Source organism: Pristis pectinata, chromosome 19, assembly GCF_009764475.1.
Source record: "Pristis pectinata isolate sPriPec2 chromosome 19, sPriPec2.1.pri, whole genome shotgun sequence".
Taxonomy (NCBI): Eukaryota; Metazoa; Chordata; class Chondrichthyes; order Rhinopristiformes; family Pristidae; genus Pristis; species Pristis pectinata.
The window spans coordinates 31114197-31258375 of NC_067423.1; the positions used below are offsets into that span (position 1 = coordinate 31114197).

Below are 144179 nucleotides of genomic sequence, written 5' to 3' on the forward strand. Positions count from 1 at the left end.
TTTGGTGATCAATTGTCAAAGAGATTAAGGGTACTGGAAAAGATTACAGGGAAGAGATTGAAAGATGAAATGGGATGAAGCAGATAAAATTTTAGCATTAGAGAGTTATGTACCATACAGCATATGAAAACTTTGTGCTATGCATTTGTGATAAAATTTCTAGGCTGTCATAATTCTCAGAAGTATTAAAATAGGTGAGGACAAATCATGAATAATAGAAGTATAACAATCGTTGGCATGATCTATTTTTGTTCAACACGATAAGAGCTATTGTACTAAGAAAATGGTCAACAAAGAATATTCTTGCTGCTCTAATATGCATATAAAAAGGGATATTAGTACTTACTTCAATGTTTTTGACAGTTGTTAAATGTATGACGTTTCCATTGTAATTAATAATTAATGTTTTCCCACAGGAATTAGGCATTGATGAAGTGCAGTAATGATTATCAAGGATCACAGAAAAATTGTATTTTGGGACCACTTCTTCCACAAGAACATATGAACAATTTTCAAAGAAGTTGTAGAATATCCCATCGAAGGTACGATAATGTCGCTTTCCCCATATATGACAAACATCTAAAATTGAAAACAAATATTGATTTTTAAGTAATGCAATTATGTTTTCCATTTGAAATTGAATGAGAAAATTAGATGAATTTAAATAGTTAAAGAGATACCTACATTCACAATCCCATTCTGAACAGCAGCCATCTTCAGTTTGGACTCTGGTAGGTTTTAACCCACTGTAACATTGTGGCTTCACAGGTAGTTGACAGGCAACATGTTCAATTTTGTATGTTTCTGCTTTAACACAAGTAAGGGTTGCACAGTTCTCCTTCCATGTTTCATTACACTAGAAAGGGATATAAAACGAAAGAATGCATCAGTAAATTTTCAAATTAGCTTGACTGTTTTGAAACAGTTTTCATGTTATTATGAATGAAGAAAAGTATGTTTTTGATTGATTTAGCTAAATTGCTCTAACAGTACAATTCAAAGAAGTGAAAACATTTCATCAGTTATATTTCTATGAGGACCCTTATAATAATGTCATTCTTGGGAAGCCAGCATTGTATTTGCTATGTTAATATTTGGATTTTAGTGAATGTAATAATCGGTTAGCAGACTTTAGGACCCATAAATATAACCTATTATGATCCTATTGTTATCAGTGTCCTCCAGTAGATGAGTGGTGCATAAAAACAGAGGGACACTTGTTTTAATTGTTGAATCCAACAAATGCAGTACATTGAACAGCACCATTATGCTAATTATGCTAATTTTATGATCAAGACTTACTAGATGGTTTCAAGAACAAATGTGGCTTGCCTATGGTGAATGTTTGGAGTTTCTTCAGAGCTATGGAGGAGAATCATTAACTAAAACTGAGTTGAGTTTTATTAATTTAGTATTTGGGTTTGCATCAGCTGTGTTTAGGCATGGTCAAATCAAGATAATCACAGCTGATAATTTCAGTGTCTTTTTATTTCAACAGACTCATCGATTGCTTATGTAGAAATAGAGGACCATTCTTTTCTGCAAGTTACATTTCAGAAAGAAGATTGCTTGCATCTGCAGGTACTAAACACATGTATGTTGATAAAATCTTTGCTTGCTGCAGCCAAACAAAAAGACATGATCTTTGAAGAGTTGCTTTGAGGTATGTATGGAGATTTTGGCAACAATGAATTGAAATAAATGCTGGTAAATGAGATCAGAAATAACAGAGTAAATCTGAAGCCAAAGGTTTGAATAACAGGGAAGAAATGTGGTCAGGACCTTGGTTAAGTATTAAGTAGGATGCTGAAGGTACAAACAGTCTCATTTAGCTTGAGACAGTGGGGAGGAATGGATCAGAAATAGGCCACATATTATAATGTTTCTGCTTTATATTGTGAAAAATCATTTTAATCACTTTTGAAAATGTTTGCAGTGTAACCTTACTAAAACATCGCACTTATATCATTGGGTGAAATATTTTTACCTTTCTTGGTGGATATGAATCACAGAAGCATTCTTCTGGTGCTGCAGTGGTGGAGACAGTTGTAGTCTCGGTTGTCACTTCAGCTGGCTCACAACAAACTCTAATCCTGTAGTCATTACAAATCTGCCCCAATGTAATTTTGGAGACTGTACAAATCAGCCCTATATCTTTATCACACGTCACTACATCTGATGATAAACTTAGTGGCCAATAAGTTTCATTGGAAAATTGACATTGAATGTTACTAATTTCATCAGAAAGAGAGGGGCATAGTCTCATACGTATTGGGGCCAACAACTCAGTATCACTTGGGTTCAGCAAAGATGGCGTATTCTCATTAAACCAGGAAGACCATACACCAAAACAGTGGGGCTCTGTAATAGATAAAGAGGACAGAGTATTAGAATCATATTAATCGATTAGAAGAAGGGAATGATAAACACAATGTGGAAAGCTGCATTTATGAATTTTGGTTGTGCTCTAAAAGAAGTCTTCCAAAATATTAGACAAATGAAGACCGATTGGGATAGCAACAATCCAGTTGTTTTCAGTAGAATGGATGATTGTAGCATTTGTTACAAATATGACCAATGCAAGAAGAAAATTGTCAGTGCTGATTTATAACGGTTGACTAAAAGAGAGGGAGATATGTGCCGTAAAAAGATATTTGACAATTAAAAGTTAATTTCAGTTAATTCTGATAACTGCCCATATTAACAGTTTAAATGTAGATGCTGAATGAAGAATGTAAGAGATAGAAACAGGAGAAGGCCACATGGCCCCATTTGCCAATTTTACTATTAAATAAGATCACAACTGACAGATAACTCAGTGCTCGTTTCCTGCACTAATTCCATAGACTTTAATTCACTTACTATCTAAAATTCAATGTCCATCTTGAATGTATTCAGCAACTGTGCCTGCACAGCCTTCCTCAGCAAAGAATTCCAAAGATTCATTACTGACTGGGTGAAGAAGTGTGTTCTGTCTCAGTCCTTAATATCCAATCACTAACACTAAAATAGCAGCTGCTGTTTCTTGATATCCCAGCCAGGGCAAACATCAAGCCTGAAACTGCTCTGTCAAGCTCTGCAAGAATTCTGTCTGTTTCAAAGAGATCAATTCTCATTCTTCTAAACTCCAAAGAGAATAGGCTCAGTTTGCTTATTCTGTCCTCAATGGATTCCTGCCATGCTGGAAATCAAACTGGTGAAACAAGAGTGCACAGCCTCACTTGCAAGTATTTCCTTGTTTAGGAAGGGAGACCAGACATGTACACAATATTCCAAGCGTTGTCTTACCAAGGGCGGTAATAGCTGCTGTAAAACAGAGAATCACAGAAACGTCTTTACTCTTGCACTCAAATCCTTTAATAGAGGAGAACAAAGTGCTTGCGTTGCTCATTGATTGCTGAACCTGCATGTTAGCTTTCAGTAATCTGTACATAAGAACATCCGAGTCCCTTCACCTTGCAATCTCTCACCATTTAAAAATACTCAGCCTTTGTATTTTTCTGCAACTTAGATGAGCTCACATTTTTACATATTACACAAATATCATCGCCAAAATTGGACAATTGGACTTATCATTGACATAGATTGCAAACCACTGGGTCCCCAGCATCAATTTCTCTGGCACGCTCCTCGCCACAGTTTCTAAATCTGCAAGTGATCCATTTAATTCTACTGACCTGTTTTCTATTTACTATCCAGTCTGCAGTCCATGGAGGTACATTAACCCCAATCACATCAGTTCTAATTTTCTTGAATATACTCATGTGTTTGGCACTTTTTGGAGGCCTTTGAAAGGTTAACAACACCATATTCATTGGTTCTTTCTTATCAATCCTGTTGATTATAACCTCAAAAAAAATCCAAACTTCCCAAGACAATGGGAACCATAAGACACCAACACAGTTCCTCCATATCTCCTAAGCTTTTTCAAGATTTCCACCAAAATATGGAATAATTGTTTTCAGCAAAACTTTACAAATATATTTACAGCGTGTATGTTAATAAAGTATGCAAATGTGCTGGAAAAACAAAGTCATGCAGCTTTAGTTAGAAATGTCCACTCTCTGTCTTAAGGCTTGCCAATGTTTACTGAAAGGAGATTGACTCACCTGTTGTAGAACGGGTGGAGGACTCAGTTGTGGGAGTTGTCGATGTTGTCGGTGTTGTTTCTAGTAAAAGAGTAAAATAAATTTACACCTAATGAAGGCAACTTGAAGTGCAAAAGCTGAAGTCACTTTCTGTATGAGTCAGCAGTTATAAAGGAGACATACCAAAATTCTATAAATCTTCATTGTGCATGCCTGATCTGAGTTTATCCAGAACTACAGGATGTCTGCATTGTCATTCAAACTGACAATCTCTTGATCAAATGCACACCATTTAGTTAGCATGTGATCCATGAGGTGATGATCTTAATCAGAATATTTGTGTCCAAATCTGCAGTGAAGTTTATTATATTAGTGCAAATGAGAAAATGCACTTCAGTGAAGACAGTTATAATCTCCTGAAAGGATGGAGATTCACAAGATTGAGGTGCAAAAGCGAAAGAACTGCACATGAAATCCAAAGTAATACAGCTGCAGTCAACAGAGCACAGAGGTGCTGAAGGACATGCTAACATTTTTGCAAGATAATATCAGTCACCTGTTCTGGTACTGGTAGAGGCCTCGGTTGTTGATGTTGTTGCAGTTGTCCCTAATTAAAGAAAAGAATATTATAGTCAACCATGGGAGCCAAGGTGAATGTATCCAAGAAAAAGAGAAGCACAAGGCACCAACATATTTCTTCGACATTTCCTAAGATTTTTGAAGACTCCAAAGTAACTTGGTATACTTCGTTGGAGACTAAATGTGACAGATTTACATATAAATATTATTAACAGTCAGCATCTATGTTAATAAAGCATGAAAAAGTGCAGAAGTGAAGTCATGCAGCTGTTCTAAGAAACGTCCACTATTTGCCTGGAATCGTTCCAATGTTTACTGAAAGGTGTTTGACTCACCTGTTGAAGAAGTGGTGGAGGACACACTTGTAGGAGTTGTTGAGTGGTTGGTGTTGTTTCTGGTGAAAGAGGAAATACATTTACATTCACTGAATGCAACATGAATTGAATGAGCACAAGTCTATTGAAGTACGAGTTAGCACTTAGAAAAGAGACTGGGCTGAACTCTTTAAATCTTGATGGCGTTTGCCTGATTTCAGTTTATCCAGAAATTACTGGATTTCTTCATTGTCATTCACACTGACAATCTCTCGATCAAATTCACATGTTTTAGTAAGCATGTAATCCTTGAGATGATGATGTTTATAGAATATCTGAATCTAAATCTGCTGTGATATTTATTCTAATCGTGTAAATGAGAAAAGGCACTTTAGGGAAGAAAATTATAACCTCCTGGAAAGATGGAGTTTCACAAGATTCAGGTGTCAAAGCTAAAGCACTGCACATGAAATTGAATCTCTCTTTTACAAATTGGAGTGCATCTTGGAACTTTCAGTATTCAGCTTTCAATTCCTAGCTCTCTCAGAAATGGAGTCAGTGGCAAGAGGAGTAAGAGAAGAGACTTTTTTCTGAAAAGGCTGAGCTGAAGAAAATTGACATCCATGTCCAATGAAAGCTGCCAAGTTCAATGCTCCTTTTGAAAATATTGAGGACAGTCAGAATCACAGTTCCCTCTTAAATTCAGAAGCTATTCCAATACTTTCACGGTAGGACATTGAAATTTTTTGAACAAAGCTGTGAATATATTTAGTGTTGAGTGTGGCAAATTCTTGGGTCAATTTTCCTGACAATAGAACAAATAGAGCTGCAGTTGGTAGGCCACAGAGTTGCAGACGGACATGCTGACGTTTTTGAAAGAAATTGTTACTCACCTGTTGTGGTAGTGGTAGTGGTCTCGGTTGTGGATCTTGTTACTGACATTTCAAATAAAAGAAAAGAATATTAGACTCAACCATGGCAGCCAGATTTTGCTTCTTGCAGCAGAATGCATCAAAGGCAGTGAGAAGCACGAGACACCAACTAAATTCCTTCACCTTTCCTAAGCTTTTTGAAGATTAAATAATAACTTGGTTGCATTGTTTTGAACCAAATGTGACAGATTTACATACATATGTTTACAGAATATATGTTAATAAAATAAAAATGCTAATAGAAGTGACATGTGTTAGAAGAGTCCACACATTGTTTTAAAGTTTGCCAATGTTTTCCGAAAGGACTCTCACTGACCTGTTGTGGAACTGCTGGTGGATTCAATCGTTCCAGTTGTTGATGATGTTGTTCCTGGAGAAAAAGTACAAGTGTGTTACAACTGACACTGGAAACTTAAGTTGCAAGAGCAGGCAGTCAGATTTGATGTGATTCAGCATATATCGATCAGACTTGCCTGATTTTTCAAATCTTCTTTACCAGGGCGAACCAGATGATGTTCAGACACAAATTGATTTCTGTTTCATCAGTGATACTGACAACATCTTGATCTAATGCACACTATTTAGTAAGCTTGTGATCCATGAGATTATGAATATTTTCAGAATATATTTATCTAAATCTGCATAGATTTTTGTTACATGGACAGAAGTGTAATAGAGAGAAGCTGACTTTGGGAATAATTATGATAACCTCCTTCACTGACAGAGTTTGACAAGATCGACATGCAGTACGTACGACAATGTATCCAGAATCTCATCATTCCTTTACTAATCAATAATTAGCTTACAATGGACTACATTCAGTAATCTAGCTGTTATCAAATATCCTCAGCATGTGTCTGTAGGAGGGAGAGAAGGGCCTCTTCTGAAAAGGTTTTGGTGTATTGGTGCCGAAAATACGTATCAATCTCCATTGATATGTGCTGAGCTCGTTGCTCCTCTTGAAAATACTGAGGGGAGTCAGTACCACAAGGCCACTCCTTCATTCCTCAGCTATTCACCATGTTTTCGTGATGAGAAATTGTGATTTCTTCAAGCAAAACTGTGATCAAACGTTCCTGAAGCTAGAGTTAATTGAACTTCAGTAAACAGAGCACAAAGACGTTGAAGGACATGGTAACGATTTTGAAAGAGGTTCTTACTGACCTGATGTGGTACTGGTTGTGGTCACAGTTGCTGATGTCGGTGGTGTTGTTTCTACTGAAAGAAAATAATGTTATAATCAACCACAGCAGCCAAGTTTTGCTTGTTCCAGCTGAAAGTATCGAAGACAGTGAGAAGAACACGACAACATCCCAGGTCTTCCTCATTTCCTAAGCTTTTTGAAGATTCTATGATAAGTTGGTCGAATAACTTTAAGCCAATATTTGACATATATACATGTACATTTCATTAACATACAGCATATATATTAATATAGCACACAAATGTGCTGGAGAAATGAAGTTATGCAACTGTTGTCAGGAATATCCAGTCTTTTCCTGAAGGTGTTGAAGTTGATGGTGTTTTTTCTGGTGAATAAACGCATTTTCACTCACTTAACGCAACTTGGATTGTATGAGCGTGTCAATTACAGTACGAGTTAGCACTTATAAAGGAGACTGGGCTGAGTTCTTCAAATCTTGATGGTGCTTCACTGATTTGAGTACCTCCAAAAATTACAGGATGTCTGGGTGGTCATTTGTACTGACAATCTCTCGATCAAATGCACAGCTGTTAGTAAGCATGTGATTCCTGAGATGATGATCTTTACCAGAACATCTATGTCCAGATCTGCAGTGATATTTATTCTAATTGTTTAAATGAGAAAAGGCACTTGAGGGAAGAAAATTATTACGTCCTGAAAAGATGGAGTCTCACTAGATTGAGGTGCCAAAGCTAAAGGACTGTACATGACATCGAACCTCTGCTTTACACATTAGTATGCACATTCGAACATTCAGTATTCAATAATCTGTCCTTTTCCTAGCCCTCTCAGAAATGGAGTCAGTGGTAAGAGGGGGAAGAGAAAGAACATCACTGTGAAAAACTCTGCCGCAGAGAATTGACATCCATGTCTAATGAAAGATGCCAGACCTAGTGCTCCTTCAGAAAACATTGGTGCTGAAGGACAGAGTAACTATTTTGAAAACTGTTCTTACTGACCTGATGTGGTACTGGTTGTGGTCGCAGTTGCTGATGTCGTTGGTGTTGTTTCTAATGAAAGAAAAGAATGTTATAATCAATCACAGCAGCCAAGTTTTGCTTGTTCCAGTGGAATATGTCGAGGACAGTGATAAACACAAGCCATCAACATTGTTCCTGCACATTTTAAAGACTCCACGATATGTTGGTCTAATGGTTTTGAGCCAATATGTGACTGATATACATATACATTTTATTAACATACTGCAGATATGATAATAAAGTACGCAAATGTGCTTTAGAACTTAACTCCTGTAGCTGTTGTTTGAAATGTGCACTCTTTTCCATAAGGTGTTCCAATGTGTATTGAAAGGAATTTGACTGACCTGTTGTAGAACTGGTGGTGGACACACTTGTGGGAGTTGTTGATGTGGATGATGTTGTTTCTGGTGAAAGAATAAATTCCTTCTCACTCATTGAATGCATGAGCGTGTCAATTACAGTACGAGTTAGCAATTATAAAGGAGACTGGGCTGAATTCTTCAAATTTTGATGGTGCTTCCCTGATTTGAGTACACCCAGAAATTACAGGATGTCTGGGTGGTCATCATACTGGCAATCTCTCATTCAAATGCACAGCTTTTAGTAAGCATGTGATCCGTGAGATGATGATCTTTATCAGAATATCTATGTCCAAATCTGCAGTGATATTTGTTCTAATCGTTTAAATGAGAAAAGGCACTTTAGGGAAGAAAATGATACTCTACTGAAAAGATGGAGTATCACAAGATTGAGGTGCCAAAGCTAAAGCACTGTTCATCAAATTGAATGTCTCTTTTATAGATTGGTATGCACCTTGGAACGTTCAGTATAGAATGATATAGCCTTTTCCTAGCTCACTCAGAAGTGGAGTCAGTGGTAAGTGGAGGAAGAGAAAGAACCTTTTTCTGAAAAGACTCTGCTACAGAAAATTGATATCCAGGTCTGCTGAAAGATTCCAGACGGAATGCTCCTTTTGAAAATATTGAGGCCAGTCAGAATGTCATGTTAACTCCTGAATTCTGAAGCTATTGCCTTATTTTCACGGGAAGACATTGTAATTCATTGTACAAAGTTGTGAATAAGTTTAGTGCTGAGGGTCGCAATTACTTGGGTTGATTTTCCTGATGGTAGAACTAATGGAGCTGCCATTTGCAGGCCACAGGGATGCTGAAGGATGTGCTGACGTTTACTCACCTGTTGTGGTAGTGGTGGTGGTCTCGGTTGTTGATGTTATTTCTGTTATTTGAAATAAAATGAAAGAATATTATCCTCGATCATGGCAGCCAGGATTTGCTTCTTGCAGCAGAATGTATCAAAGACAGTGAGAAGCACAAGACACCAACTTAGTCCCTCCACATTTCCTTCGCTTTTGACGAATCCATAATAACTTAGTCTCATTGTTTAGAGCGAAATGTGACACATTTACGTATATATGTTAATAAAATAAAAATGCTAATAGAAGTGACATGTGTGAGAGGAGTCCACACACTGTGTTAAAGTTTGCCAATGTTTTCTGAAAGGACTCTCACTGACCTGTTGTGGAACTGCTGGTGGATTCAGTTGTTCCAGTTGTTGATGATGTTGTTCCTGGAGAAAAAGTACAAGTGTGTTACAACTGACACTGGAAACTTAAGTTGCAAGGGCAGGCAGTCAGATTTGAAGTGATTAAGCATATATTGATCAGATTGGCTGGAATTTCTCAAATCAACTTCAGCAGGGCGAAGCAAATTATGTTCAGACACAAATTGACATCTGTTTCGTCAGTGATACTGATAACATCTTGATCTAGTGCACACTATTTAGTAAGCTTGTGATCCATGAGATTATGAATATTTTGGGAACATTTTTATTTAAATCTGAATTGATTCTTGTTACATGGACAGAAGTGTGATAGAGATAAGCTGACTTTGGGAAGAATAGAATCAACTGCTTCACTGACAGAGTTTGACAAGATCGACATGCAGTACGTACAGCAATGTATGCAGAACCTCGTCATTCATTTACTAACTAATAGTGAGCTGGCAATGCACTACATTCAAGAATCTAGCTATTATGAAATACTCTCAGGGTAGATCTGTAGTGGTTATAGCACGGTCTTTTCGGAAAAGATTTTAGTGCATTGATGCTGAAAATATGTATCAATGACCATTGATATCTGCCAAACTCGTTACTCCTCTTGAAAATACTGCAGCGTGTCAAAATCACAAGGCCCCTCCTTCATTCTGAAGCTATTCCTCAGATATTCACAGTGAGAATTTGTAATTTCCTTCAGCAAAACTATGAGGAATGTTCCGGAAGCTAGAGTTAATGGAATTTCAGTGAACAGAGCACAGAGGTACTGAAGGACATGGTAACGATTCTGAAAACTGTTCTGTACTGACCTATGTGGTACTGGTTGTGGTCGCAGTTGCTGATGTCGTTGGTGTTGTTTCCTAATGAAAGAAAAGAAGTTATAATCAACCACAGGCATCAAAGTTTTGCTCGTTGCCAGCGGAATATATCGAGGACAGTGATAAACACAAGCCATCAACATTGTTCCTCCGCTTTTGAAGATTGCACGATAAGTTCGTCCGATGGTTTGCAGCCAATATGTGTCTGATCTACAATATACATTTCATTAACATACTGCAGATATGATAATAAACACGCAAATGTGCTTTAGAAACTTAACTAATGCAGCTGTTGTTTGAAATGTGAACTCTTTTCCATAAGTGTTCCAATGTGTGATTGAAAGGAATTTGACTGACCTGTTGTAGAACTGGTGGTGGACCACACTTGTGGAGATGTTGCTGTGGATGGTGTTGTTTCTGGTGAAAGAATAAATGAATTTCACTCACAGAACGCAACATGGATTGCACGAGCACATCAATTTCAGTAGCAGTTAGCAGTCTATAAAGAAGACTGGACTGAAATCTTCAAACCTTGATGTCACCAGCCGGAATTTAGTACATCCAGAAATTAGTGGACATTTGAGTGGTCATTTGTACTGACAATCTCTCGATCAAATGCACAGCTTTTAGGAAGCATGTGATCCTTGAGATGATGATCTTTATCAGAATATCTGTGTCCAAATCTGCAGTGATATTTATTCTAATTGTTTAAATGAGAAAAGGGACTTGAGGGAAGCAAATTATTACATCCTGAAAAGATGGAGTCTCACTAGATTGAGGTGCCAAAGCTAAAGGACGGCAGCATGACATCGAATCTCTACTTTACACATGGGTATGCAGCTTCAAACATTCAGTCTTCACTAAGCTGTCCTTTTCCTAGCCCTCTCAGAAATGGGTCAGTAAGGAAGAGGAGGAGGAGACAGAACATTGCTGTGAAAATCTCTGCCGCAGAAAATTGACATCCATGTCTCATCAAAGATGCCTGACTGAGTGCTCCTTTTGAAAATATTGGTGCTGAAGGTCCTAGAGTCTATATTGAAAACTGTTCTTACTGACCTGATGTGGTACTGGTTGTGGTCGCAGTTGCTGATGTCGTTGGTGGTGTTTCTAATGAAAGAAAGGAATGTTATAATCAAGCACAGCAGCCAAGTTTTGCTTGTTCCAGTGGAATATATCGAGGACAGTGATAAACACAAGCCGTCAACATTGTTCCTGCACATTTTGAAGATTGCACGATAAGTTGGTCTGATGATTTGGAACCAATATGTGACTGATCTGCATCTACATTTCATTAACATACGGCAGATATAATAATAAAGCATGCAAATATGCTTTCGAACTTAACTCATGCAGCTGTTGTTTGAAATGGGCACTCTTTTCTGTAAGCTGTTCCCATGTGTATTGAAAGGAATTTGACTGACCTGTTGTAGAACTGGTGGTGGACACACTTGTGGGAGTTGTTGATGTGGATGATGTTGTTTCTGGTGAAAGATAAATGCATTATCACTCACAGAATGCAACTTGGATTGCCAGAGCACATCGATCTCAGTAGCTGTTAGCAGTTATAAGAAAGACTGGGCTAAAATCTTCAAAGCTTGATGGCACCAGCCGGATTTGCGTACATCCAGAAATTATAGGACGCTTTGGTTATCATTTGTCCTGACAATCAAATTCACAGCTTTTAATAAGCATGTGATCCATGAAAGGATGATCTTTATCAGAATATCTATGTTCAAATCTGCAGTGGTATTTATTCTAAATGTTTAAATGAGAAAAGGGACTTGAGGGAAGCAAATTATTACATCCTGAAAAGATGGAGTCTCACTAGATTGAGGTGCCAAAGCTGAACTACTGTAGATGACATCGAATCTCTCCTTTACACGTTAGTATGCACATTCGAACATTCAGTATTCTATAATGTGTCCTTTTCCTATCCCTCTCAAAAATGGAGTCAGTGGGAAGAGGAGGAAGAGAAAGAACATTACTATGAAAAACTCTGCCACAGAGAATTGACATCCATGTCTCATGAAGGATGCCTGACTGAGTGCTCCTTTTGAAAACATTGGTGCTGAACGTCCTAGTAACTATTTTGAACAATGTTCTTACTGACCTGATGTGATACTGGTTGTGGTCACACTTGCTGATGTCGTTGGTGTTGTTTCTAATGAAAGAAATGAATGTTATAATCAATCACAGCAGCCAAGTTTTGCTTGTTCCAGTGGAATATATCGAGGACAGTGATAAACACAAGCCGTCAACATTGTTCCTCCACATTTTGAAGATTGCACGATAATTTGGTCTGATGGTTTGGAGCCAATATGTGACTATTCTGCATATATATTTCATTAACATACTGCAGATATGATAACAAAGCACGCAAATGTGCTTTGGAACTTAACTCATGCAGCTGTTGTTTGAAATGGGTACTCTTTTCCGTAAGGTATTCCCATTTGTATTGAAAGGAATTTGACTGACCTGTTGTAGAACTGGTGGTGGACACACTTGTGGGAGTTGTTGATGTGGATGGTGTTGTTTCTGGTGAAAGAATAAATGCATTTTCACTCACAGAACGCAACGTGGATTGCACGAGCACATCAATTTCAGTAGCAGTTAGCAGTTATAAAAAAGACTGGGCTGAAATCTTCAAAGCTTGATGGCTCCAGCCAGATTTGAGTACATCCAGAAATTACAGGACGTTGCAGTGATCATTTGTACTGACAATCTCTCGATCAAATTCACAGCTTTTACTAAGTATGTGATCCTTGAATTGATGATCTTTATCAGAATATCTGTGTCCAAATCTGCAGTGATATTTATTCTAATTATTTGAATGAGAAAAGTGACTTGAGAGAAGTAAATTATTACATCCTATAAAAGATGGAGTCTCACTAGATGGAGTTGCCAAAGCTGAAGTACTGAACATGACATCGAATCTCTCCTTTACACCTTAGTATGCACCTTCGAACATTCAGTATTCTATAATCTGTCCTTTTCCTAGCCCTCTCAGAAATGGTGTCAGTGGGAAGAGGAGGAGGAGAAAGAACATTACTTTGAAAATCTCTGCCTCAGAAAATTGACGTCCATGTCAAATGTAAGATTCCTGACTGAGTGCTCCTTTTGAAAATATTGGTGCTGAAGGTCCTAGTAACTATTTTGAAAATTGTTCTTACTGACCTGATGTGGTACTGGTTGTGGTCACAGTTGCTGATGTCGTCTGTGTTGTTCCTAATGAAAGAAAAGAATGTTATAATCAACCACAGCAGCCAAGTTTTGCTTGTTCCAGTCGAATATATCGAGGACAGTAAGGAACGCAAGCCGTCAACATTCTTCCTGCACATTTTGAAGATTGCACGATAAGTTGGTCTGATGATTTGGAACCAATATGTGACTGATCTACATTTCATTAACATACTGCAGGTATGATAATAAAGCACGCAATGTGCTTTGGAACTTAACTCATGCAGCTGTTGTTTGAAATGGGTACTCTTTTCTGTAAGGTGTTCCAATGTGTATTGAAAGGAATTTGACTGACCTGTTGTAGAACTGGTGGTGGACGCACTTGTGGGAGTTGTTGATGTGGATGGTGTTGTTTCTGGTGAAAGAATAAATGCATTTTCACTCACAGAACAGAACGTGGATTGCACGAGCACATGACTTTCAGTTGCAGTTAGCAGTTATAAAGAAGACTGGTCTGAAATCTTGAAACTTTGATGGTGCTATCCCGATATGAGTACATCCAGAAATTAGAGGAAGTCTGAGTGGTCATTTGGACTGACAATCTGTCGATGAAATTCACAGCTTTTAGTAAGCTTGTGATTCTTGAGATGATGATCTTTATCAGAATATCTGTGTCCAATTCTGCAGTGATATTTATTCTAATTGTTTAAATAAGAAAAGGGACTTGAGGGAAGCAAATTATTACATCCTGTAAAGATGGAGTCTCACTAGATTGAGGTGCCAAAGCTAAAGGACTGTACATGACATCGAATCTCTCCTTTACACATTAGTATGCACATTCGAACATTCAGTATTCTATAATCTGTCCTTTTCCTCGCCCTCTCAGAAATGGAGTCAGTGGTAAGAGGGGGAAGAGAAAGAACATCACTGTGAGAAACTCTGCCGCAGAGAATTGACATCCATGTCAAATGTAAGATTCCTGACTGAGTGCTCCTTTTGAAAATATTGGTGCTGAAGGTCCTAGTAACTAGTTTGAAAATTGTTCTTACTGACCTGATGTGGTACTGGTTGTGGTCGCAGTTGCTGATGTCGTTTGTGTTGTTCCTAATGAAAGAAATGAATGTTATAATCAATCACAGCAGCCAAGTTTTGCTTGTTCCAGTCGAATATATCGAGGACAGTGATAAACACAAGCCGTCAACATTGTTCCTCCACATTTTGAAAATTGCACGATAAGTTGGTCTGATGGTTTGGAGCCAATATGTGTCTGATCTGCATATACATTTCATTTACATACTGCAGATATAATAATAAAGCATGCAAATATGCTTTAGAAAACTCATGCAGCTGTTGTTTGAAATGGGCACTCTTTTCTGTAAGCTGTTCCCATGTGTATTGAAAGGAATTTGACTGACCTGTTGTAGAACTGGTGGTGGACACACTTGTGGGAGTTGTTGATGTGGATGGTGTTGTTTCTGGTGAAAGATAAATGCATTTTCACTCACAGAACGCAACATGGATTGCACGAGCACATCAATTTCAGTAGCAGTTAGCAGTCTATAAAGAAGACTGGACTGAAATCTTCAAACCTTGATGTCACCAGCCGGAATTTAGTACATCCAGAAATTAGTGGAAATTTGAGTGGTCATTTGTACTGACAATCTCTCGATCAAATGCACAGCTTTTAGGAAGCATGTGATCCTTGAGATGATGATCTTTATCAGAATATCTGTGTCCAAATCTGCAGTGATATTTATTCTAATTGTTTAAATGAGAAAAGGGACTTGAGGGAAGCAAATTATTACATCCTGAAAAGATGGAGTCTCACTAGATTGAGGTGCCAAAGCTAAAGGACGGCGCATGACATCGAATCTCTACTTTACACATGGGTATGCAGCTTCAAACATTCAGTCTTCACTAAGCTGTCCTTTTCCTAGCCCTCTCAGAAATGGGTCAGTAAGGAAGAGGAGGAGGAGACAGAACATTGCTGTGAAAATCTCTGCCGCAGAAAATTGACATCCATGTCTCATCAAAGATGCCTGACTGAGTGCTCCTTTTTGAAAATATTGGTGCTGAAGGTCCTAGAGTCTATATTGAAAACTGTTCTTACTGACCTGATGTGGTACTGGTTGTGGTCGCAGTTGCTGATGTCGTTGGTGGTGTTTCTAATGAAAGAAAGGAATGTTATAATCAAGCACAGCAGCCAAGTTTTGCTTGTTCCAGTGGAATATATCGAGGACAGTGATAAACACAAGCCGTCAACATTGTTCCTGCACATTTTGAAGATTGCACGATAAGTTGGTCTGATGATTTGGAACCAATATGTGACTGATCTGCATCTACATTTCATTAACATACGGCAGATATAATAATAAAGCATGCAAATATGCTTTCGAACTTAACTCATGCAGCTGTTGTTTGAAATGGGTACTCTTTTCTGTAAGGTGTTCCCATGTGTATTGAAAGGAATTTGACTGACCTGTTGTAGAACTGGTGGTGGACACACTTGTGGGAGTTGTTGATGTGGATGATGTTGTTTCTGGTGAAAGATAAATGCATTATCACTCACAGAATGCAACTTGGATTGCCAGAGCACATCGATCTCAGTAGCTGTTAGCAGTTATAAGAAAGACTGGGCTAAAATCTTCAAAGCTTGATGGCACCAGCCGGATTTGCGTACATCCAGAAATTATAGGACGCTTTGGTTATCATTTGTCCTGACAATCAAATTCACAGCTTTTAATAAGCATGTGATCCATGAAAGGATGATCTTTATCAGAATATCTATGTTCAAATCTGCAGTGGTATTTATTCTAAATGTTTAAATGAGAAAAGGGACTTGAGGGAAGCAAATTATTACATCCTGAAAAGATGGAGTCTCACTAGATTGAGGTGCCAAAGCTGAACTACTGTAGATGACATCGAATCTCTCCTTTACACGTTAGTATGCACATTCGAACATTCAGTATTCTATAATGTGTCCTTTTCCTATCCCTCTCAGAAATGGAGTCAGTGGGAAGAGGAGGAAGAGAAAGAACATTACTATGAAAAACTCTGCCACAGAGAATTGACATCCATGTCTCATGAAGGATGCCTGACTGAGTGCTCCTTTTGAAAACATTGGTGCTGAACGTCCTAGTAACTATTTTGAACAATGTTCTTACTGACCTGATGTGATACTGGTTGTGGTCACACTTGCTGATGTCGTTGGTGTTGTTTCTAATGAAAGAAAAGAATGTTATAATCAATCACAGCAGCCAAGTTTTGCTTGTTCCAGTGGAATATATCGAGGACAGTGATAAACACAAGCCGTCAACATTGTTCCTCCACATTTTGAAGATTGCACGATAATTTGGTCTGATGGTTTGGAGCCAATATGTGACTATTCTGCATATATATTTCATTAACATACTGCAGATATGATAACAAAGCACGCAAATGTGCTTTGGAACTTAACTCATGCAGCTGTTGTTTGAAATGGGTACTCTTTTCCGTAAGGTATTCCCATTTGTATTGAAAGGAATTTGACTGACCTGTTGTAGAACTGGTGGTGGACACACTTGTGGGAGTTGTTGATGTGGATGGTGTTGTTTCTGGTGAAAGAATAAATGCATTTTCACTCACAGAACGCAACGTGGATTGCACGAGCACATCAATTTCAGTAGCAGTTAGCAGTTATAAAAAAGACTGGGCTGAAATCTTCAAAGCTTGATGGCTCCAGCCAGATTTGAGTACATCCAGAAATTACAGGACGTTGCAGTGATCATTTGTACTGACAATCTCTCGATCAAATTCACAGCTTTTACTAAGTATGTGATCCTTGAATTGATGATCTTTATCAGAATATCTGTGTCCAAATCTGCAGTGATATTTATTCTAATTATTTGAATGAGAAAAGTGACTTGAGAGAAGTAAATTATTACATCCTATAAAAGATGGAGTCTCACTAGATGGAGTTGCCAAAGCTGAAGTACTGAACATGACATCGAATCTCTCCTTTACACCTTAGTATGCACCTTCGAACATTCAGTATTCTATAATCTGTCCTTTTCCTAGCCCTCTCAGAAATGGTGTCAGTGGGAAGAGGAGGAGGAGAAAGAACATTACTTTGAAAATCTCTGCCTCAGAAAATTGACGTCCATGTCAAATGTAAGATTCCTGACTGAGTGCTCCTTTTGAAAATATTGGTGCTGAAGGTCCTAGTAACTATTTTGAAAATTGTTCTTACTGACCTGATGTGGTACTGGTTGTGGTCACAGTTGCTGATGTCGTCTGTGTTGTTCCTAATGAAAGAAAAGAATGTTATAATCAACCACAGCAGCCAAGTTTTGCTTGTTCCAGTCGAATATATCGAGGACAGTAAGGAACGCAAGCCGTCAACATTCTTCCTGCACATTTTGAAGATTGCACGATAAGTTGGTCTGATGATTTGGAACCAATATGTGACTGATCTACATTTCATTAACATACTGCAGGTATGATAATAAAGCACGCAATGTGCTTTGGAACTTAACTCATGCAGCTGTTGTTTGAAATGGGTACTCTTTTCTGTAAGGTGTTCCAATGTGTATTGAAAGGAATTTGACTGACCTGTTGTAGAACTGGTGGTGGACGCACTTGTGGGAGTTGTTGATGTGGATGGTGTTGTTTCTGGTGAAAGAATAAATGCATTTTCACTCACAGAACAGAACGTGGATTGCACGAGCACATGACTTTCAGTTGCAGTTAGCAGTTATAAAGAAGACTGGTCTGAAATCTTGAAACTTTGATGGTGCTATCCCGATATGAGTACATCCAGAAATTAGAGGAAGTCTGAGTGGTCATTTGGACTGACAATCTGTCGATGAAATTCACAGCTTTTAGTAAGCTTGTGATTCTTGAGATGATGATCTTTATCAGAATATCTGTGTCCAATTCTGCAGTGATATTTATTCTAATTGTTTAAATAAGAAAAGGGACTTGAGGGAAGCAAATTATTACATCCTGTAAAGATGGAGTCTCACTAGATTGAGGTGCCAAAGCTAAAGGACTGTACATGACATCGAATCTCTCCTTTACACATTAGTATGCACATTCGAACATTCAGTATTCTATAATCTGTCCTTTTCCTCGCCCTCTCAGAAATGGAGTCAGTGGTAAGAGGGGGAAGAGAAAGAACATCACTGTGAGAAACTCTGCCGCAGAGAATTGACATCCATGTCAAATGTAAGATTCCTGACTGAGTGCTCCTTTTGAAAATATTGGTGCTGAAGGTCCTAGTAACTAGTTTGAAAATTGTTCTTACTGACCTGATGTGGTACTGGTTGTGGTCGCAGTTGCTGATGTCGTTTGTGTTGTTCCTAATGAAAGAAATGAATGTTATAATCAATCACAGCAGCCAAGTTTTGCTTGTTCCAGTCGAATATATCGAGGACAGTGATAAACACAAGCCGTCAACATTGTTCCTCCACATTTTGAAAATTGCACGATAAGTTGGTCTGATGGTTTGGAGCCAATATGTGTCTGATCTGCATATACATTTCATTTACATACTGCAGATATAATAATAAAGCATGCAAATATGCTTTAGAAAACTCATGCAGCTGTTGTTTGAAATGGGCACTCTTTTCTGTAAGCTGTTCCCATGTGTATTGAAAGGAATTTGACTGACCTGTTGTAGAACTGGTGGTGGACACACTTGTGGGAGTTGTTGATGTGGATGGTGTTGTTTCTGGTGAAAGATAAATGCATTTTCACTCACAGAACGCAACATGGATTGCACGAGCACATCAATTTCAGTAGCAGTTAGCAGTCTATAAAGAAGACTGGACTGAAATCTTCAAACCTTGATGTCACCAGCCGGAATTTAGTACATCCAGAAATTAGTGGAAATTTGAGTGGTCATTTGTACTGACAATCTCTCGATCAAATGCACAGCTTTTAGGAAGCATGTGATCCTTGAGATGATGATCTTTATCAGAATATCTGTGTCCAAATCTGCAGTGATATTTATTCTAATTGTTTAAATGAGAAAAGGGACTTGAGGGAAGCAAATTATTACATCCTGAAAAGATGGAGTCTCACTAGATTGAGGTGCCAAAGCTAAAGGACGGCGCATGACATCGAATCTCTACTTTACACATGGGTATGCAGCTTCAAACATTCAGTCTTCACTAAGCTGTCCTTTTCCTAGCCCTCTCAGAAATGGGTCAGTAAGGAAGAGGAGGAGGAGACAGAACATTGCTGTGAAAATCTCTGCCGCAGAAAATTGACATCCATGTCTCATCAAAGATGCCTGACTGAGTGCTCCTTTTTGAAAATATTGGTGCTGAAGGTCCTAGAGTCTATATTGAAAACTGTTCTTACTGACCTGATGTGGTACTGGTTGTGGTCGCAGTTGCTGATGTCGTTGGTGGTGTTTCTAATGAAAGAAAGGAATGTTATAATCAAGCACAGCAGCCAAGTTTTGCTTGTTCCAGTGGAATATATCGAGGACAGTGATAAACACAAGCCGTCAACATTGTTCCTGCACATTTTGAAGATTGCACGATAAGTTGGTCTGATGATTTGGAACCAATATGTGACTGATCTGCATCTACATTTCATTAACATACGGCAGATATAATAATAAAGCATGCAAATATGCTTTCGAACTTAACTCATGCAGCTGTTGTTTGAAATGGGTACTCTTTTCTGTAAGGTGTTCCCATGTGTATTGAAAGGAATTTGACTGACCTGTTGTAGAACTGGTGGTGGACACACTTGTGGGAGTTGTTGATGTGGATGATGTTGTTTCTGGTGAAAGATAAATGCATTATCACTCACAGAATGCAACTTGGATTGCCAGAGCACATCGATCTCAGTAGCTGTTAGCAGTTATAAGAAAGACTGGGCTAAAATCTTCAAAGCTTGATGGCACCAGCCGGATTTGCGTACATCCAGAAATTATAGGACGCTTTGGTTATCATTTGTCCTGACAATCAAATTCACAGCTTTTAATAAGCATGTGATCCATGAAAGGATGATCTTTATCAGAATATCTATGTTCAAATCTGCAGTGGTATTTATTCTAAATGTTTAAATGAGAAAAGGGACTTGAGGGAAGCAAATTATTACATCCTGAAAAGATGGAGTCTCACTAGATTGAGGTGCCAAAGCTGAACTACTGTAGATGACATCGAATCTCTCCTTTACACGTTAGTATGCACATTCGAACATTCAGTATTCTATAATGTGTCCTTTTCCTATCCCTCTCAGAAATGGAGTCAGTGGGAAGAGGAGGAAGAGAAAGAACATTACTATGAAAAACTCTGCCACAGAGAATTGACATCCATGTCTCATGAAGGATGCCTGACTGAGTGCTCCTTTTGAAAACATTGGTGCTGAACGTCCTAGTAACTATTTTGAACAATGTTCTTACTGACCTGATGTGATACTGGTTGTGGTCACACTTGCTGATGTCGTTGGTGTTGTTTCTAATGAAAGAAAAGAATGTTATAATCAATCACAGCAGCCAAGTTTTGCTTGTTCCAGTGGAATATATCGAGGACAGTGATAAACACAAGCCGTCAACATTGTTCCTCCACATTTTGAAGATTGCACGATAATTTGGTCTGATGGTTTGGAGCCAATATGTGACTATTCTGCATATATATTTCATTAACATACTGCAGATATGATAACAAAGCACGCAAATGTGCTTTGGAACTTAACTCATGCAGCTGTTGTTTGAAATGGGTACTCTTTTCCGTAAGGTATTCCCATTTGTATTGAAAGGAATTTGACTGACCTGTTGTAGAACTGGTGGTGGACACACTTGTGGGAGTTGTTGATGTGGATGGTGTTGTTTCTGGTGAAAGAATAAATGCATTTTCACTCACAGAACGCAACGTGGATTGCACGAGCACATCAATTTCAGTAGCAGTTAGCAGTTATAAAAAAGACTGGGCTGAAATCTTCAAAGCTTGATGGCTCCAGCCAGATTTGAGTACATCCAGAAATTACAGGACGTTGCAGTGATCATTTGTACTGACAATCTCTCGATCAAATTCACAGCTTTTACTAAGTATGTGATCCTTGAATTGATGATCTTTATCAGAATATCTGTGTCCAAATCTGCAGTGATATTTATTCTAATTATTTGAATGAGAAAAGTGACTTGAGAGAAGTAAATTATTACATCCTATAAAAGATGGAGTCTCACTAGATGGAGTTGCCAAAGCTGAAGTACTGAACATGACATCGAATCTCTCCTTTACACCTTAGTATGCACCTTCGAACATTCAGTATTCTATAATCTGTCCTTTTCCTAGCCCTCTCAGAAATGGTGTCAGTGGGAAGAGGAGGAGGAGAAAGAACATTACTTTGAAAATCTCTGCCTCAGAAAATTGACGTCCATGTCAAATGTAAGATTCCTGACTGAGTGCTCCTTTTGAAAATATTGGTGCTGAAGGTCCTAGTAACTATTTTGAAAATTGTTCTTACTGACCTGATGTGGTACTGGTTGTGGTCACAGTTGCTGATGTCGTCTGTGTTGTTCCTAATGAAAGAAAAGAATGTTATAATCAACCACAGCAGCCAAGTTTTGCTTGTTCCAGTCGAATATATCGAGGACAGTAAGGAACGCAAGCCGTCAACATTCTTCCTGCACATTTTGAAGATTGCACGATAAGTTGGTCTGATGATTTGGAACCAATATGTGACTGATCTACATTTCATTAACATACTGCAGGTATGATAATAAAGCACGCAATGTGCTTTGGAACTTGACTCATGCAGCTGTTGTTTGAAATGGGTACTCTTTTCTGTAAGGTGTTCCAATGTGTATTGAAAGGAATTTGACTGACCTGTTGTAGAACTGGTGGTGGACGCACTTGTGGGAGTTGTTGATGTGGATGGTGTTGTTTCTGGTGAAAGAATAAATGCATTTTCACTCACAGAACAGAACGTGGATTGCACGAGCACATGACTTTCAGTTGCAGTTAGCAGTTATAAAGAAGACTGGTCTGAAATCTTGCAACTTTGATGGTGCTATCCCGATATGAGTACATCCAGAAATTAGAGGAAGTTTGAGTGGTCATTTGGACTGACAATCTGTCGATGAAATTCACAGCTTTTAGTAAGCTTGTGATTCTTGAGATGATGATCTTTATCAGAATATCTGTGTCCAATTCTGCAGTGATATTTATTCTAATTGTTTAAATAAGAAAAGGGACTTGAGGGAAGCAAATTATTACATCCAGTAAAGATGGAGTCTCACTAGATTGAGGTGCCAAAGCTGAACTACTGTAGATGACATCGAATCTCTCCTTTACACGTTAGTATGCACATTCGAACATTCAGTATTCTATAATGTGTCCTTTTCCTATCCCTCTCAGAAATGGAGTCAGTGGGAAGAGGAGGAAGAGAAAGAACATTACTATGAAAAACTCTGCCACAGAGAATTGACATCCATGTCTCATGAAGGATGCCTGACTGAGTGCTCCTTTTGAAAACATTGGTGCTGAACGTCCTAGTAACTATTTTGAACAATGTTCTTACTGACCTGATGTGATACTGGTTGTGGTCACACTTGCTGATGTCGTTGGTGTTGTTTCTAATGAAAGAAAAGAATGTTATAATCAATCACAGCAGCCAAGTTTTGCTTGTTCCAGTGGAATATATCGAGGACAGTGATAAACACAAGCCGTCAACATTGTTCCTCCACATTTTGAAGATTGCACGATAATTTGGTCTGATGGTTTGGAGCCAATATGTGACTATTCTGCATATATATTTCATTAACATACTGCAGATATGATAACAAAGCACGCAAATGTGCTTTGGAACTTAACTCATGCAGCTGTTGTTTGAAATGGGTACTCTTTTCCGTAAGGTATTCCCATTTGTATTGAAAGGAATTTGACTGACCTGTTGTAGAACTGGTGGTGGACACACTTGTGGGAGTTGTTGATGTGGATGGTGTTGTTTCTGGTGAAAGAATAAATGCATTTTCACTCACAGAACGCAACGTGGATTGCACGAGCACATCAATTTCAGTAGCAGTTAGCAGTTATAAAAAAGACTGGGCTGAAATCTTCAAAGCTTGATGGCTCCAGCCAGATTTGAGTACATCCAGAAATTACAGGACGTTGCAGTGATCATTTGTACTGACAATCTCTCGATCAAATTCACAGCTTTTACTAAGTATGTGATCCTTGAATTGATGATCTTTATCAGAATATCTGTGTCCAAATCTGCAGTGATATTTATTCTAATTATTTGAATGAGAAAAGTGACTTGAGAGAAGTAAATTATTACATCCTATAAAAGATGGAGTCTCACTAGATGGAGTTGCCAAAGCTGAAGTACTGAACATGACATCGAATCTCTCCTTTACACCTTAGTATGCACCTTCGAACATTCAGTATTCTATAATCTGTCCTTTTCCTAGCCCTCTCAGAAATGGTGTCAGTGGGAAGAGGAGGAGGAGAAAGAACATTACTTTGAAAATCTCTGCCTCAGAAAATTGACGTCCATGTCAAATGTAAGATTCCTGACTGAGTGCTCCTTTTGAAAATATTGGTGCTGAAGGTCCTAGTAACTATTTTGAAAATTGTTCTTACTGACCTGATGTGGTACTGGTTGTGGTCACAGTTGCTGATGTCGTCTGTGTTGTTCCTAATGAAAGAAAAGAATGTTATAATCAACCACAGCAGCCAAGTTTTGCTTGTTCCAGTCGAATATATCGAGGACAGTAAGGAACGCAAGCCGTCAACATTCTTCCTGCACATTTTGAAGATTGCACGATAAGTTGGTCTGATGATTTGGAACCAATATGTGACTGATCTACATTTCATTAACATACTGCAGGTATGATAATAAAGCACGCAATGTGCTTTGGAACTTAACTCATGCAGCTGTTGTTTGAAATGGGTACTCTTTTCTGTAAGGTGTTCCAATGTGTATTGAAAGGAATTTGACTGACCTGTTGTAGAACTGGTGGTGGACGCACTTGTGGGAGTTGTTGATGTGGATGGTGTTGTTTCTGGTGAAAGAATAAATGCATTTTCACTCACAGAACAGAACGTGGATTGCACGAGCACATGACTTTCAGTTGCAGTTAGCAGTTATAAAGAAGACTGGTCTGAAATCTTGAAACTTTGATGGTGCTATCCCGATATGAGTACATCCAGAAATTAGAGGAAGTCTGAGTGGTCATTTGGACTGACAATCTGTCGATGAAATTCACAGCTTTTAGTAAGCTTGTGATTCTTGAGATGATGATCTTTATCAGAATATCTGTGTCCAATTCTGCAGTGATATTTATTCTAATTGTTTAAATAAGAAAAGGGACTTGAGGGAAGCAAATTATTACATCCTGTAAAGATGGAGTCTCACTAGATTGAGGTGCCAAAGCTAAAGGACTGTACATGACATCGAATCTCTCCTTTACACATTAGTATGCACATTCGAACATTCAGTATTCTATAATCTGTCCTTTTCCTCGCCCTCTCAGAAATGGAGTCAGTGGTAAGAGGGGGAAGAGAAAGAACATCACTGTGAGAAACTCTGCCGCAGAGAATTGACATCCATGTCAAATGTAAGATTCCTGACTGAGTGCTCCTTTTGAAAATATTGGTGCTGAAGGTCCTAGTAACTAGTTTGAAAATTGTTCTTACTGACCTGATGTGGTACTGGTTGTGGTCGCAGTTGCTGATGTCGTTTGTGTTGTTCCTAATGAAAGAAATGAATGTTATAATCAATCACAGCAGCCAAGTTTTGCTTGTTCCAGTCGAATATATCGAGGACAGTGATAAACACAAGCCGTCAACATTGTTCCTCCACATTTTGAAAATTGCACGATAAGTTGGTCTGATGGTTTGGAGCCAATATGTGTCTGATCTGCATATACATTTCATTTACATACTGCAGATATAATAATAAAGCATGCAAATATGCTTTAGAAAACTCATGCAGCTGTTGTTTGAAATGGGCACTCTTTTCTGTAAGCTGTTCCCATGTGTATTGAAAGGAATTTGACTGACCTGTTGTAGAACTGGTGGTGGACACACTTGTGGGAGTTGTTGATGTGGATGGTGTTGTTTCTGGTGAAAGATAAATGCATTTTCACTCACAGAACGCAACATGGATTGCACGAGCACATCAATTTCAGTAGCAGTTAGCAGTCTATAAAGAAGACTGGACTGAAATCTTCAAACCTTGATGTCACCAGCCGGAATTTAGTACATCCAGAAATTAGTGGAAATTTGAGTGGTCATTTGTACTGACAATCTCTCGATCAAATGCACAGCTTTTAGGAAGCATGTGATCCTTGAGATGATGATCTTTATCAGAATATCTGTGTCCAAATCTGCAGTGATATTTATTCTAATTGTTTAAATGAGAAAAGGGACTTGAGGGAAGCAAATTATTACATCCTGAAAAGATGGAGTCTCACTAGATTGAGGTGCCAAAGCTAAAGGACGGCGCATGACATCGAATCTCTACTTTACACATGGGTATGCAGCTTCAAACATTCAGTCTTCACTAAGCTGTCCTTTTCCTAGCCCTCTCAGAAATGGGTCAGTAAGGAAGAGGAGGAGGAGACAGAACATTGCTGTGAAAATCTCTGCCGCAGAAAATTGACATCCATGTCTCATCAAAGATGCCTGACTGAGTGCTCCTTTTGAAAATATTGGTGCTGAAGGTCCTAGAGTCTATATTGAAAACTGTTCTTACTGACCTGATGTGGTACTGGTTGTGGTCGCAGTTGCTGATGTCGTTGGTGGTGTTTCTAATGAAAGAAAGGAATGTTATAATCAAGCACAGCAGCCAAGTTTTGCTTGTTCCAGTGGAATATATCGAGGACAGTGATAAACACAAGCCGTCAACATTGTTCCTGCACATTTTGAAGATTGCACGATAAGTTGGTCTGATGATTTGGAACCAATATGTGACTGATCTGCATCTACATTTCATTAACATACGGCAGATATAATAATAAAGCATGCAAATATGCTTTCGAACTTAACTCATGCAGCTGTTGTTTGAAATGGGTACTCTTTTCTGTAAGGTGTTCCCATGTGTATTGAAAGGAATTTGACTGACCTGTTGTAGAACTGGTGGTGGACACACTTGTGGGAGTTGTTGATGTGGATGATGTTGTTTCTGGTGAAAGATAAATGCATTATCACTCACAGAATGCAACTTGGATTGCCAGAGCACATCGATCTCAGTAGCTGTTAGCAGTTATAAGAAAGACTGGGCTAAAATCTTCAAAGCTTGATGGCACCAGCCGGATTTGCGTACATCCAGAAATTATAGGACGCTTTGGTTATCATTTGTCCTGACAATCAAATTCACAGCTTTTAATAAGCATGTGATCCATGAAAGGATGATCTTTATCAGAATATCTATGTTCAAATCTGCAGTGGTATTTATTCTAAATGTTTAAATGAGAAAAGGGACTTGAGGGAAGCAAATTATTACATCCTGAAAAGATGGAGTCTCACTAGATTGAGGTGCCAAAGCTGAACTACTGTAGATGACATCGAATCTCTCCTTTACACGTTAGTATGCACATTCGAACATTCAGTATTCTATAATGTGTCCTTTTCCTATCCCTCTCAGAAATGGAGTCAGTGGGAAGAGGAGGAAGAGAAAGAACATTACTATGAAAAACTCTGCCACAGAGAATTGACATCCATGTCTCATGAAGGATGCCTGACTGAGTGCTCCTTTTGAAAACATTGGTGCTGAACGTCCTAGTAACTATTTTGAACAATGTTCTTACTGACCTGATGTGATACTGGTTGTGGTCACACTTGCTGATGTCGTTGGTGTTGTTTCTAATGAAAGAAAAGAATGTTATAATCAATCACAGCAGCCAAGTTTTGCTTGTTCCAGTGGAATATATCGAGGACAGTGATAAACACAAGCCGTCAACATTGTTCCTCCACATTTTGAAGATTGCACGATAATTTGGTCTGATGGTTTGGAGCCAATATGTGACTATTCTGCATATATATTTCATTAACATACTGCAGATATGATAACAAAGCACGCAAATGTGCTTTGGAACTTAACTCATGCAGCTGTTGTTTGAAATGGGTACTCTTTTCCGTAAGGTATTCCCATTTGTATTGAAAGGAATTTGACTGACCTGTTGTAGAACTGGTGGTGGACACACTTGTGGGAGTTGTTGATGTGGATGGTGTTGTTTCTGGTGAAAGAATAAATGCATTTTCACTCACAGAACGCAACGTGGATTGCACGAGCACATCAATGTCAGTAGCAGTTAGCAGTTATAAAAAAGACTGGGCTGAAATCTTCAAAGCTTGATGGCTCCAGCCAGATTTGAGTACATCCAGAAATTACAGGACGTTGCAGTGATCATTTGTACTGACAATCTCTCGATCAAATTCACAGCTTTTACTAAGTATGTGATCCTTGAATTGATGATCTTTATCAGAATATCTGTGTCCAAATCTGCAGTGATATTTATTCTAATTATTTGAATGAGAAAAGTGACTTGAGAGAAGTAAATTATTACATCCTATAAAAGATGGAGTCTCACTAGATGGAGTTGCCAAAGCTGAAGTACTGAACATGACATCGAATCTCTCCTTTACACCTTAGTATGCACCTTCGAACATTCAGTATTCTATAATCTGTCCTTTTCCTAGCCCTCTCAGAAATGGTGTCAGTGGGAAGAGGAGGAGGAGAAAGAACATTACTTTGAAAATCTCTGCCTCAGAAAATTGACGTCCATGTCAAATGTAAGATTCCTGACTGAGTGCTCCTTTTGAAAATATTGGTGCTGAAGGTCCTAGTAACTATTTTGAAAATTGTTCTTACTGACCTGATGTGGTACTGGTTGTGGTCACAGTTGCTGATGTCGTCTGTGTTGTTCCTAATGAAAGAAAAGAATGTTATAATCAACCACAGCAGCCAAGTTTTGCTTGTTCCAGTCGAATATATCGAGGACAGTAAGGAACGCAAGCCGTCAACATTCTTCCTGCACATTTTGAAGATTGCACGATAAGTTGGTCTGATGATTTGGAACCAATATGTGACTGATCTACATTTCATTAACATACTGCAGGTATGATAATAAAGCACGCAATGTGCTTTGGAACTTAACTCATGCAGCTGTTGTTTGAAATGGGTACTCTTTTCTGTAAGGTGTTCCAATGTGTATTGAAAGGAATTTGACTGACCTGTTGTAGAACTGGTGGTGGACGCACTTGTGGGAGTTGTTGATGTGGATGGTGTTGTTTCTGGTGAAAGAATAAATGCATTTTCACTCACAGAACAGAACGTGGATTGCACGAGCACATGACTTTCAGTTGCAGTTAGCAGTTATAAAGAAGACTGGTCTGAAATCTTGAAACTTTGATGATGCTATCCCGATATGAGTACATCCAGAAATTAGAGGAAGTCTGAGTGGTCATTTGGACTGACAATCTGTCGATGAAATTCACAGCTTTTAGTAAGCTTGTGATTCTTGAGATGATGATCTTTATCAGAATATCTGTGTCCAATTCTGCAGTGATATTTATTCTAATTGTTTAAATAAGAAAAGGGACTTGAGGGAAGCAAATTATTACATCCTGTAAAGATGGAGTCTCACTAGATTGAGGTGCCAAAGCTAAAGGACTGTACATGACATCGAATCTCTCCTTTACACATTAGTATGCACATTCGAACATTCAGTATTCTATAATCTGTCCTTTTCCTCGCCCTCTCAGAAATGGAGTCAGTGGTAAGAGGGGGAAGAGAAAGAACATCACTGTGAGAAACTCTGCCGCAGAGAATTGACATCCATGTCAAATGTAAGATTCCTGACTGAGTGCTCCTTTTGAAAATATTGGTGCTGAAGGTCCTAGTAACTAGTTTGAAAATTGTTCTTACTGACCTGATGTGGTACTGGTTGTGGTCGCAGTTGCTGATGTCGTTTGTGTTGTTCCTAATGAAAGAAATGAATGTTATAATCAATCACAGCAGCCAAGTTTTGCTTGTTCCAGTCGAATATATCGAGGACAGTGATAAACACAAGCCGTCAACATTGTTCCTCCACATTTTGAAAATTGCACGATAAGTTGGTCTGATGGTTTGGAGCCAATATGTGTCTGATCTGCATATACATTTCATTTACATACTGCAGATATAATAATAAAGCATGCAAATATGCTTTAGAAAACTCATGCAGCTGTTGTTTGAAATGGGCACTCTTTTCTGTAAGCTGTTCCCATGTGTATTAGAAAGGAATTTGACTGACCTGTTGTAGAACTGGTGGTGGACACACTTGTGGGAGTTGTTGATGTGGATGGTGTTGTTTCTGGTGAAAGATAAATGCATTTTCACTCACAGAACGCAACATGGATTGCACGAGCACATCAATTTCAGTAGCAGTTAGCAGTCTATAAAGAAGACTGGACTGAAATCTTCAAACCTTGATGTCACCAGCCGGAATTTAGTACATCCAGAAATTAGTGGACATTTGAGTGGTCATTTGTACTGACAATCTCTCGATCAAATGCACAGCTTTTAGGAAGCATGTGATCCTTGAGATGATGATCTTTATCAGAATATCTGTGTCCAAATCTGCAGTGATATTTATTCTAATTGTTTAAATGAGAAAAGGGACTTGAGGGAAGCAAATTATTACATCCTGAAAAGATGGAGTCTCACTAGATTGAGGTGCCAAAGCTAAAGGACGGCGCATGACATCGAATCTCTACTTTACACATGGGTATGCAGCTTCAAACATTCAGTCTTCACTAAGCTGTCCTTTTCCTAGCCCTCTCAGAAATGGGTCAGTAAGGAAGAGGAGGAGGAGACAGAACATTGCTGTGAAAATCTCTGCCGCAGAAAATTGACATCCATGTCTCATCAAAGATGCCTGACTGAGTGCTCCTTTTGAAAATATTGGTGCTGAAGGTCCTAGAGTCTATATTGAAAACTGTTCTTACTGACCTGATGTGGTACTGGTTGTGGTCGCAGTTGCTGATGTCGTTGGTGGTGTTTCTAATGAAAGAAAGGAATGTTATAATCAAGCACAGCAGCCAAGTTTTGCTTGTTCCAGTGGAATATATCGAGGACAGTGATAAACACAAGCCGTCAACATTGTTCCTGCACATTTTGAAGATTGCACGATAAGTTGGTCTGATGATTTGGAACCAATATGTGACTGATCTGCATCTACATTTCATTAACATACGGCAGATATAATAATAAAGCATGCAAATATGCTTTCGAACTTAACTCATGCAGCTGTTGTTTGAAATGGGTACTCTTTTCTGTAAGGTGTTCCCATGTGTATTGAAAGGAATTTGACTGACCTGTTGTAGAACTGGTGGTGGACACACTTGTGGGAGTTGTTGATGTGGATGATGTTGTTTCTGGTGAAAGATAAATGCATTATCACTCACAGAATGCAACTTGGATTGCCAGAGCACATCGATCTCAGTAGCTGTTAGCAGTTATAAGAAAGACTGGGCTAAAATCTTCAAAGCTTGATGGCACCAGCCGGATTTGCGTACATCCAGAAATTATAGGACGCTTTGGTTATCATTTGTCCTGACAATCAAATTCACAGCTTTTAATAAGCATGTGATCCATGAAAGGATGATCTTTATCAGAATATCTATGTTCAAATCTGCAGTGGTATTTATTCTAAATGTTTAAATGAGAAAAGGGACTTGAGGGAAGCAAATTATTACATCCTGAAAAGATGGAGTCTCACTAGATTGAGGTGCCAAAGCTGAACTACTGTAGATGACATCGAATCTCTCCTTTACACGTTAGTATGCACATTCGAACATTCAGTATTCTATAATGTGTCCTTTTCCTATCCCTCTCAGAAATGGAGTCAGTGGGAAGAGGAGGAAGAGAAAGAACATTACTATGAAAAACTCTGCCACAGAGAATTGACATCCATGTCTCATGAAGGATGCCTGACTGAGTGCTCCTTTTGAAAACATTGGTGCTGAACGTCCTAGTAACTATTTTGAACAATGTTCTTACTGACCTGATGTGATACTGGTTGTGGTCACACTTGCTGATGTCGTTGGTGTTGTTTCTAATGAAAGAAAAGAATGTTATAATCAATCACAGCAGCCAAGTTTTGCTTGTTCCAGTGGAATATATCGAGGACAGTGATAAACACAAGCCGTCAACATTGTTCCTCCACATTTTGAAGATTGCACGATAATTTGGTCTGATGGTTTGGAGCCAATATGTGACTATTCTGCATATATATTTCATTAACATACTGCAGATATGATAACAAAGCACGCAAATGTGCTTTGGAACTTAACTCATGCAGCTGTTGTTTGAAATGGGTACTCTTTTCCGTAAGGTATTCCCATTTGTATTGAAAGGAATTTGACTGACCTGTTGTAGAACTGGTGGTGGACACACTTGTGGGAGTTGTTGATGTGGATGGTGTTGTTTCTGGTGAAAGAATAAATGCATTTTCACTCACAGAACGCAACGTGGATTGCACGAGCACATCAATGTCAGTAGCAGTTAGCAGTTATAAAAAAGACTGGGCTGAAATCTTCAAAGCTTGATGGCTCCAGCCAGATTTGAGTACATCCAGAAATTACAGGACGTTGCAGTGATCATTTGTACTGACAATCTCTCGATCAAATTCACAGCTTTTACTAAGTATGTGATCCTTGAATTGATGATCTTTATCAGAATATCTGTGTCCAAATCTGCAGTGATATTTATTCTAATTATTTGAATGAGAAAAGTGACTTGAGAGAAGTAAATTATTACATCCTATAAAAGATGGAGTCTCACTAGATGGAGTTGCCAAAGCTGAAGTACTGAACATGACATCGAATCTCTCCTTTACACCTTAGTATGCACCTTCGAACATTCAGTATTCTATAATCTGTCCTTTTCCTAGCCCTCTCAGAAATGGTGTCAGTGGGAAGAGGAGGAGGAGAAAGAACATTACTTTGAAAATCTCTGCCTCAGAAAATTGACGTCCATGTCAAATGTAAGATTCCTGACTGAGTGCTCCTTTTGAAAATATTGGTGCTGAAGGTCCTAGTAACTATTTTGAAAATTGTTCTTACTGACCTGATGTGGTACTGGTTGTGGTCACAGTTGCTGATGTCGTCTGTGTTGTTCCTAATGAAAGAAAAGAATGTTATAATCAACCACAGCAGCCAAGTTTTGCTTGTTCCAGTCGAATATATCGAGGACAGTAAGGAACGCAAGCCGTCAACATTCTTCCTGCACATTTTGAAGATTGCACGATAAGTTGGTCTGATGATTTGGAACCAATATGTGACTGATCTACATTTCATTAACATACTGCAGGTATGATAATAAAGCACGCAATGTGCTTTGGAACTTAACTCATGCAGCTGTTGTTTGAAATGGGTACTCTTTTCTGTAAGGTGTTCCAATGTGTATTGAAAGGAATTTGACTGACCTGTTGTAGAACTGGTGGTGGACGCACTTGTGGGAGTTGTTGATGTGGATGGTGTTGTTTCTGGTGAAAGAATAAATGCATTTTCACTCACAGAACAGAACGTGGATTGCACGAGCACATGACTTTCAGTTGCAGTTAGCAGTTATAAAGAAGACTGGTCTGAAATCTTGAAACTTTGATGATGCTATCCCGATATGAGTACATCCAGAAATTAGAGGAAGTCTGAGTGGTCATTTGGACTGACAATCTGTCGATGAAATTCACAGCTTTTAGTAAGCTTGTGATTCTTGAGATGATGATCTTTATCAGAATATCTGTGTCCAATTCTGCAGTGATATTTATTCTAATTGTTTAAATAAGAAAAGGGACTTGAGGGAAGCAAATTATTACATCCTGTAAATATGGAGTCTCACTAGACTGAGGTGCCAAAGCTAAAGGACGGCACATGACATTGAATCTCTCCTTTACACATTGGTATGCAGCTTCATACATTCAGTACTCAATAATCTGTCCTTTTCCTGGCCCTCTCAGAAATTGGTCAGTGAGGAAGAGTAAGAATATTGCTATGAAAATCTCTGCCGCAGAAAATTCACATCCATGTCTAATCAAAGATGTCTGACTGAGTGTATTGACAGTATTGGTGCTGAAGGTCCTACTCACTATTTTGAAAAATGTTCTTACTGACCTGATGTGGTACTGGTTGTGGTCGCAGTTGCTGAAGTCGTTGGTGTTGTTTCTAATGAAAGAAAAGAATGTTATAATCAACCACAGCAGCCAAGTTTTGCTTGTTCCAACGGAATATATCGAGGACAGTGATAAACACAAGCCGTCAACATTGTTCCTCCATATTTTGAAGATTGCACGATAAGTTGGTCTGATTGTTTGGAGACAACATGTGACTGATCTACATATACGTCTGATTAATATACTGCAGATATGATAAGAAAACGCGCAAATGTGCCTTAAAACTTAAGTTATGCAGCTGTTGTTTGCAATGGGTACTCTTTTCCGTAAGGTGTTCCAATGTGTATTGAAAAGAATTTGACTGACCTGTTGTAGAACTGGTGGTGGACACACTTGTGGGAGTTGTTGATGTAGATGGTGTTGTTTCTGGTCAAAGAATAAATGCATTTTCACTCACAGAACGCAACTTGGATTGCACGAGCACATCAATTTCAGTAGCAGTTAGCAGTTATAAGGTAGACCTGACTGAAATCTTCAAACCTTGATGGCATCAGCCGGATTTGAGTACATCCAGAAATTACAGGACGCTTGAGTGATCATTTGTACTGACAACCTTCTGATCAAATTCACAGCTTTTAGTAAGCATGTGATCTTTGAAATGATGATCTTTATCAGAATATCTATGTCCAAATCTGCAGTGGTACTTATTTTAATTGTTTACATAAGAAATTGCACTTGAGGGAAGAAAAGTATTACATCCTGAAAAGATCGAGTCTCACTAGATTGAGGTGCCAAAGCTGAAGGACTGCATATGACATCGAATCTCTCCTTTACACATTCGTATGCAGCTTCAAACATTCAGTACTCAATAATCTGTCCTTTTCCTAGTTCTCTCAGAAATGGGTCAGTGAGGAAGAGGAGGAGGACAAAGAATATTGCTGTGAAAATCTCTGCCGCAGAATATTGACATCCATGTCTAATGAAAGATGCCAGATTTAGTGCTCCTTTTGAAAATATTGGTGCTGAGGGACATAGTAACTATTTTGAAAACTGTTCTTACTGACCTGATTTGGTACTGTTTGTGGTCGCAGTTGCTGATGTCGTTGGTGTTGTTTCTAATGAAAGAAAAGAATTTTATAATCCACGACAGCAGCCAAGGTTTGCTTGTTGCAGCGGAATATATCGAGGGCAATGATAAACACAAGCATCAACATTGTTCCTCCACATTTTGAAGATTTCACAATAAGTTAGTAGAATAGTTTTAAGCGAATATGAGACAGATATAATGTACATATGATTAATATATAGCAGATTTGATAATAAGGCACACAAGTATGCTTGAGAAATGAAGTCATGCAGCTGTGTTTGATATGTGCACTCTTTTCCTTAAGACTTTGCATTGTGTCTTGAAGGGAATTTGACTGACCTGTTGTCAACCTGGTGGTGGACGCACTTGTGGGAGTTGTTGATGTTGATGGTGTTGTTTCTGGTGAATTAGTGAGTGCATCTTCAGCCACTGAACGCAACTTGGATTGCATGAGTGTGTCAATTTCAGTGTAAATTAGCAATTATAATGGAGACTTCGCTGAAATCTTCAAATCTTTATGGTGCTTCCCTGATTTGAGTACATCCAGAAGTGACAGGACGTTTTGGGTGGTCATTCATACTGACATTCTCTCGATCAAATGCACAGCTTTTTGTAAGCATGTGATCCTTGAGATGATGATTTTTATCAGAATATCTATTTCAAAATCTGCATTGATATTTATTCTCATTATGTAAATGAGAAAAGGCACTTTTGGGATGAAAATTAAAACCTCCTGAAAAATGGAGCATCACAAGATTGAGATGCCAAAGCTAAAGAACTGTACATCAAATCGAATCTCTCTTTTTCTCATTGGTGTGCACCTTGCAATTTTCAGTATTCACTAATATAGCCTTTTCATAGCCCTCTCAGAATTGGAGTCAGTGGCTAGAGTAGGAAGAGAAGGGACCTTTTTCTGAAAAGGCTCTGCTGCAGAAAATTGCCATCCACTGCTATTAGCTTGATTCTCCTTTTGAGTATATTGATGACCCTCAGAACCACATGGTCCTTCCTGAATTCAGAAACTATTCCCATACTTTCACAGTAAGACATTTGAGCATTGCTGTTAATAAATTTAGTGTTGATTCTCGCTGATAGTTGGGTGAATTTTATTGATGATGGAACTAATCGTGCTTCATTTAACAGAGCACAGAGGTGCTGAAGGACATGCTGAGACTTTTCAAAGGTGTTGTTACTCACCTGTTGTGGTAGTAGTCTCGGTTGTTGATGTTGTTTCTGTTGTTTCAAATAAAAGAAAAAAATATTATACTCAACTGCATAAGTCAGGTTTTGTATCCTTCAGCAGAATGTATCAAAGACAGTGAGAAGCACAAGACACCAACTTAGTTCCTCCACATTTCCTTGGCTTTTTGAAAGATTCCACAATCCCTTGGTCTCATTGTTTTGAGCCAAAATTAGCCGATTTAGTTTTATATTTTCAGCAGATGTATTCGTAAAGTAAATATGCTCGACGAAGAGAGATGTGTTCGAAGAATCCACTCATGCATTATCTTAATGTATTCAGCCATAATTTAGATATTGTATATTGATGGAAGTTACCATCAAATGCATATGAATTGATTTGCAGAAAATTGATATGCTCTAAGCAGTCAGAGCATTTTCCTCCATGTAAGCAGTGACATTTACAAATGTACAATGTATTGTGATAATATGAAGAAAGTTAAGACTAGCACAATGAGTATCATAAGACTGAGTTGCAAGACAAAATCTCTTGTCAATGCTTTTTTTGTCATTTGACAGCTGAATATTTCAGTCACGTTCGACATTTACTGTACCAGTTAATATCAGAATTCCTGGAAGCTTATCATTATCTTTCTTATGGTTCATGATCAGCTTTGTTGTGCTTTTGCATGTTTCACTGCTCTCACACATTCTCACACTGCTCACAAACATGTCTGGCATGTTTCAAGCAAAAGGAATTGAAAGGCTGATTTTATGTCCATTCAAATTAAGCATATTAGCTTTTAGCATGATGGAATGTTGTTACAAGCTCCCTTGAAATAATCTTACCATTTGAAATGCCTACCCCCATCAAAATGGGATTAATTGTCAGAGATGCAAGGGAATGGAGTTTCCTTGAGAAGGAGCTGACTCTGAAAAATCACATTAATGTCAACATTTTCCAAGGACTCATCATTCTCAACCTTTGCAAAATATTGATGGGTGTCACTCTGGCAGAAGGAGGACAATATGGACCATAAAACTGATTATTTTTTGCCAAGTTTGTTGAAGATTTTTGCCACACTGTTTCAAGCAAAATTAGGGGCAAATTCATTTACACCTGAGACATGTTAAAAAAAGGCAACACTCTTTATAAGGTAATGTAGAAACCCATGTTGAAAATCTTGCTCATTGTCATCGAAGGACATGATTACTCACCTGATGTGGAACTGGAAGTAGATTCTGTTGTAAGAGTTGTTGATGTTGTTTCTTCTGAAAGAGGAAGAGTACATTCACAATCACTGCATAATCCTTGAAGTGGCTGTCTCACCAGCTAATTCATCTAATTTGATAAGCTTAAAAATAAATCTATTCATTTTACCTCTGATTCTTCCATCAATTATCCTCAAAGCATTTTATTTCATTCTCTTCTTACAATCATTGGTTACGCCATATAAATTACATTGATGTACTTTTCAGCAAAGTTACAATTGCAATGGCCATTATAATCTCAGTTCTAAACTACTCATGTTTTTAAGCTTGATCCTGGTTTTCTTCCAGATTTTGCAAACTTTCATTTTAGCAAGACTTAGAACAGAAAATGTCAAGTTTAATGTCTGCAAGAATTCAAAATCTACCCTTATAAACAGACAACTAAGTTTGACCCTGAAGGTGAATTTTTCAGAATGACTATTAATGCCTTGCACAATTTTGTTCGGATCATTAATACTTTATTTTACTTCAGTTTTTGTACTGTCAAAGACATGTTATTGGTTCAGTGGTATCTGTATTTCAAAGTGACAGAGGTCGGGCAATGCCCAGTCATAGAATGTGAGGATACTCTTGTATTTACTTTTAGCCTAATCATCGTAATTTAGCTGAACGAGCAGCGTGAGTCCCCAAGCCTGACCAGCAATTAGTCATCGCAATTAAATTCATGCCCAGGTTTTTCCTTACTAATGTAGCAATATTGGGATGCCTTTGGTACCAGCAGTTGCTTTTCTGTGGTCCTGTAAGCCAGGAGGTATGTGGTGTAGCAGTAGAACTGACACAAAGAGGAGGTGCCCTGGTTGACAAAGTCCCACTTTTTTTTGTGGCTCTGGAAGCACACATTGGCCTTTTTACACCAGTCTTTGTTATCTCCTTAAGACCCAGGAGAGCTTATAAACTAATTGCTATCCAATTTTACATCGGGATCCTTAAACATATTGAAGAATAACCCGATTGTTGACCCCTTTTTGTCCGATTTATGTCCAGTAAAGAACCAGGCACACTGAATCCTGTTTCCTTCCTTTTGTCTTTCGATATTTATTTTTGCAAAATCACAAACATTAATTAAGTATAAATCATTAATTCACAATTGTTGATGGTTACTGCAACTTTGGATACCGTCAGATGTGTTTCACTTTGAACTGCTAGAATTGAAAAATTCATCCTAAGTTGGTGGTATTAATTTTCAAATCTGATTTCTTTATTAAAGTAGAATACTTAGATCTCTTTACCTGGGCTGGTTGTTGAAGAAATTGTTGTTGTTGATGTTGAGCTGAATATTGTTGTTGATGCAACAGTTGTGGTAGTTACGGCTGTTGTAATAAATAGACACACAATAAAACCGGAGTCCTAATTTATTTATAATGTTTTCCAAAGTAATAACTAGACATAAATTAGTTATTAATAACTAATAATGGCACAAAAACCTAAGAATTATAGTTTCAATACTGTTTATCCCTTACTGTTTTCCATAGATTTCTTTTCAAAAATTGATGGAGAAATAGAGGACCAAAATAAAGGTCTAAGAACTCAATGGAAATAACACTGGTGTAATATTAACTCATTTGTATTTTCCTTTTCCTGCAGATTTAATTGGTAGCTTCATTTGGAAGTTAAGGACATGTACAATCTTCTAGAAACATTTAAATCAGTTGTTGTTACCATTAATATTGCATTGTTAACAAGATAAATATTCTGCTGTAATGAAGTATGATAATTCATTGCATAATTTCATTCTGTCATCAAGTGAATGCTGAACAAAGTTACTTACGTTGGCACGATGTGACTCCTTCTTTGCACATACTGTAAATTAAATAAGATTTTAAAACAACAAATGACTCTAAAGTGATTCTTACATTAACAGTTTGCAAAATGATAGGCAACAAATGGACATTAAGCTGCTAGAAGAATGGGAAAGTAAGTTCAAACTCTGAAATCACTGCCAAAGTCTTTGAAACTTTTAAAGTGCATGTTTGTGGGTAAACTTGTGGATTAACTTCCAGATGACAAGGGATTTGGGGATGAATGGGGTCAACTGCCTATTCTGAGATGAAGGATAGAAGGAACACAAGTAAGATCTTTGAAGGAATAGAAAATTGGTAGATTTGGGAGGAAGAATAAGGATCTTGAAGTCATTTTGGGCAGGGGGGCAAGAATTGTTAATGAGTCTGTGCTCATTAACAATTAATTACAGGTTGCATTTTATGCTTTAATGATCAAAATATCTATTTTACAAGCTAGTGCATCAATATGAAGTGAAAAAAGTTGCATTTTAATTCATTGTTTTAGAGTACAAGAATTCATCTAACTTTGGTAAATGTCAAATAGACACATTTTTAATTTAAGCTGGCTTATTAGAAATTTATAAGAAAAGCTTTCACATCTTTTCAAGGTAACAAAACTCAGCAAGAAAATATATTACAGCATTAATAAGAGAATAGTTAAATATGTAAAAGATTCAAGACCCATTTCTGTGACATAATTTTTGCTTTCAACACAAGAACAGTGATAAATGAAATAATGTGATACTTTACCATTCTTCACAACCATTCATTGTTGTTTCGCCAGGTTGCAATATTCTTCCATCATAATAGCATGTGCACTGAGGTAATGTAACACACTTCATAGTATTTTCATCCAAATAAGGAGCACTCTCTGGGCATTTGGCATAGCAACCTTTAACATTGAAAAGTAAAAGTCACCATGAAGATAAATAGGAACTCCGTGAATGCTGGATATTTTAAGTAAACACAGAAAACATGAATCAGATCTATCAGCACCAAAATTCAGATTTAAATTCATATAATTGAAGCCCTTCATTTAAAACAAAACACTTTGATCTCAGAGAGATTTTGCAACAGCTGGAGCATAATTAGGAAGTTCCAAGGCAAGGTTTTGCTATTTGTTGATTTTGCTTTCTGTCTGTCAAGGGATTGCAAAAATCAGAAATTGTCCCCTTTTATAAGAACATAAAAAGTAGGAGTCGTAGCCCACCTGGCCCTTTGAGTCTACTCTGTCTTTCATTGAAATCATGTCTGATCTTCTACTTCAATGCTACTTTCCAGTTCTATCATTATATCACATGATTTCCTTCATGTCCAGAAATCTTTCATTCTCTGTATTGAATGAACACAGTTGAGCCTCCACCACTCTTTTGGAAGAGAATTCCAATGGTTCAGTGCTCTCTGAATGACAACAGTTTTCCTCCTCTCAGTCCTAAATGGCGTACTCCTTATTCTCAAACTGTGCCTCCTGGTCCTAGACGTTTCACTTCAGGGAATCATCCTCCCTGAATCCAGCCTGTCGAACCATGTAACCATATTTTGTAAGTTTCAATGAGATGTCCCATTCTTTTAAGCTCAAGAGAATACAGTCCTAGTCAACTCAGTCTTTCCTAATACAACAAACTTGCTATCCCCTGGACTAGTGATTTTTCTACAGCCCCAACCACACACCCCTACTCCCACCTCCATGGCAAGTACATCCTTCCTTAGGTAAGGAGATCAAAACTGCACATAATATTCCAACTGTGAACTCACCAAGGTTCTGTACAGTTATAGTGAGACTTCCTTACTCCTGTAATCAAACTCTCTCACTATCAAGACTAATATGCCACTTGCCCTTGAAATGTTTGCTGCATCTACATGGTGGCTTTCAGTGACTTATGTACAACCACACTCAGGTCCCTTTGAACATCAACATGACCTCTATCACCATTTACCAAATGCGCTGTTTTCTGATTTGTTCACTAAAGTAAATTACCTCAAATTTTTACACATTATATTCCATTTTACCCACTCACTCAGCTTATTCATATCTCCCTGAAGCCTCATCACATCTTGCTCTGTATTTGTAATCCTACTTGGCTTGGTATCATCAGCAAACTTGGAAATATGTTATTTAGTCTGCTCAGCCAAATCAGGATAGAGATGGTCCAAACACCAGGTACCTGCTCTCCCCCCTCTAGTCACAGCCTGTCAACCTGAGAAGGATTTGTTTATTCCCACTCTCGTTTTCTGTCCAATAACCAGATTCAATTCATCCCAGTATATTACCATTGATTCATGTTCTCATGTAGTCTAACCCTATTAACCAACCTCTGGGTGGCACTTTCTCAAAGGTCTTATTAAGACCATCCACTGGTCTCCCATCATCTATTCTATGAATCACTAAATATTATTTTACTTATGCATCATTGATTGTTACAAATCTTCATCAAAAAGTACACCTGCTTCAAAGATAATTAATTAATATTATGTATCAGAAACAGTCTGATACTTAAAAATGTGGTTTAAAAAGTTTTGGAGTATTTGAATTTAATCTAAACAGCACCTTCAAGAACTGCAGAATACTTCTTCCCAACGAAATGGCCTGAGCACGTTCTTGTTGTTATGGTTCCACATGGCTGATAGTGCCAACTGCATTCACCAGGAGTGTTGTAATAGTCACAGTACACAGCTGTAGTATGAAATAGAATGTTAAAATGTGATGTTTAATTACTTACTTCCAAAAATAAACATATTTTGAATCTATTTAAACAAATTGATCTTTAACCTGGACTGTTGGACTCCACTGGGGCAGAGTTTAAATCCCAACATTCACTGACACTCAGGTTGTTACACCCCAGAAGTTTTTATTCCAGTATGGTGGGCCGAAGGTCCTGTTTTGTGCTGTATGGTTCTATGGTAATAAGTGTTACTGAGGTAGGCAAAAGAAATACAATCTTCTCCCCTACAAACTATCCCCCACTACATAATGTTGACCAGCAGCAAAACTGATAGTTGTGATGATACCTGCATTCACTCCCAAAGCTAAGGGACGTAAAAACGATGGAAACTGGATAGTGGCAGCACATCCAGACTGTAAATAAGTGTCGACAGATGTCCCGAATAAAGCAAATAGATGACAATATCAAATAAAGTGAATACTTCAGATTACGTGTGGTTATCATAATGGTTGGATACTGTTCTGTGAGAGGTACTGAGTGTATTTTACTTGGTGAATTGAACTTTAAAAGTGTGCTGCAGTGCTGATTTGACTTTCCTGAGAAGAAAAAGAGTGATGCAAATACTGATCATCATGAGGCTGGAGGTGACTGATCATTCGATGTACAAACAATTGCCCATGAGTACCTTCCAAATGATGTTCAAAAAGAGGATAGGGGATCTCAGTGTCATGGTCATACAACAAGCATTGGGTCTTCAGCCCACTATGTCCAAACCAGCCATCCATTAACATTTACACAAATCCCATTGTTTTCATTCTGTTCACATTCCGTCAACTCCCCCTAAATTCAACCATTTATTTAAATATCTGGGACAATATAGAGTGGCTTATTAACCTGCCAACCTAGCACATCCTGAGGATGTGGGAGAAAACCAGAGGAAACCTAGTGGTCACAGGGAAAACATGCAAACTCCACACAGACAGCATTGGAGGTCAGGAATGAACCCAGGTTGCTGGAGCTGTGATGTAGCAGTTCTACCAGCTGTGAAAGAAAAGATGGGAATATAAAAAAACAAGTATTGTTTCTTTATTTGCTTGCAATCATTACAAAGTTGACTCGAGGCAACAGCAGTGAGCACCAAATTAAAACAGTCGTGTTATCTGTTGGCCAGAGTGTTATAGAAGTAGAAGCCAATCAAGTTGAGTTGGCAAACACTTAGATCTTAATTGCTGTCTGCAAAAAATAAAGAAGTTTAGACTTACGACAAAGTTCAGGGGTTCTCCAGCGAATACAAACATTAGCTTTGTTACAAGCCTCTGCGTACACAGCAACAGCAGTGCAGAAACCAAGATATTTTCCTTCCATATCACAGGCACAAGCTTCTTGGACGCAAGCATCATAAAATGGAATTGGATCAACCTGATAAAGTGCCAGTGTGTCAAAAATCATGGGTGCACTTTAGAAAAGTTTTATATCTCAAATTTATTTAGTATCTTACCCTTTTGTGGCATGCTTGAAAGACTGGGCTATTAATCAAGTTGCACCTCTTCTGAGCCCATGCTAAACAATAAGGATTGTTATCACATGGAAATGTTTGATTTACTGTATTAGAGCAATGCTGCATCGACTTCCAACTGTTCCCAAATTCCACAAAGCTGGTCACCAAGGAGTTCCCTTTTGTTGTTAAGTCATCTTCAAGGTCATCGTTGAAATTTCCACAAAGGCCACAAACTTTATTCTTTAGTGTGCAAGAGAAACAAAATAATGGTAATAATGGTTACTATTCTAAAATCATAATTCCTGTTTTGTACTTCTTAGAAGTTAGCCCAAAATCAAACCCACAGAATTGATTAATAAAGTGCCTTGAGATCTGTTAAAGTTGGGTAAGGCACTACATATGTGAATTTATCATTTTTTTTCTTCAATTGTTTTTGTCATCCTCTCTTTCTACACTGAAACATGACCTTCTGCACATCTTCCAGTGACTTTCCCCAACCATAAGGTACTTGGGTGTTCCAAAAACCACCAAAACCTCAAAGCAGATGGAATATCAAGAGGTCCTTGCATTAGTACAATATTGCCTATGCCTCAAAGTGTAACCTATTATCTATTAATGGCTTTGCAGAATTGTAAAGTTGTGAACAGTCCTAACTAAATACAAATTCTTTCTTGTTTTTCTTCTGTTACAGGATCGACAACTACTTAGAATTAAATAATCCATTGATTGGTGTGGTAAAATCTCTGGGCATTTTCAAGAAACAACCAAATCCTTTCTTGAGAGGACCACAGCATAGTTCTGGATGGATGTATTACACTACAGTTGGAATGGCTCTCCTCGTAAATATAATGTGAGAACTTTTATGCAGGTTGTTTCATTCAAAGTCTAAGCAAAGATATTTAAAATAGAAATAAGAGGGCAAATATATAAATTTAAAATGGAGAATGATTTGAGCCTGATTTATTTATTCTTAAAAAAGGCCTGGTATTCAGCTTACTTCCTCATCATCTTTGCTATGTATACACTCTGCAGAAATTGCTGTTATTGTTTCCTGTTCATTTTAGGGCATCCTTACACTGTTCACATTATAAATTATAATTCATATTTGTACAGGAAGATATGCCTTTGACCATGTAGTCGAGAGTCCTGCCAATTGATAATTGATGACAGCACAGGAATATGTTTCTGAAAGTGTCCTTCTGGTTTCCTTGCTTACAGGAAAATAATTTATTTGATTGTTTGAAATAATTGATTGGAAGGCTGGTACTATTGTTACAGACTAGGTTACTATTGGGGAATGTCCCTTTAAGATAGAGTAGTGTGTGTGTGTGGCGTGTATGTCAACAGAAGATAAGGACGTAATGACATTGGTGGAGCAGACACTCAGAGTCAGTCAGCAGAGGGGAGGGAGGGAGAGAGGGAGGGAGGGAGGGAGGGAGGGAGGGAGAGAGAGAGAGAGAGAGAGAGAGAGAGAGAGAGAGAGAGAGAGAGAGAGAGAGAGAGAGAGAGAGAGAGAGAGAGAGAGTAGCCTGCTTGTCTCTATCGATGGATGAAAAACAGTAACTGTGCCTGTCACTACAATCCACGTATGGATTTTTGGAATAATCCGGTGGAGTCCACTTTGTCATTAACCTGTAGAGGGAAACAGGTATTTGTGTGGACAGCCACGATTTGAGTGCCTTTCGGGGTGAGGCAGAAGCGGTGGAGTAGTCACTGCTGAATAGACACGGAGGTGTTGTATGGGTTCCATCGTGGAACATTTGGATTTCGTAATTACTCTCCATTTTCTTTCTACATCTACGTCTTTTCTTCAGTCAACGGTGGTTGTTGAAGAAGGCTTTGCTCACATTTCACCTTACAGCTTACTGAACTGAACTTTGAGAACTATTCCTCGACTTGGAGTTTGGGAATTTGCCACACACACACTTCAAGTTTAGTTTTTGGGGTTAATGTTTAAGATCTAACATTTTTACTTCTAACATTATAACATTTTTACTTTTATTTTTCTTATTATCATAAGTAGTTATTAATAAAGTAGCTTTAAACACTTATACATGACACGGAGTGTTTCTTTTGTTGCTGGTTCGTAACACTATAAGGAGAGGTTGGGCAAACTTGGGTTGTTTTCTCTCGAGAGGCTAAGGGGAGATCTGATAGAAGTTTACAAAATTATGAAAGGCATTGATAGAGAAGACAACTCGTATCTTTTTCCCAAGGTCAAAATATCTAATACTGGAGGGCATGCATTTAAGGTGAGAGTTCAAGGAGATGCGTGGGGCAAGTTTTTTTACACAAATGGTGGTGGGTACCTGGAATGGGCTGCCATGCGTGGTGGTGGAGCAGATACGACAGAGGCATTTAAGAGGCTCTTAGGCATATGAATATACAGAGAGTGGAGGGATATGGATCATGTGCAGGCAGAAGGTATTAGTTTAATTAGGCATCATTAGCTTAATCAGTTCTGCACAATATTGTGGGCCAAAGGGCCTGTTCCTGTGATGTATTGTTCTTTGTTAATTTAAACATTATATATCTAATATCCCTTTTGTGACTTTGGGTGATGATCTTTTCATACCTACAAATAAAGAACCTTTCTTTACGTTCCCACACTGCTGTTTCTGGCATCTTGGCATTAGGCCAGGCTCTTGAGCTGCCTTGAACTAGCAGATATTTCCCAGCCTCACCCCAGCAGTTTTCACACTGCTCAATCCCATTTTGTCAAGTCCCAACCCTTACTCAACAAATGTGTTGTAATAACATGTTTTACCTTTACTGTCAGCCTCTAACCCAATTCTGTTTTCCACTTTTAATTTTGAATTATTTCTATTCCCACCCCATAAGTATAAATCATTAAGTATTTACATTATCAACTTTTCTGCTTATTTTTCAATATTGTCTCACATATACATGGAAAAATGTTGTCCAGCACCAAGTAAAAAATGTTATGATGCTACCTATTATTTCATTAAATAGATGAAAACCTATTCAATCTACTGCACTGTTATTATGGATTCTGTCCTGGCCAACCCAGCCACTACTGCATGTTCTACCAAACTCTGCAGAATTTTCTCCTCTCCTTAACCCCTTTCAATGTATTCTGTGAATTTTGGATTTTATTTATATTATATATATTTAAAATTAAGCATTCTTGCTTCTTAATGAATCAAGCTTCCTAGTAAACCTTAATTTACAAACCCTACTCACCTTCCATTTTGGGTCCAGTGTGATTGAAAATCTTGTACGTTTGTCCCATATCACAGTGATCCCATTGGAAAATGTCAGGACTAAGTAGAGTCCAACTGTGTGAATTGTATATGAATTATCTATGCACTGGTTATGGCCAAGAGACACTTCACTTACTCCACCTCCTCTCAATAGAATGAGTTCTTTACCCTGTAAGAATATATTTGTAAATAAATCAGTTTTTAACATGCTGAATAATTTCAGATTAGGCATTGCGAGCATGTACTAACATAACAGATAGTTCCTCTTAATTGGTATAAATCAAAACACATACCTCAAACAAGATTCTGATATTTCTTGAACATGTCACTCCATTTTCACAACAGGGAACACTCTCTGTCAGTATTTGGAATGTGCCAATCTCTCGTAGACATTGGTCCTGAGATGAAAATAACTTGAATGACTTTATGCAGTGGAATTTCAACCCATAATTTGACATAGCACTACCAGTTCAGTAATTTGAGTATAATTTCTATTTGGCAATGAGGAACACTTACATAAGATTGTTCCTAAGAAAATATAATACACAGGAGGGGAAAAAGGCAAGGTTATATTAAGATCTGAGCACTAAGTGGCAGTCAGCACCTTCAAAGTTACTAAAACGGTGCGCTGAAGAACTATACAGACTTCAGAAGATTGGGAGATGTAATCTGATTGACATATTCTGTTTCACCTGCCTGTCCCATTTACATCCTGGGCACAGTTTGGTGGCATGTCAGTAGATATACCTGAACTAGACTACAACACTATGATTCTGACCATACTTCAAAAAAACAAATGGATTCTTAGGTTCTTTAAAATGTGTGTCTCATAAAAATGAAACATGTAAGAGATTTCTAATTACACTCAAAAACATTTCTGCTGATACAAATATCACTAAATAACTCAGTGTCTAAGCCAATTCATACTTTTAAACACACATTCCAATGGTTCACTGCATGATTAAGGCCTCATATGTAATAATTTCAAAGTATGAAATGCTATTATTTTTATGGTGATGAACAAGAGAATGTATGAGCATGATCAGCTGCACTGATAACATTGCTTCCACTCTTCCAATAACCATCAGTAGTGAGAATGAAACAAAGGTCAACCTCGTGAAATTGAGAAGCAGTTGTTGCAACTTCCCATTGTACATGAACAATTCACTCTTTAAAGAACTTTTTGAGTAAGTATTTCAATTGAATTTTTTAAATGCTTATTAACAATCACTACTTCAAATAAAAATGAACTTTGGTATTTCTTTATGACCTTTTAAATAATGTAGGGATTTTGGATATGTGACTATGTATGTATAATTCGTGACACACTTGATCTAATTCAAATAATTTCAATCCCTGCCCTCCATGAAATAATAATTTGTTTAATGTCTCCCAAGGGCAACACCCACTTACTGTACATTATTGGGTATTTGAAGGTCTAGCTCCATCATTTTCAATTTTTCCTTTATTTCAAGCTGATAAAATAATTACTATTTCAACCATAAAGCCTCAATTGTATAGCATCACTAAATTACCAAAAATATCGACAACTTTTTCAGAGATTTTTTCAGAATGATGCAGATCTGAGGAATAACCAAGTACATCTACAACTAAATAAAGAGTTGCCAGTGGAAACAGCCATGTTAAATGTGACACCCTATAACTTACCTCAACAAAGATATATTCACAATTGCCATCAAAGCTGTATCGTTTGCCATCAAATGTTATGTAGTGCCCATCTCCATAAACGAGGCAGGTCTTTGGACATGGATCATCAGTGCATTCCCATTGTCCACCATTGCATGTGCTATAATGTAGAGTGCAGAGTTATATCATCCTGCAATTCTATGCAGTTTGTGTTATTTTGTGATATTATTCCTCTTAATGATTGTTTTAGCTCACCATTTATTGCAATCACTTTTGATTGTTTCTCCAGAACCAAAGGTTTCACCTTCAAATCGACATGGACACTGGGATGGTGCAATGCATCTTCCACTGGAATCCTCCACCAAACCATCAGGGCAGACACAGCCAGGGACACATGGGTCTGGCTTTATAAAGGAGAGACATTTTATCAATTGGCAGAATTGGCAGTATATCTTACCAATGGATGGCATATATAGGTAATCATTACATATTAAATATTTCACAGTAGTTGTCCATTATTAGCCATGTAGTTACCTTTAGACCATGTAACTACACTCTTTGTTGCTGTTTGTGTTATAACTTGTATTGGAAACCTGTACATTAGTGTAGACTTCTAAATGGGTCACTTGATTCATTATATAGTTGATCATATTGAACAACATTGTCTGAAAGTATTGTTCAATCTATAAAATAGGATACCTGAGCACCAAAGTCGTATTGGTTCATTTCACTTACACATGGTTTGTTTAGAGTTTCGCATGTCCTCTTACATAAACTGGCATTGGTACAGTCCGAAAATTGTTTATCTTGGCAATCTGAAGAAAAGTAGTTTTTTTATAGTTAATTACCATTGTGATGAGGGATTTAAATTTTGTACCTAAACATTTGGTATTGGTATTGGTTTATTATTGTCATTTGTACCGAGGTACAGTGAAAAATGTGTCTTGCATACCATTTGTACAGGTCAGAGTTTGGAAAATGAATTACCTTGTGAAGTGGGCAGGCCATTATCTTCAGGGCAGGAAGGAACTCCATTGTCACAGAAACTGTGAAAAAATTACATCTTGTCACTTTGTCGGCAATTCATTATCTAATTCAAATTGTGCAGAGTAAAACAAAAATACTCACCAAGTCATTCCATTAAGTGAAAGGGCCTGACCTCCTTGTATAATCAATCCATTAACGTAACAAGGGCATTCTGATTTGGTCACACATGTTGCTTTGTCATTCATGTACATTCCCTCAGGGCAGCCACAACCAGCAACTGGAACGTCTTGAAACTCACATGTGAAATCAGGCTTTGACAGAAATTCACAGGTACGATTACAGGCTCTCATATTGTAGTGGTAAACTTGTGTGCTGGGGCAAGTTATTGCTTGAAAAAAAGAAATCTATGTCAGCATTTGATTTTAGCTACATATAAATATCGTGGAATGCTCGTATGTGCATTACTAATAAACTTAGATTTTAAAAAACTGGTAAAGACACAACCAAATTATTTTAACTTCTGCAGACTTGACCACATTTTTTAGACTTTAGAGTAGCCATTTTTATTATATTTCAGTGACTGCACTTTGTTCTTGCCCTTTATTTTAATAAATTAAAATGGACAAAATCATAGGTAATGAACTAACCAGCTTTTCAAACAATATTGCATTGTCCAGTCACTTTCATAAGAGTAAAATTTCATTAATGGTATTTAACAATTAACAACAAAGAAAGGTTGTTCACTATTTATATGATTTTTTTCTTTTCAGTATTTTCATCGTCAATTCCTACAAGCCGTCCAAATTGCATCCTAGTGATGCCAACATCAACTTTTCATTTGATTATTTAAACAACAGTGACTACAACTTCCTACTGATCAGATAAGTAAATGGCTTTCTCCTATTCTGATACACAGTTTTTCTTGATGTTAATTGTTTCATAAGAATAACTTTGCATTGACTTTGATGCATAGTTTGCACTAGTATTCGGTGCTTTGAAAATTTGAAATACATGGGGGTAAATAAGCAACTCATCTTAAAGTAGTTCTGTTTGTTAAAATATTGTTAGAGAAAGCTTGAGAAATCTTTTGATGCAAATAGATAAGTGTATTACACTCATTAGAATTATTCATCGTTGAATGAATTGAAGTGTGTATTTAAAAAAAGTCCACAGTACAGCAGAAAGTGAAGATTGATGAAGAAATCTTATGGATCTTATGGACCTGATGTGTCAGGATATAGTATGCAAAGGATATGCCTTGCAAATTTTAAGAGATGCTGGATCATATCTAAGATATTTATCTTGCCTTAATATATTCTACTTCAAAAGTGAAATCATGTTATTGACGAGAGCTCAATAGAAGTTGATAACATTTTTAAGAAAGTGGACTGTGTTATTAAGAGCCATCAGGGAATTCCCCTTAACAAATGATTAAGGACAGACTTGATGGAAGCATTAATGTGTTCAGGGCTTTAATATATTAAAGGTAACTACATTGCTGTTTTGAAAATTTAGGGGGCAAAGGACTGAGATAATTATGTTAGACCCCCAACAAGATAGTGAAAAAGAGTCTTCCTAAAGCTAACACTGGCAACAGGAATTTCTGCACTAGTTCAGGCCAGCAAAATGTGTTTATTGTATGTACTCTAAATAAAGTTCAATTATTTATACCTGAAATAAACTTATTTGCTATGGACATGTAATTTCATAAACTGTTCCAAAAGATTATTATAATTGTAAAGGTGAAACATATGAAATCAAGCCAAAGCTATAAAAGGTTATCTTGCAATGTACTGCTCAGTGTGATAGAAACTAAACATGTATTATTCATGTTACATTTGAAGCAGCCTTCCTCAAAGTGCTGTGGATCCTGGGACAATTGGTGCTTTCACATATAAGTTAAACAAATATTTCTTAAGGGTGTCAAGGGAAATGGAGTAAAGATGAGAAAATGGAGTAGCAGTATAAGTCGACAATGATGACATTGAATGGCAGAGAATAGCTTAGCAGATGAATGGTCTCTCCTGTTCTTAGTGTTCCTTTTTTTCCTGTAATGTGAAATGTGTCCAAAAACTACATACAACAAATTGATCTTCTCCAGTTCATAACGATGATGCCCTTTGCAGCACAAGCGCGAACATACGCTTCCATTGCAGCACACACACAGTCATCGATCTTTCCACAGTTACATGAGGCAGTTTTACACATCTAAAAACAAAAACATAATTTGTTACCATTTAAAATATCTCCATAATGGATATCACCATGACTTTAAAATCTCTAACCTGAATAAAATATTCTTATTAACATTTTAACTTATTTCCATAAACCTAAACCTATCAATACCCTTTTTTTCTGAAATTATTAAAGAAACACAGCTTTATATTTTTGCATAAAATTGTATTATTGTGATTTATGACAATAGGTAACTTCTATCAGAATGACAGACAGTGAAAGCTGATTTCCAAACCACAAGAAATGTTTACTTTGTTCCAATTATAAATGTTATATTAATCCCAATTTTCAAAATCTGCACAAAGAAGGATAAGGTCCATGTGGATTTGTGCTAAATGAAACCTGCCCTGGATTTGGGATCGTAAATAACATCCTGTCATTGAAACGTATTTGCTTAGAAATTCACTGTGCACCCCGGATGATGCACTGGATGTTAATGAGGTGGGACAATGACTCTCTCTCAGTTGCCATTCCATCAATTGCAAAAAAAAAGAAAATGTGCTGCTTGGTCCTTTACTCTCAGAGCCAGGTTTGGGAGATCCACTGTAGGTCCAGTTGGAAATATGGATGGAGTGTAATGGGAAGTACACCTTTGATGTATTTTCTGCCAATTCACCCCATAAGAGAAGAACAGAGCATTGCTGGTTCCATCCCCCAGCCTCCTACACCACAACAGAACATTACAGCACTGCTGATCCCTCGCAACCCCTATCCCAACAGAAGAACACAGTGTTGCAGAGTAGATTGGCTCAGCATTTGGCAGGTTTGAGATCAAGGAGGTTGGACACAGCATCAGAAGTGGAGAAATCAAGAGCAGCATCAGGAGAGGAAGATTGAAAATAGCACTGGGAGTGGGAGTTTTGGCGAGGCAAATTATGAACCCCATGTGGAAAGGGGGGATCGGGAGCAGAATTGAGAGAGGGGTATCAGTGGCAGCATCAGGAAAAGGACTTGGAGAACTGCATTGGAAGAGAGGAATGGGGAAAAAGAAATGAGAGTAGCATTAGGACAGGGTGATAGGGAGCAGCATTGGAAGGGGAAAATTGGGAGTAACATCGGGATAAGGGAATGAGGAGTGACGTTGGGAGATGGATAGAGAGCAGCACTGGGAAAGGAGGAAGGGTTGCTTCATCAGTATGGAGAGAAGCAGTGAGAGAATGCAGAGCAACATCTCAATGGAGAACATCATCTGGAGAGGGTGATGAAGAATAGCATCAGGAAATGGGGATGGGAGCAGCATTGGGATAGAGAGTAGCTTCGGGAGAGAGACATGGGCAGCATGACCAGATGAGGGGAACTGTGAACAGCATCAGGAGAGAGGATTAGGGAGCAGTATCAGGAGAGTGGGATAGGGAGATGCTTTATGAAAGGGGGATAGGGAGCAGCTTTAGGAAAAGCCGATGGGAAATAGCCTCAGTAGAGAGGAAATCAGGGGAGTAATATCAGGTAAGTTGGCATCAAGGTTGATTGGGGGTGAGACCAGAATCAAGATGTGCAGCTATCAGTAACAGCTGTAAAAGAACCATGGGATTGTGTGGTCTTAGATTGGTGGGTTGGGGGCATGGGCACCATCTCATGCATCCCTGATGTGAAAATTAGGTCAGGGTCAAAAGAATGAATCACAACAGAAAGTGCTGTGTCAGATTTCCTACTTTGGATTGAATTAATTTTCAACTGAATTGTGCTGAAAGAAACCAAAATGGTACAACCCAATTTGTAGACAAACAACTGTGCTTAATTTCTGTGCAGCTTTCGGCTAGTTAATTTGATAATATGTTTTCATTTGCAAAAATTCAAACAAAATTCTGCCTTACTTCATAATACTTATTAAACTCCACTGTAGAATGGCACTTGGAAAAAGCCCCTGTTGGGTCTTTTATATACGCACATTGTTCTCTGGCATAATTTTCTGTAAGACAGATGTAAGATATGGTTATATCAAATGTGAAGAGAGCAGAACTGTATTGAATTACTCCTGATCAGTACAGTGACTAATGATGACTGTGTGTATCTGGGTTTGCCAAACAAGGTCAAGACCAGCATCTGGCACAATAGTTTTATTATCCCTTCCCACTCTTTAATCTAATAGTATATTGTTGAATTGTGTCCTTGCCATCAGCCCTAGGAAGGATAACAGTGTAATTTACATGAAGAATATTAAATTCAGTACTCAAGAGGTTAAAATCACATTGCACTTTATAAGCGCACACTTAATTCAGCAACCAGTAGAATTCTATTTCTAATATAACAACTGTGCTTAAGATATTACGAAACCACAAGTATATTTTGGCGAGGTTCACATAAGTTAGAATTGCTGCAAGTCATGACTACTTGAAGACTATTAGGGCTTGGGTAACTTTTATTGTCACCCAAATGAGCCAATTTCTTACACAGAGTTTGGACAGACAAGGGGAAGCCTGGACAAGCTGTAACAGAAAAGTGCAACTTTAAAAGACATGCTGGGAACTCTCTTCAGCCAGAGCCAGACAATTCTACAAACAGCAATGTCAGTCAGGCCTATATCAGTACTGTACTTTTTTAGTCGATTGAATTGAATATTGGACTGGAAATTCTGTTTCCACACTTGTGCTTAAGTAGGGATGTAACTGCATTTTTCATCAGTAGTCTCAGTTTACAGCGCTGGCATGGGACTAAGGCCCTACCAGCTGCTCGCTGTCCCTGTGCTGCACTGAGTGAATGCCTCATGTAGTCCAGACTTCCACAGGCTTCCCAGCTCTCAGGTTGGCAAGCTTGACGGCAAAACCAGCACCAGTTTAAAGCAGCAGGTTCCATTGAGATGAGTGGGAGACAGAGGCTAATGGAAAAAAGGTAACTAAAGCTACTTTGAATTATTTATTTAAGTTAGTTTTGTTGCTTTTAATTACTTTTACTATATGAATGTGTTTTTAGAACAGTAAATATGAAGTAAAACAGCAATTTTTAAAAATTTTTCAACAAGTTACAACACATGCAAAAATAAGCAAAATGCTCAATAACATTGGGAGCTTTGACAGCTGGTGAACCAAGGAATTGAGTCTCACCAGCCATTCAGTGAGTCCAACAGGTTGCCTGCACTGAGGCAACTCCAGTGCTGCACTAGCCATTCTGAAAAGCTGGGAACCAGGCTCCCAGTAGAGGACTGCATCCAAGCCCATGCTGAAATAAGCAGTGTGACCCAGGAGCAGCCAACAAGTGATTTTGGGACAATGGAAGGTTTACCCTGTCATGTTACCTCACATAATACAGGTAAAATAAACTGGGTCATTTTGTTTCAATTTGGCTTTATTTGGTTTTCTGTCTCCATTATGCACTTATTAAGAAAGAACAGTTTAGTTATTTCAGATTGCTATTTATCCTGAGTCATCTGCAGCACACAGAATATCCCTGTTCCTATTGCATTCCGTTTTCCTGCTATTCTTTTCCAAGACTTAGTCCCTGAATTTCTTTCACTTCACTCTTTTCTTATCATCTCTTCTAAATAATGTACATTTTCAGTTATTCTAGCAAGTTATACTTAAATTCTGGATCCTTTTCAGATATTATTCAGCTTTCAGCTCCAATTCTGTTGATTAGTTTTTTCAGACGATTCAAAATTCTGACTGAAAACAGTTACAGCAAAGTGACCAGGTCAGATTTTAAGATATATGTATAATAATGCAGAGGCAGGAATTCTGGGTTGATGGGATGAAAGGGACATTTATGTCTTAATATACTGAATTTTCTGCAAATGAAAGTTAAGGAGGAAAATGAAATTATTTGACGAGTTTGGTTCACAATATACACTATCTTAAAAGACATCTCATGAACATTGTAAAGTATCATAAGGAAGATTCTGTTCAAAATTACCATTTTCAGAGCTAACACAGGTAGGATTCACTTTTGGTGAGGGACATTCTTCATTGACTTTCCACGAATCACTGAAAGCAACGTATGTGTACTCCTGAATGCCCTGTGCAGATAGAAAGTCGTCATCTGCATTGTCATTGAAGGTGCCACACAAACCTGGGGAAAAGTACAGTTCAGGTCATCACAAGAGAGCAGTTAAATTTTTGTGTAACTTCCTCTTAAGGATGAATGAAACTATTTCATTAATAATGCACAATTTATTATTATGTTACAAAACTATATTTTATTTTCTCTAAACAGATAACATTAACCTAATCTGATCATTGGTAAATTGGCAGGATCAAATGTAAGGCTGATTTTATACCCTGCGAGAATTTACTCTCCAGCAAAGTAAGTGGGACTTATTATTGGGAAGCAAAGCGGTTGACTGTCCAATCTTGTCAGTATTCCAAAATGTAGGTTGTGCTAAAATTATTCTCCAGAGGTTTGAGGGAATCTTCATTATAGTTTTTACTCTTTGGGATCAATTCACCTCGCAAAATGTATCAAAAATATAAGCAATTACTTCCATTTCAGAGGCTGGAAATTAGCTTTTTCAAGTGGCTTTATGTGGTTCTAGAAATAATTTTATAAAAGGAACTAACCCATGGACTGTGAACAGTGACACTGCTGTGCAAGGCCAAATTATTTTTGCTGAATGCACATACTTGGTTATGTCAACAGGTCAAAATCAACTCAATATTAGAGTAGCCTTTAATAGACCCGATGTATGGATTGGAATTTTTAATTTTGAAGCTGTTCTGGTACTCACAATTTCAATGGTAAACACAACTGATGAAAAAATATCAAATCTTATTTTCTTATAATCTGGAGTTTTCTGGGAGGACATACTGTCACATGGATACAGTAATGTTGCTTTAGTATCCTACTCATGTTTAATTTAAATATTTATATCATAGATATAGATATCATAGTTTAAATATTTCCTTCCTTCAATCTGTGAAGCTCAAAGGAGGATACTAATAAAGAGACAAGTGAGTTGATGAAGAATGTGATTGGGACATTGCTTCGTGAAGCTTTATAGGACTACCACAAAACAGATTCTGAAACAGTCCAGTGGTCTTTTTTTCACTGAATGTCTTTAGCTCCAGCAGTCGCATCTGACAACACCCTGCTCACAAACAATGCATTGTTGTTTTCTCGGAAGTACCCAATTAGTTGTACCTTTTGTGGTTCCTTGTGCACTTTTGGGCAGTGACATGTAAAGCTGCATGATGGGAGATATCAGTATCTGCATCGTCAGCCCAGATTTTGTGTGCACTTGAATGTACTGCGATGACTGTTGAAATATCATTATTTCACCTGCAATAAAAGATTAACAAGTCAACTGCACTTTAATCATCTGTTTTGTTGCTTGGTAGATTGATTGATTGATTGAAAGCTATTTACCATCTCCTAGAGGCATTCCCATTACATTCCCATTATGTTGAATGATGCCTTGATTATTGATTGAGTAGGAGTTCTAGAATGGAAAGATACATGTTATAAAATGTGTTTTAAAAAACTGGAATAGAAAATGTGTAAATGAAAACCACAAAATCGTACCTGATATTTTATGTATGTAACTCGTTGTAAACATGTCTGTCTGTATGCTGTTTGGCATGGATGCATTTCAATTTTCACTGACCAGTCTTTTGTCTGTGAAGAACAATTTGAAATGCAAAACTCAAAAGTATATTCAATGTATAAGATGGATAATAGATGCAATATGCATCTATGAAAAAATAAGTAATGATAATTAGAATCAATTGATGCAGCAAAAGCTCACGTACAACAATTGCATAGTACGAGCAATCTCCAATCAAGTTATAGCGTATGCCATCAAATGTTGTGATATGAGTTCCTTCTTCAATTTTGCATACTTTAGGGCAGTTGAGATTGGTACAGTTCCATATTCCACCTTGGCAGGTGCTAAAGACATAAGGAAACATATTTATAGCAAAGTATTTCTGCTAGAAGCATTTGAGCATTTATTTATTGATAATTATATGATTTGAACCAATACCACGATCGGCAGAAGGAATTTAGTGTTTCTCCAGAATTATAAATTTTTCCACCATATTCACAAGGACAATCCATCCAGCTGATGCATGTGTCACCACCTCTAATGTTATCAAGGACAGTACCTGAAAAACAATGAAATAAGTGCCTAAGTATATCTGTTCATGCAAAAAAAAAGCCTGCAACTTTCACCCAAAAATTAGGACGTGTTTGTGAAAAACAATTAGACTTTCCAGTAGAAATGATTTACCTCCAGGTACTTGCAGAACAGGATTACAAATTAATTGAATTTACAATAATAGAAAAAAATTAATAAGCCTACTGTAAGAATACATACTCCATAGCCTGTCCCTAAACTTCTTAATGCTATTTCCATTCTTCATATCTAATGTCGACTTTTACAAAAGTGAATAGAATGTAGACAACCATTTAATCTTGGTTAAACAAGTGCATAATGTCTTTAAAGAGGAAAGAAAAATGAAAAATAAAAGCATGAATGTCCAGGGACAAACAAAAGATTGGTTCAGCCTTTTTCACCTTGTCGTCTCCTTTATAAAAAATATTTCTATTCCAAAAGGAATGTCAGTTTAAGAAAATATACTGGTACAATCACTGTGTAATATTTAGTAAATTGTATTTTAACATTAAGTTAAACTGCCAATAAAGATCAAGCATAATTACCTTTTGGACAAGTACATGTATTCACACACTGATCACATTGCTGTTGAGAATTTGGATCGGTGCAGGTTGACATACAAGCAGGAGCACAATCTCGGTAAACCTGATTCCCTGGACATGTGGGCTGTGCTGAAAAGGAAAAGTTATTGATTTTACAATTTCAATTGTGCAGTATTGTTATGCAGCAAAAGATAATTCCAGAAAAAACTGGTTTACTGCTAGAAGTTGAAAAGGCACAGTATTCTGTTAAGTTTTAAAAGAGTATGGTTCAAGTTCTGGCTGACCTCCACAAAAATAACTTACTGCAGGGGACAATGTCCCTCCATGTGTTCCATGTTAATGGATCTACATGCACACACTGTTGTGATGCTTCATGAAAGCTGGCACAATGGCAGTTCTCTGCTTCTTTACAAGCACAAACATCCTTCAGACACATCTCCACAAATTTTTTGTTGATGGCAGCAGAAGAGCACACTGCGAAAAGCTCTGAGATTCTTGAACAGATCTGAACAACCAGAGGAATGAGAGAATAATAATTTAATGAACAAAATTTCAAAACCGATTTCTTGAGCTGCAATAGACAAGAGCAAAATTATTGATTTTTCTAAAATCGGTCTTCTTCACAGAGCAGACAGAGGGCAAACAAATAATGGTGATCATTAATCAGCAGCAAGATTGCCAGCCTATGCATTATGAATTTTAGTGCCTCAGAACTGGAGAGGAGAGAGACTGGGTGGTGAGGCTGAAAGGGTGAAGAGAGGAGGGCTAAATTGGTTGAAATAAAATGGGTAGTTTAAATGCAATCTACTCTTGCACAATTAACCTGTGCCTGTGAACCCTGACACAGGATGTGAAAATAGTTCATGTTACCTACTCAGTAACATAGAATCATAGAAACATACCGCTCAGAAATGGGCTTTTATGCCGACTGTGATGCCAGTCTACCTAATCCTATTTTCCTACATTAGGCCTGTATCCCTGTACTCTTTTCCTATCCAAATACCTGTCCAAATGCCTTTTAAACGTTGTAATAGTATCTGCCTCTACTACCTCCTCTGACAGCTCATTCCAAATGGTTAAAACTCTTTGTGTGAAAATCTTACTCCTCAGATCTCGGTGTTAGTAGCAATCAGTTGGTTCTGACTGTGCCATTTGTTGCCAGGGTTTCAGGGTGGCTAAATTATGCTAATTGCAGTCAAACTTGTAACATATAAAAGGCAGAGCATATGAAGGGCACATATTTTGTGGCTACGAATGGTATGGAAGTCATGCTGGAACCAAGTGGTGGGCAAGAGTGGACATTCAGATTTTTCAGATTTTGCACTGAACACTGATAGAGTTTGATAGTGGTAAGATGATGGATCTTAATTAACAAATATTATATGGGATAACGGTAGAATAAAAGGAAAGGTGTGGAAGATTTCTGAAATGTGCTCAAGAGTAGTTATCAGGCCTTATTAGGAAGAAGTATTGCTGGATCTGGTACTGGGAAATGAGATGAGACATGGGTCATTTGGTGATTTCTTGGATTAGAGTATTAATATATTAAGAGGTTTAGATTTGCACTCGAGAAGAACAATCTAAATTTGAAATTTTTAATTGGAAGAGGACTGAATTCAATGGGATTCGAGGAAATCTAATCAGAACAAAATTGAATCAAAGATCGTCAGGGAAAACAATAATAGAATATGGGTAACCTTTAAGGAAGAAATGCTTCAGATCAAGCTAGGTGCATTCCCACAGGAAGGAAAGGTAGGAGAACCAAAGCCAGGTCTCCTTGAATGAAGAGGTGGATGCAGAATGTGATGAAGTAATAAAAGGGTTTATGAAGCATTGGAGGTTGACTCATCAATGAGAACCAGGCAAAATATAGCAGATAAGTGAAAGAGAAAATAAGGTTGGCAAAGAAAGAGTATGAAAGTAAAATGGCAGCTAATGGAAAAGGAAACTCCAAGATCTTTTACTGGCATGTAAACAGTAAATTGGTACAAAGAGGTTGGATGGGGCTTGACAGGGATAAAGAACACAGTATATCCTTAGAAATACAGAACGAGATTAGAGTACTTAGTATGTGCTTTGAGTCAGTGATTACTGAGGAAGAGGATGCAGTCAAAATATTGGTACGATGGAATATGATAGAGGTAATTAATGGGGGTGATAAAATTTACAAAATGCAATGATTTTCACTAAGTGAGGTTCAAGAAGACTAGTGTTTTTTTAAGTTAGTGATTAATGAGCTGCAATTCATGACACACTCCCAGTGCTATGCAACTTACTTGGGCTGATGCACACCCAGTTTCTTCTGAGAAGGTGGTGGTGCAAGCCTTATTCCAAGTATCCAATTTGCACTGTCGGGTAAAATCCAAATCTACAGCAAAGCCAAAGACAAACTTAACTTTTTCATTCATTGATTGCTTCCATAATACCTTCAGTGTTTTTGAATGACAAAGTATTTGGAGAAAGATTAAGAAGTATTTAGTATGGAGAACATTTATCTATTTTTACCATAAGTTGTTGAGATACTTCCATCAAATGGTCCACAGAGGCCACATAATAGTCCTTTGTATTGAGCATCAACGGTTATCTGAGAATTAAAGAACATAGCAAATTAAAGAGTAAGTAAATGGGAACAGAAGTGGGATGCAAGGCCCCTCAAGCCTGCTTGGCCATTCTTTTAGATGCTGGTCATTTTGCAGCCTGATTACCAAATTCTTTTATTCCTTTGATGTCCAAAACTGTTTCAGTTTTGAATATACTCAACCATCGAGCATCCACTGATATCTAAGGTCAAAAATTCCAAAAGTCTGCACAGACAAATTAGTGCTCATATCAGTCCTCAATGGCTAACCTCTTAATCTGAAATTACATCTTTAAATTTTAGGCTCTCCAGCTAGAGCAAAGAGTTTCTCAGCACTTAGCCTGAAAATCTATCTTGGATTCCTGTATGCCTCAATATCACCTGTCATTCCACTAAACTGCAATGAAGACAAGCCAGTCTCAATCTGTTCTCACAGGATAACCTCTTCAATCCAGGAATCAGTCGAATGAAGTGAGTGAATCTACACTGGACTGGTTCCAAGGTAGAGAGACTCCAATCATACATTCTACTTCTGTACAATTTTAGCAAAACTCTTGCAGATCGAACCTTTGCAATAGAGACTATCATACCCTTTTCCTTCCTAATAGCTGCTGTACTTGGTGTATATTTTCTACCTCTTGTAAAACAGTATTTCAGGATACATCTACACACTGGCATTTTCTTATTTCTTATCATTTAGAAAATGTTCTGTTTTTCTGTTCATCCTTTCAACATGCATAGCTTCACATTTATCGGCATTATGCTCCAGCTGTTCTCTTTGGCCATTGCCTATTATTAGCTTGCTTACTTTTTAATGTCCTCACAACTTACCTTACCACTGAGCTTTGTAACATAAGCATACAGATATGCTTCTCTGTATCTTTTCTTTTAAGCTATTAATATAATTCATAAATAGCCTAGTATTGATCCCCATGGTATGTCAGCTGTGGCAGAACTGCCAGAATGATTTGATCCACTATAGCAAATATGCAAGAGTCTTTATTTGAGTTTAAATCTCAAGTTTCTAATCATCATCTTTCTTGAAATTGCATGCAGAATCCTTCTGTATTATATCACTTTAAGCATAAAAAGCAAATAGAAAACACTGCATGGCTTAGCAAACTTATTTCCAAAGAATTAATTAAGGATTCCTTGGAAATTTATCTGCTTCCTTAGAATTAATTAAGGATTGTCTGGAAATTTATCTGAAAAACTCTGCTTCTACTATCCTTTGAGAAGAGAATTCTAAAAACTAATGATCGTCTAAGAGAAAAAAAATCACTCATTTCTATCTTCAGTGTATAACCTGCAGTTCTAGATGATCCTTTGAGAGATGAGGATGATCCAGTGATCTCCTCATCCACCATGTCAAGACCCGTAAGGATCTTATAGATTTTAATCATGTCGCCTCTTAGATTTCTAAACTTCAGCAGATACAAGCATAACTTGTCCAATCTTTTCTTATAAGGCATCCTGCCCTTGCCTGGTATTAGTCTAGTAAAACTTCTCCAATGCACTAACAGCCTTCCTTAAATAAGACCAATACAGTACACAGTGCTTCACATGTTCTCACCAATGCTCAAATTAACTGAAGCATAGCTCCCATCTTTGGTATTTAATTCTCCTTATAATAAATCATAGCCATTTTGTTGGCTTTCCTATGAGGAAGGTACAACTGTTCTTTAAAAAATTTCAATAAAATTCAACAAAAGGATCACTCTGATTACGGTGTCAGTGACAAAGAAAACACACAGGTACGAATTTAAATTAAACTTAACCATCATCAAAACCTATCGACTCTTCATTAACATTGAAAAGAACACATATCAAACATTCTTACCAACAATGCATCTTTGTAATTCCAGAGCAGAGATATAGTATGCTTCCTGTTTCTAAAGCGTACATGAACTCCGAATTGCTGAATATTAATTACTTTGTCATCATATGGCAAAGAAGCTCTGTGGAGAAAAACAGTAATGAATGAAAAAGTTTAGATCCAAAATATTGATATCAATCAAAATGTTAATATTTTGTGCAATAGAGTTATGTTGAGCAGTGTTAGGTTCATATTTATACTGAAATCTTTACATGGTGTAAGGGAGTAAATGTAGCAAATTTTTAATCATTCTCATTCAAATACCCATAAAAGAATTTCCATCTTGAGCTGCTCTGTGAAAAAGAATTGGCCATGATGATGATATATGTCTGTATAAAAGTAAGAGACTCAAAAATTCCTGGAGTCATTGGGGGCAGAGAGCAAGAGCATTGTGGTGTTCCATTCTGGGATGGATGGCTGGAATATGGGACAGTATCAGGTCCTACCAAGCTTCACCCATTTAGGTGCTATTCAGTTCTGTAAAGACACATCTTATAATTAATAGTAACATTTATCTGTCAGACTTACAGTTTGTTGTTAACCTTGATTGTATCATTTGCCACAACGATCATATCACCTTCGATTTTCATGAAAATATGCTCCAAGTTGCCTTGTGAACCATGACGAATCTCCACATTAAAATCTTCTGTGCCACCAAGGCACTGGCGACTCAGAATATAATTGCATGTTGATGTAAAATGATAAAATTCATCGGTGTAGGTCCTGATTGCCCCTTGACCCCATATACTGCAGGTATCTGAAGAAGTATAAAGAAAGCAATCCCCTCCATTACGACAGCTCTTCGAACACAATCTTTAGATTACCTTGGTATTGTTTGCAAGATAAATGGATAAAATAGTTGAATGCTCATAAATCTTGTAATGAGAGACATATAAACTTACGAGTTCCTTCATCTGCTGTGCTTGAAATTTCCCTTGCAGATCTAAAGGTTTGTGTGATTGCCGATCCGTCCAGATCTAGCAGAAAATATGTTAAAGTTAAATCTGGTTCATACAAAACAAGAGAGTGCAGAAGTTTTTACCTTCTTGACCAATTATTATTCCCTTTCATTTAGTACTCATCTCACTTGTAGTAATTGTGGCTATAAGGTTCAGTCTCTAATATTTTAATTTTATACAGAATTATCTGTCAGTTAACAAAGTGGCATTTATATGGGGAGTTTATCATGTTGGTATAATTATTAGTTATATTAAGTTTTCATTAAAACTAAACACTTTATGTTGGAGCCATTGACGCCATTGGATATGAATCAAAGTCCTTGAGTTACTTTTTTCTAAGCTTCATGCAAAATATTCTTATTTGCTATTGTTGCTAAATATCTAAATATCTTGCTTTAACATCTTTCATACCTCAGGGAAAAGGAAATGTATTGCTCTTATTTCTTCAGACTGAAATAAATGTGTAGTCATTCTGATGCAGAAAAACAGAGTGGACAACCGACCCATTCTAAAATCTGAATGGACAACTACCTGTATTTGTGTTATTCAATGACCTGACTAACTGGATACCTATTTAGTTTAAAGTAACAACCAAAGAAAATATTCCTCTCTTTCATAATAATGTTTCTACTTAAATATTAACTGGACAAAATCATCCTGATCAGTCTCATTCCTATGTATGGGGTACAAAAAGAGAGGCAAAATCTTGGCTTTAATTTTTCTGAATCATGCAGCTTTTGTACAGATATGGTGTCATGTACTAGATGCATGCTTTGCTTGTGAGACTTAAACCTATCAGTGATTTAAGTGCAGGTTCATTGCACTCTTGGCTGGAGATGTTGTTTGCAGCTTTTAATTTGAAATTAGTGACATGGAAGAGATTGGAATACTGTTACAGTACTTAAAGACAGGCTTTAAATCATCGTGGCTTTGAGGATGTAGTTACTCTCTGCTTTGGAAATTATTTACTTCAGCCAATAATCTATTGTTATATTTTCTGGAAGCCACATAACATAAATTTGTGGCAATCCTGAACAGTCAGCTTATTGTAATTTTTGGGTGAATTTTTATCCATTATTCAACCCGTACATAGTGGGTTAGGTGTTACCTGTATGGGGTTTTGGAGTCAAATCTGCCCATAGATGTGGAAGAATTAGTTCACTAGTTTCAATGACTGAACCAAGACAATGGGTGGAAAATATCGGTACGGAGTGGGAGAAAATATTGGAAATATTCAGTTGACAGTGCAGAAAGAGAAAACGAAGATCTCACCAGAAGACCTAAGATGGTCTATACACCTGCTATTCATTATGCACTATGAATAAACAGACATGATTTTTAATCTCCCGAACATGAAGTTCTCATGGGACATTGGCCCCACGGATATAATATTTTACTTAAGCATTCTAAATGCTAACTTACCATAGCTGTTTGATGAATAATCGCGTTTTACTCGATTGTAGGCAAAAACATCCTCTGCATTAAACAATAATCAGTTTTAGTCAATTGTTATAGGATATTTAAAGTTTATTATTTACTTAGCATCTAATCAGGGTTACATTTTTGATATCCTCTATAATATTGCAAAGCTTCTGATAGTGCAGTTGATAAGTAATATGAAACAATATTTGCTGTAATAAAAATAAAGTAAAAGTCAAAAAAACATACAAATTACGAAATTCTTCCAACCATGCTTTTCTTTGCAGTTTCATATCCTTGTATAATTACCAACCAAAAGTGCCTGCTAAATCTCTGGCAGCCCTTTATGACAGCAAGGAATACATTGTGAACAAGTTAATTGTAACATAACAATGAATTATCAAGAGTTATAACATTACAAAGAGTGAAAGTTAATAGAATCTGCCATGAAATATAAGCTAAGTTGGTTTCAAGAATTTCGTTAAGACATTAATCTCTGAAATTTATTACAAAATTATTTCCTCATTCTGTGTCATGAATGTCCCAAGGACTGGGGTTTTCTTGTTAAGGTTTCAATCAAGGTAAATGTTCTTCTGATTTCGAAAATACTGATGATGGAATGAATGCATAACTAAGTCTGATCTCTCCTCCCCATTTTGCAATACAATCCACAAATCTGTAACAGCTTAGGTACAAAGACATTCATACCAGCATTATTTCAGTAATTTTGTCCAATTTGGTTTGAAAATTATCAATAAATTTAAGGTACTGACAATCTATAGCATGCAGATAATAAACAGTAATTCATTGTGTGGATGATTAACCAGATATTGCTGGGTAATTTCTACCATTGTTAAAAGCTATCCAGATTCCCTTGCAATCTCCCTGGGGAAAGTCAAGAAATTATTGAGTTTACATTGTAACCACAGATTATGCAGGGTTGATAATTCCTGCTACAAAGATCCTGCCAATGTGCTATTTAATGATCCAGATGTGAAACTCAATGCCCAGAAAAAATGGGCTATTCAGATGTGGAGTTCCACTTTGCTCCTAGTGAATTGTTCCTCAATCTTTTCTATAAATTCTAAATGTGTTAGTTTTTCCTTACTTTTCTTTCTGTATCTGTTTTCTTTCTCTTAATCCTAGTTCAAAAAAGTAAAAAAGCAGAGGCCAGGGAACTTTAGCCCAGTTAGTTCAACAGATATTATTGCAAGATATCAGAGTCAATAATCAAGGAGGAAATTGCTGATCATTTTGGAAAGCTGAATATAATTAAAACAACTCAACATGATTTTATAAAATGCAAATCATGTTTGACAAATTTGCTCAAATTCTTTGAGAATGTAACAGGGAGAGTTGATGGAGGGGAACCTGTAGATGCAGTGAATTTAGATTTCCAAAAGGCATTTGACAAGGTGTCTCATAGGATGCTGGTGCATATATCAGAAGCTCATGGTATTGGAGGAAATGTATTGGAATGGATTAAAAACTGGCTGTTGCACAGAAAACAGAGAGGTGGAATAGATGGGTCCTTTTCAGACTGGAAGGAGGTAACAGGGGATCAGTTCTTGGCCTGCAATTGTTCACTGTTTAATGACCTGGAGGAAGGAACAATATGTAAGGTTTCCAGATATGCTGATGATACGAAAATAGGTGGAAGGGCATGTTGTGATAAGGATATTGTGATACTGCAACGGGATTTAGGTGGATTGAATGAGTAGGCAAAAGACTGACAAATGGATTTTTGTTTGAGGTCATGTACTTCTGTAAGAGAAATCACAGGGCAGCTTATTGTCTACGTGCAGAAAGACGGAAAGAAGCTGGATCATTAAAAATATTTAGAGGTGGGTAAATATTTGATTGATTGAGGAATAGAAGGGTATGGGAGAAGTGGCACAGAAGAGGAGTTGCGGCCAGCATCGATGAACCATGTTCATATTAAATGGGGGGGTAAGCTTAAAGGGTCTGATAATCTACTCCTGCTCCTATTTTCTTGTGTTCTTATGTCCTTCTCTCCCTGACTTCATTCCTTGTTCTGCAAATATGATTAATAAATTTGCACTTGGCCCACTAATCTCATTGCATCACTATCAATTCCCACAAAAACTCAAATTGAAGGTGCATTTGGGCACATGTGAAAGTATTAAAGAACTCAGTATTATAGAACAAAGTAATTTCATTCAATGAAAATTCTGCATTGTAATTATAATTTAAGCCATTGATATGCCTCTATATTGGCATAAGTTTTCTGTGACTGCACCTCTAATAAGTGACAAAAGAAAATGTGAATAAATGTGAATTAGAAAGAAGGAAATTAAACAGAATGTAGCATAGTTCTGACGTGATAAATAGCACCTGTACATTGTCATACTTCTTGCTCAGCAGCAGTTCTGTGTTCTCAGCTAACACCTTAAGAAATTTCATGCAATAACTTCCCATAATTTACACAATAAATGAAAGTCCAGATGAAATCACATGTAGTTATTTAGTTAAATTGAGTTAAATTAACTTATTGGAAATTATTTTCTATTCAAAAGTAGGTTAGGTTGATTGTTATATACACACATCGTAACTCAACTAAGTATACAGACATACCAAACTGTTACTTTTCTTTCATGGCTTTAATATAATCTATATGAGAAAGCTTACCTTTCAAGAGGAACAAAGCAAGCACAATTACAAGCATGTAACACTTCATTGTATTACTCTACAAGTAGATCATATTACAATCTGGCTGTGATGAGTTCAGCTGACTACTGAGTGTGCAGGTTCACATGTGTTTTATACCTTGCCTTCAAGTGTTCGCATTAGAATAATATGAGGAAATCACTGTTTGCTGGTGATTTTTTTCGTCATCAGACATCGTAACCATTTCAGGACTGAAATAGATAGTGGTCTGAAACCTCCTTTAACCCAATAGCTAATTGAGAATTCATGAACTCTGATTTCATAAGTGCAAAAAAACAAAACTGGCATAGGGATACAGTAAGAACAATGTTCATTCATAAAGGCTTCTGTAAAATAAAAATATCCATGAGCTTTAATAAATCATATCAGGAAAGGAGGTGGATATTAAATAGGTGGTGTTGTAGATAGTGTAGAAGGTTATGAAAAATTACAGGGGGATTTTTAATCAGCTAGATATGTGGGCTGAGGATTGGCAAATGGCTTTCAATCCAGATAAAATGAATTATCACATTTTGGGAGATCAAACCAGAGTAGGACTTGTAATTTGAATGGTAGGGCCCTGAGAAGTATTATAGAACAGAGGGATGTAGAAGTGCAAGTCCATAGTTCTCTGAAAGCAGCATCACAGGCAGATAGGGTGGTGAAGAAGGCGTTTGGCACACTGGCCTTCATCAGTCAGGGCACTGAGAAAAGGAGTTGGAAAAGTTATGTTACAATTACATGAGACATGGGTGAGGCTGTACTTGGAGTATTGTGCACAGTTTTGGTCATCTTGTTATAGGAAAGATGTTATTAAGCTAAAAAGAGTGCAGAAAAGACTTACTGGGATGTTGCCTGGATTTGGGGGCCTGAGTTACGAGGAGAGGTTGCATAGATTAGGACTTTATTCCCTGGAACATAGGAGATTGAGGGGTGACCTGATAGAGGTATACAGGTCATGAGGGGCATAGACAAGGTGAAAGCACGTTGTCTTTTTCCCAGGGAGGGGGTGTTAAGAAAAAGAGGGCACAGGTTTAAGATTTAAGAGGCGAGAGATTTAAAAGGGACATCAGGGGCAGCTTCTTCACTCAAAGGGTGGTGAGTATTTGGAATGAGCTGCCAGAAATAGTGGTTGAGGTGGGCACATTAGCAACATTTAAAAGCCATCCAGATAAGTACATGGATAGGAGAGGTTTAGAGGGCTATGGACCAAATGCGGGCAGATGGGACTAGGTTGCTGGGCAACACAGTCGGCATGGAGGAGTTGAGCCGAAGGGCTTGTTTCCATGCTCTATGACTATAATCTATTGAGTGAAAATTTTGGAATCCTGACATAAAAGATGAGCTTTGAGCAAGAGAGGTGAAAGGTTTGTCAGTGGTGGTGGTGGGGAGAAGGAGGTGGGAATGAAGAGTTTGAGATCATGACAGCCAAATGATGCCACTGCTCAGTGGGCTGAAGTAGAAGGGAAGGGATAGGACAAGCCCACTGAGGGAGAAGAGGAGTTTACAAGGTAGGTTGAGGGGCCTGACAGCCATCTGCTTCAGTGAGGGTGTAATGATGGACAAATGAATCTTATTTTGAGGTGCAGTGCTGTTTTTGTATTTTGTATGGCATAGTATTCATGAAGAGTGGAAGCTAAAATGTAAGGAAGCGGAGTAATTGAGGCGGGGTGAAGGAAACAAACTACAATAATACTGGAGCCACAGAGGATATTTCTGATTTATGCAGTGTTTGTGCTGAGACGAACTTGGAAAGATAGTCCTGAGAGGGACGTAAATAAAACTTGAATGCAGGAACATATGTTGAGCAACATTGAATTAAAAGAAAATGAGATAAAGTTTAAGGCACATTTGAAGCAGGTTATTTATGAGGAGGGTTTGCTGATGGGAAAGAGACAGTCCTCAAAGAAAGGCAAAAACTCAGTGAGCAGGGGTGCTAAGAGGGGATGGTTAGAGTTCAGGAGTCAGATGGGATTAAGGACAAGGGAGATGGATTGCATTGACATAATGAACAGGAGTTTGGCTTTCAGGAGAAGATGCAAGAGAGGTGAGAAATCAGGGCTAGAGTAGATGGATGGAAATTGAGCAGCTGTGATTGGACAGGGTTGTTGCGAGTGAATGGGGGATAAGAGCAAGTTGTGAATGCAAGTGATTGGACATGCAGATTGTAACTGCGAGAAGACAATGAGATTGGGAGTGAATGTGAGAGCATGGGGAGTTTGGGAGTGGATATGAGAGGCTGGGAGTGAGAGTGAATGAATGAAGATGTTGGGAATGAGATTAAGAATACAAGGAACTTGAGAGCGAGTCTGAGATGAGGAGTTGGGAGGGTGAATGATGAGATAAGGAGATGATATGGAGGCTTTGATCTCCTCCACCACTATTATATACTTCATCATTATCTGTAATCTTTGCTGTCACATAAGGCCCAATTCTTTGCTGATCCGAGGCAAACCCCTCTCCTCCACTGTGATTTAAATCACATATTCAAGCACTAGCCTCCAATCCCTCTCCTACCTCTGATTCAAGAATTGACTCCGGCCCCTCTTCCCTAAAACTTCAGTCACACCACAACTCCCAATCCGTCTCCTCCTATCCTCCCTCCCTGTCCCATCCACCCTGACACAAGGATAGATGTCCAATCCCTTTGTCTGTCTCCCACTATGCCCACCAACTACAGCATGTCAGATCTCTTACAGACTCAAGTATTGGCTTCTCTTTCCTTTTCTCACCTTACTGACCCAATTACTGACCTTGATCCCTCTTGTCCATCACACCCTTTCCCCAACTCTAACTGATTGAGCATTCATCCTGGCCCCCATCCCCCAATCCTGGTCTCACTAGGTTGAGAGTAAGAGTGAAGGACAGGGAGGTTGAGAGTGTGGAGTTAATAAAATGTGCAACCCCTATTCAGTTCCACCCAAGGCCCAGCAGCTGAAGGTTTCAGTCTGATGCCAATGACCAAAACTGTCATTGGACCCTCAGTAGCAGCACTAGCTGATTATCTCAATATTCAAATAAAGAACATTGCTCAAAATACAGTAAAAAGGAAATGATTTTTCTCCTTCACCTTTTCCTTTTATGTACACTTTTTGCTATATATTTTTCTGAACTTAACGTATGTATGTGCAGCTCCTAATTTTACAACTGGGAGGCACAGGAGAACAGGACAGATCGTTGAATTTCTAATTTTGTTTCAGTTCCCTGGAGAATACTTGATCATCTCTTGGCATGCTACCAAATTCACAAACCCGAATCACTGAACAAAGACTCTGTGTGACGTGCATCTTTATTCTCAAGTAATGAGTGTTTAATAATCCATTAAGATAATGAGAAATAGGAGCAGGGGGAAGCAGTTAACTGTACTTACTACCATAACAAAACACATTATTTTCGCTTGATTCAAATGGTGAAATAAAACAAACACATCCGTCCAGCACAGAAGGCTGATTACAATGCACTGTGAATTCTACTTCAGCTTTGAAATTTAATTGATTTTTGAAGTAACTGCCTTAGAGTGGGTATATAGTAAACTGTGGCTGAGCATACATTTTTCAGTTTTATTATGTTAAACTTAAAACATTTGAAATAGGGCAAACATGGTTTATTGTAGGTTTAGGTTTTCATTTTTTTAGGTCAGTGTTTCTGTCAGATATATCCATACATTTGCAAAATTCTAAGGAAGACTTTATTCCTTTTTATGCCATTTTCTCTATGGTACTTTCTCACATTATTGATCCATAGATATTAACTCAGCTCTCACAACATTAAAAAATTATTCTTAAAGGTTAACAGGAAATCATGCAAGTAACTAATAGAAGAATTTGCCAATTTACATCATTATAAATACAGGAAACTAAACTTTGTGGTGGTTTTAAGGCTGACTCCACCTTCATATTTCCTCAACATTGTCACTGGCTAGATGGAAAATAAATGAGGGCAAGGAAGGGCTAATTGCATTAATATGCAGTCCTTTGCAGAATCCTCAATTGCTTTATAAGTTTATTTGATCAAGAGCTTATGTAAGTAGTAGAAAATTCCACATTCTACCAAACTATCTGGTCTCAGCCAGTTTATAAGGAGAGAATGGTAAAAGTAGACTGCAGAAACTAGGAAAAGGTAACCAATGTTCTTATTTCTGGTCATTATTCATTAATTGCTTTTGAAAATGCATATATGTGATCTGGATTAGAGCATGGTTGTTACATGCCTCACAAGTGAATCATGGAGAGTAAAATTGGCTTTGTGAAGCACAATTAACCAAAACCAAGGGCTTTCCAATGCAGTGGCACACAATGCAGTTGCCTACTCATTACATAATTGTGTCAGAATTAGGGGTATCTCCTTTGGGGTACAGAAGCAGTTGGAGTTGAAGGGGAACCATTGAAATGACAGAACAAAGAATAAAGTTCTGAGAGAGTTTGAAGCTGGGGACTAAATGAAAATGAACTTTAAGAGTAATAATCTCCAGATTGTTACTTGATCCGTAGGCAAATTGGTGTGGGGACAAATCTGAGAGTTAAATGCATTATTCAAAATGTAGTGTAGGGGAAAAGGCTTTCACTTTATGGAATACTGAGTTAAAAAGGGAGCTGTTCCATTTGGATGGGCTCCACTTCAAGGTAAGACAGTGGATGAGCAACCTGCTGTCTTTGAAGAAACATTTCAAAATTTTCAACAAACTTATGAGTAGCAAAACCTCTACAGGAGAAGTGCACCACCTATGCCTAACTAAAAAAATTAAGGATATCATTGAATTAAAAGAGCAGGCATCTAATGTGAAAAAGAGTATTAATCTTGAGAAACAGATGGATATTTAAAAATACCAAAGGATCACCAAAAATTGATTACTAAAAGACTAAAACTGAACATGAGAGGATATAAATGAAATTAGCAATAATTGTAAAAACAGTCTGTAAGAGTATCTACATGTATTAAAAAGGAAGAGAGTAGTGAAGGTAAATATGGGTCCCTTAGAAGCCAAGTCAAGAAAAAGCATGATATGGAATTAAGGACTGTTAAAAACATATTTTGTTATTATTTTCACAAAAGAGAACACAAAAAGTACTCCACAGAGTGAGTATGGTCCAAACAAAGAGCTTAAAGTAATTTATATTAGTAAAGATTGAAATCGAGAAATTAGTTGAACTAAAGCCAACAAATCCCCTGAGCCAGTGACCTCCATCCTAGAGTTTTAAAGGAGTAGCCACAGAGGTGGTGGATGGATTGATAGTAATCTACCAATATTTTCTGGTTTCTAGAATGGTCTCAGTGGATTAGGATAAAGCAAATGTAAAATTGCTATTCATTATGGAAGGTGAACAAAACTAGTGACCTGAAGGGCAGTTAGCTTTACAACAGTTATTTGGAAAATGTTGGAATCCATTATTGAAGGAACTGATATCAAGGCACCTGGACAAGCATGAGATATTAGGCAAAATCAACATCTTTGTGAAGGGGAAATTATATATATATATATATATATATATATATATATATATATACATACATATATGTATATATATATATATATATCAATATATATATATATATAAAATCTAATTATTTTAATTTTTATTGGACACGTTATGACATCAAGGAGCCTGAGTAAAAATGAAGCTGATGGGAATCAAAAAGAAAACTCTCCATTCATTCCTAATATAAAGGAAAAGGTTGTGCATTTAACATCACTCATCCCAGCCCTTCCAACTATCTTAAGCAGCTTCATCAATCATCTTGTCTCTATCATAACGTCAGACAAGAAGATGGCCACTAATGATTGTACAGCTTGTAGTTCCATTTACAACAGCTCAGGTAAAGGAACTGTCTGTGCCTGAATGCAACAGGATAGCATTTGAAGTTGGGCCATTTATGAACAATTAACATCTGTGCCACTCTGGTACCGAGCAAAGTTTCCAACAAGAGACAGTGTAGCCACCACCTTATGATATTTAATAATGTTAAATTGTCAAATTGATCACCTCCAATATCCTGTAGATCACCATTGGCCTGAAATGGGCAAGCTGCCTAAATACTGTGTCTAAAAGGTCTGGACATAAGATCTGAAGTGGCTTTACTTCTGCCTCTCCAGAGCCTTTCCAGAAGCACATTTCAGCAGTGTGTACACAGTCCACAAATGAGAGGTTTTGGAATAACTCAGAACTACTTACCATAATTCTAGGACTTATGCATTTGTCTAGGAATCCCAAACCTGATCAAAGACTCTGAAGAAATGGGGAAAGTTCCCCACATAATTTGGCCCAAACTTCCAACATGTTGGCTTTAAATTCCCCGGATCTACCACAGAAAATGGAGAGAAATTGAAAGTGAATATTTAAGTGTTACTTTATTTCACATTTCATTGACATTTTTGAAATGTTGCAATCCTCTTGAATTCTATAATTCTGCTGGAAGATTCTTATAAATATGTTGAATGTTGATTTTGCACATTTATTATCTCATATGACTTTCAACATATTTTTTAAATTCCCACCCCCACTTTTCCTTAGTCTTTGAATATTGAGATTTGACTTTTTATTTCTATCTTGATTAAACTATTTATTGGCATTGGAGATTATTTAAAGGAAAGCCAATGAATTTCTGCAGGTTTCCATTTACCTTGCTTTATCAATGTCCATGTACATTGCAATTATATCGATCTAGATTTTGCTGTACTGGTACATCCAACGGTATCTGCCTTTAGTTAGACTTATTTAACCATGTTAGGTTTTAATGTACTTTACGTGGCTGATTATATTGCAGCAAAGCATTTGGGACCTGGGTAAGCTACTGTGTATTTCTTTAACCAATTAAATTGAAGGATTGAGTTCTCATATAGAGAAATATCAGAGGTGGAAAGTGAATCAGAGTGGCCAAAACTTATTGAGATCAGGCTCAGAGAGAAACAAGAAAAAGATTATTCAAAAGGGAGGAAAAAGAAACATGAAGGTAAAATTTTAAATATGTATTTTTAAAACCCACAACAATTGACCTGAAGGTGTGAAACTCTATCCTTGTAAGGTTGATTGGTAATAACATATCATGTTGTCAAAAGACATTTAAATTGTAATGATGAGATTTAGTATGACATTTAAGTTATACCTATAACAACTTTCTGCCATTAACAAAACTTAAGTGGTTGGCTCAGCAGTAAAATGCTGGTTTTATGAAGCAAGTGGTAGTGCAGCACTACGCAAGCCGTGACTTTTGAAACTACATATCCTCAGTTGGAGTTACCCAATTTCATACATTTATAATGGAGACACCATTAGCCTTACGATTATTTTGACTGCAAAGTCTGGACCAACATCTCTGAGCTACCTTGCCCACCTGATTTTCTTTACTTCTCTGCTTATACATTGAAGTTTGTCTTTTTAAACTTAAAAGTTTTTCCTCTTGCAATTACTGATGGGCAAAGTAACTGGAAACCTTACCTGTGTTCACAAGGTGTGTTTTGTTTGTTCTTGGACTGTGGGTGACACTGACACAGCCATGTGCCCTGCCCATCTTTCATAGTCCTGAGGGTGTAATGAGTCAACCACGTAATTTGAAACTCAAGTTACAGGTATACCAGATTAAACAGGAGTGGTTGCCATCCTTGAAAAACATAAGTAATTTAACTGGGTTGATAAAAACAATGCCACAGCTTCCATCATCAATCTCTGGTGGCAGCCCACAAGTCAGCCGATTTGTTAAATTTCTGCATTACCACTGAAGTATCCAAACATAGCAATATTTATAACTAGTGGTTCCCTATTATTTTGAAGCAATGCTCAGCAAAATAGAGTAACATCTGTGGAAAGATAAACAAAGTTAATATTTGAACTCAATGACCTTCCATGCAAACTCTGAATTATGATACATGATCATTGGCTCTGGGTTTGGCAGAATTTATCTTTTAATAATTTTGAGAGTTAAAATCAATGTTTATTTTTGAGCATTTATTTCACTTTGAATTTTCAGGATTTCACAAAATGAAGTTTATGGCAGCTAGAAGCATCAATGAGCTAATAACAAGCTATGAGCCAGAGTGCAAAGGGCTAGCATGAGACAGAATTTATTAGATGTGTCCAGGAACGGTTTCTCAAACACTATGCAGATGGCCCAAAGAGACGGTAACACTGGACTTCTTATTGGGAAAGGAGGCAGGCCAAGTGACGAAGTGTCAGTGGGGAAGCACTTTGGGACCAGTGACCATAATTCTATTAGTTTTAAAATAGTTATGGAAAAAGATAGGACTGGTCCACAAGTCCTAGATTGGGGTGAGGCAAATTTTGAAGGCATTAGACAAAGACTTGCAGAGGTTGACTGGCAAAGGCTGTTTGCAGGTAAGTGGACATCTGGTAAGTTGGGAGGCTTTTAAAAGTGAGATAGGGAGAGTTCAGGGACAGCATGTTCCTGAGGGGCAAGACTGGTAAGATTAGGAAACCCTGGCTGATGAAGGATATTGAGGTTCTGGTCAGGAAAAAGGAGGCATATGCAGGTATAGGCAGCTGGGATCAAGCAAATTCCTTGAGTATAAGGGATGTAGGACTACACTTAAGAGGGAAATCAGGAGGGCAAGAAAAGGGCACCAGATAGCTCTGGCAAATAAGGTAAAGAAGAATCCTAAGAGATTCTACAAGTATATTAAAAGCAAAAGGGTAACTATGCAGAGAATAGTTCCCCTTAAGGATCAATGTGGCAGAGCCATAAGGGAGGGGTGAGATCTTAAATGAATATTTCTCATCTGTATTTACTGTGGAGAAGGTAAAGCTAAGGAATTAACGGATATTAATAGTGATGTCTTGGAATATATCCACATTACTAAAGAGGAGGGGCTGGTGGTCTTAAAGCAGGTAAACAGGTAGCTGTGGAAGTCTGTGGGTTTGTAGTAGATTTTGGTAGCCAGATTTGCTGTTACTGCCAAGGCAGGTGGGTTAGCAAGAAAACAATGAGCTTGAAAAGGGATATAGGTTACATAAACAAGAATATGGAGCATAATGTAAGAAAATATAAGATTATCCACTTTGGAAGGAAGGATGAAATATCAGATTGTTATTTAAATGGAGTCAGACTATAAATCTTTAAATTACTCTGACGGACTAATTGCTTAGTAGGCTTTGAGTTGAGACATGAATTAGGATACTGACAACATAGTAATTAAATAAAAAGACACCAAATTACAACTAATTAAATAAAGTAGGGATGCAGGATCAAGTGATGTGTTGTAGCTGCTTGTTGTGGGAGCTGGTGGATCCCATTATGGTTCCTGGTGACCATATCTGCAGCAAGTGTTGTTTGTTCAAAGAAGTCAGGCTCAAAGTTGATGACCTGGAATCTGAACTTCAAACACTGTAACACATCAGGGAGGGGAAGAATTACCTGGATGCTGTGTTTCAGGACGCAGTCACACCCATCAGATTAACTGCTTCTATGGTAAGGGACAAGAGGGTGTGACTGCGAGTGAGGCAGATAGGGTGATCCAAGAGGTAGTGCTGGAGGAGCCTCATCCCTTGAGCTTGTCCAACTTGTCTGAGATTCTTGTTCCCTCTATGGACGAGAGTGGGGGCTACAGGAAAGATGAGCAACCTAACCGTGGCACCATGGTTCAGTGAGCCATTCAAGAGGGGGGAGAGAAGAGAAATTTAGTCGTAATTGAGGATAGTATAGTCAGGAGAATAGACACAATTCTCTGTCACAAGGATCGAGAGTCCTAAAGGCTGTGTTCCCTGCCTGGTGCCCGAGCTCAGGACATCTCATCTGACCTGTAGAGGAATTTGGAGTGGGAGCGGAAAGATCCTGTTGTCATGGTCCATGTTGGTACTAACGATGTAGGAGAACAAGGAAAGAGGTTCTGCTGAGGGAATATGAGCAGCTAGGGACTAAATTAAGAAGCAGAACCAAAAAGGTAATAATCTCTTTATTGCGAACTGAGCCATGTGCAAATTGGCACAGGGTCAATAAGAATAGAGAGTTAACTGTGTGGCTCAAAGATTGGTGTGGGAGAAGTAGGTTTGAATTCATGGGACATTGGCACCAGTATTGGGGAAGGAGGGAGCTGTTCCGATGGGATGGGCTCCACCTGAACATGCTGGGACCAGGGTCCTGGTGAATCACGTAACTAGGGCTGTGGTAGGGCTTTAAACAGTAGGGAGGTGGGTTCAACAGATTGGAAAAATATGGATAAAATAGAAGGGAAGGAGAGTGTAGCAGAGGTTACTGAAGTCTCCAGGATAAAAAATAAGACAGAAAGTTCAGGAAAGGATAAGGCAACATCGAGACAAATTTGAGAAGAGAGATAGTGAATACAGGACTGAAGACGTTATACTTGAATGCACGCAGTATACTAAACAAAGTAAATAGATGAGCTTGCAGTGCAGTTAGAAATTGGCAGTATGACATTGTGGGCATCACAGAGTCATGGCTGAAAGAAGATCACAGCTGGGATCTAAACATCCAAGGATACACATCCTAGCGAAAAGACTGGCATGGTTGGCAGAGGGGTGGGGTGGCTCTGTTGGTAAAAAATGAAATCAAGTCCTTAGCAAAAAGTGACATAAGATCAGAAGGTGTAGAATCCTTGTGGGTAGAGTTAGGGAGACACAAGGGATTCTGCAGATGATGCAGTCTGAAGCAACACACACAAAATGCTGAAAGAACCCCACTGGTCAGGCAGCATCTATGGAGAGAAATAAACAGTCAACATTTTGGGTTGAGACCCTTCATCAGGACTGGAAAGGAAGAGGGCAGAAGCCAGAATAAAAAGATCGGGGGAGGGGGAGGAGCACAAGCTGACAGGTGGGAGGAGGAAGGTAGGTGGGTGGGGGAGGAGGGGGAAAGAAGCTGAGAGGTGATAGGTAGAAGAGGCAAAGGGGTGAAGAAGAAGGAATCCAATAAGAGAGGACAGTGGAGCATGGAGTAAAGGAAGGAGGCGGGGAATAGATAGGCAGGTCATGAGGGCGGGGAAGGGGAAAGAGAAGGGTGAGGGGGGCCACAGGAATGAGGGAAAGGAGGGGAAGGGGGATAGAAAGGAAGAAAAAGTGGGGAGGGGTTACTGGATGTTAGAGAATTAGATGTTGATGGTGTCGGGTTGGAGACTACTAAGGCGGAATATGAGGTGTTGCTCCTTCAACCTGCATCTGGCCTCAACGTGGCAGTAGAGGAGGCTGTGGATAGACATGTCAGTATGGGAATGGGAAGTGGAATTGAAGTGACTGGTCACTGGGAGATCCTGGCTGTTGTGGAAGACGGAGCTCAGCAAAGCGATCACCCAGTCTGCGTCAGGTCTCACCGATGTAGAGGAGGCTGCACCGTGAGCACCAGATGCAATAAATGACACCCTTGGATACACAGGTGAAGCAGTGCCTCACTTGGAAGGACTGTAGGGCCCTGAATGGTGGTGAGGGAGGAGGTACAGGGATAGCTGTAGCACTTTGCACAGTTGCAAGGATAAGTGCTGGGAGGATCATCAGTGAGGAGGGATGAGTGGACAAGGGAGTCATGGAGAGATTGATCCTTGCAGAAAGTGGAGTCAGGGGGAGGGGAGTATGTGCCTTGTGGTGGGATCCTGTTGGAAGTGGCAGAAGTTGCGGAGAATGATGTGTTGGATGCGAAGGCTCATGGGGTGGTAGGTAAGGACAGGGGGATCCTTGTCCCCGTTATGTCGAGTTGGGGTGAGGGCAGATGTATGGGAAATAGAGGAGATGTGGGTGAGGGCTGCCTTGATGGTGGTGGAAGGGAAACCCTGTTACTGAAAAAAAGAGGACATCTCTGATGTCCTGGAATGGAGACCCTCATCATGGAAACAAGTGCAGCAGAGGCAGAGCAACTGAGAGAGGGGGACAGCATCCTTGCAAGTGACAGGGTGGGAAGAGGTGTAGTCAAGGTAACTGTGGGAGTCGGTGGGTTTGTAAAGGATGTTGGTGGTTAATCTGTCTCCAAAGACAAGAAAGGGGAGAGAGGTGTCGGAGATTGACCAAGTAAATTTGAGGGCAGGGTGGAAGTTGGAGGCAAAGTTGATGAAATTGACGAGCTCAGCATGGGTGCAGGAAGCAGGACCAATGCAGTCGTCAGTGTAGTGAAGAAAGATTGGGGAGCGTTACCAGTGTAGGCTTGGAACATGGACTGTTCCACATAGCCAACAAAAGGACAGGCACAGCTGGGATCCATGGCTACACCTTTGGTTTGGAGAAAGTGGGAGGAATCAAAAGAGAAGTGGTTGAGGCTGAGTACCAGTTCTGCCAGATGGAGGAGGGTGGCATTGGAGGGGAACTGGTTGGGTCAATTGTCAAGAAAGAAGCAGAAAGCCTTAAGGCCTTCCTGATGGGAAATTGAAGTGTACAGGAACTCGACGTCCATAGTGAAAATGAGGTGGTCGGGGCCAGAGAACTAAAAGTTGTTGAAGTGATGGAGGGCCTGCAGTGTCACAGATGTCGGTGGGAAGGGACTAGACCAAAGGGGACATGAGTTCAGTGGGGCAGGAGCAGGCAGAAACAATGTGCCTACTGGGGCAGTTAGTTTTGTGGAGGTAGAAACGGGTAGTGTGGGGTAGGGGAACTATGAGTTTGGAGGCTGTAGAGGGGAGATCTCCAGAGGTGATGAGGTCAGTGATAGTGCAGGAGACAGTGGTCTGATGCTCCTTGGTGGGGTTCTGGTTGAGGGGTAAGTAAGAGGAGGTATCCAAGAGTTGATGTCTGCTAAAGGTCAGTCTGCCAGACTACAACAGCACCGCCCTTGTCTGTGGGTTTGATCATAAGGTTAGGATTAGTACAGAGACAGAGTGGAGGGCAGTGTGTACAGAAGGGGTGAGGATGGAATATGTAACAGGAGTGGTGAAGTTGAGACAGTTAATGTCCCTTTGGCAGTTAGAGATGAAAAGGCTTTATAAGGCATTGGTCAGACCACATTTGGAGTATTGTGGGCAGTTTTGGTCCCCATATCTGAGGAAGAATTTGCTGGCATTAGAGAAGGTCCAGAGGAGGTTTACGAGAATGATCCCAGGGATGAAAGGTTTAATGTATGAGGAACGTTTGATGGCTCTGGGTCTGTACTCACTGGAGCCTAGAAGGATGAGGGAGGATCTCATTGAAACCTACTGAATATTGAAAGGAGGATGTTTCCAATGGTGGGAGAGTCTGGGACCAGAGGGCACAGCCTCAGAATAGAAGGTCATCCTTTAAAACAGAGATGAAGAGGAATTTCTTTAGCCAGATGGTGGTTGATAGGTTCTTGATTATTAAGGGTGTCAAAGGTTGTGGGGAGAAGGCAGGAGAGACGAAAAAATAAATCAGCCATGATTGAATGGTGGAGCAGACTTTATGGGCCGAATGGCCTAATTCTGCTCCTATGCCTTATGGTCTTAAAATGATGCAGTACAAAAGAATTTGTAGTTCCTAGAGCATGAAACACAAAATGTTAGCATGCAAATATAACAAATAATTAAAAAGACAAATGGAATGTTGTCCTTTATTACATGGGATATGAAGATTAGAAGTAGGAAAATTTTGATGCAACTTTACAGCGTGTTAATGAGATTGCATGATAACTTCATACAGTTTTGGTCTCAATTTTTAAGGAATGGTACACTTGTGCTAGAGAAATGGGGAGAGGGATTACCAGGTTGATTCCTGGGATGAAAGGGTTGATGTATCAGGAAAGATTGAGCAGTTTGGACCTATACTCACTGGAGTTTAGAAGGATGAGAGGTCTTATTATTGAAATTAATAAGATTCTGAGGAAGATTGACAGGGTGGATGTTGAGAGGACATTTCCCTAGTGAGTGCATCAAGAACTAAGGGGCATAGCTTCAAAATTAGGGGTTGCTCATTAAGTCAGAGAGGAGAAGGAGCTTCTTCTCTCAGAGAACTGTGATTCTTTAAATTCTCAACTCCAGAAAGCTTTGGAGGCACAGACATTGAATGTATCCAAGGCAGGGACTGACAGACATTTGAACTACAGGGGATCAAGGACTTTGGCAAGAGGACAGGAAAGTGGCGTTAAAACCAAGAATGGAATAGCCATGATCCTACTAAATAGTAGATCAGGCTGCAGGGGCCAGTTGTCCTATTCTTGTTCCTGTTTCTTTTGTTACTTCAGAACTCGCCAGGAATTGTAAAGCAAAATACCGCTAATGCTGGAAATCTAAAACAAAAACTGCTGATGCTGGAAATACTAAATACTAAAAGGCCAAGCAGCATCTGCAGAATTAGAAAAAGAGTTGATGCTTCAGGTTGATGACCCACCCCCCAGAACCTCTAGCATTTCCTGCTTTTACACCAGGATTGATTTGTTCTGACACATACTGGAAAGGCTACATATCTGAAATAGTTAAATTCAGCCATGTGCCCCAAGGGCAGTGATGAGCCTCGGACAGAAGATGAGTTACTGCTTCTTGACTTTACCTTGGGCATAGGAGGACAAAGAACGAATGGTCAGAATGGGAGTGGAATGGAAAGCAAAGGTGACAGATGACTGGAGGCTTAGGTTCCCTAGTCATTTCTGAAGTAATTCAGTTTTACTTTCTCCACAGATGCTGTCTGATCTGCTAGGCTCTCCAAGCAAATTCCCTTATTACAGATGTCCAGTACCTGTAATGAAACATTATCTGTTTCTATTTCCACAGAAGCTGTTTTATCTACTCAGTATTTCCAACATTTTTTGTTTCATAATAATTTTCAGTTTTCTTTAAATCATTGCTTTTGCATGTTAAATTCGATTCAAAAGAAACAAAATATCAATGCAAATACAACTTTCTGTGCCTGCCTATGTCCTTCTTAAAGGGCTGGCTGGTTAGTTTACTCATAAATTCTGATCATTAGTGAAGGATCTTTTTATATTGATTTCTAAGTGTGAGGTAAAATTGATGTTCATTGAATCTACTGCTAAAAATGATGGTTTTCTAGGCCTGGGTGACTTTGTTTTTCTTTCCACGGATGCTGCCAGTTCTTTAGGGTGTTGCTAATTCTGTCTTTCACCTATTTGTTAGCACAAATCAAACAATTTGATGATTAAAACCATCTAACACCTATGAATTACATTTGATTATATAAAGGTTTAGTGCCAGAATTCAAATATGGGTCAGAGATGCTCAGTTAGACACCCTGCTTAGGCCTCATCTGCAGTACTGTTTACATTTCTGGGCATCAGACATTACTTGTTAAAGGGTAGTAGGGGTATGGAATTCACCCTCACAAATAGCATTATACTAAATAGCATTGACTAATAATTGTAAAACTGGCATCAATTGTTGTTTGCAAACTCAGGATTTTAAGAGAGATGGAGATAATGGAGGTGATTAAGGTCAGCCTGATCTTACAGATAAGTAACGCAAGTTTTGAAGGCTGAATTACTTTCCCTGTTGAAGGATCTCGACCCGAAATGTTGACTGTTTGTTCCCCTCCATGGATGCTGCCTGACCTGTTGAGTTCTTCCAGCACTTTTTGTGTATTGCTCCAGATTCCCGCATCTGCAGAATTTTTTGTGTCCCTATTCCTATAACATGAGCAATAAACTAGGTAAAGAACTTGTTTTATCATGAAACATTTTCCATTATGTTCATTGCAAAAAGCCAGATGCCATCTTGCATTTCCAATATTTAGGTATAAAGTAGATTAGAGGGTGTTAGAGATTATTCAGGAGCTACAGAATTATGATGATGGAAGGCAGTAATTAAAACAAGAACCAGTCTTCAAAAAGAAATCTGTTCACAATTTAACTTTCACTGATACTTTAAGGCTCTCGAAACCAATAATTGGGTGTGGGACATTCTGAATCTATAGCTATGCAGGGGAGGTCAATAGATGAAGGTACACATTAATCAGCCCTCATAAAACCCTCATGATGAGATCAGGGAAGACATTAAGTGGCCATTTCCGGTATTAACACGTCATTAAAGACATATCGCGACCACTTAATGCATAATTCACGACTTGTCTGTTTTGTCACTTAATATTCTGGCTGTTTGCACTTCCAGGGAGTTATCCTTCAATACTGTGACAAAAACTGTATATCTTGGGCCCTTGGTGTTCTGTGCTCAGGACCCCTCAGACCAGCCACCAGTATTTGAATATTCAAAGGGGTTCTGCCAGTTGGGATGGGCGCCCTTTGTAAATATGTAATTCTGCAAAGTCACCTGTCTACACTGAAAATGTTAAAGTTAAGTAGGTAATTATAGCCATTGAAGTTGTAGTTAACTGTTTATTGTTGTCTTTGTGTTTAATACATAGAAAACATTACTGTACTGTTGAGTGTTGGGAGAGGAGAAATGGATTCTTGAGTAGGCTTGTTTGTGTTAAATAAAGATCATTTAATATCTACCAGCTTGCAGTCTCCAGTGGCTCAGTCACAGTAAAACAGAGGATAGCATTTTTTCTTTGCCTCATGTGAAACATGCCTGACAGAGTAAAGAAGAAAAAGCTTGGAGGTCTGTCACATTTACTCTCTTCCCCTCTGGTATATCCTCTGTGACATAACACTGGGCCTGCATCTTGAGCTAAAATTTAAGTGACTCCGTAAGAGGCATTCCTAATTGTTCATGCCTTCACCCTTCGTCTCCTTTCCATCCATTTTCTTTGTCCCACGAAATCTCTTAATTTAGCCTCATCCAATAAGAGCTACCTTCTTCCAAAGTTTTTTCCAAATTTTGTTCCCCTTTGAAATCTCATAAAAACATATAATTAAGAGAACAGTCTAAATTAGTGTGAGCTTTTAACCATAACTTTGTAGATTAATCTTTTTTGAGCATTGGACCAGTTCAAGTTCCTGTGAAATTTGATTACCCCACATTTTTAGGTGGTGTCTTCCAGATGATAGCAACCATCTAAGTGAAAAAGATTTGCCTTAATTTACTTTCTAATTTATTTTTCAGCCATTTTAGATCTGGAGCCTTCAGTAACTGGCTCGCTTATCAATAGAAACAGTTTCTCCCTCATGCAATAATTCACCAGAACCCTTCGTAATTTTGAATAGCTCTTTTAGATCTCCCTCAGCCTTTTCTGCTCTGAAAAAGCTTCTCTGTATCCTCTTGAAGGTCTTGATATTCTTCCTAAAATGTGATGCCCAGAACTGTATGCAATTCTCCATCTAAGATTCAGCATGACTTCCTTGTTTTTGTCATTATTGGCCCTATTACAAAACCACATGCACTTTTCAAAAGTTATCAATTTGCTCTGATGCTTTAAAAATTCTGAAAATTTGTGCATCTTTTGCTTTGCCACCACTGTCCATATACTACAATTTCTGCCCACTCAATCTATCTCCTTCAAAATACTATATTTCCTGCTTCTGCCACAAATCTATGCATTTCACCAGTACTTGTGAAATCTGCAACCATCCTGGTCATTATGCACCACTTGGAAAATTTTGTATCATTCACAAATTAAACTCAGAAAGTGAGCTTCAAACAGTACACTTTTGTTCCACTCTCCTCTAAATGATTTGTTTATCATTCTTGACTAAGTTCTCTATTACTGAAAACCGTAGGCTTAAGTATAACAGTGTGGTCCATTCTATGACCTTTTATTGCATTTCCCAAAAACATTCCAAGATACTTCATACAGAAAGACCAGCACTGTGAGACAATGAGTTACTTTTCTGTGAGCAGGAATTTCCTAAATATACACAGGCACAATAAGCATTAACACAGGGAAGAATTAGAAGGAGTTACCAAACCGTTGGTCAGTGACATCTGATTTCAGGTAATTTTTAAAGGAAAAGACAGACAGACAGAAGACTTTGGGAAAGGAATTTTGAAGAGTTGAGCCAAGGTGACTGAAGACTATGATCCCAGTGGTGTGCTTGAATTAGAAGTAAACAGCATGAAGTCATATTTGAAATCAACTTTAGACTCATAAGAAAAGTTTAGATGCAAGATTGAGGATTTTAAATTCATGATGAGAGCAGAAAATGATGGAAGTAATCAGTGAGTCAAATAGGTAGAAAAACAGAGTAAATGTTTCAGGTTGATGAAGTGAGCACGGGAAATAGGACTATTTCTGATGGAAGGCCTTTCACCTGAAACATTAACCTTGTTTCTTGCTCCGCAGATGGTGTCTGACCTGCTGAGTATCCACATTTTTTTGTTTATATTTCAGATTTCTAGAATGTGCAGTATCTTCCTTCTATATTTAAGCAGTTGAATTGTAAGTTGATCTAGATCATATATGATGTATATAATGTGCCATCCAATTCAGTGCATAATTAGAAATACAGTGTGGAATTTTGAACATGCTGAATTGTATGGGCCATGGAGAATGGGAAACCAGCAAGGACATTAGATACTCCATCTAGAGTCAATCAGGTGTTTTCAAAGGTTTTAGCAGTATAAGGGAACATTGCAATTAGTAATATAGAGTCAGAAATGGAGACACAGGAGATTGCAAATGCTGGGACCTGGAGCAAAAAGCAAGCTGTTGGAGGATCTAGGTGGGATATGTTGCATCTGAGGAGGCAGAGGGATGGTCGACTTTTCGGGCCAAGACCCTGCATCGGGACTGAGGGTGTAAAAGGAAGGTAGCCAGGAAAAGAAGTGAGGGGTTGCAAGAGGAACTGGGTGGATAAGGAGGAGAGAGAAATGAACAGAAGGGGTACCTGAAATTGGAGAATTCAATGTTCGTGCTGGTGGGTTAGACAACCCAGGCGAAATATGAGGTGCTGTTCCTCTAATTTGCGTTTGGCCGCCCTCTGGCAATGGAGGAGGATGAGGACAGACAGGTCAGTGTGGGAATGGGGAGGGGAGTTGAAATGGCTTGCTACTCGGAGCTCAAGTTGGCCATTGCAGACAAAGGACAGGTGCACAGCAAAGCAGTAACCCAGTCTGTTCTTGGTCTTGCCAATGTAGAGGAATACACATAGAGAATACAGAAGCACAATAGACAAGGTTGGAGGAAGTACATGTGAATTTCTGCCTCACCTGGAAGGGTTGTTTGGGTTCCTAGATGGTGGCGAGGGATGACCAAGCACAGATTGGGCGACCATCGGCAAGACCCAGTGCAGACTGGGCAACTTGATATGGCTTCCTCTACATTGGAGAGACCAACCACTTTTCCAAGTATTGAATTTGGTGCTCTCACTGTGTCCTCTACAATGGCGAGACCAAGGGCGGACTGGGTGACCACTTTGCTGAGTGCCTGTGGTCTGTCCCCAATGGCCATCTTGAGCTCCCAGTTGCAAGCCATTTCAACTCCCGTCCCCATTCCCACACTGACCAGAATGTCCCAGCCTCCTCCACTGCCAGGGTGAGGCTAAAGGCAAACTGGAGGTACCCCACCCCACCACAGCCACCTGTTTCCCAGTTTCTTTCCCGTCCCCCACCTGGTTCCATCTGCCTATCAGCTACACACTATTGACCTGAAACATCGACTATCCCTTTCTGCTGAGTTCCTCCAGCAGCTTGTTTTTTTTTGCATACAGAGGGAGAAATATATGTTCTTCAACTCTGGATCATGGAGAGCTTTGAAAGTATGTTCACTTTATACACTGAGCCAGGAGCAGGAAAAGGAATTCATTGGCTATAATAAGTAGATTTTATGACAGGATATGCATTGGCTTTGGGCTTCCCAATATTGAACCAGAGGAAGTTAACATGCATCCACTACTGGATGCTGGAATTTCAGACCAAGATTTCAGGGGTGAGTTTATGAATGCTAGCAATGAGAAGCATTTAATTGACAAGTGGGGGGAGGCCAAGGATGTAATCTCAGGGAATTCCAAAAATGTCAATGTAGAATGAAAGCTATTATTCTTAGACATATTCTTACCACGTTCAAATAATGACAAGTAAAACCAAGTGAAGTCAGATCCATATTGCTGGATTAAGATTAAAATTAAGATTAAGATATCTTTATTAGTCACATGTACATTGAAACACACAGTGTAATGCATCTTTTGCATAGAGTGTTCTGGGGCAGCCTGCAAGTGTCGCCACGCTTCCGGCACCAACATAGCATGCCCACAACTTCCTAACCCGTACGTCTTTGGAATGTGGGAGGAAACAGGAGCCCCCGGAGGAAACCCACGCAGACATAGGGAGAACGTACAAACTCCTTACAGACAGCAGCCGGAATTGAACCCGGGTTGTTGGCGCTGTAGATGAAGGTGGAATGGTTAAATTGAAGTTATGTAATGACCTTAGGATCACAGAAACATAAGATTGTTATAGCACAGAAGGAGGCCATTCAGCTCATATTAGCTCTCTGTAGAGAAATTGATTCACTGCCATTCTCTCTTTCCCCCTCGCCCTGTCAATTACTTCCTCTCAAGTGCCATCCCTTGTCAAGGTCCCAATTCACTCGGCTTTCACAACTCTTGGATGAGCTTCAGATTATCTCCATTCTCTCTTATTTTTCACATCCCACCTGTACCTCTTTTTTTTCCCCTGATTATTGTTTCTAGAAGCTTTCCCAGCAATGGTTATGCTTTCTGGTCTGCATGTCTTTAAAAACCTTTTTTGAACTCATAATTGTCATTTTCCTGTCTTCTTCCTCCTTCTGTGTACCTGTGGAGGACTGGAAATTATGCCAAATTGTCCTATACTCTTCACCCTGACTTGCCTCAGAAAGCTAGGGCACATCCCATCCACATCATTTGACTCCATTTGAAAGTAGATATTACTTTCTAATATCTCCTCTTTATCAGTTTTTGTCTCCTCTTTTATTTCCACAATCTTTGTTTTCACTGAGGCTTTGCAAGCCTCCTCTCCTTGGATACAGAATGATACAACATATTCATTAAGTATCCTATTTCTGAGCTCTGTCTCTATAAATAGATTATCTTCTTGTTTCCTAATTCACCTCACCCTTTCTCTAACCATCCACTCGCTATTTGTCTATAGTTGATCTTTATATTACGTTTTATGATAACTGCCTTTCTATTCTCATTTCATCTTTCTGCCCATTTTAGTTTCCTTTTCACCCCTTCCACCATTTCCACTCTTTCGTGCACTATATTTCTCTCATCTTTCTGCTACAAGCTAGTGTCCATCCCCTGAAAATTTTGTTCAAACCCTCCCCAACGTACAAGTAAACTGTTCTGTAAAGACTCAGTCTTGTGGATGTGTAACTAGTCCATTTTGGCCATGTCTCTCCTGCCCCAAATTGGTCCTAAAGCCCAGAAACCAGAATTCCTTCCTCCTCCACCAGACATAGTTAAATAACATAACATAGCCATGGAGCGAAAACAGGGTGGCGTTTTCCCAACCACTGGAAATTTGAAATAAAAACAGAAAATGCTGGGAACACTCAGCAAGTTAAGCAGCATCTGTAGAAAGAGAAGCAGAGTTCATGCTTCATCGAAGACCTTCATCAGAACCAAGAAAATGAGAAAACAAGTTAGTTTAGAGTTGCAGAGATAGTAAGGTAGGGATGAATAGCATACAAGGAATATTTCTGATAGGGCGAGGCCAGTGTTGCCTAGGTGATCCCATTGCTTATGAAATGGTTTAATAGATTCATGAAGGAAGTATGAGAGAGAAAAAACAACCAAAAATGCAGATTAGAGCTGTTGCTGAAGCCTGAAACCAAAAGGGGAATGTTGGAAATGTCCGGCAGATTAGGCAGTGTACTTGGAAACAGAAAAACTGAGTTAGTATTACAGTGGATAACTTCACAGCAGAACTGACCGCTTCCAGAAACCAGGAAAAGGGACTTTCCCTGCACAACTCCCTGGTCTTCTCTTCCATGTTGACCAACCATTCCGTTTCTCACAACACTTTCTAAGCAACTGCAATTGATGCAACGTGTGCTGTTTTACGTTCTGCCTTCCCACCATCCAGGGAAACTAATATTCTTCCAGGTGAAGCAGTGATTTACTTGCACTCCTTCCAATCTAGTATATTAGAGTTAGTCGTTAAGATGTGCTCACCTGTACATCAGAGAAGCCAAGTGCAGATTGGGTGACTATTTTACTGAAGTCCTCCATTGAATCTGTAAGGGCAAACCTGAGCTTCCAGTTGCCTGTCACATTAATTCTCCATCCCATTCCCACTTTGACTGTCTTTGACCTCCTACATTGTTTCAACAAGGTCCACTGTAAATTTGAGAAACAACTCATGCCCTGTGTTGGCATGCTATCCTTTAGGATTCAATATCAACTTCAGTAATTTCTTTTAATTCACATTTTCTGTTTATATCAGTTAGTTCTGTTGTGAAGGCATCCATCTGTAATATTAATGCAGTTTTTCTCCCTCTGCAGACACTACCTGATTTACTCCTTTTGACTTGCACATATACTGTATGTCTCTTTGTTTGATTTTTTCCTTAATCTTTTCATCAGGCCATTATGTAAACAAAGAGATCACATGGACAATCCTGGTACTGTCCTTTCAGAGGTATTCACTTTATCTAATCCATTCATGTCCCACCATCTCTGCCACTTACAAGTTTTCTCACTTTGCTAGTTCTGATGGTTTTTGATGCTGAAAGTTCTGTTACTCGTTCTGCAGGTGCTGCCCGACCTGTTGAGTGTTTACAGAATTTACCGTTTCTATTTCAGTTTTCCAGTGTTTGCAGACTTTTCAATTTTCAATTTCAGAAGAACAAATAAAGTTGGTTACAGAGGTGTCCATACTTATATTTTTGTGCAAAGAAATTAAATGAATTTTATATAAATCTGAAATTACTGAGATTTAATTGGAAGGAAAAAATGTTCACTAATGAAAAATCAGTAACAATACAAACAGGACAAGGCAGTAACTATGAATTGCAAACATAAATGTGACTGAATTGCTGAGACTCAGTCAAATTTCACCTCAGGAATGCAGATTCCATTACTCTGCAAATGACACAATTAACCTTTGTAAGGATGTGATGTGTTAAGAGGTATCAACAACATATTAAACCATGATAACCTTTTCATTAGGATTATTGGAGTGGATATAACATCAGGAACATTATTTTTGGCATAATATCACTTGTCACAGCAAACAAAAGGAAAGGTGCAAATGTGATTTCAGAATATTACACTGTGGAAATGCACAGGAATTATGCACAAAAAACAAACTGCTGGAGGAAATCAGCTGGTCAGCCAGCAACTGTGGAGGCAAAGGGATAGTTACCGTTTTGGGTTGAGACCCTGCATCAGGACTGAGATTTCATTAATGGGAAAATATGTTCACTGATGGAAAATCAGTATTATGGGCAAAATGGTATAGCAAAGATTTGCTGAAATTGTCAGCAATAAATATTTTGATGAGTCTCGTTCCCTAGCAGAAAAATCAAATGATTCTCTGTCTGGAAGTGTTGACAGTGGGACATCAGAAACAAATTATTAGGATTTGCTACAAATCACTGCAGTGAAAGAACTGTGCATATGACAGCTAACTCCATTTTAGCATGCAGGTAATGTGTGTTACTCCTGAAACACCATCCACATTCTAGAAACTATACCAAAGTAGCACTGGGTCAGAGTGAAATGCATCATATTTAGATTCTTTCAAGGAACTGCAAGGGCACCTCACAGATCATAACATTTATCGATGACCATTATGATTACAAGGATGCTTGATGTTTTTGGCAATCGTTGTATATAGAATTAATACCAATATTACCAATTAGCTCTAAATTCATTAAAACATAAGCAGATGCAGCAATCTGGAGCAGAAAAACAAACAGCAAGAGGAATTCAGCGGGTCAAGCAGCATATGTGGAGGCAAAGCAATGGTCGACGTTTCAGATCAAGACCCTGCATCGGGACTGAGAGTGTAGAAAGAAGATAACTAGTACAATGAGTTGAGAGGAATTGGTGGCACAGGGGCTGGTAGGCGATAGGTGGAATCAGGTGAGGTTGGGGATGCTGGGCAGATGGATCCAGGTGGGGGAGAGGGCAAAGGGCGTTGAGAGACAGAGGCTGGTGAATGATAGATGGAAACAGATGAGGAAAAAATAGGTAGATGGAGCCGGGGGGGGGGGGGGGGGGGGGGGGGGGGGGGGGGGGGGGAGGGGAGGGGGAAGGTAGAGACAGAGGCTGGAAGGTGGTAAATGGAGCTAGATAAGGGAGGAATGATAGGCAATTGGAGCTGGGTGGGGGTGGGGGGAAGTAGCTCACAACCCAGTGGCATGAATCTTGAATTTTCCAAGCTCAGGTGACCGACTCCCTCCTCTCCCCCCACCTGGCTTCACCTGCCTTTATTCTCCCTATTTGTTTCCATCTATCACACGCCGGCCTCTCTCTTTAAATTGCCCCTTCCCCTCCCCCACCTGGCTCCATTCGCTCTTCATTCCCCAAATCACCTGGTTCCATTCATCACCTCCCAGCCCCTGTCTCACCCTTCCCTCTTACCACTTCATACTATCTTCCCTCTACACACTCAGTCCTGATGCAGTTTCTTGACCCAAAACATCAACCATCCCGTCAGCTTCACAGATGCTGCTCGACCTGTGGGTAGTTTGTTTTTTAGCTCTTAATTCATATTTTACTTTTTCAGTTTTATGGTGAGCCTCAAGCCCTTAAGATGTTCTGAAAATCAAAAAAAAGCTGGAAACCTGAAATAAAGATACAAATGTTGGAAACATTCAACAGATCAGGCAGGGTCTATGAAAAGAGAAACAGAGTTAATTTTTCATGTTGAAGTCCCTTTATTGAAGCTGCACTAATGTGTCATTCACGATGCAGCACATTCTTTTTTATAAAGTGATCTATCCACTGTATCATGTTGTCCTTTGGGATCAAATGTTGTGACTTAGAATAAGACACACAGAGGCAGGACCTGTAGATGTAACAGATCTTTATTCAGTACAAGCACACATTCAGAGTAGACTTGATGGAAGTATCTCCTGAGTTTTTATACCCTTTAGGTACAAAGATAATGGCACATGATCAAGTACAATGTACTTTAGTATTTTGGGTGTGGACAAATGGTTCTCCCAAGTTATATATTTACAATGGGAGCCCATTTTAAGTGACGAGATCTTTATTTAGACAAGGTAGTTCACATAAATATTCTAATAGCTTTTGACTTGGACATCCAAAATATACTTCTTTTACCACAGTATTGTGAGATTTGACTCTCTGGGTAGACAAATACCCTAAGTATTGATTAGCAGAACAAATATGGCTATGACTGTGTTCGATGTGCTAAGTGGCAAAATAGTCTGGAACTTTCCGAGATCTCTGTCACAATGGTGCAAAATTTCTTAGCTCAAGCTGTATGATACCAGTTTTGATGTAGTCAAAATAGCTCTGTTGTCCATCAATTTGGCCAATGCATACTATGTCTCATGGTCATATCCATTTTCAAAGCACATCCCTTAAGTGGCCTCTCATTGTCAGCTGGAAGTCAGCTCTTTTCACATACAATGCTGTTTGTTTATGCAGTTGTCCTTGTAATTTAAAAATTAATTACTGCTTATAACTTACATTTGAAAGTAGTTTGAAGGCCAGTTCTCATTTGTATTAATGGCAATCTTATCTTAAACTTCATACTTTCTGATTATCACTGCTATTCCCTAATATGATATGACTTGCTTCCACTCTGGTTTTGTGGGTTAAGGGTGGCTAATAATGCCAATGTGGAAACCACAGACTCTTTTACAGATAGGGCAAGAGGTGGCTGAAGGGATAGGTTTGCAGGTAGTTTGTGAGGTGGTGCACTCCATTTTGCCACTTCCGTGTGCTCTTACTGCATTGCCTTGAGGTTCTCAGTACCATTCAGATCGCCCCTTTTCTACTTAAGGTAGTCATGAGCCAGAGGTTCCCAGGAGTCAGTGGGGATGTTACATTTCTTCAAGGAGGCTTTGAATACATTCTTGAGTCTTTATCTATGTCTGCCTTTGCAGGCAAAGCTTGGCATAGAATCTCCGATGAAGATACGAGGCTGCAGATGCTGGAATCTGGAGCAGCACAAAAAGCATGTCAAGCAGCATCTGTGAAAGGAAGTGGATAGTCAACATTTTGGGTCAAGATCCTTCACCTGGCCAGTCCAGAAATTTGTGCTGAATAGAATGTCTGCCTTGACTGAAAGAAAGGTAGCTCCTGAGATGTAGGAAGTGGTTCACATTTTCTATGCAGTTACTAGGTTGGCAGAAGGAAAACCAGAAGGACCCTATAATTTCCCTTTGTTCATTGCTTCTTATGTTCCTGAAGGATTAAAGCTTCCTTACAGTACAAATGATATGTGCATAACTGAAAAACATTAGGCAAGTTATTTCTGTACTGCTGCAATATCTCCAAAACTGAATGCTTAAAAGGAACTTGAATATTGTAATTGTGGAATGTCAGCATCATGATTGATGGTATCCATGGAAAATCATTTAATTGCTCTCACTACCTGAAGGCCTGAGTCCTTTGTCTATCATCAATGGCATGAGGATGTTTATTTGACATGTAGGATGGAAATCTTCAAAATCTTGGCCTTTTACACTCCACCTCCCCCACTTTCCCAGGCACTATTATTAATAAACTCTTCTATCCTTGGGGTTTTGCTGCCTTTAGTATAATCACAATATAGTTCAATCAATTAAGACTGTACTTTGATCCATTTCAAGAACAAAGCATCCACACAAAATAATTTAATCCAAGGTAGATTCATTACGTACAAGCAGATTTTCCAAATATCTCTCCTGGCACTGACAAAATATTTTGTCAAACTGCCTAATACTTGACATTTATGTTCATCCAGTTTCATTTCCCAATGGCTAAGTTATTCTGATAGACAAGGCATTGGTTTGTTTAAAGTAGGAAGATATTATTTTGATATAAGCCATCCATTAGCAATTACAGATATAACTTTACATATCATACATTGTTTACACGTAATGCTAGATTTATTAGATTATCCCCACCCATTGAGGTGTAGTTGAAAACTAGTCTTTGTGGTTTGGCAGTTTCCTGTACTCAGGGTAGTGTTGGATTTGCTTCAAACCTCAAACCACTGAGGAAAAATTGCATAATGTACCAAAGTGCATTGTATTGTGAGACTGGTATCTAGGAGCACTACGTCACATGAAAGATATCAGCTATGAAATAAATTTCTTTCTAGATGTCTGGAGTATAGAAGAGACAGTACTATATAATCTGCAAGTATTTAAACATTTAAAGTAAATTTTTTGCGTATTGTGAGGCCCAGTGTAAGACGATGATTCAAAGCAACTACTTGTGCCAAGTTGCCAAAGATATCTATCAGTAATAACTAAGGTCAGCTTTTCTTAAAAAGATACTAACTATAAAACACAAGTATAAAAGTATATGGAATCTTCGTAGTCTTACATTTTAAGTTGGTTTTTATTTGTATTTTGGTCAATGAGTTTGAAGCTTTTATTTTAGGATTATGTCAAAGTTTTTAAAATGTCCATCAGATTTTTATTAATATAAGTAAAAGTGAGAAAATAGCATCTCCATATAAAGGCCTGGATGTTCCATGAGAATGAATTTAAAATTGCTATGTTCTGGCAATATGTCTCTGTCCAAGACCAAAGTTTCTGAGTTTCCACAATGTGCAAAGCCAGGAGTTCTTAACAATTTGCTGCAGAGCAGCCAGCTGCATCCCAGCATTGGATTCTTTGCAGGGTTTAGCTTGGGAGAGAGAATTCGTAGAGAATCCACTACTTACTGAGGAACCTGAAGATCCAAGTGCCAAGTTGGAACCAGCTCAAGGAGTGCTTCTGTTTTAGTGGAGCTGAACAGCTGCAAGCAAATTTGATCTTATAACATACCAGAGATTAAGTGAGAGTGGAGACATAAGAAACTGTAGATACTGGAACCTGGAGCAAGTGAGAGTGTCTGGCTCTGACATCCAAGTAGCATTTGGCTGAGCTTTGATTCAAGAAGTCCTGGTAAAAATGAAGGCAATGGCCTCATAAGGGAAAACACTGAACTGGCTGATTTTATGTTGCACAATGGAAGATAGTTGTAGTTGTTAAAGGTCAATCATCTCAGCCCAGGACAAAACTACTGGAGTTCTCTGGGTTATTATTCCTGAGCCCAGTTATCATTAGGTCCAAAGTGAGGATGTCTGCTGATTGAATAATGTTCACTTGGATTCACAACTTCTCAGGAAATAATGCAGTCAATGTATGCATGCAGCAAGACCAAGACAACATCCAGGATTGGCTGAAGTGGCAAGTAACAAAATCGGACCACTCAGCCACAGTGCCAGGCAGTGATATTTTACAACAAGTGAAAATGTAAACACCCACCCTTGGTAATCAGCATATCTCATATCAACAAATCCTGCAGTCATCACTGATCAGAAACTCAGCTGGAGCAGCTGCTTAAATAGCATGACAACAAGAGTAGGTCAGAGGCTGGGTAGTCTGTGGCGATTGACTGGCTTCCTACTCTTCCCTTGCCTAGATGAGTGCACATCCAGCATTACTTCAAAGGTTCAGCAGTCTCCAGGACAAAGCAGTATTCTTTATCAGCTGGCGCACTGTGGCAACAGTGTGTGCCACGGATGAAATATTTTGCTGTTATTCACTAATCTGCTCTGATAGCACCTGCCAAATCTCTGATATCTACCACAGCAGTAGGCTCAAGGAGATAGCAATAAATAACAAGCAATACCTGCAGGAAGAGTTGCTAAGTATACCTTCATAAACATTCGAACTATGCAATTTGCTAAATATTCCACAAATTGGCTGAAAAATTGTGCTGCTTCTTCTCATCATGCCCGAGAGAAGCAGGATTTATAAGGTTCTGAATGCAGGCCATGGGAAGCAGAACAGCTATGTGATAGTGGGGAGTCAGCAAGTCTGGCCAGCTGGGGTATTTGTGTCACCAAAGAGATAGCACTTACAATGCTGTCATGGAACAAAGGCTCCATATGTCTGAATTTTGTCCAAAGAAGCTTTTAGAAATACTGATATGCAGGAGTTGTTTGTTTACACATAGTACATGTTTGGCTTTGTTCAACAGTAAAAAGTAAGGGCTGGGAAGTTTAAAAGTTTTTATTTCCTCATTTAAAATGTACTCCTGTTGTAGCTATTAAAATTGTTTTGGTCAACTGACATGGGTGCCGTATAGGCAAAGGGAAAAGAACTGATGTACTGTTTGTTCAGAACAGGAATCAAAGGAAATTCTGCAATTTCTGTTGGTTGTGGAGTGGGGCTTTGCCTTAAAAGTCAAACCACTCAGCCACAGTCACAGGACAGGATCTGGATTCAAAAGAGGGGAGCCAGTCACTTCCCAAAAGAAGTTGGGAGGTAGAGCACTGAGGCAGGAGCTATATTGAAATGGGGCTACAGTGAGGGAAGTGAACTTGTCATTCATGGGAAGTTACTTCTCACGAGATCATTGGTTGTCTGATTGGAATGGTTGTGAGCACAGCACATGATTTTGCTCATAGCAAGGAGGAATAGAGAGTCTGAAAGACAATGTTAGTGTTAGCTGTTTCATTAAGATTGTTATTACCTCTCAACTCAAATACTGTATAGGCATTTCACTGCAGAATAGGGAACTCTAGTTTGTTGGCATGACTTCTGCACAGCAGCAGTAATCACATCACCGGCCCAATGTAAATATAGAGGGCAGGAGAAGACTCCAGTCCTTTAGATTTGGTGAGCCAGCCAGGAACGTGACTGGGATGAGTCACGTTCCTGGCTGAGGCTGAGGTGGCCAGAGACAAAGACAAGGCTGAGGTGCCTTTGGATGAGCGGGAGTGATGTATTTTGCTGGTAAATTACCTTTTAACAAGGTGTGAAGTCTGAGTTATCCAGACAGGGGATTATCCATTGCATGAAGTTGAACATATGAGATCATGTTTGTGGAAAATTGGTTTCATCATCAGCATATTCAATGCAAAGACAATGGATTGAAAAAGAAGACAGAGCTGCAGGAATCTGTACCTTAGATAGAAAAGTTGTTGAGTGAACAGGAGTCTGTTGTAAATCATAGAATTATAGAATGGTTACAGCACATTGGGAAGCCAGTTGCCCCATCATGTTCACACTGGCAACTTACTAGTTCTGCTTTCCTAGCCTCTTTTCCATAGACTTGCACTTTTCTCCTCACCCTATATTTATCCAATTCCTTCTCAAAGGCCGCGATGAAACCTGTCTTCACAACAACGATTTGAGATTCCAATCCTGCACTGTATAAAAACTTTTTTCTCGTGTCATTCTAATTCTCTTCCCCTTTGTTTCATATATGTGACTTCCATTCCTTGAAGCTTCCACTAACAGAACAGCTTCCTCCTATCCATTCTGTCCAAACTCCTCAGATCTCCCTACAGCCTTCTCTTCTCCAAAGAAAACAATACCAGTCTCTCCAATCTGTCCTTGTAATCTCATCCCAGGAATAATTCTCATAAATCTTTCCTGGACCCTCTCTACTGTCTTTATGTCCTTTCCTATAATGATGAGACCAGAATTGAACACAATATCCTACTTTAAGATGGACCAGTGTATTATAAATTTTTTGCATGACTTCTTTTATACCCTATACCTCTACTGATAAAGCCCTGAATTGTGTATCCCTTATTCACCACTTCCTTTTCCTGCCACCTTCCATGTCTTGTGGACCCATAACCCCCAGGTCCCTCTGCTCCTAAACCACTTCTAGAACTGTATACTTGCTTCCAGTTTGCCTTTCCTCATTCTTCCTTCCAAAATGCATCACTTTACATTTCTTCACATTAAACTTCATTGGCCACTTGTTTGCTCAATCTAGCTTGTTTGAATCCTGCTGCTTCTATTACTATACTCTTCACGCTTTAGAATACTGCCGTGTTTTGTGTCAAGCACAAATTTAGAAAGTGTGGCTTACACCCCTAAATCCAGGAATTAATATCGATCAAGAAAGCAAAGGACTCAGAAAAGAGCTAGATGAGGAAAGTGACCCGAGGTGAAGGTTGGAGGAAACACAAAAGAATGACAGAGAAATGGGGGTTAGCAAGAGACAATTTCTTGAAAGTGAAACACCTAGTTATAAAGAGGTGGAAATGTACTAGAAGATTAGGACAGAGGTTGACAAACTGAAGAATAATTATTTGAAGACTGCTTATTGGCAACTAAAGCAGCAGAACGAGGAGGAAAGGAATAGTCAGACAGAACATATAGAGTGTAAGATAATTTGAAAATACAAGGAAGCTTAGTGTGGATATATTAGCTGACACAGAATCTGTTTTGTAACCTGGAAGAAGGAGAATGAGGTATGAATACAAAGAGTACCAGAAGAATAAATATGGGTAGATAGGCCATACGCTGCTCCACTATCTCCTGGGGTATTTCTGCTCTAGAATTTATGCAGCAGAGACCATGTCACCCTCAGGCTGATGAGGCATCCAAGGGAGCTCAACATGTAGTAGATCGTGGCTTTGTCCTCCCATTCAACACAACTGAATTAAGGAAATTACAGTAATCCAGCTAAGAATAGGGATGGACCGTATTGGCCATTTTATTGAGGTCGAATAGGTGGCAATGTTGTGACTTTGAATGAGCTACACAGAGACTAGATCTGTAGATGTAATGGGTACTTACTGCATTCAGAACAAGCAGACATTTAGGAGGAGACCTAGTGGAAGAATCTCCTGGGAGAATATCTCGGAAGAATCTCTCAGGACTCAAAGTACATTGAGGCTTTTATATTCTTTAAGCACAAATATAACAACAGGACACTAAATACAATTTCAATAGTTTCCTTCAATATTATTGGGTGTAGACATCTGATTTACATATTTACAGTGAGAACATATCTCACCTGATAACACCACCTCTGAATATTCAAACACTTCTGTTGGGAATTCAGACACCCAAAATGGCCATCTTGTACCACTGTATAGAGGGATGACTCACTGGTTGCACAAATATCCAGATATGGATTGACAGAGCAAATATGTCTATGACCATGTATGGTGGCAAGATCATCTGTCTGGACCCTTCTCTGATCTCATCCAGGAGTTTCAGTGTAGTCCAATTAACACAGACATTTATGGATTGTTTCCCTGTGTGGTATACAATGGTGCAAAGCTCAGGCTGTCCCATGCCTAATACCTAGTTTCAAAGCTCTTATAATATGGATGTGTGTCACATTATTTAATTAATTTAGCTTGTATCTTCATACAAGTGTCAATAGAAGACCTTGTCTTGTCAGCTTCCAGGTATTTCTCTTATGTGGCCTCCCTCTGTGAGCTCATGACCTATTCTCTTTGCAGACAATGGTATTTGTCTACACAGTCGTTCTTGTAAATTCAGAACTGATTACAGCTTGTAGTTCGCATCTAAAGAAGTTTGAAAGCCCATGACTGGCTACTATCCCCATAACTCCTGATTAAAGTTATTTTCCTCCCCTAAGAGCAATGCCACAAAACAACAAATTTCATGTCATATAAGACAGTGATAATAACCCTAATTTTGATTCTGAATGAATGATGAAGTAGAAAGGAATAGTTGTTGCTATTCACATCAAGCTTTAACACAAATACAGGATGCCTGCTGACACTAAGTTGTGGAATGGGACTCACGTGAATTTAAAACATGGGAAGAGGTAGGGAAGATCCCTTCAAAGACTTGGCTGATACTCCACAGGTACTCACTGAGACTCTCATTGTGTTCATTGGTGATTTTGGCGAACGTCAGTAAAGGTTATGGGAGGAATGCAGTGAGGTTGTGTACAGTTACAGAGGGCTCCTTTAAATCACTGGCTATGGACCCTGCTTTGACACTCATGGCTGTATCTGCAACTAGTTTTCTGGGTTTTGATCCTGAAAGTAACAAAGTTAATAGGCAGATGCAGCATGTAGTTAATAGAGCAAATAGCAATAGGGAAGTTTAACTACAATTATTACAGTTACAGATAATTGCCTTATCTACTACAGAATAGGATTCCTTGCATAAGAATTCAAAGCCGCCAACCTCACAAAATTCCAGTCTATCAGCTGGTCCCCTATATCCTGCCCATGAAGTTTGCCTGGAGCCAAATGCAGCTGATTTTGCTGATGAGGTTTCCCCATACTGTGGGTGGCCCTGAGGTATATCTGTGTAACATTTCCCACAACTCCTTTACGTTCTTGTCCTAATCTAGCACCTTAACTGGCTAAATTGAAATATGCATGGGTCATGTGGAGTGTTCCCAGTACTCCTTGAAATGCTACTTCTAGTATCCATTAGGATCAATAGAAGTTACTCATCCCATTTCATGGATTATCCTTTAGTGGGCCTCACAACATGTTAGGTTCAAACTCCATTTTATTTTCTCCACATTCCCTGATGACTGCAAGTTATAAGCCACATGCTATTTACCTTCTATGCCTTGTAACTTCAAGGTGGCCTACATGTCTACCAGATATCCTTCTCCCTTCCTCCACTACAACGATTAAGATGTTCCTTCCCGCTGATTGGGCACCAGTATTCAGACTGGACATGACCACTTGGCACTTGTTTCCCCTCTTCTTCATGCACTACACGATCTTCCTGTGCAATTTCAAATTTCCTGGCTCACCTGATTGTTTCCTTGATGAGGCCCTCAGTACTCACCCCACCAGCACAGGGTTGGCTGTGCTGCAGTCTCATTTTTCCTATCAGTGGCTGCCCATGTCTTTGTTTCAAATGATGTTTAGCCACAGTTATAACATTCCCCTATGTTGAGGCTTTTCCTTACCAGTAATATCACAAGAGCATAAACAGAAAAATGCAAGAAAATAGGAGTGAGGGTAGCCTGCCACACAATTCAATATGATTATGTATATCTTTTATTAATATATTTATTTTAAACCTGAGTCTGAACTGTGAGGGTTGAACAAAGGTTAAATGTATATTTTCATGGCCAGGTGTATGTGGAGGGGCTAAAAACACAATTGCATCATCATGTAGCATGGTTTGGAGGTGAGATTTCAGTCTTATCAAAACAGTTGACAAAACTAATGAAACAAACTAACCAATCGCAAAAGCATCATAACACTTAAAAATAATGGAATTAAGGAGGGAGAAATCATCATGATGGGATATTGACATCAGTAGTGAAATTCATTTGTGAATTGTATAATTTATATTTAAACATAGAACATTACAGCACAGTACAGGTCCTTCGGCCCACAATGTTGTGCCAACATTTTATCTTGCTCTAAGATCTGGCTAACCCTTCCCTCCCACATAGCCCTCCATTTCTCTATCGTTCATGTGTCTATCTCAGAGTCTCTTAAATGTCCTTAATGTATCTGCCCCCACAACGTCTGCCGGCAGTGCGTTCCATGCACCCACCACTCTCTGTGTAAAAAAACTTGCCTTATATCTTCCTCCAATCACCTTAAAGTTATGCCCCCTCGTGTTAGCCATTGTCACCCTGGGAAAAAGTCTCTGACTGTCCACTCGATCTATGCCTCTTATCATCCTGTACACCTCTATCAAGTCACCTCTCGTCCTCCTTCTCTCCAAAAAGAAAAGCCCTAGCTCACTCAACCTATCCTCATAAGACATGCTCTCCAATCCAGGCAGCATCCTGGTAAATCTCCTCTGCACCCTTTCTAAAGCTTCCACATCCTTCCTATAATGAGGCGACCAGAACTGAACACAATACTCCAAGTGTGGTCAAACCAGAGTTCTATAGAGCTGCAACATTACCACACGGCTCTTGGACTCAATACCCCAACTAATGGAGGCCAACACTTCATATGCCTTCTTAACAACCCTATCGACCTGCACGGCAACCTTGAGGGATCTATGGACATAGACCCCAAGATCCCTCTGTTCCTCCACAATTTATGTTTTTCTTCTGAATGTTGTGTCTCATGCTATGTGCCTGTGATGCTGCTGCAAGTAAGTTTTTCATTGCAGCTGTGCATAAATGTGCACGTGACCATAGACTCGACTTTGACTTTGAATTTTGTCACATATTCTTGTTCTATCATTACTGCTCATCACATTACAGTTGATTGGGAGGCTATGTCTTAAACAGATCAGAATAGACAGGCCAAGTCTATACCAATGACAGCTAAAGACTGACTGGAAGGTCTATTCCAGCCCAAATGTAGGAAACTTGGCAATGATGGTATTAGCTCAGCAAGGGCAGGGTAAACTAGTTTAAATTGACTTGAGTTAAGATAAATTCTTGTAGCAATGCTGTAGGGTGCTCATGAAAAACGGACTAATAAGTCTTAGATCTGCTTTGGTGATACTTGAGGACCACCTTTCTGAGCAGATCCAAGGGCAATAAATCCAGCACTTGAAACTGACTGGGGAGGTGCCTTTTAAGTATTTTTATTACCCCTCATGGTGAGGGTTCCTACTACCCATTTCCAACCCAGTCAATAACCATCTTGACATTAAACTTATCCCAATGCCCAATTAGATTGTGACCCTGACCCAAGTTATTTGAGTTTGTGTTACTGAACTACCAATATGTGATTAAGCTCTCTGTGTAGCTATGTATTTACGTCTGTGAGTTGTGTGTGTGAGGGCTTCTTGTGTTTGAGTGGAAAACTCAGCCGTTTATGTTGTTCATTCTCTCGGATCAAGATGGATTTGAAGGAATTATGAGCTTTGGAGAGTTGGGAAAGTTTGGTTGCTGTTATCTGTCATCAAGGACCATTTGTGCTTTGAGAGGCTGGTCATGGCACGCATCAACTCCAGCCTCCCAGACAACCTTGACCCACTGCAATTCACCTATCGCCGAAACAGGTCTACAGTGGACGCCATCTTCCTGGCCCTACACTCAGCTCCAGAGCATCTGGACACTGTAAAGACACTGACGTTAGACTATTGTTTGTTGACTACAGCTCTGCCTTCAATACAATAATCCCAAGCAAACTTGTCACCAAACTCCGATACCTAGGACTCAACACCTCCCTCTGTAACTGGATCCTTGACTTTCTAACCAACAGACCGCAATCAGTGAGGATAGGCAGCAATACCTCCGGCACGATTATTCTCAACACTGGTGCCCCACAAGGCTGCATCTTCAGCCCTCTACTCTACTCCCTATACACTCATGACTGTGTGGCCAGATTCTGTTCTAACTCCATCTACAAGTTTGCAGATGATACCACCATTGTAGGCCATATCTCAAATAACGATGAGTTGGAGTACAGGAAGGAGATAGAGAGTTTAGTGGAATGGTGTCATGACAACAACCTTTCCCTCAATGTCAACAAAACAAAAGAGCTGGTCATTGACTTCAGTAAAGGGGGCAGTGTACATGCACCTGTCTACATCAATGGCGCTGAGGTCAAGAGGGTTGAGAGCTTCAAGTTCCAGGGAGTGAACATCACCAACAGCCTGTCCTGGTCAAATTACGTAGATGTGATGGCCAAGAAAGCTCACCAGCACCTCTACCTTCTCAAGAACCTAAAGAAATTTGGTTTTGTAGCGGTTGCTACCGCGGAATAAAACAAGACTCTACTCGGAGGATTGCCAAACAGAACTGGTTTATTTTCCCGCCTTGCGCGGGCCCTTTAAGGGGGAATGTTCCCGCCCAAAACAACCGGCAATGACGTAAGTCCTACGTCATCAGGACTTTCCCGCGCGCGGGTTCTCCCCGTCGCTCGGAAAGACGAGGCCCGCCGCCATCTTGGGCCTCGTCACTCTGACGCCGCGCGACCCGACTGCCGAGCCGGTTCGCCCGACTAAACGGTGAGTCGCCACACAACCCCCCCCCAGAACCGGCGATACAATCCCCAAGGTCCGTGGGCTGTGCCAGCTGCCGCTTAGGGGGGCGGCCTCTGCGTCGCGGCGTTTCAACCTCGACAGGCTGTTGCAGATCCAAATGGGCTGGTTTGAGGCGGTCCGCCATGAAAACCTGTTCCCTGCCTCCAATGTCCAAAATAAAAGTGGATCCGTTATTCCGTTTGACTCGGAACGGTCCCTCATATGGTCGTTGCAATGGCGCCCGAGGTGTGCCCCTGCGAACGAAAACAAACTTACAGTCCCGTAGTTCCTTGGGCTGGCAGGATGGGGCTTGACTGTGCCGTGAGGTGGGAATCGGGGCCAAGGCTCCAAGCTTCTCGCGCAGTCTTTGTACGACTGCTGGGGGTTGTTCCCCTTGGTCCCGAAGGGCAGGTATGAAATCCCCGGGGACAACTAGTGGCGCCCCGTATACAAGCTCAGCTGATGAAGTGCGGAGGTCTCCTTTGGGGGCAGTGCGTATGCCGAGCAGGACCCAAGGCAGCTCGTCAACCCAGTTAGGACCCTTCAGGCGGGCCATCAAGGCCGATTTCAGATGGCGGTGAAAACGTTCCACCAACCCATTTGATTGAGGGTGGTAGGCCGTGGTTGTGTGCAGCTGCGTCCCTAGCAGGTTCACTAATGCAGCCCAGAGACTGGAAGTGAATTGGGTGCCTCTGTCTGAAGTGATGTGGGCCGGAACGCCAAAACGTGAGACCCAAGTTGTGAGCAGCGCCCGGGCGCAGGAATCAGTTGTGATGTCAGTCGGGGGGGTTGCCTCAGGCCACCTCGTGAACCGGTCCACGATGGTAAGGAGGTACCGGGCTCCTCTTGAAACCGGCAGAGGGCCCACGAGGTCGAACCTCCTACGGGTAGGCTCAAACTGCTGTGGTGGGACCTTGGTGTATCGCTGGATTTTTGACGTCTGGCAGTGCGGACAAGTCCTGGCCCACTCACTGACCTGTTTGCGCAGGCCATGCCAGACAAACTTGCTGGCGACCAGTCGGATAGTAGATCTGATGGACGGGTGCGCCAACCCATGTACCGAGTCAAAAACGTGTCTCCGCCAGGCTGCAGGGACTATAGGGCGGGGCTGACCAGTCGCAACGTTGCAAAGTAGGGTCCGCTGACCTGGACCAACCAAGAAATCTCGGAGCTGCAGACCCGAGACTGCGGTTCTGTAGCTGGGCAGTTCGTCGTCGGCTTGCTGTGCGTCAGCTAGGGCCGTGTAGTCGACACCCAAGGATAGGTTGTGGATGGTTGGTCTGGAAAGTGCATCAGCAACGACATTATCCTTTCCGGAGACATGTTGGATGTCAGTTGTGAACTCGGAAATGTAGGATAAATGTTTCTGCTGACGAGCTGACCAGGGATCGGAGACTTTGGAGAAGGCAAAGGACAGAGGCTTATGATTGGTGAAAGCGGTGAAAGGCCTGCCTTCTAGAAAGTATCGGAAATGCCGGACCGCCAGATACAGCGCTAGAAGTTCCCGATCAAAAGCGCTGTACTTCAGTTCGGGCGGTCTAAGGTGCTTGCTGAAAAATGCCAAGGGTTGCCAGCGGCCTTCAAGTAGCTGTTCCAGTACCCCACCCACCGCGGTGTTGAACATGTCTACCGTGAGGGCAGTCGGGACGTCAGTCCTGGGGTGTACCAGCATCGTGGCGTCTGCCAGGGCGTCTTTGGCCTTAACGAAAGCTGCCGCAGCCTCGTCAGTCCAGGTGATGTCCTTGCCCTTACCAGCCAGCAGCGAGAACAGAGGGCGCATGATACGGGCTGCTGCAGGGATGAAACGATGGTAAAAGTTGACCATCCCAAGGAATTCCTGTAGGCCTTTGACTGTGTCGGGGTGGGCAAAATGGCGGATAGCATCCACCTTGGCGGGTAGGGGTGTTGCCCCGTCGCTGGTCATTTTGTGGCCGAGGAAATCGATAGAGTCAAGTCCAAATTGGCACTTGGACGGGTTAATCGTGAGGCCGAAATCGCGGAGGCGGGAATACAGCTGGCGGAGGTGGGAAAGGTGTTCCTGGCGGTTACGGCTGGCGATCAGTATGTCGTCCAAGTAAATGAACACGAAGTCCAGGTCTCGGCCGACCGCGTCCATCAGCCGCTGGAAGGTCTGCGCAGCGTTCTTAAGGCCGAACGGCATCCGAAGGAATTCGAACAGGCCGAATGGGGTGATAATCGCAGTTTTGGGGACGTCATCCGGATGGACCGGGATTTGGTGGTATCCCCTAACGAGGTCCACTTTGGAAAAGATGCGGGCCCCATGTAAGTTCGCTGCGAAGTCCTGGATGTGAGGGATGGGATAGCGGTCCAGGGTGGTGGCGTCATTCAGCCTGCGGTAGTCGCCGCAGGGCCTCCACCCTCCGGTGGCTTTGGGGACCATGTGCAGGGGGGAGGCCCAGGGGCTGTCTGACCTGCGAACAATCCCCAGCTCCTCCATGTGACGGAACTCTTCCTTTGCCAGGCGGAGCTTGTCTGGAGGTAATCGTCATGCTCGGGCATGAAGGGGTGGCCCTGTGGTAATGATGTGGCGTCGTACCCCGTGTGTGGGCCTAGAATTTGTAAACGAAGGTGCCAAAATCGATGGGAATTCGGCTAGGAGCTTGGTGAAATCGTTGCCAGAAAGGGAAATGGAGTCCAGGCGCGGGGCTGGTGGGCTGATTTCTCCCAGGGGATAGGTCCGGAGAGTGCTCGAGTGGACTAACCGCTTCCTTCGCAGGTCGACTAACAGGTTGTGGGCCCGAAGGAAATCGGCTCCTAGGAGTGGTCGGGCAACGGTGGCAAGGGTAAAGGTCCAGGTAAAATGGCTGCCGCCAAAGTGTAATTGAAGCGTATGGGTGCCGAAAGACCGTATTGTTGTACCATTGGCGGCATTGAGTAGAGGACCTGGTGGCCTGTCACGAGTGTCGCGGCCTGTCGGGGGCAAAATACTGACCTCCGCTCCAGTATCAACGAGGAAACACTGTCCAGATTTCTTGTCCTCAACGAAGAGGAGGCTCTGTCGGCGGCCAGCTGCCGTAGCCATTAGCGGCGGCTGGCCCTGGCGTTTCCCTGAAACTTGCAGGGTGGGCGGCATCGACGGGCCTCCGCACCCCACCTCTGATGGTAGAAGCACAGCTGGTCACCCGTGTCGTCGTCTGCGTTCCTGGGGCGTGGCTGCTCGGTTGCTGGGGCCGGGCGAGGTGGGCGTTGGGTCAGCTAACAACAAGTGGATGTCATCAGGGAGCTGTTCGAGGAAGGCCTGTTCGAACATCAGGCATGGTTTGTGTCCCTCGGCCAATGCCAGCATCTCATTCATTAGGGCGGATGGGGATCTGTCCCCCAGGCCATCCAGATGAAGCAGGCAGGCGGCGCGCTCACGACGGGAGAGGCCGAAGGTCCGGATCAAAAGGTCTTTGAAAGCCGGGTACTTATCTTCCTCCGGAGGCGACTGGATGAAGTCTCCAACCTGGGCGGCTGTCTCCTGGTCCAGAGAGCTAACCACATGGTAGTACTTCGTGGAGTCGGAGGTGATCTGCCGAAGGTGGAATTGCGCTTCGGCCTGGTCAAACCAGACGCCGGGCCGAAGTGACCAAAAGGTGGGCAGCTTGAGGGCCACTGCATTGGCTGCTGCGCTGTCGTCCATTTCGTGGGTCCAAAAGCCATTTGGACCGTCGGGGTCACCAATGTAGCGGTTGCTACCGCGGAATAAAACAAGACTCTACTCGGAGGATTGCCAAGCAGAACTGGTTTGTTTTCCCGCCTTGCGCGGGCCCTTTAAGGGAGAATGTTCCCGCCCAAAACAACCGGCAATGACGTAAGTACTACGTCATCAGGACTTTCCCGCGCGCGGGTTCTCCCCGTCGCTCGGAAAGACGAGGCCCGCTGCCATCTTGGGCCTCGTCGCTCCGATGCCGTGCGACCCGACTGCCGAGCCGGTTCGCCCGACTAGACGGTGAGTCACCACAGTTTGTCCCCTTTGACTCTCACCAACTTTTATCAATGCACCATAGGAAGCATCCTATCTGGATGCATCACGGCTTGGTACAGCAACTGTTCTGCCCAGGACCGCAAGAAACTACAGAGAGTTGTGGACACAGCCCAGCACATCACAGGCACCAGCCTCCCCTCCTTGGACTCTGACTTTACCTCTTGCTGTCTTGGTGAAGCAGCCAGCATAATCAAGGACCCCACCCACCCGGGTCAATCTCTCTTCTCTCATCCATCAGGTAGAAGATACAGGAGCCTGAGAGCATGTACCACCAGACTTAAGGACAGCTTCTACCCCACTGTGAGAAGACTATTGAATGGTTCCCTTATACAATGAGATGGACTATGACCTCACAACCTAACTTGTTGTGACCTTGCACCTTATTGCACTGCACTTTCTCTGTAGCTGTGACACTTTACTCTGTATTCTGTTACTGTTCTTACCTGTACTACATCAATGCACTCTGTACTAACCCAAAGTAACTGCACTGTGTAATGAAATGACCTGTACGATCGATATGCAAGACTAGTTTTTCACTGTACCTCGGTACAAGTGACAATAATAAACCAATACCAATACCATTTTGTCTACATTTTAAAAACCTGTTTCCACAAAGACTTGGCATGTTCTAAAATTGGTTGCTGCTCAGTTAAATTACTTGAAGATTTTAAGACTACTCCCCAACCCCTTACCCCCACACTCTCCACCCACCCCCCATGCCCTCCTTTCTCTTCTCAATTCTCAATTGCAGATTTTCCTCAGGCATTTCACTGTATGCCATCAATGCGGAGCAAGGGCAGTCCAGTTTACAGGGAAGAAGATTCAAGCAATCTGATATGACCTTACCTGCCTTGTGTACCTCTTTGTTAGAAGAATTCCCACCAAGAAGTGTGCAAAATAGACGTTCATTTATGTTCCAAAGACATTCATGGTCTATTCCTCAACTAACTTCACAAAAAAAAAATCATTCTTTCTAACTCAATGCAACTTTGCTGTGTATAGTTTGGCTGATACCCTTTCCTATAGAGCAAAAAACACAGCTCTGGCTGTGAATTATCCTGGGATGTCTTGAGATATGTTATATATTTATGTTATTTTTATATTTTATTAGACATTTTTGTGTATATAAATATAATATATTTATATATGTCGTACTACGTTATACAAATCCAAGTTTTCATTTCTCATAAGTTACAATGTGTTCTTTTTTATGATCTGCTACCTGATGATCTCAAACCCCACATTCAACTACCAATAATATAGCAATAATAAAAGAAATTCACTGACGTTGTGACATATTGAGCAATCTTTTCAGACTTTCATATAGTTGCTTCATATGAGGTGTGGGCCCAGTGAGCCATCTATCAGCTGCACCCTCAGGGTGATCACCTGGGATGCATTAATTCATTAATGCAACACACCTTAGCTTATGTGACACATCATTGGTGGTGTGGGAGTTCAACTTTTGATTGGGAGGGCATGAATGTCATTGGTACAGTTAATAGTTCAGGTTGTGGTGCGAACATTAATTTCTGGCCAGAACACCTGGCAAGTGAAACAATAGAAAAATCACTATGCAAATCAATGGACACAAACAATTCAACACATAGACATGATTAGTGCAGATTGTGTACATTTCATCTGTTGTGATGATAACAAGCAATTTTATGCAATCTGCTTACAGGTCAGAGATTCCCACAATGAATGTACAGTTTCCAATTATGAGAATCTAGAGACTATAAAGGAGCAAATAATTTAGGGTTCTTGATTGCTAGATCATTTGTGAGTGGTTTGGAATACAATTAATAATTGAGCAGGGTAATCCCAGTCATAGTTCAGTGGTTAGTATTCTTGTCTCTGGATCAGAAGGGTCCGGATTCAGAATACAGAAATCTAGGCAGACTCTCAATGCAGTTCTGAACTCTTGAAAGTGCCTTCTTTTGAAGTAGATGTTAAACCAAGCCCCTGCTATACTCAAAGGTGAATGTAAAAGTTCTCAGGGCAATATTTTAAACAAGAACAGAAGAAATGTTCCTGGTGTCATGGCCATTATTGAGTCATCAAACAACATCAGTTAAAGCAAAATATATGGTCAGTATCACAATGCTGTATTTTAGAGTTTGCATTGTACAAAGTTGCTGTTACATTTCCTACTTTACAATAGTGATTGTGTTTTAAAAGTACCTAATTACTTATAAAGTGTTTTATGATGGAAGATTTTTATAAATATGTCATTTTTTGTCGCACTTTTTAAGTTGTTTCTTTGAAAGAGCAATCCAGCCAGTTCCTCTCCCTTGCATAATCCCAATAATACTGTGAATTTCTCCACTGCCAGTACTTATGCAGTTCTACTTTGAAAGTTGCTATTAAATATCCTTCCATTGCAGACAATACATTCCAAATGATAAAAGATTTACTGTATATAAAAAGAATCTCCTGTTGCCTGCAGTTCTTTAACCAATTAACTTTAAATCCATGTCCTCTTGTTATTGGCACAAAAGATTATTTCACTTTATTTACTCTTTCAAACTCTTCATTATTTTGAATGGCATTATCAAATCTCCCACCAACCTACTCTGTTCCAAGGACAACAAGCACAGTTTCCTCTTGCTCTTCATATATCTGAATTGTTTTATGCCCGTTAACATTCTGTGGATCTTTTCTTTCTTCTTTCTAAGGCCTCGACACTTCTCCTGAAGTGTGGTGCCCGGAAATGGACACAGAAGTCCAGCTGAGGCTAAGTAGAGTTTAATAAAAGTTAAGCATTACTTCCTTGCCTTTAAAGCTCTGCAGGGTAGAAGTGGAGGGTGAAGGGGCAACAGGAGAAAGGAATTTTGATCCCTAAGAACAGATGATTGAAGTTTTTGACTAGGAGTGCAGGCCAACTCCGACTTTCAGGTTTAATGGCATTACGTATGGATATAGTTGAATATTCATCGAAGTTAGGGATTTATTTATTGCAGATGGGCAATTATTTATTGCTTCAATTAACATCCATAGTTAACATTAATGAAAGATTTGTAAATTGCTTTTAGCATTGCACCAAATTTAATGCATACAATCTAGATCTCCCAAGCCCTTGAAGCCTGCTCAGTAAAACAGAGTGAGACTGAGTTATGATTCACTTGGTCATTTAAAACTATCATTGTTCCATTCAAAGAAGAGCTTAGTTATTGTAGTTTGTACTTCAATCACTTCCAGCAAATATTTGGACAAATCACGTATGGAGGATACAAGTTCCCTCTACCTTGAAAGCTTTCAAAATAACAAGATCAGGATGGGAGGTGACTTGGATATGTTTGGCAGAGCATCAGAAGATCATGTGTTGAAGTGTTGGCACAGGAGAAATGTGCACAGCAGGGAGTGAAACATATCACAGGATTTACAGACAGAGACTCAGTTTTCTTGGTCTCCAGAAAGGACAGTGATTCTGCAGGCTAAGGGGCCAAGTAAAATGGTGACAGACATAGGTAACTATTTGGAAAAAAAATGCTTCCTACTGAACTTAGTGTCGATGCATCACCTGTGTATATGAAATGTCAGTAGCCCAAATGTAGTGGTTGGCGTTCTCACTGCTGATCTTGTGTTAAAAAAGCTCAATGGATCTCTCAGTGCAAACTTGGACAACCTGTCATTTCAATACTTTTCTGTGATGTGCCATTCAACGCCATTACATTGTACAGGCATGAAAACTATGCCACATGAGATACCACCCACAAAATCAGAGAAATGCCTGATGGTGGGCAAAGACACAGTTCCATGCAAAGATGGAATTGTTTAGGCTCTCAACTTATTTTTAAAAATTTCAAAAGATTAAAGAACTTTTAAATATTACAGGCCCTCCCTGGGCTATGGCAGGGTTCCATTCCTGTGAACTGCTCATAACCCAAACAGTTTGCAAGTCAGAAATGCTGCTGTGAATCAAGTTCCCACATGGTAGAGGATGACTACAGCTCTGCAGCAGCCAGCAAATCCATCCCACTGGTCGTCCAAATGCTCGTTTGTATGTTTGAGCTGCACGTTAGTCGGGCATTCATAAGCTGGAGAGGACCTGTATAAAAATTTAACAAGCTAAAGGAGAATTTTTAAAAGAAATCTTGGAAAGAATTTTAAATGTCTTTAAATCAATATCTTTGCCTCTTGTGGACATTATCATCCATTAGAATCTGTAAGAAAATACTCCTTGTGCCTCAGAACAAGCGCAGAATTTTTGGACAAGTCCCTTCCATAAATATTGAGCAATTCATGCCACTTCACTGAACATGTTGAGTCAAAATGAGCCTACAGGGTCACACTGAACTACCGATCTCCAACTTCCAAACCTCCAAGTTCAAACACGTATGGAAATCTCAAAATTTCTGTCCGTTTTTTTGAGTATTAACTAGGTGGGGTGGGGGGCAATGGTGCCAGAGAAGGGCAACTTTTTGTGTGCACTCCCAAGGGAATCATCAAATACTTCCCTTTGGAACTACTAGAGCTGAAATCTGCAGCCACAGATACTGCAGCAAGTAACATTGTTTCAACCTATTCAAAAGAACTGACAATGTTAAGAACCAGCAGACTTGGGAATCTGGACACCCAGGGAGCGAGTGCAGCGACTGGAAGCTCAAGGGAGCTCTCTCCATTGTCTCAGAAAACATTGCTGCCAGGTAGGGCTACAGGTAAAATTGAAGTGCAGGGTCCTAAGGCCCCACCCTGCTCCCTACCATCCTCTTGGCTGATGTACAGTCTCTGGAAAATAAAATTGAAGATCTCAGAGCAAGACTGAAGTACCAGAACGATCTCAAGGATTGTTGCGTGCTCTGCTTCATAGAAATATGGCTCACCCCTAGCACTCTGGACACAGTGCTCGAAACCAAAGGCTCCACCACATGGACTAGACAGTAGCATCAGGTAAAGGCAAAGGCAACAGCATTTGCTTCGTGATTAATTCATCATGGTGTACAGATATGGCAGATCTGTCTCAGTTCTGCTCCTCTGACCTGGAACATCTGGCGGTCAAGTGTCATCTGCTCTATCTGCCAAGGGAGTTCTCCGCCTTCATCCTGGTAGCAGTGTACATCACAACCCTGGCAAACATCAAGCTGGCACTGGAGGAGCTGAGCACCGTGATCAACAGTCATGAGGTAGTGCACCCTGATGCCTTCCCTATCATTGCAGGGGACTTCAGCCAGGCTAGCTTGAAGAAGTCTCTGACCAACTACCACCAACATGTCACCTGCAGAACCAGAGGAGCCAACACACGTGATCACTGTTACACCACCATCAAGAGCGCCTACCATGCCATCCCGCGCCCACACCTTGGCAAGTCTGATCACCTGGCTGTAGTTCTACTCCCACCATATAGGCAGAGACTGAGGACTGCAGCAGCAGTGGTGAGGACTCTGCAGGTATGGTCAAGGGAGGCAGAGGAGTGTTTACAGGACTGCTTTGAATCTGTGGACTGGACCATATTCAGAGATTCATTTTCAGATCTGAATGAATATGCCATGGCCTTCATTGACTTCAAGACCTGCGTGAATGAGTGTGTGCCTTTGAAAACATACCAAGTTTTCCCAAACCAGAAGCCCTGGATGAACCAAGAGATTGGCAGTCTTCCAAGGGCTAGGTCTGTGACATTCAAGACCGGCAATCCAGAATACTACAAGAAGTTCAGGTATGACCTACGGAAGGCCATTGTGAGAGTGGAAGTTAGAGACACAATTGGATGCACGACGGCTGTGGCAGGGTTTGCATGTCATTACTTCCTATAGGGTGAAACCTAATAGCAGCAAATGGCAGTGATGCTTTACTCTCCGATGAGCTCAACGCCTTTTATGCCTGCTTTGAAAGGGAGAATAACGCTACACCTGTGCGAAACCCCACAGCTTCTGATGACCCTGTGATCTCTGTCTCAGAGGCTGATGTCAGAACATCCTTCAAGAGGGTGAACCTTCACAAGGCGTCAGGCCCCGACGATGTACCTGGCCGGGTACTGAAAACCTGTGCCGATCAACTGGCTGGAGTGTTCAAGAACATCTTCAACCTCTCACTGCTGCAGTTTGGGTTCCCACCTGCTTCAAGAAGGCAACAATCATACCAGTGCCCAGGAAGAGCAGAGTGAGCTGCCTCAATGACTATCACCTGGCAGAACTCACATCTACAATGATGAAGTACTTTGAGAGGTTGGTTATGGCTAGAATTAACTCCTGCCTCAGCAAGGACCTGGACCCGCTGCAATTTGCCTACCGCCACAATAGGTCTATAGCAAACGCTATCTCACTAGCTCTCCATTCTGCTCTGGAGCACCTGGACAACAGCAAAACATACATCAGGCTGCTGTTTATCAATTACAGCTTGGCGTTCAACACCATCATCCCCTCAGTATTAATCAACAAGCTTCAAAACCTGGGCCTCTGTACCTCCCTCTGCGACTGGATCCTTGACTTCCTTATTAGGAGACCACAGTCAGTGCAGATCTCTTCCTCGCTGACAATCAACACAGGCACACCTCAAGGATGCTTGCTTAGCCCACAGCTCTACTCTTTTTACACTCATGACTGTGTGGCTATGCACAGCTCAAGCACCATCTATAAATTTGCAGATGACACCACCACTATTGGTAGAATCTCAGATGGCAACAAGGAGGCATACAGGAGTGAGATGGTTCCAGTGATTGAGTGGTGCATAGGACTCTACCATTGACTCTATATGAGGGGCAATCAGCAAGACCAAAGAACTGGTTGTGCACTTAAGGAAGGGGAGAACACACAGTCCTCATTGAGGGGTCAGTGATGGAAAGGGTGAGCAGCTACAAGTTCCTGGGTGTCAATATCTCAGAGGATCTATCCTGGGCCCAACACATGGATGCAATCACAAAGAAGGCATGCCAACAGCTCTACTTCATCAGGAGACTGAGGAGATTGGAAATGTCACCAAAAACTCTTGAAAATTTCCATAGATGTATGATGGAGAGCATTCTAAATGGTTGCATCACAGCCAGGTATGGAGACTCCAATGCACAGGATCGCAAGAGGCTACAGAGGATTGTAGACTCAGCCAGTCAATCATGGGCACAATCCTTCCCCACCTCCCAACCATCGAGGACATAAGAGGAGGAACCTCAAAAAGGTGGCATCCGTCATCTGGGACATGACCCTTCTCATTACCACCATTGGGGAGGAGGTACAGGAGCATGAAGACCCACACACAACAATTTTGGAACTGCTCCTTCCCCTCCGCCATCAGATTTCTGAACAGTCCATGAACCCGTGAATACCACTTCGACGTTCCTTTTTTTTTGCGTTTGGATTAAAGGCATAGGACTCTACCATTGACTCTACATGAGGGGCAATCAGAGCAACACCAAAGTAGCTGGAGGTCATCCAAAGCATAATATTTTCAATGCGATATGTATATGGCTCTCCAACAGATTTTCTGGAGATTTAGTATTATTATGTCTGAAAACATACCAGATCTTTTTAGTTCTAGGCAGCAGATTAAATTAGAAAACCTTGAACATACTCAACGAATCAGGCAAGTCAGACAGCCAAGATTTAAATTAAAATCGCAGGATCAAACCAAGAATCATGTCAAAGGAGCACAGTCAAGGCATGGAAGGAAGACACTGACTTCAGGGGGTTTGCAATCTTTTGCCTGTTGACAATGAAATAGTTACAGCATGCCATATTGTGCCAGTTACAAACTAGTCAATCTTTCTTCCACAAATTAAGAAAATACACGAACCTTTACAATAAATTTATCTGCAGAAGATCTTCGGGTATACCTTCAGGTGAACTAGCAATCTATTTTCCTACTGTCTCTTTGCACTTCATTTTTTTATACCTTTCCTCTATACTTTACACATACATTTCAAATTTTCTGTTACTAAACTGCCATATGCTCTTTTGCTTCTGCTTCACTCTTCCTTAACTCCTTTATCGTCAAGCCGCCTTTAGCTTTCTTCCCTTTTCCACCTGTGAGAATGTAGTGGGGCTGTCTTGAACCATTTTATTTCTAAAGGCGACCCCTACTGCAGTATATTTCTGCCTGCCAAATTTTGATGTCAATTTACCTGGACTAGATCCCTTCTAAATGAGTTCTTTCAGTTTCATATTTTCGTTCATATGTATTCCTTATCCTTCTCTTTTATTAATCCAAACCTTATCCTACAATGGTCTCTGTTTCCAAGGTGGTTCCTCATAATGAAATTCTCTACTTGACTTCCATCATTCCCAAGAACCAGATTTGGCAATCCAAGCAAAATACTGCGGATGCTAGAAATCTGAAATAAAAACAGAAACTACTGGAAATGCACAGCAGATCAAGCAACAAGCAGGGAGAGATAAACAAAGTTAACGTTTCAGGTCAATGAATCAAAGACCAATGAATCAAATAATCAAAGACCCCTCCCACCCAGGACATTCTCTCTTCTCTCCTCTTCCATCGGGTAGAAGATACACGAGCCTGAGGGTAAGTACCACCAGACTTAAGGACAGCTTCTACCCCACTGTGATAAGACTATTGAACGGTTGGTTCCTTTGGTACAATGAGACAGACCATGACCTCGCAATCTACCTTGTTGTGACCTTGCACCTTATTGCACTGCACTTTCTCTGTAGCTGTGACACTTTACTCTGTACTGTAATTGTTTTTACCTGTACTACATCTATGCACTCTGTACTAACTCAATGTAACTGCACTGTGTAATGAATTGACCTGTACGATCGGTTTGCAAAACAAGTTTTTCACTGTACCTCGGTACAAGTGACAATAATAAACCAATACCAATACCAATACCTGTCGGTGTTCTCTTCAGAAATTCATCCTCTCAGTTTTCCCACTAATTGCTACTAATTAAATGAGTAGTCAATATCTCTCATTATCTTCATAATTCCTGAAGTGTTTTCTTTGCAGATTGTTTTATTCTCTTCTATTTTCTTAGCTAGTTTACAATATGAGGTATAATTGGTCATTTATTGCCCTTTGACTTCAACCATATGGATTCTGTCTATGACTTCTTCAGGTATTTCTGATTTTCTTTCTCTTGCTATGTATATGTTCCTTCCCCCAAAAAAGGATATATCACATCCAGAATACTACAAGTACTTCTGAATATCATGCCTTAGAAAGAACTTACTGGCCTTGGAGCATAGTGAGAAACCAGAATGAGCATTGAATGACATGGCTTACATTCTGTGGAAAAGTTACACAAACAAGGATAATATTCCTTGGAATTTTAAGATTAAGGTTATATTGAAGTTTCCAAGATATCAAGAGGAACACGTTGGGTTGATAGAAGCTAGGAATTGGAGAGCCAAATTTTCCTGAAGGAAGTTAGGAAACATTTCTACATAATGATAATGGTGGACATTTGGAGCTCTCACTACAGATAGCATATGATGCTTGGTCAACTGGTAATTTAAAACCTCATATTGATCAATTATTGATATCCATATTAAGGGATGTAGGGAAAGGGGAAGACGTATGGAGTTGGGACACCCATAGAATTGTAGAACTGGCTTGAGAGAATAAATTGTCCACATCTATTCTTATGTTCCTATCTGGCTGTATCCGGGAATATCTATCAGCCACACATCCTTTTGTGTTTTGCCAGTTAAACTATCCACACTGCATTAATTTTCCATGTGGCTATTTCCACTTGCAGCTCACTAGCAATAGTGAGCACTCCGTGCATTTGCACACATATCACTTTTTGTATTTTCTATAATCCTTCCAAATGCTGTTTCTTTCTAACTTCAATTGTTTTACAGTTTTCTGTCTACTAAAACCAGCTCCCTCACAGCCCTTGTTAATCTCGTTTATAGGAAATCAGTTTCAGCGTCTTCAGGTTTAATTTCTATCTTATACAAGTTTCTCATCTAACCTCAATATCCCAAGAATCTGAAGCTCTCACTCTTCTACCAGGTTTTATATTATACTTTCATTAACATGTGACAATGGAATAATCCACACACTTTTCAATTTAATTGCAAGGCCTTTGTGACTGACTTCAAGAACTGATTCCTCTTCCTGGTATGGACCATGACTTCTGGATCTTCACCAGCCTCCCGCAACATTTTTTTAACTTTCTCCGTGACATTGTTTAACCTGGCTCAAGGAAAGTGGCATACCTCATGGCTCTTATGTTGAGGTAGCAGAGTTCCTGATATTCCAATCTCCATTTCCATTGAATCTCTACAATTGCTTTATGTCCTACTGTTCTTGTGCAGAACTTTGCCCAATGAGTATAGCAATCCTTCAAGGCATTAATGGAATAAGAGATTTAACAAATGAAACAATGAAATCATGGGTGATTTATGGCATGACACCATAACCTGTTTCCAGCATCCTTTAATTTTTTTTATCAATAATAATCTATGATTCTCTGTCTTAAATTGATCCAGCATTAACTGAAGTTTGTGGAAGACTGTTCCAAACTTCAGTTATCCTTTGGAAGTACAAGTGCATCCCAACCATGTTTGAAAGACTGGGTTCCCTTGTCCTTACCCCACATTTCCCAACCATCAGAAATTGTGTCTCTTTATCAACCCCATCAGTTCCCAATAATAATTTAAAAACTTAAATCAATTCAGATTTTAATCATGTAAAGTCCAGGGAGTACAAACCTAATTTCTGTATTTATAATAATTTAAAACCTGAAATCAACAGTCACAATATTTGGCAGTTTTCTATCCACTGTGGGAGCCAATTACTTCCAAAATGGTGCCGAAAGTGTACATATATATTTATGATGTGAGCCATGCCAGCACGAGGTTGATGAGGGCTAGGAGTGTGCACAGCTAATATCAGCTAGACATATACAAATCAGACAAAGTGTGATGTCAATCAATTTTAATTGTTGATTGGCTACTGACATCCTGTAGGAGACTTGCAGTATATGAATTCAATATTTGTTGTGGTCTGCTGTATGATACATCACCTTGCATTCTTGCAGCCTCAGACATCGTCAGCAACTATGGTAATGTAGGAATGGGAAGAGAGGGAGGAGGAAATGAAGAGGCATTGTATGGAGCCTCTTGTAGGCAAAGTCAGCAGAAAATAACTCAGCCTACTTCTATCACCACATCTCTCTGACATCAATGAAAAAAAACATCAAATCCAAATTTGCATTGAAAGCAACAACAAAACTTATAAACATCAGTTAAACATCCTTTTGCTTTCCCAGGACTCCTACAAGTGGGTGCAATTTTGCTGATAGAAGGCAGCCGATGCTTTGGAAGAGGCTGAGATAACCTTGGGTAGCTCTATGCCATAAAGGCCTGAGTTCAGACTGTATTGTCCCATCATGGGCAATAGTGATCTGTTCTGGCTGACCAGTATTCAGTATAAAGGGCATTGCTGGATAGGAGCAGCTCTTAAACAATAACAGGTTTTTTACTGGAGGTTACAGCACTGGACTGCTGTGACACTCTCAAAGCTCCTTTGATCACCAATATCTGCAGCCATGATAACAGCTGTATGAAAAGTTAGAGATTCTACAGCATCATTCAAAAATTCTGCAAGCGCTGCACTGGAATCTCAGACATTAATAATTAGAAGCTGCATTATGGTTGAGTGCACAAGTTGAAATGTAGTTTCCTGCCACTATTGTGTTGGAAAGGATGGACTCCATCTTTGCTCTGTTTATGAATAATTGAGATATTTGTACACCCAGAGAGTAGGCTCTCATGACACTCCGTCTTCAGAAACTTTTAGACCATGCATATGAATTAGTTTGCCCCAGCAAAGGTGTTTGAATATTCAGAGGTATCTTATCAGCTACGATGTGCTCCCACTGTAAACGTATACTCAATTGAACCATTTGTTGGTACTGAAATATTGAATTAAGTGATATCATTGTAGTTATTGAAATTATATTCAGTCGCCTGCTGTTTTCTTTGATCTTAAGAGAGTAAAAACTCAATGTACTTTGAGTTCAGACAGATTCTGCTGAGACGGGCTCCAAGAGAATGTCTGCTTGTCATGATGAATAAAGACCTTAATATCTACCAGCTTCTATATCTTCAGTGATTTAGTCAAAGTCACAACATTTGGGGCTTCGTTTGGGATACATTCGTGACCCATCATGTGGCCTGCAACCTCAGCAGTCTCAGCGGGTGAGTATTTTTAAGTGCAATGCCCCATATGTTCGGGCCAATAACCATGGTATCATGAAGTATCAAAGAATACAGCAGAGAGCTGTAGGGGTAGATATGAAGTGTGTGTGTCTGTGTGTATGAGTAAGGGACCAGCTACCAGGGAGTTCTGGGTAGTTTGCTGGGACAGGGTCACCAGTTGCAAAAGCTGGTCGCTGACTGTTTGGGATGCCAGGGGGTGGGGGCATGTATACTTATTCAGTGGGCACTCACAACTGAGAGTGGTCACCTGTGTTATTGTAGTGTGGCTACTGAGAGTGCTCAGTAGTGTGGGAGATACAGTTTGGGATGACAGAAGGGTGTATGTGTACTCTTTTAGGAGACCATATATAGCAGTACATATTTGCTTGTGAGAGTGTTTGTATCTGTGTCTGTGAAGAAAACCCAGGAGGGATAACAGAGTAGGAACTTTTAACCGTTCATATGAAAGGTAATACAGCAGTCATCATGAGCTCAGTTGTAGAAAGGGCAGAACTCACAGAGTACATACTCCATAAACTTGAGAAGGTTGAACTGGGAATGGACAAAACTGGGTGGATTAAAACCTAAAGCGTGGAGGAACATTGGCAGTGGTGATAAAGAGAATCAAAGAGGAAGGAAGATAAAGCAGCAGTCATATTATGTCATGTGTACTTGCAAGAGAGAACAAAGTGTCAGGAATCACAGCGTGTACAAATAGTAGAACAGAAGGAAAGGGACAAAAAAAAACAGCAAGATAGTGTGGAAGGAACAGCTGGAACACTTATAGAGAGAGATAGATGTGGATGAGAAACAGGCAGAACAATTAGAACAATACAAGAACAAATTAGTCAGGGATCTGTGCAGACTGGGAGATAAGTATGATAAGGCCCAGTGGATGAGTGCTCACTGGATAGCAGCTGTGGGAACGCCTGAAGACGAAGGTGATGATGTAGATTGGGAAGCACTGGACCAGGAAGATGGCAGGTGGGAAAGTGCCCGCAAGCAGGAATGGTTATACCCAGCGCTGTCTGTCTGGATGGTACCTATTGAGACCAGGCAATGATAGGCTTAGAGCCCTGATGGTCCCAGCCAGCCGCTGACACACATCACCACCATCCACAAACTGGGATGGGAATGTAAGAAAGCTCAGAAGATGTTGAAATGTTTGTTTGTCCATGATCAATAATTTCCAACATTCTTTGTTTCAAAGTCTTAACATTTAAAAGACTCTGTAAGGTGGTTGTGATTGTATTTTAAGATGTTTTGCCAAATATTTAAGAGAGTAAGTCATTTCCTGAATTGATTTAAAACATGACTGCTCTATGAGTTTTAATTGTTACATGAGATATGGTCACTATCAGTTCCAAGAAGAGGATGTGGTCAAATGCCTGGAACAAGATTTTATCACCATCACTGCTAGATTCTTGCAAATAGCCAGTTAGGGATTATAGATTATTCACACGTAGGTCCACAAAGGGACATAATAGCCTAGTAATTGGGGAGGGGGTCCTTAGTGAAGGGCTTTTTGCTGCCTTATTTAATCAGAACACTCTTAACCTTTGGACTCTCTGGAACTTTGACCAGGGCCAACTAGGGGGCACATTAGGGATTGACAGACAGAGGACATCTTTCAGGAATTACATGGATAGCAGACATTAATACAAACAGGAGCCAGTCTTCAAACAAATCTATTCAAATGTAAACTGCAAGCAGTAATCACTCTTGAAATTAAAAGGACAGCATTGTAAACAAAACACAGAACACAGGCTGCTGACCCACAGCAGGAGGCTGGCTGCTCAAGAGATATGGTTTGTAAAGTGACATGACCATGAGACATTTTTGTATTCATCAGCCAAATGTAAGACAATGGGAGTATGTTAATTGGCCTATGTCAAGTCAGGCACCTTCAGCGGTTATTTTGTACCCATCTGCCAGAGATCAAGGAGGGTTCCCAGACCAGTCTTATTTTGTCACTTAGCATATCAAACATGGCCATAGGCATCTGTGCTTTGTTTGTCAATAATTGGGATATTTGTACACCCAGAGAGTCAGCTCTCATGACACTCTGTCCTCGGAGACTTTTAGACCGTTTATGTGAATTAATTTGTCCCAGCAAAGGTGGTTGAATATTAAGGAGTATCTTGTCAATTGCGATGTGCTCCTCCTGTAAATGTGTGCTTCAATTGAACCATTTGTTGGTACTAAAATACTGAAGTAGATGATATCATTGTAACTATTGAAATTATGTTCTGTTGCCTGCTGTTATCTTTGATCCTAAGGGAATAAAAGCGCAATGTACTTTGAGTTCGGAGAGTCTACAAGAGAATGTCTGCTTGTCGTGATGAATAAAGGCTTCTATATCTACCAGCTTCAGTATCTCCAGGGACTTAGTCACAGTCACAAAAGGCTCTGTCATGCTTACTCCAGTTCTGGCCAGCACTCACCTGCAGGCCATCATTTTTTTCCTTTGACATTTCTGCTGATGCCAGCTTCTTGCCACCTTGTCCTGCAAGAGAAAGGGGAGCACATTAGTATTTGTCAGCATACATTTGGTTGATATGGTATTCTACTGTGTGCAGCTTTGGTTTACATACTTTAGGCAGGATAAATGCACCCAAGTGGGCAGCATTAACAATTGAGATAGTTGTGTGCTTCATGAGTTACAATCTTCCAGTTTGGTTCACAGCCTGCACTTACCCTTTTTTTTGCAGTGCTTCCATCAGTGTTCTTTACAGATCTGTTGGGATGGATGTATTTGAGTTGGTATCCTGGCACTTCATATTTGCAGAGACAGAACCATGATATGCAGAAATGTTAATAGCTTCTGTAATCGCCTTATTTTACTTCTTTGGAAACGAACTCCCACAGTACAATCATAATAAAGAGTCTTTTGTGTTAGGATGATTACAGTTTAGAAACACTTCAAATCATGACGATTGGCAAATATCCTGTCTGCCAAGCTGAAGTTATGCAATGAAAGTGTGCTATTGGGAAAGTGATGGGTAGGGCAAGGACAATGAATAAAGAAGAGGTGACATTAACACTGAATTTTGGAATGGCCTCTAAGGTCTGCCTGCTCCACTCAGTCTTTGAAATTCCATCTCTACAACTTGCTACGTTACAGCCATGACTAAGCTTTCAAAAATTACTTGGCATGATGTTTTCGGACATCCTACAGAAGTGAAAGGCAGAACAGAAATGAAAGTCTCATTTTTCTCTTCTCTTGAACTGAGTGAGGGGCTGATGGTTTAAAATCTTTATATCTTCTCCCATTCTCATTTAACTATTGTTTTGTTTCCTTGTGCGGCCTTCTCTCATGAAGAAATTAAAAAATTATGAATGTTGAAATTTGGAAGAGCAGAAGAAGCAGGGCCAATAATGTGATTGTTAGGGCCGAATGTGCATCAGGCACAGCCTCTGCCGAGGATTGAGTGAAATGCTTTGAGACAGAATCCCTGCCTAATATGCCCAGCACGTTATGATGCAGCAGGTATTTGCTTTGAATCTTGCACAACCTAAATGCAAGAGTTAGCACTTGCAAATATTTAAACAAAGGGCAAAGAAGACAAAGGCAGCTCTGGGTATAAAGTCAATATAAAATAAACATTTCAAAGTGAGCCTTGTCTCGTACATGGATTAGCTTTGTTCATTATGCATCTTCGCAACTCAACTGTTTGCTTTGGTTTTACTGCACAAAGCAGAAACAAAGGAACAATTGAGACATTCAAAGGTAGAAGATTAACCCCTCCCTATGCCTATGATATGGGGTGTGAAGGGCAAGGAAGCTTCATTGTTTGATCCTTCGATCATTCTCGTGTTTGAATTTAGGCTTGTACCAGATAAAATGGGCAACCTAATCCATCTTCATCTGGATGTGCATACCACTTTAGCAACAGGTCTGACTAACAGCAAGTAGGAGCAACCACTGACCCTGGAGGAGCTGACTGGCTCCATCCATTCCTTTGATTCCAACAAAACTCCCAGAAGTGACGGCTTACCAGCTGAGTTGTACTCGGCTCTGTGGGACTGGAGCCCAGACCTGCTGGAAGTGTACAACACTATTCTTCTGGCTGGCAGCATGTCAGAATCCATGAGGAAGTGCACCATTACCCTCATCTACAAGCAGAAGGGGGAGATGGCGGACATCACAAAATTGGAGATCCATCTCACTGTTGAATGTGGATCATAAGATCCTGTCCAAGGCCATCACCAACAGGGTCAAGCCTGCTCTGGGACAGGTGATCCACCCGGACCAAACCTGTGCTGTACCTAGCAGGAAGATCTTTGACAGCCTTGCGCTGCTCGGGGATACCATCGCCTACGTGCAGGACAGGGGGGTGGATACCTGCCTGGTCAGCTTGACCAGGAGAAGGCCTTCGACAGGATATCACACACGTACATGTTGGGCGTGCACTCCAAAATGGGCTTTGAGGGGTGAATCAGGAATTGGATCCAACTGCTCTACACAGACATCTGTAGTGCAGTCCAAATCAATGGGTGGGAAACAGACAGCTTCTCCATCAAGTCTGGAGTCAGGCAGGACTGCCCTCTCTCCCCTGTCTTGTTTGCGTGCTGTATAGAACCCTTTGCCGAATCCATCAGGAAGGACAAGAGCATCAGAGGGGTGATGTTGCCAGGTGAAAACCTCCCTGTGCATGGACGGCGTCACCATCTTCTGCTTGGACCCAAGGTCAGTTCGCAGATTGATCAGCATCTGCGACCGGTTTGAGTTGGCATCAGGGGCCAGAGTTAACCGCGCGAAGAGCGAGGCCATGCTCTTTGGCAACTGGCCCGACCGATCCAATGTCTCCTTCGCCGTCAGGCCTGACTATCTGAAGGTGCTGGGGATCTGGTTCGGAGGGGCCGAAGTGTGCAGCAAAAATTGGCAGGAGCGGATTGGGAAGGTGAAGCAGAAACTGGACTGTGGGAACAGCGCTCCCTATCGATAACTGGGAAGAACTTGGTCATCAGGTGTGAGGTTCTTTCAGGGCTGCTGTACTTGGCGCAGGTGTGGCCTGTTCCTCGCTCCTCCAGCTTGGAAATCACCCGTGCTGTCTTCCGGTTTATCTGGGGATCCAAGATGGAGCGGGTCCAACGGGTCACCATGCTCAAGACCCTGGACAATGGGGGTAAAGGTGTCCCCAGTGTTGCCCTCATCTTGATGACCATCTTCTTCTGTGGCTGCATCAGGCTGTGCGTGGAACCCAAGTACATGGGTACCAAGTGTCTCTATGTACCGAGGTTCTACCTGTTCCTTCTGTTGCGAAGGATGGGCCTGGCCCCATTGCTGTGCAATACCCCAGTCAGCTGTACGTTGCTGCACTACCTCTCCTTTGTGGAAAAGTTCTTCCAGACCAACACCTTTGACCACAAGTCCGTCAGGCAGTGGTCAGCATGTAACATCCTGCAGGTACTGCAGGAGAAGGACTCGATGGATACTGTGGGGTGGTTCCCTGAGCAGGCCGTCCAGACCATCTGGCAGAATGCCTCATCGCCAGAACTCACCAACAAGCACCAAGACCTCACTTGGCTGGTGGTGAGAGGGGCCCTCCCAGTCGGATCCTTCCTGCATGGTCGGAACATCACTTCCAGCGTGCGCTACCCCCGGGAGGACTGCGCTGGGGATGAGACAGTCGCCCACCTCTTTGCGGGCTGTGGGTTTGTGAGGATGGTGTGGCAAAAGATGCAAGGGTCCTTGTCACGGTTCATCTCCAGCAGCTGCGTAACAGAGGATTCTTTGATCTACGGGCTGTTCCTGGGGACGCACAGAGAGACGGACATCAACTACTGCTGGAAGGTCATCAACTCGGTGAAAGACGCCCTTTGGTCTGCCCGAAACTTGTTGGTCTCCCAGCACTGCAAGATGTCCGAAGACGAATGCTGCCGACTGGCACATTCCAGGCTGCAGGAGTACGTGCTGAGGGACGCACTGAAGCTGGGTGCAGCCAATGCAAGGGCTCGGTGGGCAAGGACTACAGTTTAGGGTTCTTCTGCCACTGGAGAGGGAGGGGCAGGGTCAGGCGAGGAAGTCCCTTAAAGATTATAAATATGGGATTGGGGTACCACCCCAGGGAGCCACATGAGTGGCATCGGTGCTGTGGTTTTTATAAAAAGTAACATGAATGATTGATCTGTACACAAATGTAAAGGTTTGCACTGTGTTATTATGGTATATAGTTTGTCTTTTATTATGAATAAAGTTTATTTTGGTTAAAAAAAACAGCAAGTAGGAGTTAGAAGACTCAGATAAGTATGTTGTCAAATTTTAAGTTTTCTTGTAAACCGGAAAGAGCTGGAATACTGCTCATGGCTCCAAAGGATACTGCATTGAACCATACAATCACAGGATAGTGCAGCAAACTAGGAGGCCATTGAGTCCATTGGCTTATTTGAAGATTCCTGCTTCACCTTTCCCCTTATCCCTCCCATTTTTCAGTGACCTTCTTCTCAGTAACTTCATTGTTGTTATTCTAATGCACTATCAATCATTCATAACTGTATAGCAGGATCAGGAAGCCAATTAGCAATTAACATTTCAATATTTGCATCTCCTGCCAAAGAGTGTGACATTAGTAGGAAATAGATCGCTGGAGAATACTTGACTGATGAGATGGCATAATGGCTCTTCATTTGGACACACCCTCAAAATAATTTTCATGAATAACTGAAAAGTTAAAGGAAAAAAAATTCAGCCAGGTGCTGGTTAAGGTTCCTGAAGGAAATCATCACCAAGCTATGGAAAATGAATAAAACTGCACATGCTGAAATCAGAAACAAAAATAGGAATGCTGGAAAAACTCAGCCAGTCAGGCGTCATCTGTTGAAAGAAAAAACAGTTAATGCTCCAACTTCTGATGAAGGGTCTTTGAGTCAAAATATGAACTGGTTTCTCTTTCTGGAGATGCTGCTTGACTGGCTGAGTTCTTCCAGCATTTCTGTTTTTGTATCATCAAACTCTGTGCACTCAACTAGAACATGGAGATGCTTTGAGAGAGACAGGTTACAGTTTGTCAAGCTTCTAGGTGCCTTTAGTTTAGGGTCAATACTAAGTCAAAGTGGAAGACCATGAGCCAAATTGCTGTCCGTTCTTCCGTGAGTGTGGCCTGCTAGCATGCAGCTGCTGTTGGGCATAGCAGTCAACATCAAACAGTGTATGGTAGTATTTTAAATCCTTTGAAATGTTTGTATGCAGAACCTTAATGGCACCAGCCTGAGATTCTACTGCAGCACACAGGTGTTGAGTGGCTTCCAATTGTCTGCAATAGAAAATTTAAAAAATGGACAATCAGCTGCTGCATAATAGCTGGGGCAAAGATGTTGAAATAGAATTGCCTTTTACATTGGGCTTCGGCTCTTTACAAAGCAGTGTGTATAGTCTGAGCTGGGTTTCCTCATACTCCTAACATTTCATGTAGGCTTTCAGGCAGACAGCCATTGCCCCAAGCATCTCATTGTACCTGCTCATGAGAGTGCTCAACCTAGTCCTCCAGAGCAGAACTCCTGGAACGTGCACCTCGTTTATTGTTTCCCTCTGGCCTGGTTGCACACTTGTGCAGAGCCAGCCTCCAAGCCACCCTCTTCAGACTAATAAAGATCTTAATCCTCAGTAGGTGGACTGCCAGTAACTGACCTGGCGGCTGCGGGTGAGGAAGTGCCTTAATTCATTTACTGTTCAGTAGTGCCAGGCCAAGTGTGAGTTCCCTGTTACCTGAAGGAAGAAAGGCACAAAGATGTAGCAGTGGCGAGGGGAGGACACAAGCTGTTAATCAGAGGGCAGGATTGGAATAAAGGGATGTAGTATGTGAAGAGGAGAAGTAGGTATGAGTACACTATCAACATCAATGGTCCCTGTGCTGCTGCTACTCTGTGACAAGCACTTCAATAATTGTGGGTGTTCTCTCCGCCCAGGGCAATAGGCAATGGACTTGGCATGTATTGGTTTCCTATCAGGCAGAAGATACAAAAGCCTGAAAGCACGTACCACCAGGCTCAAGGACAGCTTCTATCCCGCTGCTGTATGACTGTTGGATGGTTCCCTAGTATGATAAGATGGACTCTTGACCTTACAATCTACCTCGTTATGACTTTGCACCTTAATGTCTACCTGCACTGCACTTTCTCTGTAGCTGTGACACTTCGCACAACATTCTGTATTGTTTTACCTTGTACTACCTCAATGCACTGTGTAATGAATTGATCTGTCTGAACGGTATACCAGAAGTTTTTCACTGAACCTCAGTACAAGTGACAATAATAAACCAATTTCAATTCCAATACTATCTTTTACTACTGTCCTGAAAAAGAGATAGAAGTGATAATGAGTGCTTTGCCGTGTGCTTGTGGGTGAAGTAGTTAGCTGTGGGTTGAAGTAAGAAGCTTGGAGTAGTGTCAGAGAGAATGTCTGTAGCAGGAGGGGTCTTTGATTATGCTGGCTGCTTTTCCAAGGCTGCAAGAAATATATTCAGGGTCTGTGGAGGGGACACTGGTTTTTGTGATGGACTGAGCTGTGTCCACAACTCTGCAATTTCTTGTATCAGTAGTCAGTGGCAATGAATACCTCCCTTTTCAGAGCTACTGTATAGTGTACTTTCAACCAGCATTAATTAATCTCAGCCTACAACCAGCATGAGCTAATCTGGAGGATGAAGTCATGATAAAGAGCATTAACTATATATGTGTGTCCCAAACATGATCAAATGGATGCAGTCTAATCATGCATTGCAATCCATGCACACATTTTCTGGTGCTAAACAATTTCCCCCATTATCTATGGACAAGTGATAAAGTGACAAAAAAAACTGAACCCCTTGACTGGTGGTTCATGAAGTTAAGTTGATTTTATGTAGTGAAGACCTTATAACATCCAATAAAGTCAGCAAGCACATGGTAGTGGAATGGGAGAACAGTCTGATACCTGAGCGGCAAACCTTCCCATCTTGGCCACAAATCCACTTAGCAGATTGAGGCCACCTGCAAACTGTAACCTAGGCTCCTAGGTGGCTCTCTTGATCCTGTTTCTCCAGACTGATAGCAGAGCATGGTCTTTGGCATAAAATCTTGAAACATCCTCTCCACTTGTTTGAGTCAGCAAAGCCATCAAGTATCTAGCAAAGTCTGCATTGATCCTTGGCCAGTTCTTCCTTAGGATTTCATTGCAAATGCTCTGTTGGTTCTGTGGATTTTTCTGAAACATCAAACTGGATTTTTATGAAACATCAAACTGAAAAACTATTGCTTTAGTTTGGAGAACATGGCTTATCTTTCACAGCTATTAAAAAGGATATTGAGGACACAAACATGATTGTCAAGTACATTTAAGTACTATTTTTAATTTTCAGTTGCTGGATGGTGCTGGTATGGTCATCAATTATCACCCCTCCCTAAATGGCCTCAAGAAAATGGTGGTGAGCCACATTCTGGTGAAGGTACTCCCACAATGCCTTTGGGACAGGGTGTTCCGGGATTTACATCCATTAACAATGAAGGAACACCAATATAATTGCAAGTCAAAATAGTTTGCAGTTAGGAGGGGCACCTGTAAGTGAATGTGTTACCATGTCCTGGCTGCACTTGTCATTCTGTGTGGTCGAGGTCACAGGTTGGGGAAGTGCTGTCAGGATAGCGTAGTGGAGTTACTGTAGTACATTTTTAAATGATTTGCACTACAGCCACTGTGCAGTGGTGGAGAGGATAAATATTTAGAGTGATTGACAGGGTGCCCATCAAGCAAGCTGCTTTGTCCCGGATGGTGTTGAGCTTCTTGTTAGATTTTGTCTGTGCACTCATCCCAGAAGTGGAGAGTATTCCATCACAGCTCTGCCACGCCTTACAAATGGTGAAAAGGCATTGGGGTGTCAGAAAGTGAGTCATTCATCTCAGGATAACCAGTGTTTGACCTGCTCTTGTACTCATAGTACATAAACAGCAGGTCCAGTTGAAGTTCCTTTCAATACCTGTGACCTCTTATCCTTGACTCCTCCATCAAAAGGTACAGCCTACCACTGTCCACTCTGCCCAGATCCTGTGCCCTTGTTACTTCCAGTGCTGCTTCCAAGTGTTGCTCAACATGGAGGAGCATTTACTCATCGGCTGAGGGACATATAATCAGGAGGAGCTTTCTTCACTCATGTTTGACCTGATGACATGCAACTTCATAAGGTTTGGAGCTAATGTTGATGCCTCTATGTCCCTGTCCCTCTGCTAATGTATCACCACCTTCAGTTGATCTGTTTTGCTGGCGGGACAAGACATACCCTGGGATTGTAATGGAGTAGTCTGGCACATTGTGTGTAACATATGATTCTGTGAGTACAATCTCTTCAGGCATTTGTTTGACAAGTGCTGTGGGAGCTCAATCCACTCCTAACCCTTCATAATCCGTTGAGACTCAAATTCCTTTGTTCTCTGGTTTATTTAAGCATATGCAAGGAAGTCACTCAGATACAGAGTTCCAGGATGACATAAACACCAATCTCATGTAATGGTTATTATACTCTTAGCATAATTTCATGTAATCTGTACCTCCAACTCAATGGCTACACCTCAGAGATTGACCAATCTATAAACATTTAAGTAATACTTCTAATGAACCTGAGATGAGACCCCTGTCTCTGGTCAGTATCCTGATCATAACAAAACATCATTTTAACGCAACCAACCAATCAGCGTCACATCTCATTGACGGTCATTTTTACTCTACAGCTTGTTATTACTAAACTTTCTAGTGATCAGATGTTCCTAAAGTTATCTTCTCCTCTCAGATTCCCACAGAGATTACTTGCTTTAGGAAGAAGCCTGTAGACCATTTATATCTTAGAAAATATTCCATTTGGAGCCAGCAGATCAATTAATCCCTTCTTATACATCTTCCAGTCATGTATTCTTATTTAATATGTTTAATTGGACAGGGACATTTGTTCCTTTATGACAGCTTTTGCTGGCTGTACCAGCATCCCAAGTGCCATAAAAATATAGTCCTGCAGCTAGTCTGAGGGACAGTTGTTCCAACATGGATACCTAGTCCCCAGATGTTTGTGAGGAGGACTTTGCAAGGTTAATTGGGCTGGGGACATCTTGGCAAATTTGATAAATTCACTGCCTGTGTGGCTGCCTGTTTTTATTCCTTTTCTGTTTAATCAATTGTAATGGTACAACTGAGTGACTCGCTAGGCCATTTAAGAGTCAACCACTTCATGTGGATCATTAGTGAACGAAATGGGTTTTTATGACAATCCAGTAGTTTTCATTGGTCATTATTACTATGACTAGAGCTGCTGTGGTGGGATTTGAACTCGGGTCTCTGAATTGTTAGTCCAAGTGTCTGGTTCACCAGTCAACACCACCACCACCACCATTCCCACAAATTAGCAGACGTTGTTCCAGATATATGAAATAAATTTGCCAAATATATTTGGGGCTTTGCTGATTTTAACATCTAATCACATATCAAGGCTGAGTGAGCTGTTAAGAGTGAGCTGAGATCACAAAAATATTCCACAATATCCACTGCTTCATTATTGAAATATATTTGTGTGGGTTGTTGACACACAGTGATGTGATTGCTGTTTTCTTGATAATGCCAAGCTGCACTTGGTGCAAGCTTCAGAGAATGTTACCTGATGCTAATGTAAAGATATTTCCTCTGTTTCACATTCCCAGACATTCTGACTCCCCCCAAACAACAATGCAGCAGTGAGGAGGTAGCAGTGGGGATCTTAGGGGTTGTGATGACCTAGATTGCCAAACTGCTGCAGGTGTCCTCATCACAAATGTCCTTAATCTGCAAAAAAAACCACAAATCCAGTTTTTCAAGATTACTGACAAGACTTGCGTATATGGTTGGCGTATTTTGGCAGTTGCAGGGAATTGAATATTCTGATTGTTTTGGCATGCTGTCTTTCATCTTGTGTCACTTACATATGAAATGCTGTGACTGGGACACTTAACATGACTGATGATTCCCATGGAGACTTTATGAGAAAGCTTGTTTATAAGAGTCCACTTTTTCACTTCCCTTTTATTTTAAATTTTCACGTTCAGGTAAAGTCTTATGAAATGTTTGATTCCTGTTGATTTTCCTGTGAATTAACGAACATTTATTGTCTTTAACTTCCTGTTAAGTCCACTTAAAAAAGGAAATAAAATTCAAAGACAAGGAAAACATTTTTCAAATATCAGCCAAAAGAAATTAAAATTTGTGGTGTAACTTGGAACACACTTCCTGGTGGTGTGGTGAGGCAGAAATCAACATTGCATCTAAAAACAAAAATAACTGGTGAGAACTGGTGTGTCACAGCCTATAGGACAATGTTGGGGAACGTTGGGGAATTGCATAAGCTGAAATTGTTTCCTTTTGTATGGCAAGAACAAGATTAAGTAAATTAGCCAATGTCTGCTCTATAGGTGCCAAGAATTTAATAGTGGATAAAATAATAAACCAATTACTAAAAATCTTGACCATTTTGAAAACTGTATCGGGAAATCATACTGAAAGGGAGTATAAAAATAGCTTTAGATTATTATGGGTTTTACTGTGGTCCTTGTTGTCTTTTGGATTGGATCTAATTTAAGAGTGTGGGATTGATGAATTTACTTAACTGATGGTAACTTTGGGACTTTGATGTGAATATGGAAGTTCTGAATTTGTGTTCAGTTTTTGGCAGTATGTATTGCAACTGCATTTCAGTGTCAGAATCCACATGGAATCCAGCATAGAAAAGAAAGGTTTGGCAATTCCCTGTCACATGGTGACAAATATGCTTGAACAATCTGTATTAATTTATGTCTGGTGTAGGACAGAACATAAAACATAGAAAGTTACAGCACAGTACAGGCCCTTCAGCCCACAATGTTGTGCCGACATTTTATCCTGCTCTAATATCTATCTAACCCTTCTCTCCATTTCTCTATCATTCATGTGGCTATCTAAGAGTCTCTTGAATGTCCCTAACGTATCTGCCCCCACAACCTCTGCCGGCAGTGCGTTCCACGCACCCATCACTCTCTGTGTAAAAAACTTACCTCTGATATCCCCCTTATGCCTTCTTCCAATCTGGAGACAGTGTCTCCATTAATTTCAAAGAAGAAGAACAGCTTTGAGGTGTTACGGACTCAGTGAAAGTCCCTTTAAGATAGAGAGTGTGTGTGTATGTGTGTGTGGGGCGTGCTTACGTCAATAGAAGATAAAGGACGTAATGACGTTGTTGAAGAAGCCAGAAGAAGAAGGAGAGAGAGAGAGAAGGGAGAAAGACACCAGCCTGCTTGTTTTCTCTATCGATGGATGAGAACCAATAACTGTGTTTGCCACTGAAATCCATGTATGGAAGTTGGAAGTAATCCGGTGGAGTTCACTTTGTTGCTGACCTGTAGAAGGAAACAGGTATTTGTGTGTGGACAACCACGGTTCGGATGCTTTTCAGGGTGAGGAAGTCACTACCGAGTAAACACTGAAGTGTCGTTTGGGTTCCATCGTGGAACATTTGGATTTCGTATGTACTCTCTCTATGTTTTTCTACACCTACGTCTTATCTTCTGACAACGGTGGTTGTTGAAGAAGCCCTTGCTCATGTTTCACCTTATGGCTTGCGGAACTGAACTTTAAGAACCATTCCGGAACTGGGAGTTTTGGACTTTGTCACACACACAGACGACGAGTTTAGTTTTGGGGTTAACGTTCGAGGTTTAACATTTTCGAATTCTAACATACTAACTTTTTTTTACTTTTATTTTATGTATTATCATAAGTAGTGATTAATAAAATAGTTTTTAACACTGAATCATGCTCAGTGTGTTTCTTTTGTTGCTGGTTTGTGACATCAACTTTCTCCAATCAGACTCAGCTGATATTTTTCTCCACTAAGGTCCTCAGCTGCCAAAAATTGGATTAGCACTGAGGCATTGAGGTTGTTTAAATTCTCTTGGAATATAACCGCCAGCTCCTGGAGCCTGAGGCAATTCACAGGATCAACAAAATTGAATGTGACAACTGTGATATTTAAAATCATTGGTGAGACTATCACAATTAAGATATAACAATCTCTTTCAAGTGAAACTTAGCTTCCATGATTTGAATTCTTCCAGGTTCATTGTGATACACTTTGGAGTACTTGTCAAGTACAGTTGATCCAAACAGATCCTTAATGCTTTCATCTCTCCTCAATCCAGTTGATCTTTGATACCCAGTTATGACCTATCAAGTTTGACTCTTGCCCCCTTTGCTCTATTTTCAAAACTTCTCATTCAGGTTTCTTATCATCACTATCCTTTTCCAGGCAAGGTAAAAAGAATGATAAAATTACTCATTGAGCTTCATTCTGCAATTTGGCCAATATTGGTATTGGTATTGGTTTATTATTGTCACTTGTACCGAGGTACAGTGAAAAACTTGTCTTGCATACTGATCGTACAGGTCAATTCATTACACAGTGCAGTTACGTTGAGTTAGTACAGAGTGAATTGATGTAGTACAGGTAAAAACAATAACAATATAAGGTGTCACAGCTACAAAGAAAGTGCAGTGCAATAAGGTGCAAGGTCACAACAAAGTAGACAGTAAGGTCATAGTTCATCTCATTGTATAAGGGAACTGTTCAATAGTCTTATCACGGGGGGTTGAAGCTGTCCTGAGATCTGTTGGTACGTGCCCTCAGGCTCCTGTATCTTCTACCTGATGGAAGAGGAGAGAAGAGAGAATGACCTGGGTGGGTGGGGTCTTTGATTATGCTGGCTGCCTCACCAAGACAATGAGAGGTAAAGACAGAGTCCAAGGAGGGGAGGCTGGTGTCTGTGATGCGCTGGGCTGCGTCCACAACTCTCTGCAGTTTCTTGCGGTCCTGGGCAGAGCAGTTGCCGTACCAAGCTGTGATACATCTGGGTAGGATGCTTTCTATGGTGCATCTGTAAAAGTTAGTGAAAGTCAAAGGGGACAAACCAAATTTCTTTAGCCTCCTGAGAAGGTAGAGGCACTGGTGAGCTTTCTTGGCCATCGCATCTACGTGATTTGACCAGGACAGGCTGTTGGTGATGTTCAAACCCAGGAGCTTGAAGCTCTCAACCCTCTTGACCTCAGTGCCGTTGATGTAGACAGGTGCATGTACACCGCCCCCTTTCCTGAAGTCAATGACCAGCTCTTTTGTTTTGTTGACATTGAGGGAAAGGTTGTTTGTCATGACACCATTCCACTAAGCTCTCTATCTCCTTCCTGTACTCCGACTCATCGCTGTTTGAGATACGGCCTACAACGGTGGTATCATCTGCAAACTTGTAGATGGAGTTAGAGCAGAATCTGGCCACACAGTCATGAGTGTATAGGGAGTAGAGTAGAGGGCTGAGGACGCAGCCTTGTGGGGCACCAGTGTTGAGAATAATCATGCTGGAAGTATTGCTGCCTATCCTCACTGATTGCGGTCTGTTGGTTAGAAAGTCCAGGAACCAGTTACAGAGGGATGTATTGAGTCCTAGGTCTTGGAGTTTGGTGACGAGCTTGCTTGGGGCTATTGTATTGAAGACAGAGCTGTAGTCAATAAACAATAGGGCCAGGGAGATGGCATCCGCTGTAGACCTGTTTTGGCGATAGGCGAATTGCAGTGGGTCCAGGTTGCCTGGGAGGCTGGAGTTGATGCATGCCATGACCAACCTCTCAAAGCACTCTGCTGTATGGCAGATTCAGTGGACTTTTGGTAACCTGCCTACATGATTCATTTAAGTCAACGCATGAACTCTTGACCTCACAATCTACCTTGTTTGACCTTGCACCTTATTGTCTACCTGCAATGCACTTCCCTGTAGCTGTAACACTTTACTCTGTATTCTGTTATTGTTTTTACCCTGTACTACCTCAAATACACTCTGTACTAACTCAGTGTATCTGCACTGTGTAATGAATTGATCTGTACGAACGGTATGCAAGACAAGTTTTTCACTGCACCTCGGTACAAGTGACAATAATAAACCAATACCAATAAGTTTACCCAGATGATGTGTATGCTATCCTTTCCTCTTTTGTTCAAAAAGCTTCATACTGCTTGGTTGCATGAGTTTGCCTTGGCTTTTCTTTGCTTTTAAGCAAATTGTTGACGGAAATGTCCTGGTATAACAATCATGGGAAACAGACTCTTTCTGCCTCCACTCATTAGCTTGATGTTGTGTACTGCTATGATAACATAGAGTTTTTTTCCCTTTCCTAAAGATGCTGTACCAGTAGGCCCCAACTTGTTAATATGGGCTTTGCTGGGTGACATTGCAAGTCCTGTGCTTACTCGACTGCTGCCTTCATTTCCTGCTCAGTGTTTACTGACTGTTTGAAGTTTTGTTTCTTCTTACTGACCAGCCTCCTTTGAGTTTAGACATTTAGGAATCCACAGGCTATGCAATATCTGCAATATCTCCCCAAACATTCCAAAGCATTCCAAAATCCAGTCCTGGTACAAGGTTTCAACCTGAAACATTGACAATTCCTTTCCTCACATGGATGCTGGTCAACCTGCTGAGTTCCTCTTGCAGATTGTTGCTCCAAAGTCCACAACAGTTTTGTCTGGATACTGATTCCAGCTGTTAAACTTGTATCATTTAATCATAGAACTAGAGATGAGGCACTAATGCAGTTGAATGAGTTTAACCAGCTTGTCAAATGTCTTGACTCCTGGTTTGTCCAGAGCCAGCTATTTCTTTTAATCAATTTGTATGCCATAATACCTGTAAATATGCACCATATCAACTTTCTCTTCCCCTCTGCAAAATCATTTGCAGCAATATTACACAGAAAATACCCGTTCCCATCTCTGACAAAAAGAGGCACCTTTTCAGGATTCTGGCAGGCTGTATTCCTGAATTATGGTCTTGGCCAGTTCATAAATAACTCAAATCTTTTATTTTTCTGGGCCATATTGACCTGAGTCTTTACTTATTTATTTTACTTTAATGTTTTAATTATTTCTCAGTATTTTAATGTGGTTTTCAATTCTTTCATAATTACTTAAAGCAATTTTCATGGCTTTTAAATACCTCTAAAAATAAGTGACATTTAAAAAACTACTAGAAAGCCTTATATGTTTCAGCTGGAGGCAAAGCTCTGCCCCCAACTTGTTTACTGTCAGGGCAATCCACTAAAAGGTTTCAGTGGAATGCTACTTGAGGCCTGCTTGCTGCTTAAGCTAGACACCTTCTGGGTTGGTTGGATGGCCTCCTGCCTCCACCAGCATATTCTTAGTAACTGACATCTTGGTTCTGAGGTTAGTTTGACTGTGGGATATCGTTGGTAATTTATGAAAGTTTGAAATAAATAAGTCATGAAATAAGTGCTTAGCCCTGAGATGGATTTTTTCCTAAACCTAGATTTGTTTTCCCAGACGTGGGATTTTTGATGGCCACAACTCTAGGACTTTGACATTACAGGCTTACCTGCCAGAAGGAAGAAGGGAGAATGGTTCTGAGCAGGCAGCCCCAATACTCTATTGTGATATTTCCGTTCTGCATAGTCCATGGTGGGCTCATCAGCTTTCTGAACCACTGACACTATCATTCCCCAATTACTCTCACCTTCCCCTAGTCGCTGCCTCACTTGCCCCTTAAAGTTCCGATATCTCTCCTTGTTACTGGCACTCCCACTAGTCGCCATATACCATCCTGCAGCCCTCAAGGCCATCCTGTCCCGTATTCCTTGGGCATTTGGCTTTAACCAACATGTGTATATCTTTTGGGTGCAACTGATGAATTTCAGTCATTTCTTCTAGCTTACACCAAAATTCTGTGTTCCCACAAGTAACTTCAAGTGAGGCCAGCTCAGACAAAATGCTCTGCTTCTCCTTGGGCTTGTGGATGGTAGTAATCAGTGTCAGAGGCCTGGCTGGGGTCATCAGGATTCTCAGCCTGCCATTGTCTGACCTCAATAGGTATCATTCCATCAGGTGTCTGGGTGTAACCTTTCCTTTTTGCTGGTATGTTCCCACTTCACCTTCCTCTTTGGCCATTCCCATACCCAGTGAGCACCCACCTGCTGGGCCTTTCTCCATTTACCTCTATCTAGGTCCCTGACTAATTGGTCCTTATATTGTTCTAATTCCTCTTTCCACTTCTTGTCCATCTCTCTCTCTCTTTGCATGTCCTCTAACTGTTCCTTACATGCATCCCACTCTACTTGCAGCCTGCCTGACTCTTCTCTATACCTGTCCTTTCTCTTCTCCAGTTCTGTTATATATGCACTGTGCCTCTTGCTGTGCCTGACACTTAGTTCTCTCCCGCAAGTATTTCCATGTTAATTCCAGAACCAAACAGAGGGCAAACAAGGGAAAGAAATAAAAGAGCAAATCCATGAGTTCTCTCTTTTGTGCTATTGCAAACATTTTCTCTCACACACACACACACACACACACACACACTCATAAACAAGTGTACTACTATACGGTCTCCCGAACAAGTAAACACACACCCCTTCTGGCATCCCCAATGCTCAGTAACCACCCTTCATAACTGGTGGCCCTGTCTCACCGAATTACCCAATGTTGTCTGATAGCTGGACCTTACACACACACAAACACACACACACACACACAAACACACACACACACACGCACACACACACGCACACACACAGCACGTGCGCACTTTCATATCTACCATATCTTTAGTTCTCCACTGTGTTCTTTGTTACTTCGTGATCCTGTGGTCGTTGACCTGAACAAATTTATGGTTGGATGCTACACTTAAAAATACTCACCCCCTTAGACTGCTGAGGTCACTGGCCATGAGGTGGGTCATGAATGTATTCTGGACAAGCTCCCACATTCAGAATATACCACACCCAATGATTGGTTTCAATAGTCTTAAAGTTTCAGTTGAAGTTAAATTGTAAACAGGTTTTATTGCCTGAAGACTGATTCTCATTTTAATATCTGCTATCCATAATTTCATAACTCCAGAGTAATTCCAAACATACTCAACTTGTTTTCCTTAACCAAATTTGGAGAGACTCCACTTGTCCAAAGAGAACCTCGCAGATATTTGCCACATGCATTAGCTGTACCTTGTGCAAAGGAATAAGCCTAGCACACCTTTTCCAGTGGTAGCCAAATTATCATTTATACTGAATTGCTGCACCTTTCAAGCTTGTCACTAGAAACATAAGTGACAGTTTGAAGTACCCAGTTGCAGTGGGGAAGGAACAGGGTCTCTAAACCCAGGGAAAGTGCTACTCATCCCCCATGTCATTGGGCAGGGAGCAGCAGGCAGAGCCAGCCCAGGTATTCTTTAAATTTCCCATTAGTGTCATGAGCTATTGACTACAAAAGAGATCTGACTTTCTCAGTAGTCAATAATAATGGTGAATTCCCAATATCTGGAGAACAGCTTGACACCTTCATCATATGACAGTCTCTTGTGCTCCTTCTTTAAACCAGTGCACCTGAACTAAAGGTACCAAGTCAGAGGTAGGGAGTATGCACTCAATACCTCTTTTGTTTTGCTGACATTGAGGGAAAGGTTGTTGCCATGACACCATGCCACTAGGGTCTCTATCTCCTTTCTGTACTCCAACTCATCCTTATTTGAGATTCAGCCCACTATGGTGGTGTCATGTGCAAACTTGTAGATGGAGTTAGAGCAGAATCTGGCCACGCAGTCATGAGTGTATGGGGAGTAGAGTAGGGGGCTGAGGACCCAGCCTTGTGGGGCACCAGTGTTGAAGATAATTGGGATGCAGGTGTTGCTGCCTATCCTCACTGACTGCAGTCCATTGGTCAGGAAGTCAAGGATCCAGTTACAAAAGGAGGTGTTGAGTCCCATGTCTAGGAGTTTGGAGATGAGCTTGGTTGGAATTAGAGTATTGAAGCAGAGCTGTAGTCAATAAACAATAGTCTAATATAGGTGTCTTTACTGTCCAGATGTTCCAGAGATGAATGTAGGGCCAGGGAGATGGTGTCCACCGTAAATCTGTTTTGGTGGGAGGCAAATTGCGGTGGGTCAAGGTTATCTGGGAGGCTGGAGTTGATGGGTGCCATGACCAGACTCTTGAAGCACTTCATGACGGTGGATGTCAGAGCCACCATAACCTTATTTTTCTTAGGTACTGGGATGGTAGTGGTGGTTACTCAAATGTTTCTCAATTGGTTACATATTTTTCAAACCTGGGATCATTCCGGAGAGTTAGTATGGTTTCTGGATGTCGGATGAATAGCAGATATGAGTTTTGCAGCCAGTCAGCATTTGATGCTTTTGTGGATGATCCTAAAGAGTGCAAGGAAGTGATGGCACTGAATAGGGTGCAAGAGGTGATAGCTCTGGATAGCGTGCAGAGGAGATTCACTAAGTGTGGCCTGGGATGGAACATTTCGCTTATGAGGAGAGATGGGAAAGGCTGGGTGTGTTTCCCCTGGAGTAGAGGAGGCTGAGTGGACATGACTGAGGTATATCAAATCATGAGGGCTATTGATAGGGTAGACTCTCAAAACCTTTTCCCCAGATCAGAGGTAGATAAAACTAGAAGGCAAAGATTCAGGATAAGGGGTAAGAGATTAAATGGGATCTGAAAGGGACCTTTTTCACCTTGAGAGTGGTGAGTATCTGGAATGCACTGCCTGAGAGAATGGTGGAAGCAGAGTCACTGACTGTATTTAAGAAGTCTCTAGATGAGCACTTAATTACCCATGGCTATTAAAAAACCATGGGCCAAGTACTAGAAGATGGGATTAATGTGGATGGATACCCACTAGTTGGCATGGATGTGGTAGGTTGAGTGGCTTGTTTCCATGCTGTTTAACTCTATGACTCCCAGAGGATAAGCTGCCCAGACAAATTAACAGAGCTTGTGATCAGTTCACAAAAACGTATTGGGAAATAATATGCTAGAATACTAGAAATGGCTCCACAACTTTCATTGTAAATAATGAAACTGAACACCAAATTATGCTGGCAGAGTCATGGTTCAGTATGTTTCTTCTCATTGATGCCATCAGTCTTTAAAAATTATTACTAACATATTATGGTTTGTACAAATGGCAAAGGGCCAGAAATTAAGGGTTTCTGGCAATTAAGTGTTTCTGCTTTTGAGCTTGATCAGCCACAGGTTCTTGCAAGATCCAAAGATTTTTTTCCTGCCAGTTGTAACCAGTGTACACCCTGTTAATGGGTGTAGGCTGCTATAGCTTGAACTCATTGTATAATTTCCCCACTGGGTTATTATTCCATCTCTTGCTTTTTAATTCTTCTGGCACAGGTTTCGATCAAAATCTTTTGTGTTTGCCGACATTTAAATCTATTGATCTTTAAGTCACAAAAGAATAGCTGAACACTTTCTCTTAAAGTTCTGAAATTAGAGTGTGTGAATTTTAAAATCTACCTGTGATTTTGCACCACACCTTCAGAATTCTGTCAACACAATTCTCTGATGTGTCTCTGATGTGCTACTGCTCTTGAAATTGAGCTCTGTGATGGGGGCTAAGTCAGCAGTGTGCTTTATGCTTTATATCAGATTAAGGTCACAGAACACATTGCATGTGTGGACCACATATAAGTCAAACAGAAAGAGGGTAACACTGCAGCATCACCCCGGCACTTTTTTTCAATGCTATGCAAAAGCCTCCATGACCTTTTATTTTTTTAAAGATAATTATCTAGATTTAAAACAGCTGAAAATCTGGTCATGACAACAAAGTTTCTTCACTTGTATCTGGCAATCAAACTCTGTGACACAAGATGAGTTGTGTTACAGCTTTTAAGTGTACTCACAATGAAGGAAACATCCTACTTGAGTAGTTGCATAAAAGCAACTAGCTTTCATGTTACTTAAGTGCATTTATTGAATTTGACAATTATCAAATTACACATTCAAAAAAGTGCTCGCAGCATTTATGACAGCACAAAGAATCACAAAAATAAATCAGTTTTGACAGAATTCTGAAGGTTTTGTGCAAAATCAAAGGTAGATTTTAAAGTTCACACACCCTAATTTCACAACTTTAAGAGAAAGTATTCAGCTATTCTTTTGTACTAAAAGATCAATGGATTTAAATGTCAACGAACACTAAAGATTTTGATCAAGACCTGTGCCAGAAGAATTAAAAAGCAAGAATTGGAATAATCACCCAGTGGGGAAATTATACAATGAGTTCAATTATACAATGAGCAGCCAGGAAAGCATGCAAGAGCTGAAATTACCGCTCCCACTGATTAGGCAGAACTTCTGCCTATATCCTGCATTGCTGATGCACAGAAAGAATTTAAGCCAGATTTTTATTGACCCAACATTTAAAAGCAGTGGGTGATTAATTTACACAGATAAAGCCAATTCTTCCACAGCAACAACAGAAGCGTGCTGTTAAACCTTTTTGATGGAGCACCTGCCATCCCTGCTGGCAAGAAAATATGTGTTTGGCCAATTGTGTTGGAGTTACTAATGTTGAGGGACATGAAGGCCATTAGGACCAGTGAAAACCCTACATATAGTAGTGAAGTCTACTGGGGAAGAATCAAATCTAGAAAAAAGACAAAGCAGCAATAGGTTAATAAAAAACCCTGTGATGCTGGAGGAACTCAACAGGCCAGGCAGCATCCATGGAGAAAAACAGGCAGACAACATTTCAGGTCAGGATCCTCCTTCAGGAATGAAGATAGGAAAAGGGGAAGCCCAATATATAGGAGGGAAAAGCAGAGCAGTGATTGGTGGACAAAAGAGGGGCGGCGGGGTGGGCACATGGTGGTGATAGGTAGATGCAGGTAAGAGATAGTATAGGCAGGTTCAGGGGAGGAGGGGAGAGCAGATCCACCGGGGGATGGGTCAAAGGTAAGGAGAGAGAAAAAAGAGAGATAGGCTAGGAAAGGGAAGAAAAGAAGAGGCATGGTTGGGGGGTGGGGTGAGGGGATTACTTAAAGTGGGAGAATTCAATGTTCATGCTGTTAGGCTGCAAGGTTCCAAGACGGAAAATGAGGTGCTGTTCCTCCAGTTTGTGCTTGGAATTCTCCTGGCAATGGAGGAGGCTGAGGACTGACATATCTGTGATAGTGTGGGAGGGGGAGTTGAAGTGACTGGCAACAGGGTAGTAGGTGGTCAACGTTTCAGGTCAGGACCCTTTTTCAGGACTGAAGATAGGAAAAGGGGAAGCCCAATATATTGGAGGGAAAAGCAGAGCAGTGATAAGTGGACAAAAGAGGGGAGGCAGGGTGGGCACAAGGTGGTGATAGGTAGATGCAGGTAGAGATTAGCAGGCAGTCAATGTTTTGGGTCAGGACCCTTCTTCAGGACTGAAGATTGGAAAAGGGGAAGCCCAATATACAGGAGGAAAAAGCTGAACAGTGATAGGTGGACAAAAGAGGGGATTCTCCACAGATGCTGCCTGGCTTGCTGAGTTGCCCCAGCAACATAGTGTTTTTCATCTGGATTCCAGCATCTGCAGTCCTTTGTTTCTCTAGCAATAGGTTAATGGCTGGAGGACTCCCATGTTTGAACAGCATGTCAAATTTACAGTATTATTTTACTTGGGGTCATCTTCCCATTCGTGCACAGGATTGAAAGATTGTTGTTTTTATTTGTGAAATGTATCCTCACATAACTGATCCAGAAAATACACTTCAATTTTAATTAAGTTGGATAAATACTTGAATGAAAGAGTTTGCAAGGCACTAGGGAGAAGACAAAGGAGTTGGTCTAGTTGGATTGTTCTTACATGAAGCTAGTATGGACTTCACAGATTGAAAGGCTTGTGATTCTGTTACAAGAATTTAGGAATAGTCTTCAGTTAGCATAATTAAAATTACTAATAAATCCATTATGGCTATAAAGTCATGACTTGAAGAAAGTTACTTTGGTTAAAAGGGCATAGACTTTCTCACCCAAAAATAGCAGGCTGATGCTCCAGAGTTTGTGCTTAGTCTCACATTGACACTACAACAGGTCACTCAGAGTAAAAGGCTTTAATAAATCAATATTATCATCAATGAAATGTTGTACAATATGATAGTCTTCTTACACATGACCATCGCTTTTCATATTTAAATTATTAGCATGTGAATACTCTAAAGGCAAGCAAGTCTTCCTATTTACAGATGTTCATCAAATGCCCACAGCAAAAGTTCTAATCAAGTACACTGAAGAATATATTGGACAACTTAGACAAATTAGCAGGGTTAATCAGTGGTTAAAAACAATTGCAGATGTTGGAAATCTAAAATAAAAACAAAAAATTGGGAAAACACAGCTATATC

The 144179-nt window shown here is 40.2% G+C and overlaps 1 protein-coding gene across 50 annotated transcripts; it reads right to left on the reverse strand.

The window, feature by feature from the left end:
• Positions 1 to 2155: 2155 nt before the first annotated feature.
• On the reverse strand, positions 2156 to 67519 carry LOC127580297 (mucin-2-like). 50 transcript variants are annotated; one of them, XM_052033536.1, is made up of 80 exons: positions 67402 to 67519; positions 64756 to 64809; positions 63277 to 63351; positions 62903 to 63131; positions 62339 to 62456; positions 60426 to 60504; positions 60197 to 60288; positions 58224 to 58425; positions 57924 to 58049; positions 57247 to 57367; positions 57014 to 57152; positions 56787 to 56879; positions 56631 to 56703; positions 56406 to 56543; positions 55182 to 55337; positions 53150 to 53244; positions 51182 to 51308; positions 49242 to 49488; positions 49101 to 49159; positions 48849 to 48928; positions 48369 to 48517; positions 48135 to 48273; positions 46760 to 46864; positions 46447 to 46635; positions 43243 to 43482; positions 43007 to 43163; positions 41630 to 41755; positions 39832 to 39973; positions 39069 to 39100; positions 38530 to 38610; positions 37247 to 37300; positions 36047 to 36082; positions 34827 to 34877; positions 34129 to 34188; positions 33764 to 33814; positions 33079 to 33138; positions 32721 to 32771; positions 32022 to 32081; positions 31657 to 31707; positions 30968 to 31027; positions 30603 to 30653; positions 29905 to 29964; positions 29542 to 29592; positions 28844 to 28903; positions 28486 to 28536; positions 27787 to 27846; positions 27422 to 27472; positions 26733 to 26792; positions 26368 to 26418; positions 25670 to 25729; positions 25308 to 25358; positions 24610 to 24669; positions 24252 to 24302; positions 22490 to 22549; positions 22132 to 22182; positions 21433 to 21492; positions 20014 to 20064; positions 19315 to 19374; positions 18953 to 19003; positions 18255 to 18314; positions 17897 to 17947; positions 17198 to 17257; positions 15779 to 15829; positions 15080 to 15139; positions 14718 to 14768; positions 14020 to 14079; positions 13662 to 13712; positions 12963 to 13022; positions 11544 to 11594; positions 9631 to 9684; positions 9292 to 9333; positions 8442 to 8501; positions 8077 to 8127; positions 7078 to 7131; positions 6230 to 6283; positions 5875 to 5916; positions 5003 to 5061; positions 4645 to 4695; positions 4110 to 4169; positions 2156 to 2361 (listed from the first exon to the last, which is right to left on the reverse strand). In XM_052033536.1, exons 1-80 carry the CDS (start codon positions 67448 to 67450, stop codon positions 2302 to 2304), a joined length of 6438 nt encoding a protein of 2145 aa, XP_051889496.1. In that variant the 5' UTR covers positions 67451 to 67519; the 3' UTR covers positions 2156 to 2301. The 50 variants fall into 50 exon arrangements, with proteins under 50 accessions (XP_051889496.1, XP_051889497.1, XP_051889495.1 ...); XM_052033537.1 differs by lacking the exon at positions 11544 to 11594 and adding an exon at positions 10481 to 10527 and having other exon boundaries at positions 7078 to 7128; positions 9631 to 9687; positions 12962 to 13022; XM_052033535.1 differs by lacking the exon at positions 11544 to 11594 and adding an exon at positions 10481 to 10527 and having other exon boundaries at positions 9631 to 9687; positions 12962 to 13022.
• Positions 67520 to 144179: the final 76660 nt, after the last annotated feature.

Bases quoted from the DNA above. Each gene is read 5' to 3' on its own strand.
- LOC127580297 (XM_052033536.1), bottom strand. From the start codon at position 67,450: ATGAAGTGTTACATGCTTGTAATTGTGCTTGCTTTGTTCCTCTTGAAA. The intron at 22,550-24,251 runs GTCAGTAAGAAC...TTCTTTCACCAG, and splicing joins CACAACCAGTACCACATCAG to AAACAACACCATCCACATCA. The intron at 19,375-20,013 runs GTCAGTAAGAAC...ATCTTTCACCAG, and splicing joins CACAACCAGTACCACATCAG to AAACAACACCATCCACATCA.